Below are 144,179 nucleotides of genomic sequence, written 5' to 3' on the forward strand. Positions count from 1 at the left end.
AGGACAGGGTCCAAAAGGTCCCAATTGGGACTGGCTGGCACTCGGAACCGGGGTTATGGGTCTGCTTCCAAGGGAGTCGGGCAAGTCCTGATCTTTTGGAAGCAGAGATCATGACACCCTGACACTTTGGTTAAAGAATATAATCAAGTTATGTCCACCTCCCTAGACCTTATCGCTCCACTTAAACTGAGACAAAGTAAACCTAAGGTCCACCTTAATTCCTGGTACCCGCCATACCTGAAAACTCTGCGACTAAAAAAAAGACAATGCGAGTCAACCTGGAGAACCCTACCTTCTCAGGAAAACAAAACTAACCTTAGTGTTATATCGGCTCTCTATAAAAGTAAAAATACTCGCAGCAAAGTGTGATACCTACAACTCCAGAATAGCACAGGCCAAATCCAGCACAAAGGAACTTTTTGTTATCCTGAAAGATTTAGAAAACCCTATCCCAGTACCTGACAACTGTATAAAAGATAAACCTTGGTGTGCTAATATGCAACAAGCACTAGCCAATAAAATTACAACCCTACAAACCAACATTTCTAAGAAAAAAGCTTCCCTATCCAACACCAAACCTACTCCCTCTGTCATTCCACGCAATTACCTCAATGACCCCCCTTGCTTCAAGTTCACAATAATAGAAACTGAAATAATCATCTTATCACTCAAACCATCTAACTGCCAGGGCGATCAATGCCCTGCTCAATTGATAAAGGATGCTGCTAGAGACCTGGCCTCCTTCATCACGAAACTCATCAACGCCTCCTTTTCATCAGGGAATATCCCATCTAACCTCAAGGAATCATGGGTGCTTCCTCTATTAAAAAAGCAGACCTTAGACCTTCTGATACCCACTAACTACCGACCTATCACTACAGTGCTATTTCTACTGAAAATCACAGATAAAATGGCCTACTTACAAATCCAAAAATACCTGGAATCAAACCACCTACTGGGATCACGCCAATCTGGTTTCCGGGCCCCAGCACAGGACCGAAACAGCTTTAATAGACCTGAAGGCCCAGATCGATGAACTTAGAGACAAAGGAAATTCAGCCCTCCTTCTTCTCCTGGACCTATCCGCTACTTTCGATCTGGTGGATCACGCGGTCCTATGTAGCCATCTGAACTCCACGGCCCACTTTTCAACGGAAGCCATAACCTGGATACAATCCTTTCTGAGTAACTGAACTATGAGAGTCTTCTCTCCCACTGCAGCTGCAGACCCTATCACTATCACCCTATCACCCTATCACTTGTGGAGTACCTCAGGGATCCTGTGTCTCACCTACCCTATATAATATCTTCACTAAGCCCCTTTTTGATGATCTGGATCATCTTGATATCATCTACACCAACTATGCAGATGATACTCAGATCCTCCTACCACTTACTGGTGATTATGACAAGGATTTGGCCTTGATGAATAGGGTCTATCTCATCATCCAGGCATGGATGGCCACCCACAGACTATGCCTGAATGATGATAAGACTGAGATGATTGAGATCATCGTCCTGGGCACTACCTCAACCCTCGACAAACTGGGTTCCAAATATTCCTCCTTTAACATTGACAACAATATCATCACTGTTGCCAGGGAGGTGAAGAATTTGGGGTTCTACTTGGACTCTACCTTATCTTTCAATAGGCATGTCAATGCCATGGCCTCGTCCACTGCATACAGATGCAAATTGATCAGAGCATGTAGACCTATCCTGTCGAACTACAGTTGCACCACCTTGGCCCTTGGCGCTTATTTTGTCCAAGCTGGACTATTGTAATGTGCTCTACATAGGTGCGAACAAACAAATCATCATGAAAATCCAAATCCTGCAAAATAATGCCCTGAGAGCCACCTTAGGAATCGCTAGGAGAGAACATATATCCGATATTAGAAGACTTAACAACTGGCTTTCAACACCAGACAAACTCAAACTAAAAGTCACCTCACTTACCTACAAATGTTTGAATAATGTGGCACCTTGCTATCTGACAGAAAGAATCACTAAGAAATCTTCAATAAGGACTACCAGACTATCCAACAGCAACTATCTGGCCGTCCCCAGATTTAAGCTCTCCAGAATCGGGGGCTGTAATTACCCAGTCAAAGGCAGCCCAACTGTGGAACTCCCTACCTGCCACACTCAGAGCTGACCAACCCTATCAAAACGTCTGCCAGAATACTATAAAATGGCTCAAAGAATCTGACATTTAGATATGTACCTGTTACCAGATCGAACCTACGCCGCTTCCATGTAAATACTCTAGCTACTAGAATTACTTTTGCCCACACTGTAGTTGATCTGTGCTTATTGACTTCAACCTATGTAAATACATTAGATATTAGAGTTACTTTTGACTGTGCTGTATTTCCTGCATCCTGCCTTTGCCCACATGGCCCCTGTCTGCTATACTGCGTGCCTTAGATGTACTGTTTAATTTTGGTGTCTAACTAAGCTGTGAATTATCTTATGATATGCGCCCTGATGCCTACGGGTCCGGTGCGCAATACAAATAAATAAACAAACAAACAAACAAACTTGTCACATGCTGGCCGTTGACTTATCTATTGTTATCATCTTTTCCCATGTACTGCACTGTCCCTGCCCCCTTCCCACGCACTTGCATGATCTGAATGACACCTGGCCTAGTAGGATCATTGTCCTGCCCTCCCTTTTGTTCCCCTCCCTTGCCTCAGTGCACCTTGAAATGCCATATCACATCATATCATATCATATCATACTTTCCAAATTGGACTATTGGAATACCCTATATCTGGGCACAAGCAAACAAAACCTGCACAAACTCCAAGTAATGCAAAACAACGCCCTCCGTGCAGCACTAAATATACCACAGGCAGACCACATCTCCCAAGCCAGATGCAGCGTCAATTGGCTTCCCATTCAAGATAGAATTACCTTCAGAACACTTACGATCACCCACAAATGCCTCTCCAACACGGCCGCCAAATACTTAGCTGATAAATTCTGCAGAAAAACCTCCACTAGACCAATCAGATCCCACTATACCCACTGCCTCAGTATTCCCAAGTTCAAGTTGCAAAATTCAGGTGGCTCCAGCTTCCCTGTTCTTGCAACCAAAACCTGGAATGCACTGCCCCCAACTCTGAGGGATGAACCCTCTTTATCAGCCTTCCGATTCAAAGTCAAATCCTGGCTCCTCTCACTACTCCCCCCATAACATCGCGCCCCACATGAGCCATTGTGTACATACCTGCATGCTACTGTCCAAAAAGTCTAACTGCTAACCTAATAGCTGCACCCTATTTATATTGTGTGATATATACTTCCACTTATGTATATTTTGTATATGTGCTAGAACACTGTGTGCTCTGGTAACCGTTTGTTTCTACTGTACTTTTCCTACATCTAATGTCATGTATGTAATCTCGCTCCACCAAGTTAAGTCCATAGCTACTTACAGGTTCAGCGCACTATATAAGCAAATAAACTAAACTGAACTAAATGAATGAATGGAGGTCAGTAAGATCCTGAGAGTAAGTGGCTTGGTAATGGTTGTGAGTGCTTCTGTTGCCAGAGCTGAGCACTGTGTTAATGCAGGTCAGAATGCAGCTCTTCTGAATGTTTTTGGACATGGTGAGCTCAGTGGCAGGCTGGATGGAATGAGCTCCTGAATGCGTGGGTCTTGTGAGCGCCGTAGCAGGGGCATTAGAGTGGGCCAGGAGGCGGTTATTCCGAATGTTTTTGGACATGGTGAGCTCAATTGCAGGCTGGATGGTGCGAGCTGCTGGATGCATGAGTCTCGTGAGCATCATAGCAGGGGCATTGGAGCAGGCCAGGAGGCGGCTATTCAGAATTTCTTTTGACATGGTGAGCTCAGTGGAAGGCAGGATGGTGCAATCTCCTGGATGCGTGAGTCTCATGAGTGCCACAGCAGGGTCATTAGAGCGCGCCAGGAGGCGGCTATTCGGAATGTTTTGGGACATGGTGAGCTCACTTGCAGGCTGGATAGTACAAGCTCCTGGATGCGTAAGTCTTGTGAGCACTGTAGCAGGGGCATTAGAGCAGGCCACGAGGCGGCTCTTCTGAATTTTTTTGGACATGGTGAGTTTAGGGGCAGGCTGGATGTTGTGAGATCCTGGATGCATGAGTCTCGTGAGTGCCGTAGAAGGGTAATTAGAGCGGACCAAGAGGCGGCTATTCCGAATGTTTTTGGACATGGTGAGCTCAGTGACAGGCTGGATGGTGCGCATGACTGTAGGTACTAGAAATACTAATAGTAATGAAAGTGAAAGCACAAATGTAACAGAAATTAGACGTAACCTCGTGACTAGGAATAAAAGCACTATGCAGAAAGAAGGAAATATGAATGCCAATATGAAAGATGAGCATCATTCAGAAGGGAACAATGTGTGGTATAGTGCCATGAAAACAATTGACAGAGCTCAGTACAATGATCCATGTTTCATGTGCGTGCTTATCCGCATGCGTTTGCTATCCCCAGACTGTTCACAACCCAAGAAATACCCAAGTTAGAAGCACAGTGATTGGCACATTTAATACTCTGCAAGTTTCAAGGGCAGTTTTAGGGACACCCATAGTTCAGACAAGGCTCGAACAAACGAATAGAAGCAAGTGTGAAGGGAATGAAGGACCAGACTACAAAAAATGTGCACTAAAACCCCAGAAGTGCATTGAAGGGCCAACATATTGGAATAAACAATGGTTGAAGTGGTGAGCAACGTTCATAGCAGGGGGACTGGCAGTGTACTCAGGCAACGTCATCAAGAATATAGATGGAAAGTGTTGAGATGTCGTATGTCAATAAATTAACAAGATTGCAACAACATGAGCAACCAGTAAAATCACAGAAACTCACTTGATCTTCATTTTGTTTCAGAGGCAAAGGAACTTTGACCGTGGTTCTGATCAAGGTATGCAATAAAACCCTGACCATGACAGAACTCCCCTGACCCGCTCTGTGTTTAATTTTGTTTGTTTCTCCCCATTTCCCACTGTATCCTCGCTGCCCCCCCTTCTCTCTCCTCCCCTCTCATAGTGTCACTGTGTTAAAGTTGAACCCAGAAAGCGTGACTAATAGTGTCACTATGGTGCGGATAGAGACAACACTTGTTCACCATGTGGATGGAAAGGATGGGATAGATGGAAAGGATGGGATAGATGGAAAGGATGTAGTCGATGGAAAGGATGGAGTGGATGGAACGGATGAAACAGATGGAACAAATGGAACAAATGGAACAGATATATCTCTGTATATCTCTGTATCTCTTATATATGCTATGCATGTGCTATGTATCTGTATCCCCGTGTTATCTGTATCACTTGTTTACCCCTATCCATCCTCGCGCTCGATCTATATACGTATCCCGCTATGTACGCCCCCTGCCCTGCTCTCGTGCTTGGTCGCAGGCGTTTACTGATAACCACCATATCACACTAGTACGCTTACTCTCTCCTATACACCATCATTCAACTAGAACACAGCTATACTATGACACATTCGGCCTAGCTGCTCTCATACTAACATATCCCACAAATACCTCATCATCCTAATAAAACGCCGCTAGCTGAGCACATTCCGGCTAGCTTAGGCGTCTCGTCAGGCCTAACACAGCCAGAACTCACTCTGGGTGTCCATCCTCCAGAATGAACACATCCAACTGATTTCCTCAGCACCACACCTACCGCTAAGAAGCAGCTTTCATGCAACAACCACACCAGCTGCACACATATCCGGTGCGCCCATGCACCATACAACACTCCCTCTCTCTGCTGACTTGAACTGCAGTTCCCAAGGGTGCTCAACCTACCAGCGCTTTGAGATCATACCATTGATACATTAGGCGCTATATAAATGCGAAGTAACAAAACATAACAAGACACCACCACTTTTACGGACCTTTTATGGCAGTATGAAACCAATACCTACTTCCATATATCATCATCATGGAATGAGGTGTGCTCCCTTGTAAACTTGCATGCCCCAGTACTTTTGATACCTGAGGAACATTTATTGATTCCAAAGAATAAACCCCAGTCTCCTACTATGCCCCCAGCAGTGCAAAGTCAGAATGACTCACAGACATTGATATGCAGGAGGAGATCTAATTACTTTTAAAAAGAAGCAGACAAAGCCCTAGAAGAAGTTCCGACCTAGCATTGTTTGTTTTCAAAGAAAGAGGGCCTCATTACGAGTTTGGAGGCAGCCATGCCCTCCAAACTCGGGTCCGGGTTCCCTGAATGGGGAAATACCGGGCCATTCCGACCTTGGAGGACCTGATATTTCCCCATTCAGGGAACCTGGACCATCCCCAGTCCCATTTGGGCCCCCATAGGGCTCAATGGGAATGGGGAGCATGCTTACAACGGGCCTCTTAATGACGGGCCCATTGTTAGCATGCTGGGCAGCTCGCGGGACCCACTAAGGACGTCTGGTAAAACCAGGCATCTCGTGCGGGTCCCGTGAGCGGACCTCGTAAAGGGGCGGTAAGGGGTTAACGGCTCCAGCACCTTTAACTCCTTACCTCACACCTCGTAATGAGGCCCAGAGACTTTTTGTTTCACATCTTTTCTAGCCCATGGAATACAAGTAGCCATGAATGCCACTTGGCTGTAAATCATACTTTGGAACCTGGTCCAGCTTGCAAATGCAAGTGAGCATGGACTGAACACTATACATGCAGAGATGTGGGTGCTCTGCATCATCACTTTGCAAAATCCTATGGTCCTCGATCTCCTCACAATCATGGAAGGTGGTTCTGCTGGAATATTGGAAGTTCATGCTGTACCTACGCACCCCCAAATGGCCAGGACAATGGAACCCTCTCTGTTGCAATGAAAGCTCTCCATCACCTAAAAGTAGAAATGGAATATGAAGAAGGAATTAAAAAAGAAAGTGATTGTCTAACAGAAATCTTTTCCTGGTTGCCAAACTTGTTGACAAACACATGCAGAATCATTTTGATGATCCTGATCTTCCTAATTTGTCTTAGGAGCATTTATCAAGTTATAACAGCCTGTTGTGTGTCCCTTGGAGGTGGTATAACATTACTTGAAGTTAAGGTAGAAGAAGCCATTTATTCTTGGAGACATGAGAACACACAAACCAATGAGGTAGACGTAAAACCTGAACCCAAAATGGTACCCATAGATTATCCAATAGGCCTACCAGGATCTTTTGGACTCCACACCCAGACCCTGAAAACTACTTTGAATGCTCCCACTTGAAATGGAGAGTGCTGTTTTCTAGGATGAAGCCCCTAGAATTAGCAAAGGGGGGAGGAATTTTGAGAAACGTTAGCAAGTTATGGGCCCCAAAAGACAAATATGATCAGGCACACAAACAAGTACTAAGGGATGAAGAGTTAATGGGGGAATACATTGGGGAAGGAACAAAAGTGGGGAATGTTGGGATGAACGTCCAATGTCTCACCCATGAGAGAAAATATAAACTAAGAAACTGAATCAAACACAAGTTTGAACCTACACCAAGGCCAGAGTTCCAGACTGCAAACAGATCACATTGTCATTCCCACCAAAACCCTTCAGCGAGAGGTAAACAGAACAGAGCAACACACATATGTATACACTTTGAGTTTAGATATGGAGAACGTAGGCAGACACATATAGCAAATAAATGCGCCTTTAGAATCAATCTAGCACGAAGCCACTCACACATGTATGAAGAATAGACCCCAAGAGACAGGGAGCACATTAGGCAAGAAGGTGAGCATTACTTAGCAGAGTAAGCAGTAACAGATCCAGGCAACATGCACAATATACTAGCATTTCCGCTAGTTCCCTTTGACATGAGGAAGACAGTAGCTAGCAAGATTCACATGTGAGTATACACATTTATGGGTAGGCCTTAAGCTATGTAAGAGATGGCAGTGGCAAAATAACATATAGGCAGACATTAGCCTTGATCAGATATGCAAACACACACACACACATCAGCAAGATCAAAAGAAATGAGAAATTCTATGAGTTTCCAGTAGACACTCTAAGGGGTAGGAAATGTAACACACAATATATATATATATATATTCAAGGAAAAAAACCTTAGTTGAAGGGACGTTGAGGTGAGAAATATATTGTAAAGAAAACCTTGAAATTCAATGAAAAAGCTTCAGTTGCATGGACGTTAAGGTGAGAACTTAACACAACTAAATCCCTGAAATTCAGATAAAGCCACCTTAACTTTGTGCCCCCTGCATGCGCAGCCTATGACCACAATGATGATATCACAGATCACATCACTGATTACATCACTAATTACATCACAACAGTAACTGGCATTAAGGATGGCCTTCAGCCATGGTCAGTGAGCATGGCCAAATCTATTTTCACTCATTAATGGGTACTAATCATGGCCTTCAGTCACAGAGACTGGCCACAGTCTTCACCCATGTGAACTGTACATTTTAAAACACTAACAGGTCACCAACCATAGACTTTGGCCTTCACCAGTGGCTATAGCTTTCAATTTTGTCCACTGTATATTATATACCCTAGTCAGCCACTACCGATGGGCTTAACCACAGTACTGGTCAGTGGCCACAATCTTTGGCTATGCGCACTATATATTCTAATATATAAATGGGCCTCACTAGCCGTGGCCTTTGACCATGAGCAGTTTGTACTTCTTTTGTCCATGTCCACTGTATATTTTAAAATACTAACATGGTATAAGCGATGGACTTGGGACGTGCTCCTGTGTATTATACAGCACTAACCAGCCCCTATCTATGACCTTGGGCCATGCCCACTGAATATTTTATGCACTAACTATCCACTAGCCACGGTCTTCAACATAATACTAGCCAGTGGCTATGGCCTTTGGCCGTGCCGACTGTATATTCTAACATATTAATGGGCACTCGCTATGGACTTTAGCTATGGCCACTCACTACAGCTTTCAACATTGCACACTGTATATATTAAAACAGTTACGGGCCACTAGGCATGGCTTTTAACCATGCACATTAGTATTTTGCAACACTAACTGACCACTAGCTATAGTGCTTGGTCATGGCCTGTGACCACGGCCTTCATCATGGCCAAGTCCATGGCCTAGATTGTTAGTAAGAAAATCAAAGTTTTTATGAGCTAACATATTAATCATGGTATGTCTAATGCCATTATTGATTTAATCTGTTATATATAATGTAATTAGGGTTGTCGCTAGTGATGTCATCAGTGATGCAATGTGTGATGTTATCAGTGTTCTCCTACAACATTTAATTAGTGAGGTCCATGCAACAAAAGGTTTTTCCTTGAACTTTAAGTGTTTTTTACAATGTATTGCTCACCTTAATGTCCCTCCAATTTCAAGGGTTTTGTTATTCCATACATAATTGACATTAATAATAGAGACGATTGGGCTAATGAAAATTATGTATCATGTGTAGAAAGTAAAATAAAAAGACATTGTGCAACCACATTCCCCCCAAATAAACCTGTTCTTAAAAAAACTTTGTTTGCATATTGACTTAACATTTTAAAGTGTTTACATTTATATGTACTGTCGATGAACAGAAAGTTATTAAAGTGTTTCACTAACTGTGTACAAAGACTACACTCAATGTATCCTAACATAAATCTTTACAAGACTACTTCCCACGTATATATGTACATATGTTTTTTTTTTATAAACAGTTTTATAGCTGCGTCAACCAAGAATGTGGCAACAACTCGGGGTGTTTTACCTCCAGTTTCCACAGGGGATAAAGGAGCTTATAATGAAATTCATAAGGATATGTAGTTTCTTTTAACACGCACTGTATTGAAAGGATCAATTAAAGGTCTTTGATCAATATATACAGTATGTCTCTTTATTGTCTGTTTTTATAACTAAAAGTTGGCCCTGAAAATGACCATTTTGGTGGATAAGGATAAAAGAGGAAAGAACTGGGAAGGGAAACACACTAGGATTCATACATATACAAACAGTATTTATATTTAGTACATTTGTTTGTGATTTTTCTTCTAAAGAATGGGGTAAAAAATGGAGACTTAAAAATATAACTAGCATTGGCAATTGCCCATATGTTATGAAAGAGCCTTGCCCAAAGCGTTTAGGGTTCCACCTCCCACCTCGATCAAGCTGTGACAGGTTTTGCATGTAACAATAAAGTTAGAAAGATCAGGTGCATACTGGATGGGTGTTAGTTGGTGGAAAATAGCTAGTAATCATGTTGGAAGTCTGTGGCCCTCATTACAACCCAGGCGTTAAGGGGTTAACAGCGCCGTAAAGGTGGCGGCGCCGTTAAACCCTTAACGCCTGATTACCAGGTCCCATTGCGGGTGGCACTTTAACGCTAGCTTTTAGCAGGCGTTAAAAAACCAACCCGCAAAGGGACCTAGGAGCTAATTACGGCACCGTAATTTACAGTGCCGTAATTAGCGCCTTCCCCAGTCCCATTGAGCCCTAAGGGGGAAAAATGGGAATGGGGAAGGGCCATGGCGGCATGGGGAATTACCGCCCCACCAACCTCGGAATGGGGCGGTAATTCCCTATTCCGCCATGGCGGAGTCGGTAAGTTACCGGCATGGACCATGGTGCTATTAGCACCATGGTCCAATGCCTGGGTCGTAATGAGGGCCTGTGTCACAAATGATAAATATTGCTGTACTGATCTTGCTCCATGTGCTTTGGCCTTATGTTTCATATGAACCTTCCTATGTCAATCATTCCCTTCATACCAACGAACGCTGACAAGATGTTGAATTAACGTGGATGTTTACCAACTTTGTGATGGATTGTGTGAATGTCCACTCCTTAAAACCTTACCAATCTCCTTCTTGCTGTGTTGGTCCTGCATGTGGAAATATTGCCAACTGTCAGAAATGTTTTTGTGCACATTGCATCTTCCGTAGTGGTAGAGCTGAAGCCACCCACACCACCTCATCAGCACAGCTGATCGTAGTCCTTTTGAAATGCACGATCGTGGAGGACAAATAAATACTTTTAAAATACACAAAACAAAAAAGGACTCTGCCACTTAATATAAAAAAAAACTTTTAAAAATTAAAAATAACAAGATAAAATAACAAATAATGACAAACTACAAAGCACAAGACAAAGGACAAAGGTATAGGAAGAAGAGAGGTAAAAAAGGAATGGATAAAATCAAGGTACTGCTTTCTAAAGTTCTTGAAGGCTTACAAAGAAGTTCACCCACTAAGAGACAAAAAGCAATGACAGAAAAAAAGGAAAGAGGTGTTTGGGAGAGGGCTATAACTGCAGTTACGTGATATAGTGAACTAGAAAGTATTTTCTGTATGCGTACCCCCAAGCGCAATGACGTGTTTGTGCCAAAATGATTGACCAATCACATAAATCAACGAGAAGACATGCCTGCACGTGGCTGTAGTCGCATCAAGGAAAGGTCCAGTCACTTTGAAAGCTGCGTTGAAATGGCTACATGGCTTTGCGCTTGTTTTAAACACGTAATCGGATAATATAATATTTTTGATTTTCTACTAGATCTTGAATGTGTTCATTTTTCTAATGTTATCCAAGTAGACAGTTTAAAGTACAATTAGTACCCGGCAAGGGATAATCAGATTATTACAAACAATCTGATTGGCCCTTACTGGGTCCTTATCAGCCTGAAAAGGCAACGGTCACCACAATGTCCCTTGTTGTTTTTTTTGCAAGTGGCTGCGATGGAAAGAGAGAAGGGACTACATGTACTTCCTTCTCCCTTTCCACGGCGGCTATTTTCTTTGGTTTTTTCTTCTATCTTTTAAAGGCAGCCATGGGAGAAGATAATTTATGTAGTCCCTTCTCCCATTATATGGTGGCCATCTTTTTAAAAACTTGTTTTGTTACTGTTTTAAATGGGACTTCATATCCCATTCCATTGCAAACATCTTTTTTTTTTCTTTTTTCAGTTGCAAAATGCTGGAGTGTTTTGCAACGAATAAAGACAATATTAGTACCCTGGGAAGAATTGGATGTAGACTTCTGGCAGATGCATTGGATCAGACACTCTTCTCTGAACCTCTCTAGCATTTCTGATGACTCTTCGAATATAGTGCTCCACTGCTGCAGGTGTTTAAAGACTCTAGGCCTCATTACGAGGTTGCCGGTAAAACCCACAGGTAGGTGGCGGGTTACCGGCAACCCTGTAACACTGTTTCCACCGCCTGACTTCCCAGTGCCACCGGTATATTATGGCAGGTGGCGAAAATGGTAAATCCCCATTCCCGTGGTGTCCCATAAGACTCCACGGGAATGGGGTCACTGAAGCACCGGCACTATCGCAAATGTTGCCGGTGCTTCACTGAAAACACTTCAGGTAGGAGCCTGCACACCCGGCAGCTCTCTTAGTTTGGCCGTTCAGAAAGGGTTCTGGTATGTTGCTACCGGATCCCTTATTTCCAGACAGCCAAACTCATAATGAAGCCCTCTGGCTGTTGGCTGTTGCTGGCGGCACCTTTAAGGGGTGGAGGTTGATTCTGCACAGACACGACTCACAGCTGCAGTGAAGAGGTAAGACATGTAAGCCAAAAAAGGCTGCAGCCCACTATGGGGCAGACCATTCAGCAAGGGTTAGGTGCTACTTTGAGACATAGTTCACAGCATCTGTCCCTCATGTAGAATTCATTAAAGTTCTTCCAAGGCATGGAAAAGATCAAAAGTACAGGTGAGCCTGGAACAGAAAAAGGGGGAAGAAAGAAAGCCCAGAGGGCACATGATGGCCACATACCTCCTGGCACACTGAAGAAGGAGCAAGGTGGCAAGAGAAATGCACTGAGGTCAAGGTTGAAAGAAAGCAGATGGCAGAAAATATCCTCACCCAGCTTGGTCGAGGAAAACAACCGCTGGCAGGAGCTGCCCAGTGAAGAGACAGACAGTCTCATTCATGCTTGGTCATCAGAATGGGAGCCACCAATGAAAATAACAGCATACCTAATGAGGAGGTTCAGAACACCACTTGCCAAAAAAGCCAGAAACAAACTACGGACTGAGTGTCCCAGACCACATCTGCCAGAAGGAATTGCTGAAACACCTTAAATAGACAAAATAATACTCACCTGCATGGGTAAGTATACTAAACACATCAAGAAACTGCATGATTTCCAAGATGGATCAAGCAAAGATAAATAACTGGATGTGTTGGGACCAATTACAAAGATACTCCACCTGGCTGATAAAGTGAAAGAGAAAAGGGGGGGGGGCGTATAGAGCCTATGGTTCTGATGAGATTGGCACTGGAAGCCATATGGCTACTGCATAATTCCAACAGCACAATCAGAATGGAAAGGGAAAGCTCCATCATAGCATAAATTGATCCTAAACTGAGCGAGCTAGTAACATCAAAGGCAGCAGCAGCAGCCAAGGGCAAATTATTTGGAAAATCATTCATCAGGGAAAATCCTTGAAAATAGTTTGTCCATCCACTATTTAAGAAACACCAGTTTGTTGAAAGATAAACATTTGTTACTTGTTCTGTTTAGTTTTATTTTTATATAAATCACTAGCTTAAAAATCTTCGACTACATATCCTGCTGACATATTTTAACATATGAATAAAACAAACACCAAGGATTTGTCTAAGTTGCATTGGACATTGTCACTTTTTTGGGAATTTTGTGAATCACTTGCTCAAACCTCACAATAAACCTGTTCAGCACAGAAAAGAAAAAAGCAATGAAAGAAAGTTAAGAAGGTGTAAGCTAAATATTCGCCTTAACTCCATGGAAGAACCAGTGTGTTCATAAAACTGTCATTGACAGCTGTCAGTATTTCTCTATCAAGTAGTAATAGAGTAAGAAGATCATTAAAGACGTTCAGTGTGTTTCCTATTGTAAACTATTGCAGATGGAAGCTTCCAAAAAACCATCCCAAACCCATGCACCCTCTAATTTGATTAAGTACCTCGTCCGATTTCATTACAAAACTGTGGAGGAAACCTATAGGAAGTGTGAGAAACCTGATAGTGTTCTCCCACCAACTCCATCGAGATTTGGCTAGAAAATCCCATCCGTTATGCCAGTCAGAAGCTATTCCCTCGAGAGAAAAACTATTCAGTGATATAATTTGAAGCCATAGTCATAAAGTGAGCCATTTTAGATACTAACTAGGCAGAGGTTTGGACTAATCACTGATCACTCCCCCTTCATCTGGATCAATCTAACTCAAGAGTTATGCTGTGGTTCCTGGATTTACACCCCTATTGCTTCTCAGTGGAACACTGATAAGGGAGTTAGCAAGGAAATGTCAACTGCCTTCCGAGGATCCCCTGTCAAGCAATACAGTCCAAACTGCACAGGGGAAGGGTCTGTGAGAAACCTGACAGTGCTCTCCCACATACTCCCCCGAGATCCACTAGTCAGGTGGCCAGGGAAAGGGCATCGCTTTTGGATCCTGATCCTGGGGGTGGACAAGTGAGGGAGGATCACCTGCCTGGAAGGTTATGGGGGATTGGGAGGAGAACATCCGAGGGCGAGACATGGTATTCCCCCTTTTTCCATTCCAACTCAATACCTCATCCCGCAGCTTTCATGGATTGATTTGATTCCAATTCTATCATGCCATCCAGTCAGATAATGACCAACATTGAGTGGACCCTGGATTCAAAAGCTCACGCAGTGCCGGTGTGCTCCACCATTTCTCCACAGGAAAGAAAACACGCCGAGTAGTGCCTTGGAGAAAAAATGAACGATTGGTAGCTGGGTTGAGAGGGTTCCTTGGCATATGCTGTGACGTCCTGACAATACCATGAAGTGTGCTTTCTTCCCATAAACAACCCTCTACTTAGGATTCCTGAAGCCTATATTATTCACAGTCTTGGATGCTGTAGTTTTCAAAGGAACTGCCAATTTACAAAATACAAGTAGAAAGTACGAATTTAAAAGCAGAGATCGAATTCCATCCAGTCCTACATGTGTAGCATGGACACTCCAGACATGTTCGTCACACTTAATTAAAAAAAATACTTTGCATCAAACAACATTTTAAGCTTCATTTTCCTTTCAATATTTGAAAATCATATTTTTCTTTGAAAAACGTTCTGTACGTAGGCAGACTTTTACTGTCACTTCAGTTTACTGCCTTTAGCAGCCTGTGTGGACGTGTTTTGGTTCCCATACTTTTTTTCACTCGAGTATGTCAATAATGTGAAATAACAAAAACACATTAGTTGGCAGCTGTTGAAAATCCGTCAAACCGAAGGTCGCGCTTGATTCCACTGGTCATTCTTCAAGACAAAAATCTTGAGCAAATCCAGACAATGCTGACGATTTTAAAGAGGAAATGACATCATAGTGCTGACAGGCGCGATAGCCAAGGAAGGAAGTATCACGGCCAAGTAAACCCTATATTTGACTGCAGACCTGGTTATCTGAGGGCTTCTAGACTTCTGAGCACATGAGAGACAAGGCCAGACTCCTCATGGCGGGACGCTGTAGCACCCTACCCTATGCGTCATAAGTGTAGGCCCTGCCCGCAGATCATTCATGTTGCAGGGAAATGACACAATAAATACACATAATGAACAGGCAATGTGGTTCGACTTATCCCCATGTGTGTTCGTATATTTAATTGATCAGAGGAGGCACAACTTGAACATTTCACATCCATTGTTTTGTACAATTGTATTTATTTAGGTGTTTTGTACAGTGTCGTAAGTCGTCTGGTGGGTACTTCAAAGTGCTTGTTTTCCTTATGGACGTCGTCATGGTGGACGTCTGACCGCTTGTTGATTGGTCCAGTGATTGCCAATCAGATGATGGGTTATTTCCTCTTTAGTTTGAAAGTGAGCGATAGCGCTAAGGGTAGGATGGTTTCAGCCGGGTGCCTTATGGAGGGAATCTGCTACACACATGAGGGTTGCCTGTTAAACTGGGGTGAACTAGGAACCAAAAGAGGCCCTGGAAGTAATTTTTAAAGTGGCCCCATATTACATATTTTAAGCAAGTCCAACCCTTTTCCTATGGGAAAATCTAGAAATACCACACAAAAGAGACCCAGGGTGCAGAGGCCTACCAGGGAATCTCCACAGTTCTCAATAGGCCAGTCCAGCCCTGCTGTTAAAGAAGAAGAGGCAATGCTGGACACCTCTCCAAACTATGCATTGCCACTGACCTCATTCCTTCTCAGCAAAGAGGAAAAGGAGCAGTACTGGGCTGTGACAATACCCAGGAATTTATAAAATACGTATCCTTCTAGTCACTCAATCAGTCACGATTGGCCATGAATAGCCAGCTACCCTAGGCATAAATGGCAGTTAGCACGACCGGGACTTTCTAATGTAGGCCGGCTTTAGTCTGTTGCTGTTCTTGCAGGCACTGCCCTGGACTGGGCTGTCTTGAAGATCTTGAGCACTGTTAGGAACTTAATGGGGATGGCGATGGCGGTGTGCGTGGGTACATCTCCCTCTGGATGAGATCTTCCCAGAGCTCCCTTCAAAATCTAGCCCTCGTCATCATTATCTACCTGGGCTGCAGTTTCCTCCTCCTGCTAAACGGGGGCAGCAGGGTGCTCTTGGGTGCCTCGTGGGTGTAAGGTCAGCTTAGTAGAGGTGACAGGATTTTAGAAAGGCCAGAGGTGTTATGTGAGTACTAGACATAGATAGATTTCCCTGAGGTTTTGTCCTACAAAAAAATCTGACTTAAGTGCAAGAGGTTTTGCTATATCAAAACACAAATAACATCATACACACAATTTAGCAGTTTAAATGAATACATGATTTCTATACAACACATGTACTTAGGCAGATATGGCTGCATGTTGTTGAGTGGTGGAGTTTCAGTCAGCACCGTACATGTATACGAATTGGCATTGGGAATATCTTGGTTTCTGGGGAATTTACCTTAGCCCATGAGTTTAGCAATTTCATCACTTTTCCATAAGGAGAGACGCCCACTGAGAGTAATGGCTGGGGGAATGTCTGCGGATATGACAGGACCTTTAGCAATGCCCACGGTTCTGTACACACCTCCTTGGCTGCATTACACGGACTGTATTGCTGCATTATCTGAGGCTTTGCCTTGGCTTTGCATGCAATTTTTATGGTCTTTTGGAATTCAGCAAAGTGGATCGCTTTCATTTGCTTTGGGGCATCCCCCATTCAAATGGCAGAATTTTTGTTTCCTTGGAGCACTTCACATTATGAAAAGGGCACAGGGGCCAGAACTTCTGCCCGAAGGAGAGCCATGCGAGCTGCCATGGCATTTCTGTAGGTGGCATTGATCTTTCAACGCTCTTACAAAGTACTGCAGTCACCAACTAGATGTTGTCCCCTGGCCCCTGCTGAAGGCACGTGTGGTGTCACCCGGACCTCATTGAGGCAGCGCAGCCGCTCTATCTGGATCTGCAGCAGGAACCCCATGCACATGGTCGCTGCTGGGATACCTTGGGACTTCTGCAAAGGAGATCGAGAAGGGCAAGAAAAGCCGAAACACGTGTAATTTTAAGGGCCATTCCGTGAATAGGAGTTGCATTATGATTTGACTACATTAAAAAGTTTCTTTTTTCACCCTAATTCATCTGTAGCGCGTTTTTTTGGTGAGAACCTAATGAAAATATATGGTTAAGAGGTAGGGTTCGTATGACCTCCTTGATTCTCACATATGCGACACCACTCAACCAGAACACAAAAAAGGAAAAAGGTCATTGGGCTTAAATAGGTTGAAACCCGCACACAACCGTTTCAATTTACTACGTTATCGAGAAGGGCCCTCAGCATACATACAGACACCACCATTGTCTGATGGTGTGCTAGCTGCCCCCGGCCCACAGCACGCACTCACATATGTGGGGAAAAGGAGGCGGGCCTGAGAGACTTTGGGCTATGGCAAGAGCAGCATGTTATTGAGTGCAATTCTAGCATGCGCTGAGAACGGTGGCCTACTTGTCATCCAGAAACAAGCAAGCCAAATTACATGAAAACAAATTGCAATGAATCGTGGTTATTTACAGCCCATGGTAATTCCTGGAGAAAGTGTGCTGATGAGAATGGTTTGAAATGTACAGATCGCAGCTGCATAGTCAACAACAGGGAGTGAATAAGACTTCCCACAGATTGTTAAAGCCGGATTAGAGGTGCATTGAAAAGTGTCTTGAGATGTACACAACACAATCATCTGTATATAAAATAAATAAATAAGTAAGGCAAAGAATACACCTCAAGAACCTATTTGGTTCCTGTAATAATTTAAATCGTGGCAAAATCTGCACTGGCTCGTATTGCAGATGACATCACACACGCAATGTGTCATCCCCGTGTTGACGCCATACGTGCATCAATGTCCCATACGTTGATGAAATCTAAAAATAACATTGTGGATTTGACACCCAGTTTCGCACCGGGGTGGTCAAGAGACAGAAAAGGTCGGTATGTTGAGATGTACAGGCCAAGCGGTTCAAGAGGCCATGGAAGAGTAAGAGAGGACCAAATATGTTTGAGCACTGCTGTCAAAATCCAAACTCTGGTGGATCCAATTCCAAGCTATATTGATTTTTAAATGTTTTTTTTAACAAAGCTTAACAATACATGAATAGCCAACAATCAACAACGCACAGTAAACAAGCAAGACAAAGATGCAGTTTTGCTCCTGTAAAATGGGCAGAATGATGGTGATGTTTGTCATTTCTTCAGTGACATTTAGGGACGTGTTAACCATAGGCATGTTGTGAGTTTGTTCTACTGTGAATCACCAGCCTGTCTCCAGTCATATAGGTAAAAGCTTTATTCCAACGTACAGGGACGCTCGTCAGTAAAGTCCTTACGTAGCTCCCTACAGGCATTCAACCACTGGACATCCAACACCCCAGCCAGCCAACTTCCAGCTGGCATTCCTCAGAACACTCAGCCAGGGCTTCCTAAACATTCCACGCTACCATTCCATCCATGCATTCCACTCATGCACCCCAAACATTTTGACAAGCAGAATACAACAAAATGTTCCTAATACCCGCTGTATCTTGGTTAGTATTGTGGGGATTAACTACATTGCATGCTCTCTAAACAAGGTCAGTCTAGATAAAATCAGCATCTTCATTGAGTCAGTTCAGTCAATAACTAGTTATTCACTCTGTTTAGGTCATTATTACCCTTCACTACTAACTGATCTACATTTGAGAGCTTCAGATCCCCAACATCTTTGGCTATTTCTATTGCCAGATATCTAATCTTACTGGTGTCTATCCTTGGTGCAATCCTTATACCACTTGGCATCAGTTCTGTTTCATCCACATTATGCTACAGTCCAAATGTGAATAGAAATTGGGAGTACTTAGGTCATTGACTGCAGTGAAATGTACAATCAAGCTGTCTCTTTATAGTTTCACTTTTTACTGAGTTTCTCATGTGAAACACGTGTGTACAGGCGCGTTATAAATGCCATATCATATGTTTGAATTGTTGAATTTGCTGCTGTTCAATTATTGCAAACAGCAGCAGGAACAGAGGGTATCACTGTTGTGTCCCCCTTTCAATAGTAAAAAGTGCAACTTGAGATCCTTTGATACACTGCTATGTATGGCTTTGGTAGTTTGTTTTAATTCATTTATAATCTCAGATACCCTTGGCTAGATCATGGACTGGGTGACCAGCAAACAAGCCAAAAGATGAGCAATACAAACCAGGGAAGGTATTTCTGGATGTATGTATTTGCAATATGTAGAGCCGCCCGTATATGATCATGGAAGAATATTTACAACATTCACACTTTCTTTTGAAGTCTTGCAAGCCCTTGCAAGATTCACTTTGTACCAAACAAGCAATCCAAATGCCAAATGTAGCGCTGGTCCTAAGTCCCCTCATATCATGCAAGAGTCCAAAAAATGAACCATTTTGAACAGCCCAAACGTTTTTAAATTGACCCAGTTTGTTATTGCAATAATAGCAAGGAACACTTTCATCCCAATAACAAACTGTTCAATAACCTATGCATGGATATGGAAAATCAGGGATAGTGCTAGGTTCCAAGTATGTTCATGCAGCTACAAACCTGCCACAGGTCCAATGTTTGAGGCGTCAATGTCACTTCCCCCAAGGCTTTGCATAGAGGCAAAGACCAGCCAAAAACACTGCTTTGTGGATAGCAATTATTTAATCACTAACAATGTTGGTCTCATTGTTTGACAACTTGACTCCATCACTATGACAAATGTGTTCTCACCTGATCAAACCATGGGAATTATACCCCAGGTGTCCCCCTCAATAACAGTTTAGTCATGCCCATGCTCACCTTTCTTGGGGTTGAGTTAAGTGCACACGACTGCACCCCTGGCTCCCCGATTCTTTCTTGGGATGACAAGGGACCAAACCACAGTCAGAGATAGATAGATTCTCTGGGCCAGCCAATTTCAGCTACCTCGCTCAGCAGTCGTCTCCAGGTCATTTCCCATAACATGCAACGTGGTCAACTGTGGTGAATGTAGCTTGACATGCTTCAAAGCAGAGAGGACTGATGAACGGGCGATTGACGCGGTGTCCACTGACACCAATTAAATACATTAGAGGCAGTAGATCACCTGTCCCTTGCATATTGAGAAGCCCTGCCAATTAAGAAGATTGACAGCCAAAAACTCGCAAGTACCTGACTGGGAAACAGTGCAATTGTTTTGTGAAAATGATAAAAGCACAATGCTACATACAAATCTGCGACAAACAGATTGTGACTTGAACAATTTGATCACCACAACTTATGGTGTACATATCATGAAATACCAATCTAATTACTAGTGCCCTATCTTGTGCAGGCTAAAAGGATCATTCAGCAACCCCAGTAATGGGAGCCCTCAGACCACACGCATGTGCAGTAAAGCTCTGCAGATCAATCCCAGCTTTCCTCAATGCCTTTTTGGAACCCGGTAGAAATGAAATTGTGAGAAACGTTGTGCAGCAAGATGGTTGCAGTGTGTGCTCTGCCCAAAGCTAGGACACCACCTTAAAATTGAAACCCTACTGCTCTAGTGCTGCCTGTAATTAACCCACCACACATTGTCACACAAGTTGTGTTTTGGCTCTTGGCAACTTAATGACCCACCCAAGTCCTGCAATGAGCACTAGCCGGTTCATTCCTGCTGAGTTCTTGAAAGTAGAAATCAAATAACGTAATCTATGATCTGTCTGGATCAAGCTGATCAAGCTGATATCTTCAACCTCCATTGTAGAAATGAGCTGAATTTCTTTATATAGTCACGAGATACCGAACATGGGCATAGGCTTGCCATGAGCAATCTCGACCATGAAGCAAAAGCCCAACAAGAGAAAGTCATCAGGTTGGACGGCAAGTAGATTAAAAGCTAATACAATATCTGCTCAGTGCGTAGCACATCTGGGCCCATTGTTCCCATTGTTCTCAAAATAGTTACCTTGTAGTCTAAAAAGGCATATTGAATAGAGCAATATTGGTTCTAAAAGTTAACATTGACTGCAATATCTTAAGACTGGTCCCTTCTTTGGAACCCAAAACCACATCTATCAATGGATGAGACAGAAAAGGAATTCTCTCCCACCAGTCCCTAAGACAAATCTATATGAATCGTAGTGCAGCCAGTGGCTTGGCCAACTAAATACTTCTGTTGGGATACTGAAACCATCCCTAAAACCAAAATACACACATGTATTTTTGATTGATATGTGCTTCCCTTACTGGGTAACTAGAAAGCAAGGCTATCGACAAAGTAAACTCAACTAGAGAGGACACTTTTATCAGATAGAGACTGAAAAGCTTGCAATGTGATGTCATTCTTATCAATGCTATTCTTGGGCCTTATTCCGAGCTGGGCGGTAAGGGGTTAACAGCGCCGGTAATGGTGCCGGCGCCGTTAACCCCTTACCACCCTATTACGAGTCTGATCGCGGGACCCGCAAAGGGCGCCTGGTAAAACCCGTTGTTAGCTCCCTCCCCATTCCCATTGAGCACTATGGGGGCTCGAATGGGAATGGGGATAGGTTCCCTAAATGGGGAAATACTGGGTCCTCCAAGGTTGGAATGGCCCGGTATTTCCCCATTCAGGGAACCCGGACCTGGTATACTGTATGGGGGTAGCCACCTGCTTAAAGCCAATAGCCTTCCAGCCATGCAACCCATCCAGATGTTTACTTTGTGGACGATTATTTTCAATGTATTGTTTAAGTCAAGGATATGCAACACAGTGCACCTGCACATCCCTCATTCACTTCTTTGCATGATTCCCAAAGAACATGTTTGAAGATGCACAAGGAAATAGTGCAACACAGGGCAAAGGATATTTAAAAAGGGTAGCAAGCATATACAAAATAGAACGATCAGGTAAGCGAGTGGACAGTGGCTATGGACAATGTGTATAACATGCATGAAGCACCTTAAAAAAGTGAACCTTGGATTTTCTAAAAGAAATACCTATCCGCAATTGATCCAATCCTGAAGTAAGTGGGACAGAAAAATGAACAAGTTGTTTGTCATCTGTTGCTCTAATCAGGACAATACGTGCTGCATGAAAGTCCCAGCACAATCCTGCAAGTATTCAAATCAAAATTAAATTCAAATCCCTCTGCATCATCCGCAAGCCTGTCTGGACCCGGGGAACACACTACTTTTAACTTTATATTACTAAATACTCTCCCTCTAGACCACTACGCTCCTCTGGCTCCAACTCTCTGTGTGTAAAGCGTTTTGCTAAACAGAGGGCAGATGGTTGTTCGCTTTCCCCAGCTGGCTCCCTCCTATGGAACAGCCTCCCTTTCCCTCTGCGCCTTGAGCAGGACTCTCTTGAATTACGGAAGCTCCTTAAGACTTTTCTCCTTACCTCCTCCTTCCCTTCTTCTCTCCTCTGCTAATCACAGTTGCTGTGATTGGTGTCCTGTGCCCTTATGCATCTTCGAGGCCTCTGACCTCCCACACCCAATCAATCAGCCCAGCTCCTGTCGTCCTCAGCACTTACACTGTCACACCCTCGCCCTGGAGGTTCGCACTTACATCTATCACGGCATCTGGCCATGTAGCACTTACCAATCCTAGAACTTGATCTGTGGCTCATCCATGAGCTTGGACTCCCCAGCACTTACCTCTCTGCTCACTTCCTTGCTGCACTTACACGTTCTGATAACTCACGATGCATAGCAGGTTCCTCCTTTTTTCTTTGTTTCCCCCCACTGTGTTTTGTAATGTATTTCACACCCTTGTTCCCTCCCTTCGACCTGTGGGTGCTTTGAAACAGTATTTTACTTTCTGTATAAGCACCTAACAAGCAAACAATAAACAAACAAATAAACCAACAAAATGCAAAATCACTAGGCATTATGCAGCTCCATCGGCTCGTGAGGAGGAGGGAAAACGATTATACAGAAGCAGAGTGTCATTCCTTGATTTGGGAGATGATGGTTAATTTTTGAAGTACCACTTTCCTATTCAGGTACCACAGGACATGCTGACACAGTGTGGGCTGGGTCGGGTACCAGGCTTACTGTACATACCATGCAAGCACATGTTATGACAAGTTAAGCCCATAGCTGATGTAATTTGTTTTTACCCTGGCTCATGTCAGGGTACCAGTGGCTTTCCAGTGATGATGTTGCAGCCCTCATAATCACATGCACTACATGAAGTTCACAATGTGATCCTGACATCATCCAGAAAATATGTTCATGTCCCAAAATGGGATCTGCATGGAACTCCAAAATAACTCGACCATATTTAGACCAAGTTTAGGCTAGAAAAGCCCTTTCTCACTTGTGGCCTTTTATGATTTCCATTTCCATTGTTCCACTTTTTCACTTTTTTGGATACATTCTCTATAGTTATTTATTTGTGACTGGACATCAAGGTTCTCTTGTGTCCTTTTGCTTTAACTTTTGTGTTGCTCCTGTGGGGTAACAGCTATAATTTTTTTTTGTAATTAATTGTGTTTTGCACTACTTTCAAACACGTGCCATGTTATGTGCTAGCTTCACTGGAGCCACTAGACCAGTGTCACACTGTTGAGGTGAGTGGTTGGGCATAGGTCATGTGGGCTATTTGGCAGTAGTAGTGTTGTGTGTTGGTCTTTTTTTCTATAGGTCATAAAGGTCAACATTTTCCATTTGTGTTTACTTAAATTACATTTCACTTTCAACACAATTTTACTGAATACATCAGATTAAGTACTTACCTTGAGAACATGCAGCGTGCATTCAAAAATATATCTATAGTGATAACAGTGAAAATGTGTGAGTTTGTGGCAAAGTGCTGTTCCTTATACAATTCCACACTGTTTCACCAATCTGCACCACATTTTGCATAGTTACCTGTTAGGACCATCCGGATAATATTGGGCCTCATTACACGGTAGGCGGTAAGGGATTACCGGCACCGGTAAGGGCACCGGTGCCGGTAATCCCTTACCTCCCTACTACGAGGTCCCTTAGCGGGTCCCTCCCCTAACGCCTGGTTTTACCAGGCGTTAGGGAAGGGACCCGCTAAGGGACTTCAGAGCTAATAACCGCAAATTGGGGAATGGTTCCCGGAATGGGGACTTACCGGGTCCTCCAGGGTCGGAATGACCTGGTAAGTCCCTACTTTGGGAACACGGAGCAAGAATGCAGTAAGGGGATAGCCATGGCGCCAGTAGCGCCATGGCTACAGCCTACCATGTAATGAGGCCCATTGTCTGCATTACATTTGGACACACCACCCCTTTCACTGGATTTCAGCACAAGTCAAAATTTGTTTGTGGGTTTGTGGCTTGGTGAAGCATTGTTCCTTATACAATTCCCGACCGTTTTACCAATCTACACTAAATTTTGCATTGTTCCCTGTCGGGACCCGCTGGACATTACTGCCTACATGACATGTGTATACCCCACCCTTTTCCTCTGATTTCAACCAACACAAGTGAACATTTATTTGTAGGTTTGAGACTTGGCGAAGCGTTGTTCCTTATACAATCCCACAACATTCCACCAATCTGCAACATATTTTGCATAGGTAGCCATTAGGACCCTATGAACATTACTGGCTACATGACATTTGTACACCCCACCTCTTTCCTCAGATTTCAGCAGCTTCACGCATGAGACAGTTGACTGAAATCAGCCAAACATCAATGTGGACGTAGAAGGTTTGAGACACGAGGAACAAACTACTTTTTAAGGCCCTAGGATGCATGGTTTCTGAGATATTTTCACCACAATGCACAGCAATGAACTGCACCACCCCAGGGTGAGGCGACCGGTGGGGAGAGAGCACAGCAGCACACAAACTCTTACCTCCCACCAATGTCTGCTCTGGGGTATTTCAGCCAGCCATACTTACCCATTCTCAGTGCAATTTACTTTAGGGTGCAAAGCACATCAAGCAATAAGCAAATCAGAACATTAATGATTAGGATAATTAATTTTCAGCACTTGATGAGAGTCTTATCTGTCTACAGAATCTGTTAGGATTATATGATTAAATATAGTAGAATAATTTGCATGTAGAACACAGCTGTTCAAAGTACATTACATGATTCCTGGAAATTTCCTATTGAACAAAGACATATGCTCAACCTCGAGAAGTTGGTCTTCTTTTGGTTTTGAGTTGTGTAATGTGTCAAGTTAGGGTAAATGCCTGTGTTCCTGTGCATAAATAACACATTTTGTTAAAATCAAATGATCAATACATAGCTATAATTTTTGGGGAAAAGAATACTTCACAAATCTGGATTGAATCAATATAGATATAAAACAAATGTTGTGGCAGATCCAAACAACACTATTGAATGATGGTGCCATCCGTTGCATTCTTGTAATATGAGCCAGCACTAGGAGGATGAACTCGTTCAAAGTTTCTCAGATGTGCTTGCTCCAAATCCCCATACCCTGCAACAGTATGTCAGGGTAATTCATGGAAATTCGCACAAAAGTGTCGCACGCGGCTGGCGCACAGCGTGCCCGTGCGAATGTCTGTGCCAGCCGCTTGCAATAAAATCAATTTCCGCGCACAGCGTATTCATGGATTCTCGCCTCCAAAAGCAGACGTGGCGCAGAGTGGCGCAGCGACCCTGCAGCAGCGCCAGTTACGCCCCCAAGAACGCCCTCGCGCAAGGAAAAGCCATCAAGATCGCAAAACCATCGCAAAGGGCTGCGCCAACCCTGTACCAGTTTACCGGACTGGCAAACAGCAAACGCAAAGCGGGGAACGTGTATTACGGGTTTCGGGAACACACGTGCGCGAGAAGTTTTACACGCGAATGGCCTGGGTGCGTGTATTTCAGGGGTGCGCGAGAAGTTCCACACGCGATTGGCCTGGGCACGTGTATTTCAGGTGTGCGCGAGAAGTTCTACAAGCCATCGTGCTGGGCACGTGTATTTCGGGGGTGCGCGTGAAGTTCCACACGCGATCTGGCATGGGGGAGCGTGTGCGTGTATTTCAGGGGTGCGCGAGAAGTCTCACACGCGATCGTGCCTGGGGGAGCGTGTGCGTGTATTTCAGGGGGGCGTGAGAAGTTTTACACGTGAATGGCCTGGGTGCGTGTATTTCAGGGGTGCGCGAGAAGTTCCACACGCGATTGGGCTGGGTGCGGGTATTTCAGGGGTGCGTGGGAAGTTTCACACGCGAATGGGCTGCGTGCGGGTATTTCAGGGGTGCGCGAGAAGTTTCACATGCGATTGGGCTGGGTATGTGTATTTCGGGGTGCGCGGGCAGTTTCACACGCGATATCAGCAGGGTACATGTATTCCAGGGGTGCGCTGGAAGTTCCACATGCGAATGTCCTGGCTACGTGTATCTTGGGGTGCGCGGGAAGGTTCACATGCGACATCAGCAGGGTACGTGTATTTCAGGGGTTCCGTGGAGTACTACACGTGAATTGGCCGTGTGGGTCCTCCCAGGTGTTCGCTCCACAACCTCCACGGCCCCTGCAGGCAGCCCACACCACGGGGGACTAGCCTGCACCCCCACTCGTCCCCCTGCACCCCCACCCCCTAGCACTGTGGGGCACCCTCCACCAGGCCCCAACTCATGTTCCCCTGCACCCCCACCCCCCAGCACTGTGGGGCCCCCTCCACCAGGCCCCAACTCATGTTCTGCTGCACCCCCACCCCCCAGCACTGTGGGGCACCCTCCACCAGGCCCCAACTCATGTTCCCCTGCACCCCCACCCCCCAGCACTGTGGGGCACCCTCCACCAGGCCCCAACTCATGTTCCCCTGCACCCCCACCCCCCAGCACTGTGGGGCACCCTCCACCAGGCACCCAACTCATGTTCCCCTGCACCCCACCCCCCAGCACTGTGGGGCACCTGCCAGCAGGCCCCAACTCATGTTCCCCAGCCAACATGTCATCACAATCTAGATCCCTGGTCCCTATGGTCAGCCTCCAAATGCAAAACACCCACCTGAGTATTGCATCCACCCACTTAGAAATGGCAATAACATGATAGAACACCAATTGCAAGTTTGGAAACAAACACATGTCCCTCACATACACCCAATGGGTGTCAGTGAATCTCAAAACCCATATCATGATATGCATGAAACCAATGAGATGATACTACACATTGAAGTTTGATCAAGAAATATGTATTAAAGGAAACATAAATTGAATCAAAAATAAACAAACAGAAATGGGAATGTAAAAAAATAAAAAGAAGCATGTCCGTGAAAAAATGCAAAACCAAAAATCATAATCCAAAGGAATGGTGTCCAGAGTTACAGTCCACAAAAGAAAATCCAATGGAAAATAATAATCGAAAGCCATTGCTCCATGGGTAAATTGTAAAATAAAAAGAAAATCCAACAGTGAACTATGTACAGATGAACAAGCCAGGGTCCATGATACCAACAAAAGAAATGAAACCTATCTAACAACACTACCTAATAAAAAAAAACTATATACAAAAATGTGGACCATTGTCCAAAAGGTCCAAAATAAATAAAAAAGCAAAGGAAACCTAACACTAACTACATAACTATTTACAAGGGCAGCGGGCTAGTCCGACGGCTCACTGGTTGTTGTCATGGGCCAGGGCATCATCGAACTCCTGTTCAATGGCTTGGAGGCAGGCATGTTCCCTGGCCCCGAGGTCCCGCAGGGATAATGCAGTGTCCAGCTCCAACTCCCTGCGAAGACCCTCGAGGCACTAAGCCCGCCTCAGCGCCCTCCGCATGGAGTTCTCCGCCCTGACCATTGTGAGCCGTTCCTCCTCTGCCCGCTGCCGCTCCGCACCTATCTGCTGGCCCAACCGCTCAAACACGGAAGCCACTCCCATTCCAGGGTTCTCCTGCCCTCCGGCCAATGCCTGCACCCCTGATGTTGATGGCCCCGAGCCATGATGCCTCCCACTTCGAGCCTGCCGCTGCCTCCGACGCAACTGCCTGTGCCAGCACGACGGCATCCAGGCTGATGGAATCCACCGACGCCGTTGTGCCTGTGCCCGGCCCGATGATGCCGTCACATCCTCCATCTGCTGGGGCCCAGTTGCTGGTGTGTCCACCCCTGCTGGACCTCCGACTCCTGACTGTGGCAGGGATGGGATCCCCACCGAGGTGGCTGCATTGGTCGGGGCAGGTCCACAGGGGGCCCTGGTGGCATCTGGGCCGGAAGATGGCATGGAGTACAACTGGAGCATAGCCTCCACAGAGTAGGAGAGGGTCGCCAGAGTGCCCGACACATGTACGAGACCCCCGACCATGACCGCTCCCAACTGGGCCACGTTGCCACGGTGCTCTTCGTGATGACGTGCGTGCTCCCCCCGGGAAGCAACGCGACACCAATCAGGACCTTCTCCATACGGCCAGGGGTCCCCTCGTCCGCAGGTGGAGGGGAGTCAGATGACATGGACATCCCCCTTACCTGCGGACGGCCTGGGATGGGGCATCCCTGCTGGTGCATGGTGGTGCAGTCACAGTGTCAGGGACAGTGACATGCACAGGCACCTCCACGGCGACCTGTGCTGCCTCCTGCCCCTGCCCCTGGACTGCACCACTTGCACCAGCAGGGATGCCCCCACCAGGCCCCATGTGCGGCTCAGTAGCGGCCTCCTCCTCCTCTGTGGAAACCACCAACCTGGATGGCTCCACACCGTCTTCCGCTGTTGCAAGCCCCTGTGGGGGCTCACCCACCCCTTCCGCTGCAGCGGTGGGGGCATCCCCGCTGCTTAGCTCCACAGCGCTGTCTCCGCCCTCTTCTTCACTTTGCGCTGTGTAGAGGGAGACATAGAACACAAGCATCAGGGTACTGTACAATGGTCCCCTAGACAGGAAGCAATAACATATGAGTGGCACTGTCAAAGATCACTTCCATCATGTCCCTCCACAACACATGGGTCAGTGCAGGCAAAACACATGCAGTAACAGGCATGGCGCATGCTATGGGCATAAGCAAACATGTCCAAGGGACTCTTGAAGCATACAATGTTGTTTTTGGACTCACATGCATCATGGGTCATGCCTATCACATGCACACACTTCAACGTACTTTCATCCATCTGGACTCGTACACCCCAGACACAGTGGATGCAAGGATAACTAGGCTGCATCAGTGATTCTGAACATTGTCACAGACATGTGTCATGCATCCATGGCATTCACAAGTCACAGACACGCAGGTCAGAAACACAGACATGGACACCATACATGTACATGGCATCAGCACCCATCCCTCACCCCCACTCATGTCCAGGAACAGAGACTGGCATGCTCTCATGTGTCCATTCCGCATAGGGCTCCCCATGTTGCATTTAAACACATACACCAACCGTGTGCTTCACACATTACTGGTCTCACATGCATGACCATGATGTCCCTGCACACATACACGTGTACATGGCCTATGTCACACATACAGGCAAGTATCAGACAACCAGCACACTGCAACATGCCCTGTCTCACACAGCAATGCTTGGCCACTTACCGCTCGACTCCAGACGGGTCTGCCTCTCAAGGATCCTGGCATGGAGCGCTGGGCGTACGCGTTCCAGGACCCTCAGCTGGATGGTACTCATGCTGCCCCAGCCCCCCTCCACGAGGCGCCGGGCCTTTATGAGGGTCCTGGACCTGAAGTCCTCCCAGCGCTTCTTGACTTGCTTGATGGTGCGGGTTGCCACCCCCTCCGCGTTGATGGCAACCACAAAGTCGTCCCAGATCCTGTCCCGTCCTTCCTTGTCGGCGCGTGGTGATCCGAAGAGGGCATCATAATGCCCCAGGACAAGCTCCACCAGGACACCAACTTCCTTCTGACTGAAGCTGGTGGCCCTCTGCCCCTCTGGCTGGGGGTTGCCAGTGGTCTCGGATGGTGTTTGCCCCGACATGGCGACCCCCGAGGCAGGCGTGGGTGGGCAACTGGGCAACTGGGTCCTGGGGCTGGGCTGTGGAGTGATGGTATCCCAGTCGGGAGTGTTCTGTTCCAGCAGGGGTGGACACAGCAACTGGACCCCTGCAGATGGCTGATGTGCAGGCACCAAATGGCAGGGCACGGTGGCAGCAGGCAGGCAGGCAGCAGCAGATGGTTCGTGGGAGGCTGCTCGGGGCTCTGGGGGGCAGTAATTCGGCCTTTTGGGCAGGAGCGTGGTCTTCCGTGTGCTTACGTGTGGCCAGCTTGATACGGAGTGATTTGGCACGTGAAAATTCCGCACGTCAGCGTGTAAATCGAGGAAAGGTCCTTAGCGCGTAAGCGCGTCAGCACGCATACGTGATTCCATTGGACCAAAGGCCCTTAGCGCGTATGCACGTCTGTGACGTATCGCGCATGGGCGTTGCTTTTCGTGGGGTGCGGTGTGTGTGTTTTGCAGGCGTTGGGGTTCACACGCTATTACTTCACAGCGGGTGGGTGTTGGCTACGCGTTCTTCTACACGCAAGGCAGACGGTGAGTGGTACCCTGCTCCCCAGGCCCGATTGCGTGTAAAACCACCCGCGAGCCCCTGAAATACACGTACCCCGCTCCCCCAGGCCCGATCGCGTGTAAAAACACCCGCGAGCCCCTGAAATACACGTACCCCGCTCCCCCAGGCCCGATCGCGTGTAAAAACACCTGCGCACCCCTGAAATACACGCGCCCAGGCCAATCGCGTGTGGAACTTCTCGCGCACCTCTGAAATACACGCGCCCAGGCCAATCGCGTGTGGAACTTCTTGTGCACCTCTGAAATACACGCGCCCAGGCCAATCGCGTGTGGAACTTCTCGCGCACCCCTGAAATACACGCACCCAGGACAATCGCGTGTGGAACTTCTCGCGCACCTCTGAAATACACGTGCCCAGGCCAATCGCGTGTGGAACTTCTCGCACACCTCTGAAATACACGCGCCCAGGCCAATCGCGTGTGAACTTCTCGCGCACCCCTGAAATACACGCGCCCAGGCCAATCGCGTGTGGAACTTCTCGCGCACCTCTGAAATACACGCACACGGTCCCCCAGGCCCGATCGCGTGTGGAACTTCTCGCGCACCTCTGAAATACACGCACACGCTCCCCCAGGCCTGATCGCGTGTGGAACTTCTCGCGCACCTCTGAAATACACGCACACGTTCCCCCAGGCCCGATCGCGTGTGGAACTTCTCGCGCACCCCTGAAATACACGCGCCCAGGCCAATCGCGTGTGGAACTTCTCGCGCACCCTTGAAATAAATGTGCACGGGCCAATCGCATGTGAAACTTCTCGCGCACCTCTGAAATACACGCGCCCAAGCCAATCGCGTGTGGAACTTCTCGCGCACCCCTGAAATACACGCGCCCAGGCCAATCGCGTGTGGAACTTCTCGCGCACCTCTGAAATACATGCACACGCTCCCCCAGGCCCGATCGCGTGTGTAACTTCTCGCGCACCCCTGAAATACATGTGCCCAGGACAATCGCGTGTGTGCAGGCACCAAATGGCAGGGCACGGTGGCAGCAGGCAGGCAGGCAGCAGCAGATGGTTCGTGGGAGGCTGCTCGGGGCTCTGGGGGGCAGTAATTCGGCCTTTTGGGCAGGAGCGTGGTCTTCCGTGTGCTTACGTGTGGCCAGCTTGATACGGAGTGATTTGGCACGTGAAAATTCCGCACGTCAGCGTGTAAATCGAGGAAAGGTCCTTAGCGCGTAAGCGCGTCAGCACGCATACGTGATTCCATTGGACCAAAGGCCCTTAGCGCGTATGCACGTCTGTGACGTATCGCGCATGGGCGTTGCTTTTCGTGGGGTGCGGTGTGTGTGTTTTGCAGGCGTTGGGGTTCACACGCTATTACTTCACAGCGGGTGGGTGTTGGCTACGCGTTCTTCTACACGCAAGGCAGACGGTGAGTGGTACCCTGCTCCCCAGGCCCGATTGCGTGTAAAACCACCCACGAGCCCCTGAAATACACGTACCCCGCTCCCCCAGGCCCGATCGCGTGTAAAAACACCCGCGAGCCCCTGAAATACACGTACCCCGCTCCCCCAGGCCCGATCGCGTGTAAAAACACCTGCGCACCCCTGAAATACACGCGCCCAGGCCAATCGCGTGTGGAACTTCTCGCGCACCTCTGAAATACACGCGCCCAGGCCAATCGCGTGTGGAACTTCTTGTGCACCTCTGAAATACACGCGCCCAGGCCAATCGCGTGTGGAACTTCTCGCGCACCCCTGAAATACACGCACCCAGGACAATCGCGTGTGGAACTTCTCGCGCACCTCTGAAATACACGTGCCCAGGCCAATCGCGTGTGGAACTTCTCGCACACCTCTGAAATACACGCGCCCAGGCCAATCGCGTGTGAACTTCTCGCGCACCCCTGAAATACACGCGCCCAGGCCAATCGCGTGTGGAACTTCTCGCGCACCTCTGAAATACACGCACACGCTCCCCCAGGCCCGATCGCGTGTGGAACTTCTCGCGCACCTCTGAAATACACGCACACGTTCCCCCAGGCCCGATCGCGTGTGGAACTTCTCGCGCACCCCTGAAATACACGCGCCCAGGCCAATCGCGTGTGGAACTTCTCGCGCACCCTTGAAATAAATGTGCACGGGCCAATCGCATGTGAAACTTCTCGCGCACCTCTGAAATACACGCGCCCAAGCCAATCGCGTGTGGAACTTCTCGCGCACCCCTGAAATACACGCGCCCAGGCCAATCGCGTGTGGAACTTCTCGCGCACCTCTGAAATACATGCACACGCTCCCCCAGGCCCGATCGCGTGTGTAACTTCTCGCGCACCCCTGAAATACATGTGCCCAGGACAATCGCGTGTGGAACTTCTCGCGCACCCCTGAAATACACGCGCACAGGCCAATCGCGTGTGAAACTTCTCGCGCACCTCTGAAATACACGCGCCCAAGCCAATCGCGTGTGGAACTTCTCGCGCACCCCTGAAATACACGCGCCCAGGCCAATCGCGTGTGGAACTTCTCGCGCACCTCTGAAATACACGCACCCGCTCCCCCAGGCCAGATCGCGTGTGTAACTTCTCGCGCACCCCTGAAATACATGTGCCCAGGCCAATCGCGTGTGGAACTTCTCGCGCACCCCTGAAATACACGCGCACAGGCCAATCGCGTGTGAAACTTCTCGCGCACCTCTGAAATACACGCGCCCAAGCCAATCGCGTGTGGAACTTCTCGCGCACCCCTGAAATACACGCACACGCTCCCCCAGGCCCGATCGCGTGTGAAACTTCTCGCGCACCTCTGAAATACACGCGCCCAGGCCAATCGCGTGTGAAACTTCTTACGCACCTCTGAAATACACGCACACGCTCCCCCAGGCCGATCGCGTGTGGAACTTCTCGCGCACCCCTGAAAAACACGCACACGCTCCCCCAGGCCCGATCAGGTGTGGAACTTCTTGCGAGTGTAGAACTTTGGCGCACTTTTTTTGCCTGCGAAGGGACGCTAACGCCTGCTTTCGTGTGGCGGACATGTATGGGCCTGTGCGCGTCTTTGGCCGTGCACTGTTTTTCCCTATTCCATTCCATGAATACGCGTTGTAGGTGAGCGTGTGGGAGTTCCGCGCACTTGCCTCCTGTACTTCCCCCGTGACGCCCACATTTTCACGAGTTGTTCCCCATTCTGCGTGTAACGCCCCGTGTTACGCCTACTTTTGTTATGTGCGCCGCGCTATGTGCGAATTCGCTGTGGCCTTATCGCACGGCGTTCGATGACCTGTGCGCCAGCGTGCGCCAGCGTGCGCTGCACACTTTTTCAGCGATTGCACTGCGATTTTCGCTCTTTCACTGCGAATTGCACGTTTTCGCACGCTTGCGCCGAAATTTTCAGCGCACATTAATTCCATGAATTGGCCTGTGTATATGTTGTAGGAAGTGAAAATGTAGCATCAGCAGGATTAAGAGCCTGCATAGTGTTGGCCACTACACCACATCACCATACTAATTAATCAAAGGCTTGTCTTCTATGAAGACCGGATCATTATCTGTGAGCTACTGATTCAACATTTCCCATACTGCCCTTCTTGATATGCAAAATTGTTCCCTTGAGTGTGTTTTGAATCCCAATGTGGCTATGCCTTCGCAAATAGGGTTATTTGGTTTTTAATGGACTTGGAAAACCCCTTTACAAGAAGACAACATGTGCTGAAGTGTTCAATTGCAACAGATCGTGGAGACAATAGCGAGGCTAAGGATTTTCACTTTTCTGGAAGTGTGGTGGCCTGATTGAGATGGTGGTAATGCAATTGGAATGGTACTGTATGGTTAGGAAGGAAGAGATCATTTCTCTAGTCCCTATCCTGGGATATTACAAGTGACGCCTCTCTCTCTAATCTGCCAAGATGCTGCCCAGGATCCATTTCTTGTTCTTTGCTATATCATCCTCCAAAGAAAAACACAGATCAGAGATGTTTAGCATTGGTTTAAAATTGAAGCACAAATGAACTCCTCTATACCAACTATGTCACTGATTATTATCATGTTATTTTCTTGTAAGCATGGTTGAGTACTGTTGGAAATATCCAGAGATTCAAAATCCTCTTCTTCTCTAATTTCCTGCCGCATGACCCTGATCTGGTCTTTGAGCTCATCAACTAGAGGGTTCACAATACTGATGGTAGTGTTATAATTGCTGACAGCATGTGTAGCATAGAATTTCGATGAGCCCTTTCCTGTTGTCTAGGAGCCAAAACTATGGATGATCCTGCTTCACCTTTGTGTTATGTCAAATACTCATTAGTAGATTTACCCTGTCCAAATAGGCATTGAATCATAAATAGCTCTGAATTCCATTGGTTGGAAACCTCCTGTAGGAGGCTGTACTGGAAGACCATATACCGTTTACAATCTTCTCAGCTTCTTCCGGGTTTATAGCTGAAATAGCCACAAATTCTGCAAGATATGGCCATTACTTTGGGAACCTCTGTGTCAGGTACTACAAGGTTCAAGCAGTTAATAAAACAGGGCACATGATACATTCGCTATTGCAGAAATGATGTTGCTACTTGTGTTGCTGACAACAAAACCAACAGTCAATTCTTTTGGCTTAAATCACATCAATACTGCCAGTATGGGTACTGATCTGTGTGCCTTAGGCATGGCATGCATTGAAATTGTTACCTGCTGTTGACGTTTTTGTTGTGTGGCAACTGAAGGATAGGTGTAGGGCAGCTTGTGATCAATTCCTTAAATAAATCCCAATATCCTGTGATGCACATATGGACTGATGCATTGTCCACTAGTTCACATACTTGTTGTCACATGAATGGAGTGCATGCTAACTCCATCAATGCTTATCCGAATGCTGCTCAAAATTTCTCTGAAAACTGAAATTGTGGAAAAATATGTGCACTCGGTTAAATGATATTTTGGAAAAACAGCTTTGACAAATTCCCACAATCCTTCTATGTACACCAAAAACAAGCCAGCAGTTGAATTTATTGCATTTTGTCCAGCTTTCGATTCTGATTTGCTTAAGGGTAGTTTGTTTGTTTATTTATTTGTATGGCGCACCTGACCCAAGGGTATCTGGGCTCCTTTGCAGACTAAGTTACAGGGATACTTTCAACTTAATTACAACAGTTGAGAGAAATAATCGTAATATAACCATAGATACAATCTAGAACATGCAAGCAAACAGCATACATGCAGGAGTGCATACATTCGGTGACGGCAGGATGCTTCAATGGCTATCTAAGGATATAAGTTAGAATTGTGTCTGACGGGTAGGATAGTCTAGGTACTGATATAAGCATTATTAAGGCAGGCCAAGGGTGTTGTTCGTGATTAGCCAGTTTATAAGTTTGTGCCTGAACAGATAGAAGGGTTGGTCTGTTCTCAGTAATGGGGGATATCATTGTGCTAACTAGCTAACACAAATGGCATGGGGCTGTATGCCCTGATCAGATCTTCAGCAGGTGTTCTAACAGGTCCCTCACCATCATCACATTTCTCCTTGACCAAAAGCACTGTCCCTTCATAAGAAGTTCCAGCAGCCAATTTACATGTGCTCTTTTCCCAATATTTACCAAGAGAATAGCTTGATGGCACATTATTGCTTGTCTTTGAAGCAACTCTAAGCCGCACAGGTTCTATACCCAGTCCCCGCTTAGAGGCTATATTCCAGCATGAAGCATGATTTTAAAGCCACATTTACATTTTAATGTACGCAGTTACCGAATTTAGAAAAGTCGGCAGAGGGGATGAAAACCCACTATGACTTAAAGACCACCAAGAAAGAGTACAAAGTAGGAGATAGAGTATACCTGTACAATTTTCAAAGGAACCAGACCAAAGAGCGGAAGTTCCTCCCCTTCTGGCATGGTGCTTTTGAAATTGTCGATAAAATCGCACCTGTCACCTATGAGATCTGCATCCCTAAAGGAGAACAGACGGGGAACAAGTGGGTCTATATCAATCAGTTGAGAAGCTGTCATCCCAGACAGAACGTGTGACTGATTGAAGAACCCAGTGAGGGGAGAGCCCAGGAACCATCTGAAGAATAAAGGTAAAGAATGGCAACCCAGAGGGAGAATATAACAGATTTACAGGGAGTAGAACCACTTAAACTTATTAGGAAGTTACCCAGTGTAAGGATTTAAAATTGTCCGAGACTGTGATGCAATGCAATGTTAATGTAAAACTTTTTTTTGTTGTCAATTCACACATCAATCATACCAGGGAAATTAGTACTGTATGAAATACTTAATCTCTCTTTTATTCTCCGCAGATTAAATAACTCCTTGCCTCTACAGGCTGGAGGTGAAGCTGCCGGAAAGGGAGGGACGCAGGACCAAAACCCAAAAAGAGTGGAGTGAAGACTAGAGTGCCACTCCCTCATAACAAGGAAAAGAGCAGATGTACTCACAAGGAAATCCCTGGAACAAACCCAGGCCACAAGGATATAGACACCTCACTCTCGCCTTGCTCGTCTCTCTGTCTCAAGGGAATCAAAGAGCTAAGAGGGAGGAATCTGTGGGGTGAAATCTAGGCCCTGGAGGCCAGAAATAAAGAGGCCACAGTTATTTGTGAATGCTCACCAAAATATAAGGCCAGCACTGAAATGATGTCGGACATAAGGCCTATAGAAACTAAATCTACTGGAAAGAAAGTAAGCATAAAATTAAAGTGCGAAGCAATGCGCAATTCCTGTCAGGAAGGAAAAGAAAGACATGTGGCTGACACGTCCATAAAGAGCTGCACTCAAACATATAAAGAAACTGCAGTGCACAGTATCTTCAATAGGATACTAGATTGTGCTCCAAGCAGCTAGAGTGAAACAGAGTATTGTATGTAAAATGAATAAAATAATGCCATTTTCGTTTTTCCCTCATCCAAGTTGAAAATCTTCTAAGTGAAATGTGCACTAGACTTTCAAAATGTGAACATGGTTTCTGCATATAACCACCTTATATATATATATATTTATATATAGACAATTAAGAAGTGTCACTCATGTATGTTGAAACTGTGAAAGCCTTATAAGATGTCATTTAAAATATGCAATTGTGTGCAAGTTTAAAGGCTATGTGCTGCTGGGTGCACAAGCTGGTTATTTCTCCCAACATGATACTAAGCTTCAGGACCTCCCCTCTACTGTCCTGAAGACAGGCCTGGGTGTCATCATCAATCGGAACCAGTTCTTAAAAATACAAGAAAGAATTACATGGCTAGATCGAATATAGCAGTGAAGACCAGATAAGCCCATCTTTCTTCTTGCAGAAGGATTGGGTTTGAGGTCACAAAGCCCATGAAGTATCCATTAGGAGCTTTAAGGGCATCACATGCCTTGAAGGGGTACGCTAACATAAACAGACCAGGCTCTGCTAGTCACATGTCTAAAAAGAGAAATTAAACTTAGAAAAAGGTGGTGGAAAGACTGGAAGAGAGTTGTGAAACTGCAGTGATTAAAGTGGGAGAAATACTTTGGGATACCTGTGGGAACGCGAGAAGGTAGGCCATGTGTTGTTGGCGGAGTGTTTCGGGGAGTGGCCAGAGCGAAATGTCTGAGAATTCTCTTCATTGCCAGCCAATTTCAGAGACATTTCCCTGTGTCCACTCACCAAAACACGTCGCCAACAACAGATATCATACCTTCTCGCATTCCAACAGGTGTCCAGACGAAAAAGGTACCTCACATGTGTGGGTGCACCTACCGGGGGCGCAAAAGGAAAAGGGTAACCCGCTGGTAACCCCAAGCCTTTCGCCACAGTACAATTTGTTAATGTGGGCAACCTACAGATTTGGGCCTAGGGTGTCGAAGCCAGCAAGGAAAACAGGGAACCCCGGCATTTCCCAAAAGAGGACACCCGTGGGAATGCGCAGAGGTCTGACTTGCGCGAAGGGGGCCAGAATTTATTACCCAGAACCCCAGACAAAAGTGAACATTGTGTTTTTCCCCCACCAAATATCACACTTGGTCGGGGATTGTGGCTAATAAAAACTGGGGCAATTTGCGCAAGGCAGACCTCTGTGGATTCCCACGGTTGTCCTCTTTTGGAAAAATGCATGGGGTTCCCTGTTTTCCTTGCTGGCTTCGACACCCTAGGCCCAAATCTGTAGGTTGCCCACATGAACAAAATGGGCAGTGGCGAAAGGCTTGGGGTAACCAGTGCGTTACCCTTTTTCTTATGCACCCCCGGTAGGTGCACCCACACATGTGAGGTACCGTTTTCATTGGGACACGTGTGGGGATGTGGGAAGGTAGGCCACGTGTTGTTGGCGGTGTGTTTCGGTGGGTGGCCAGAGCGAAATGTCTGAGAATTGTCTGTATTTCCATCCAATTTCAGAGACAGTTCCCTGTGTCCACTCACCGAAACACGTCGTCAACAACAGATATCATACCTTCTCGGGTTCCCAGAGGTGTCCAGATGAAAAAGGAACCTCACATGTGTGGGTGCACCTACCAGGGACGCAAAAGAAAAAGGGTAACCCGTTGGTAACCCCAAGCCTTTCGCCACAGCACAATTTGTCCATGTGGGCAACCTACAGATTTGGGCCTAAGGTGTCAAAGCCAACAAGGAAAACAGGGAACCCCATGCATTTCCCAAAAGAGGACACCCGTGGAAATGCGCAGAGGTCTGACTTGCACGAAGCGGCCCAGAATTTATTACCCAGAACCCCAGACAAAGTGAACACTGGGTTTTTTCCCCACCAAATATCACACTTTGTCGGGGATTGTGGTTAATAAAAACTGAGGCAATTTGCGCAAGGCAGACCTCTGTGGATTCCAACGCATGTCCTCTTTTGGAAAATGCATATGGTTCCCTATTTTCCTTTCTGGCTTCGACACCCTAGGCCCAAATCTGTAGGTTGCCCACATGAATAAAATGGGCAGTGGCGAAAGGCTTGGGGTTACCAGTGGGTTACCCTTTTCCTTTTGCGCCCCCGGTAGGTGCACCCACACATGTGAGGTACCGTTTTCATCAGGACACGTGTTGGGACGCGGGAATGTAGGCCACGTGTTGTTGACGGTTTGTTTTGGTGGGTGGCCAGAGCAAAATGTCTGAGAATTGTCTGCATTTCCAGCCAATTTCAGAGACATTTCCCTGTGTCCACTCACCGAAACACGTCGCCAAAAACAGATATCATGCCTTCTCGCGTTCCGACAGGTGTCCCGACGAAAAAAGGTACCTCACATGTGTGGGTGCACCTACCGGGGCGCAAAAGGAAAAGGGTAACCCGCTGGTAACTCCAAGCCTTTCGCCACAGCACAATTTGTTCATGTGGGCAACCTACAGATTTGGGCCTAGGGTGTCGAAGCCAGCAAGGAAAACAGGGAACCCCATGCATTTCCCAAAAGAGGACACATGTGGGAATGCGCAGAGGTCTGACTTGTGCGAAGCGCCCCAGAATTTATTTCCCAGAACCCCAGACAAAGTGAACATTGTGTTTTTTCCCCACCAAATATCACACTTTGTCGGGGATTGTGGCTAATAAAAACTGGGGCAATTTGCGCAAGGCAGACCTGTGTGGATTCCCACGGGTGTCCTCTTTTGGAAAATGCATGGGGATCCCTGTTTTCCTTGCTGGCTTCGACACCCTAGGCACAAATCTGTAGATTGCCCATATGAACAAAATGGGCAGTGGCGAAAGGCTTGGGGTTACCAGTGGGTTACCCTTTTGCGCCCCCGGTAGGTGCACCCACACATGTGAGGTACCGTTTTTATCGGGACATGTGTGGGGACGTGGGAAGGTAGGCCACGTGTTGTTGGCGGTGTGTTTCGGTGGGTGGCCAGAGCGAAATGTCTGAGAATTGTCTACATTTCCAGCCAATTTCAGAGACATTTCCCTGTGTCCACTCACCGAAACACGTTGCCAACAACAGATATCATACCTTCTCTCGTTCCCACAGGTGTCCCGACGAAAAAGGTACCTCACATTTGTGGGTGCACCTACCGGGGGCACAAAAGGAAAAGGGTAACACGCTGGTAACCCCAAGCCTTTCGCCACAGCACAATTTGTTCATGTGGGCAACCTACAGATTTGGGCCTAGGGTGTCGAAGCCAGCATGGAAAACAGGGAACCCCATGCATTTCCCAAAAGAGGACCCCGGTGGGAATGCGCAGAGGTCTGATTATCGCGAAGTGGGCCAGAATTTATTACCCAGAACCCCAGACAAAGTGAACATTGTGTTTTTTCCCCACCAAATATCACAATTTGTCGGGGATTGTGGCTAATAAAAACTGGGGCAATTTGCGCAAGGCAGACCTCTGTGGATTCCCACGGGTGTCCTCTTTTGGAAAATGCATGGGGTTCCCTGTTTTCCTTGCCTGGCTTCGACACCCTAGGCCCCAATCTGTAGGTTGCCCACATGAACAAAATGGGCAGTGGCGAAAGGCTTGGGGTTACCAGTGGATTACCCTTTTCCTTTTGCGCCCCTGGCCTAAATCTGTAGGTTGGCTCACCAAACCCTTTGGGGGGATAGCAGTGGTTTGTCCTTATTCCTTCGTGCCCAGGTAGGTGCACCCACACATGTGAGGTACCGTTTTCATAGGGACACCTGTGGGAACGCGGGACGGTAGGCCATGTGTTGTTGGGCGTGTTTCAATGGGTGAGCCGAGCAAAATGTGTGGAAAATGCATTTATTTTCCCACATTTCGGACTTTGCGGGGGTGTCTGGGTAATAAATTCTGGGGCGATTTGGGCATATCATACCTCTGCGGATTCCCACGGGTGTCCTCTTTTCGGAAATACATGGGGTTCCCTGTTTTCCCCAGTGGCTTGGACACCCGAGGCCCATATCTGTATGATGTGCCGGTCGGCAGAGCATCTCAAATTCCGGTCTGAGAACAGACTTGGGGTTGCTTGTGTTTTAGGCTTTCCCCTTGGCGGCCAGGTAGGTGCACCCACACATGTGAGGTACCGTTTTCATCGGGACACCTGTGGGAACGTGGGACGGTAGGCCATGTGTTGTTGGGGGCGTGTTTCGATAGGTGAGCCGAGCGAAATGTGCGAAAAATTCATTTTTTTTCCTCACATTTCGGACTTTGCGGGGGTGTCTGGGTAATACATTCTCGGGCGATTTGGGCATATCATACCTCTGCAGATTCCCACGGGTGACCTCTTTTCGGAAATGCATGGGATTCCCTGTTTTCCCCGGTGGCTTGCACACTAGAGGCCCATATCTGTATGTTGTGCCGGTCGGCAGAGCATCTCAAATTCCGGTCTGAAAACAGACTTGGGGTTACTTGTGTTTTGGGCTTTCCCCTTGGCGGCCAGGTAGGTGCACCCACACATGTGAGGTACCGTTTTCATTGGGACACCTGTGGGAATGCGGGACAGTAGGCCATGTGTTGTCGGGGGCGTGTTTCGATGGGTGAGCCGAGCGAAATGTGCGGAAAATGCGTTTTTCTTTTTCCCACATTTCAGACTTTGCAGGGGTGTCTGGGTAATAAATTCTGGGGCGATTTGGGCATATCATACCTCTGTGGATTGCCACGGGTGTCCTCTTTTCAGAAATGCATGTGGTTCCCTGTTTTCCCTGGTGGCTTGGACACCCGAGGCCCATATCTGTATGTTGTGCCGGTTGGCAGAGCATCTCAAATTCCGGTCTGAAAAAAGACTTGGGGTTACTTGTGTTTTATGCTTTCCCCTTGGCGGCCAGGTATGTGCACCCACACATGTGAGGTACTGTTTTCATCGGGACACCTGTGGGAACGCGGGACGGTAAGCCATGTGTTTTTGGGGGCGTGTTTCAATGGGTGAGCCGAGCGAAATGTGCGGAAAATGTGTTTTTTTTCCCAAATTTCGGACTTTGCGGGGGTGTCTGGGTAATAAATTCTGGGGCGATTTGGGCATATCATACCTCTGCAGATTTCCACGGGTGTCCTCTTTTCGGAAATGCATGGGGTTCCCTGTTTTCCCCAGTGGCTTGGACACCCAAGGCCCATATCTGTATGTTGTGCCGGTCGGCAGAGCGTCTCAAATTCCGGTCTGAAAACAGACTTGGGGTTACTTGTGTTTTGGACTTTCGTCTATGCGGCCAGGTAGGTGCACCCACACATGTGAGGTACCATTTTCATCGGGACACCTGTGGGAATGCGGGACGGTAGGCCATGTGTTGTTGGGGGAGTGTTTCGATGGAAGAGCCGAGTGAAATATGCGGAAAATGCGTTTTTTCCCCACATTTCAGATTTTGCGGGGGTGTCTGGGTAATAAATTCTGGGGCATTTTGGGCATATCATACCTCTGCGGATTCCCACGGGTGTCCTCTTTTCGGAAATGAATGGGGTTCCCTGTTTTCCCCAGTGGCTTGGACACCCGAGGCCCATATCTGTATGTTGTGCGGTCGGCAGAGCGTATCAAATTCAGCTCTAAAAACAGACTTGGGGTTACTTGTGTTTTAGGCTTTCCCCTTGGCGGCCAGGTAGGTGCACCCACACATGTGAGGTACCGTTTTCATTGGGACACCTGTGGGAGCACGGGACGGTAGGCCATGTGTTGTGTTTCTGTGGTTTTCATAACGTTTTGACCCATTTGCTGGTGGCCTTTGTCACACAACCCTTTCATTTCCCAAATGTGACCTACATTTAGTCGCTGCTTTAGGCACCATACACTTTTGTAACCTGCACAAGTCACCTACCCGTGAAAAGGTCTGCCTGTGCTCTTTCAAGAAATGTATGCTTGCTGTTCCTCACCACATTGGTTTTCCCGATTTACACATGCTAAGTGCATCTGTTCAGGCCATGAGCGTAAAACTACTGCATACCATGGCTCAGTTTTTGGCTTGTGGTATTGCTTGATTTGTAAAACACTACAAAAAATGTGTGCTCTCCTAACTGCATGAGTCGGGGGAATGTAGCAGAGCATTGTTTTTCTCAAAATTCATAGAAGCCATTGCCGTACCAAGCCAACCATGTCCAACACATACCTTTTTTTTTCAGTCATTTTCCCGTTTTTCCCCCAATCTATGGCAGTTTCCCCTACCTAGTTGATGCCTGACCTGCGCAAATCACCCCTTCCAAAACTTGGAATTTTGTCTACTTTTCAGAAATACTTGCCTTTCTGTCCTCCAATTCTGCTTTCCTACACTTTTCTTCCATTCCGTCCATGCATGACCAATTGGCAAAAATGGCCAAAATTGCCTACCTCTCACAAAACGGTTGATAACCACATCAAAATATTTTTTTTTCGTTTCCACTCAACCTGTTCTTGAAAGCCAGGAAATTGGGGAATTCAGCACAGCAAACCATTCGTTGCTAGCTCTTACAAGGAAAAAACCACAGGCTTCTTTGTACATCATTTTATTGGCATTTTTTGAAAAAACCCAACATTTTTGCCCTTTCTGCTTATTTTCTCTCACCCCCTACAGCAACCTAGGATTCCTGGGTGGCGTTACGACCGCCTACATGTGGGGAAATAAGGAGCCAAATTTGGCCAGATACCTCATGTAACAAAAAAGTTACAAGCCATTGAATGGCCACTTACCGAAATCACCAAAAAACGCCCTGGCACTGGGGAGAAATACCCATGGCACTTAAGGGGTTAAGGAAAATGTGATTTGGGACCTTCCTTTGTTTCCGAGAGAGAGGGGCTGTTCTTCATTTATTTAAAAGGAATGGTTATCACAGTGCGGTGACCTATAAAGTCCATTCTCAGGTGTACGATGAAGAGGCTAGATTGCATAAAGCTAAACTCTGAAATCAAATTCGGAATTTGTCGACAATGCATCTCCCTGAAAAAAGCAGAGAAATCTCCAAGCTGAAGAACAGCTAAAAAAAATTGGCTCAAGCAACATAAAGTGGAAATTATACTAAGAGATGCACGGATTATGTTGCATTCTATAGCATCTAAAAGGTTGGCCTTGGTGTGGGGTCTGATAAAGACAATATATACTGACAAGCAATCTGTGATACAAATAAATGCAATATCAGAGTAAGTATGGACACAATACTACGCTTCATTGTATGCCAATGTCCATTGGGACAATTATTCAGCCCCTCCTATTGCTAACATGGTCCCTCAACTAGAGATCAAGGAAGATGACTTATTGTATAACATCAAAAAACTTAGAACTTCTAGGGCGCCTGGCCCTGAAGGCCTTTCTAATGCCATGCTGAAAAACCACCCAGAAGCATGGGTATCTATATTGCGAGTCATATTTAAACAAATTGTAGTTACTTTAAAAATCCCTCACTCTTGGCAGAAATAGATTATTGTCCCCATTTACAACAAAGGAGACAGAGCTGACCTATGCAACTACAGACCAATCGTGTTGTTCCACGTGCCTGGGAAAACCATCTGCACGTTTAATCTTGACTGATTTCAATAAGTGGACCAGGGCGTCTCGCACAAATGATCTGTTCCAGTCGGGTTTTGTACCCGGATTGGGTACATCAGTTAATTTGCAGGTACTTCATGCCATCAAAAAACACGAGCTCCAAATGAAGCAACCGCTCTTCATGGCATTCATTGATTTTGAGACTGCTTTTGATTCTGTATCAAGACAGCTATTATTCAACAAGTTAGCTAGGAGCTCTTGCCCTGCTTACTTACAACACTGGATACGAGAATTTCATAGTAACACCTCAAAGCTGGTCAAATTATCTATGGATGGTAGACTCTTGCACCCCATTAACACCTACAAAGGACTTAATCGGGGATGCCTGTTGGCTTTCACCCTGTTCAATTATTTCATAGCTGACGTAGCGTCTGAATTCACTGAGGTAATATCTGATTCCCCTCAACTAGGCTCTAGTGTGGATCCCTGGCTGTTTTACGCTGATGACCTTGTGCTGTTGGCGAAACCACCCAGGGGCCAACAATTGTTGTTGGATCAAATGGGAAAATATGTCAATGCGAATGAACTTATTGTTAATCTGACAAAATCAAAAATTATGAAGGCGGTGCCAATCCAAAGGACCAAGACATCTCATCAAGTTTGGTCTCTATTGTGACAGCCTCTCGAAAATGTGTTGGAATATAAATATTTGGGCCTTAATGTTAACACTCTGGAATCAGACGCACCGTATAATAATGAGCTTAGAGCCAAAATGACAACTGCTACTGCACTGGCCTCCATTTTAAATCACAAGTTTGGAACCTTTTCACTTAAACCGTTATCGACCTATTACTGCCAAAAAAGCTGTTCTCACAGTAATATATGGTGCTGAGACTAGAACTTGGAGGAATGAGTTGTTTTGGTCGACTTTGGAAGGCGCCTTCTGGAAAACCTTGATACGATTACCCAAGGCGGTATCCATCTGTTTGATACATTATGAACTTGGGCTGTCCTCTTTGTATGTAATGTACATGTGGAAATTATGTGGCCTATATCGAAAGTGCATCATGAGTTGTCATGAGAATACCATTCTACATGTATTGTCTATGTACATGAAGATGACAACTCACTGTTCAATGGTAATTTGGCAAGAGAATGATGTTAAAGTACTTTTGCAGGCGGACGATGTTTCAGAAGAATTATTAATAACAAACCGGAGAAAGCCAAATATAAAATCATGGTATGGGATTGGATCAATACGTGTGCTCAGTGTCAAGATACTCAGCACTCTAAAATACATTCTGCTGTTTTCAAAAAATTGCGGACACCAGAAACATATGTATTAAAATTCCCTGGCACCAAATATAGAGATCTCTTTTTGAGATTTAGGCTTAATGTATGGCACATGAAAGATGTGCTGGCCAAATGGAAGCTAATCCCCCCCGATAAAAACATCTATTGCTTTTGCAAAGATGCTATGACACCTGAGACTTTGCCACATTTAATTGTATCTTGTTTGAAGCTTTCTGAAAAGAGGAGTTTTTTATTTTAAATCTCACTTTGAAGCATATCGACTTCTCACGATTGAAGTTTTGTGGTATTGCATTTATAATGCTGAACTGAACAAAATGAGAATTGCTATTGTTAACTACTTACTATCACTAAAGTTGCAAGATGAAACGTTGTAAATGATCAGTGACATTAACATGCAATTATGACAAGGACAAGCTCTATGTAGCAGAACTTCAATTACTCTGAGTTATTTCACTTTTCTCTTTTGATGGTGTTTTTCTCCTATTAATATATTTGTGTTTTTATGTTTATAGTACATTTGGAGATGTATTTTGGGTCAAAGTAGGTGTAATGAGAAGATTGCAGTGATTTTAATTTAATTTTTATTAATGTTTGTATAAATATGAATGTATTGAAAATTTGATTAATCAACTGTATCAATAAAAAAAATAAGTTGGTGTGCGCATGCAGGTCATAATTAACATGAAGATTGTAAAGTGGCATATTTTTCACTGATATGGCTTCTGAGTAAATGCAGAAAAACTATCTCTGCATAGGAGGTCCATGCAGATTTCAGACTAGTCTTATTTGATTCACCTTAACATATAGTTCTCAAAAATATATGCATACGTGTAAAGATTGGAACATTTAGGGTACTTGCCATGTTGAGAGGTTTCTGCGTCAAAATATGACCAAGCCCATCTGTCAAAGTGGGATGATTAAGCTTTCTCCTCCCACAGCTATCCCAAATCACTATCCACCCCCTTGTCCTATCAGCACACAGGGGGGAGGTGGGTAGTAAAAAAAACAGCCAATCCCTTTCGCAGGAATCATGACAAGATAGTGATGTAATTTGCCTTATAAATAAACCAGTTTAGATGAGAGCTGGACTTCTTCCAAAAATTCCGGGAGGTGACCTGTGGCTAAAATCTGGCGAACAACATCCCAGCAGAGAGGCCTAAAGCTTGCATTGGAGACAGGAACCAGGAGGCATAGAAGCTGATTGGGACCCCTTGTAGGACTCAGAGGAGATCCTTGACTGACTCCTTACTGTCCCAGTGGTGCCCTGATGTTCCCTGATTCCTAGTTCCAGACCTCTCCTGTAAGTAAAACCACCCCAAAGCCATAGATCATGTAGGCCCTATATTTTTACAGCATCGTTTTAGTTATTACCCCATAGAAACATATCCTGTTTGTGTAGATTCCTAGCATATTTAATCAAAGTTAATCAATTAATCTCCCTATAGAAATCACAGGTGGCATTCAAAACTAATAATCTCTTCCAAGTGTATTGTGAGCTGCTACATACATAACGATTTGACCAAATAATGAATTCCAAAGCTCTGATTCCACATGTGTGTGTGGGGTGTGAAAACAAATTTCCATTTTGAGCCCCTTCATTTTAAATCAGAAGTGGGAAGCCTGCCAGTGCCCCTACATATGCAAGGTGGAAAACGAAATTGCCCCTTTGTATCTATGGTGCTCTGACAAGAACCACAAAGTTCTACCTGTTCTGGATAGGTGTAGCAGAACAAACTTCTCCTTGCTTTCATTCTTTCACATTGCAGCTGTGTTTATATCCCAAAACCGGTTTTCCCATTGTGCTCTGACCAAAACCACAAATCCCTGCCTGTGCTTTTTAGGTATAGCAAAACAAATTTCCCATTGCTTTTCTTTCTCCCATATTGTTTCTGTGATCAATATTACAAAACTGATTTTCCCATTATGTCCCCACTCTCTGCCCCTGCCTTCCATTCAGAGGAGTCAAGTCTAATTGATGTTGGGTGGTTGAGGGTTGCTGGGAGAAAGCATAACAAAATCTGCAATCACTGTGTGTGTGAATTGTTCTTTTGCTGTCTTGGTGAGTGATTTAATATGAAATAATTGTAATTGCATATCCTAGTATTATCCTAGTATTATCTCTGTGTTGGTGCCTTTATGGACGTTATTTGGCTGATGTCAATCTATTTGTGATATGTGGTTGAAGTAAATTAAAGGGATAGTGCGCTCAAAAATGTTATTGTCCCGATCGTTCAGGCATGTGTTTTTCAGCATATAGTGATCGATCATAAAAAACTTTCCTAAGCATTTTACCTGAGTTTTCCTCACTTTTACACATGCGAAAACAAGGAGTCTGGCGCGGCCATCTTGTGGTAATCTTATTTGTTGCTGCATCACCCTAAGGTCGTGTGCCGCTGCGGCACTAAATCATAACCCCCACCCCTGAAGCTGACTTCACTTGATGCTTACGCCCCTTTTCCACAAAGGCAATGCACACCTCGTGTCAAGGTTCTCTGTGTGCAAGCTATTAATGTGCCTCCATGGAAATGGCTGGACGGTTCTTTCCTCAATAAGTATAAACAGACCACTTCTCATCAGACATCAGAGTTACTTTTTCAATCATTTCACTGTCTTTTTTTTTGATTGCCTGTGACTCGTTTCTGCTCTGATCAGCTACTTTCTTAGCACAAAGCCCATATGAACAGATACTTGCACTAGCATTACTATTGATTTCAATAGTTATTTGCATTTTATTTAAAAATGTGTCATATAATAGCAGCAATACAGCCCTACCAGTAAGAGCCTGAGTATTCCGGCGAGGAAGTAAATGAAAGAGAAAGGTGTGGAAACAATGGGGAATCAAACGTTAGTTGGGAAAATGAATCACCAGAGCATGAACCTGGGCCCAGTCTCATTGAAGACGTTTACACCTGGTGTACCTGCAATTGCTGCGCGGTCATACCAACCGAGGTGGAGAACTGCTGCTGCAAAGAAAACTCTGGATGCTTGGCCTACATATCAGAAGAACACACACCTCTGCTATGCATTACCGAGCTGCATGACTTCAAGGCAGCCTGCCTCACAAGGTCCGTGTCGAGGATTATGATGGTACGTATGCACGAAGTTCGCGTGACAGTTCGCCCTCGCAATCCAAGTAACGAGTAAGTGTACTCTAGGTATGATGTCATTTTGACCACTGAGACAAATAATATTTCATGTTTGTCTCCTACATTGTTGTCACTTTGATCGATCACTGACCATCTTCAAATTGGATATATTTCTCTCGCTTTTTTCAAAGCGGAGTGTTCATCACTTTAAAGTAAGAAACATTACTTTTCTGTGGTCCAAACCGTTATGGATTGAATGGATGTTGATTCTCGTAATGTGTCTAGACTCCAAGACCCAAGTTCATTTATCAATAAAGTGACATTTGTAAGGGCAACTATGTCATAGAATTCAGGATGAATTTCCAAGTAAGGTTGGAACACTTATTTGGTTAATTCAATTACAGTATGTATGTTTCTCTTCCACAGGTGGTATAGGATGGTGGCCTACCGTTCATTTACATGGTGGCTTTTTGGGAGGCTTGGATTCAGTTTGACGAGTAATAGCTGCCTCTGTCATTGGAGCTATTTGTGCAAAATTCTGCAGTGTCAGCGGACAGTACAGGGGATTTTCACACACTGTGCTGAAACCTCAAGTATACAATGTGTACTTTCTTTATGCAATCAACATCACCAAACTAAATAAAATGCAAATGAGCATATACAAATAGTTGTTTCAATTTTCCAGTGAATCAAGAACACGCTCACCCATTTATGAGGGACATGAATTTATTGTTGGTGCCCTTTTGCGCTCACATAGGTCGCAGCAAGCCATCCCGCCTCCATTATACCCCACTCCAGTACGGGGTGGATGGGAACGGTCAAAGTGCCCAACACCATGTATACTTCAAAAGGGATCTTCTACACAGTGACCATTGTTCGCATGGCCTCCCCAGAGCCAGTGTCTCCAGACTCCCCTCAGCAAGATCCAGCCCTTGCAATCCACATAAGTGTGTCTCCATTCAGCAGTGTTCCGGGCCTTTTGCGCTTGCCTCATGCCCATCCATTCCCCCTCCAGTATAAATTATTATTATTATTATTAATGTACCAGCATCACTGATGACATCATGAATAGGGTGCACATTCTAGCATTGCATCGGTGAGGGGCCTACAGAAAAGTTGATACTATATGGGAAACAAGCTGATAATTTGCTGCAGTCTCTCTGTTGCTCTTGGCACATGTGGGTCTGCTGGGATCATCTCCGCAGTGTGAAGGTCAGGGCAAGGGAGCACACATCTTTTTAACTAAAGTAAAGAACAGGATCTGATAATGCAGAAATAATGGCACACATAAAATCTAGCATGAATAAGGCTATTCAGGTCGCATGAGCTAATATATTGTCATTCTAACTTTTACCCTTTTGGATTCTCTTTATACCGCAAATTCTTCAACTAGGTGCCGACCACAATGGTTAGATCTGCCATCAGGCACGCTTCAGTCCTCATAACATTGTTAGACGTTTGTTGTTCTTTGGGAAAATATATTGAAACATATGATTAGGGCTGTGTTGGTGGTCCGTGAGTGATTGGGGCGCTGGAGGGTAGGATGGGTATCACCAAGAAAGGAACTGGGGGGTCAGATATGGGGGGTCTGGCATGTCAGGGTGGTGGTTGAGAGGGAACGGGGTAGTTTAGTGGAGATGAATGGGCACTTGGCTTATGACTTCTCACTGTCTCATGCTCTTCGCACAGCACATTCTTTCGGAAATCATACCACAGGATTGTAACAAGACATGGCTAGCTTGCGTGAGAACAGGACTCATGCATAGCTGGCAAGGGGAAGGCGATGCAGTGAGCTGGCTGTGTTTGTAGAGTTGGGGATGATAGAGAGCTGAATTTCTATATAGAGATTGATTTTCAGGCCTGGTAAAAAAGATGGCATTGGGACTAGTTCAAAATGGTTTCCTATAGCTGAGCTGGGGCTATAAAGTATGGGTTATTTTCTATGGGCTGTGGTACAACAGAAGCCCGTGGGGGTGGCTACGCGTACCCCCTTGGTTATTACATTTGGTATGTTTCTAGAGCGATACAAGGGTGTGGGGCAAAGATCTTCTCCTTACCAACAACGGTGACCATTGTTCTCATGGCCTCCCCAGACCCAGTGTCTCCAAGGTCTCCTTTTCAAGATCACGCCCCGGCAATCCACATAAGTGTGTCTCCCTTCTGCAGTGTTCTGGGCCATTTGCGCTCGTCCCATGCCCATCCATACCCCATTCAATATCAATGGCAGTTCACACCTGTGGCCATGTGCTTGCAAGGGGGCTGGGTGGGTGGGAACGGCCCAACTGCCAAACACCATATACATTTCTCAAGGGATCTTCTGCACAGTGACCATTGTTCCCATGGCCTCCGAAGACCCAGTGTCTCCATACTCCCCTCCGCAAGAGCCTGCAACAAACACGTCATACATTCTAATACACACCCACTTTTCTAATCCCTTAAAAAACACCTTGACATTTAACAGGAGAACATCTCTGTGCTCAGTAAGGTATCTGCTCATCATGCAACTTGTTCCCCAGATAGGTGTTCCCCTGATTGCTGAATCAGCTTGTTTGTTCATCCTGGTGAGGGAGGTTGGTCACCAAATGTCCTTCTCTATATTCATCGACTGCTGATCTCAAATTGTTTTACTACTTCCACCAATTGTACTGACCATTGTAATGTTCAATTAGCCCAATGACTTCACCATTGTCTAATGTTTCAAGTATTTTCATCTCGAAAAATCCCACATTGCATCTTTGTCCATTGTAATAGAATCGAATATTTCATGGGACATGTTTTTAAGCATGTTCCCTTTTGATGCATGATAGTACATGCAACAGACGAGTAACACGTTATGAACATGGGTATACCAATCATATCTGTAAGACAGTTACCGCTGTACTCATTCGACAAGGATAAACAGTTTTCCATCTTTGACCAAAACAAATATTGCATAGAGAGCTGTAATACAATTACATCAATCACATGCATACAGTCATTTTTTTTACATTATTCAAATATGTTTATAGAGGTCTAAAAGACAATTGAAGAATGTCAACCTGTATGGTACTCAGTTGCCCTTCTAAGAGCCATTCAAAAAGTCTGGGTATGGTCCTGCATACATTCCCAAGTGATATTGATTTAATAAGAGAAAGGGTTAAATACTGTGGTTTTCTGGTGGACGAGATTGAAAGTAAAGCCCAGGCTGTCTTGACGGATGTGAGGGCCAATCGATTCCGCATCTGCAGCCAGTGATTTACCGACGGTATGTGCGAATGATCCGAGTACACTGAAAAGCGTTGACTGCAAATTCTTTGTAAATTGCTTCAACATGCAATCCAACCGAATTTATGCACACGCTGTCTCCGGTGAGTCCTGCTTGATGAATTAGCTGTGTTTGTTGTTATGATCGGCAATAGGCTGCATAGATAAGTACTATCTATGATCTCTCTAAATCTGGTAGGGTACTGACATGGTAACTTCATGAACGGATTGGAGCTTTCAGTGTATATTTACTTCAAAAGCATCTTACTGAGATTTCCATTGCTACAAGATTGTATTGAATTTTTACTATACTAGATTTCACTACACTACATTGGTCCCCACTTTCTTGAGCCACTTATAAATCTAACATGTATGACCATTAAAAAACAATGCCATTGTGCCCTTTAAATATCACATTGTGTTTTTCTAATCGGTTGCTTTATAATTCCCTTTTTTGACGTAGTGCACAGTGATGGATGCACAGACCTTCACAAGCGAAGAAACCACCGACACGTCCAGTGTCCCAATGGTGAGTACTACCGGCATGCAAAAAGCAATATTCTCAAGTGTTGGATCCGTGCACATATCTAACACAACTTTGTTTTCCCCTTGCCCACTTTATAACAATGCTCGGAAAATGAAGGAACAAGATTCTGCCTCGATTAAATTTCCAGAGTCAACATCAAGTTTGCTTGCCTATCAAGTAATTTTATTGTACTTGTCCTTTACGAATATGTGTTATGCTTGCAATTTAAAATGAAATGAAAATGATTATGTGTGCTTTCGGTTAGTAGCACTTAGTGCCATGTATGGGTGTCCCTCCATATGTACAATTATGTGAATCTCATTGTCACAATTCCATTTAGCTGTTTTCACCCATACTAAAACAAGTACCGTGTTACAGGTGGATGCTGGAACTTCGGCCACAATCACTTCATCCTTTGCAACTGGTCCAAAGTATGAGGTATGCATATTTCCTCCGTAATGCATAATACATTACAAAACGTTTGAGGGCAACATAACAAGCAGTATGTTTTTCTCTATGATCTCTAATGAAGCACATCTTTCATCTCTTAACCTTATCAGGTGCAATGTGAAGTGAAAGCTATATTATGAAGGCCATATTATGACTGTTTACAAGGGTATGTTCATACAAATGCTCTTTTAGTGTTGCTAGAACAAACCTTTTAGTATACGGTTCTTAATAATTTAATTCTACTTTGTGTGTAGGTGCACAGTGCTATGAAAGATTTTAATGTCTAGTATGCTTCACTTTTCTTTTTTTTAATGAATATTCGGTTCCAGGAATGTACACAAAGTGTGGAAATAGAAGAGGAGGCACATGGACCAGAGGTGAACATAACCTAATACTGAATACTATTGGACATCACATTGAATTTGGAATACATTTTAATGTTGTAAAATGTTCTATTCAATCAAGTTGGTTCTGTATCTAGATATGCACATATGTTGGTTTTTGAAATTAAATGTGCTGGATGTACACCATATAATAAGGCTATTTCTTTCAGCTTGCTGGTGCGTTAGGAAAAGAGATGGCCGCGGTTTCCAAGAAAACAAAGAAAACAAGGGTAACAAACAAACAAGTTTGCTTTGTAGAATTTTTTAAGCTGGTAATTTATTCATGCCATTTTTTTGTTTAGAACGTGGTATCTGCTGTATGTGTGCTATATATTGAGTGTGTTTCTCAACATAAACTAATAATTGTGTGGGTTCGATCAAACCACAGTGCGCTAGTGACCACTTATATTTATCGAGCACACAAAAGAGCAATAATGGGTGGCAGCAAGCTCACTGTTCCCACAAACCACCCACAGGGTTTACAAATTAGGAATCAATGTATAGAGGGTTTTGGAAAGGATATTCGCGCACAACCCGCAGATGAAATGATGAACGCAGAGCTAAAATTACAATAATAGTACTGTTGTTGAAACAAGCATTGTGTAACAAAGATTTTTAATTGGTGATGAAGGACAGCCGACACGTGCTTCGACCACCTGGTCGTTGTCAAGGCAAAGAGATCAAACAGCATATATTCTGCTCTGTTGCCAAAATGGTAACGAGCATATCAAAAAGAATTCAAGTGGTCCAAAGAGATTTGAGCTAAACGTGGTGCTAGCCATAAAGACCTGAAACAATTCAGGCTAAACGGGGTAGTAGCCACAAGAAACAAATCTGTCACATCTGAATAGCATATTTCATCACAATATGTTAGCCATAGTGCAGATAGAGGGGATGGATCCCTGAAAAATCACATGGCTGTTGCCCCAAAGAATGCGCTTCTCAACATATCTCTTAGAGGCCAAGAAGGAAGCAAAGTATAAAGACAAAGACAACACATGAAATAAAAGATGTTGCTTGCCAAACAGATTTCACAATGGAGCAACTAGTATTTACTATTTGTGGCGCAGCATGATCCACTCAATAAGCAGCCTTGTGATGCTTATGTCCAATGGCCGGAAACCAAATGTAATGTGACGTGCGATCTGCACAAAGAGTCTATGGACCCTTGCTACCATGTGACAACTCTACAAGATAAGACTGAATACAATGAAGATGCATTGCAATTCCTCACAGACCCCTTGACACAACAACAAAGAAACATTCAATTATATTTGTTTCTCCAATTCACATGCAAATATCACAACCTGACATAACAGAGACTGAAACTTTAACGCAACTAACTGAGGAACTTGCCAAAGATCTCGACTTCAGTTTGCCTAGTTTTGTCCATTTGTCCACCACAGCCGAATCACAAACCACATTCATACCGGATGATTGGCTGTTAAAGGTGAAAAAATACATTGTATTTGACAACTGCCTGCTAGAGATTGTACAGATGCTGAAATGTGTCCATACATTAAGGGATAACATATGTGGAGAGCCAGTGGTGAATGTATCTCGTGTATTACAAGCCACTAACCTGAAAATACAAGCCATCTGTGATGACCTCCATACTAAATTTTCATGGTCCACTCAACTAATGCTGGGCAAAGTGCCAGCTGGAAATCTACTATGTTCAGCAGATTTACTTTTCAGTGGGTCTACTTTCAGTAAGATTTCCAGCTTCTGTACATTTGTGGGAGTTGAGTTCCTTGCAAAAACCCAGTACTTCAAATATCAAAGGCAATTATTATTCCCTGCTATTAGTGAAGCCTGGAAAGTTGAACAAATGTCAATCGAAAACACATTCTCTTGCAAATGTTTTTGGCTAGCTGGCGATGAACAGTGTGACAGTCCAGGATTTTCAGCAAAGTACTACACATGCCACTTTCAAGATATGGAAAGTAAAAAAAAAATGGTGAGTTCAGAGATAGCGCAGGTGTCCAAATGTACATCTTCTGTGGCAATAGAGAAACGTGGTTTCATCAAATCTGTCAACTTTCTTCAATCAAGGGGGATGCAAATAGAGCTGATAGCCACTGACAGGCATGTTTCAATAGCAAAGGCCATGCAAGAGCAGTTTCCACACATTTGTCATCAATTCGCATATAGCAGGTTGCCAAATTAGTTAATACAAAAATGAATGCTGCTGGTAGAAAAAAGGGTTCTGAAGAAATCTTAAAGTGGTGTCAGTCTATTAGCAACCATCTTTGGTGGAGCTCCAAAACTTGTGATGGGTCTGTAGAAATTCTACTTGAGAAATGGCATTCATTAATGCACCATTGTTCCAATGTACACTCATGGATAGAAAACCAAAATTTTCACGAATGTGCATATGGACCTTTATCTGAGGAGCAGAAATGAAAAAAAGAAGTGGCTGGTAGCATGTTCACCTCCACACAAAGCTCTTGAGAAGATTGTGTACGTTAAATTGCTTTCAAGAGACATGAAAGGAACTCACAGAATTCTGTCATACTGAAGTTTTGGAGGTGTTCCACAATATGTGCCTAAAGTACAGGCCCAAAAGTTTGCATTTCGGCATAGATGATATGGAGGCCAGAACAAGACTAGCTGTACTTGTGCACAACAAGAACGTTGGGAGGGAACATGCGAAAACTGCAGGAAATTACAAGACCTTTACAAAACGAGGCAAACAATGGGTGGTTAAGCCAATATACCAGGATATGGAACTCGAATTTGTGAAAGATTTGATATTGAATGTATTGGCCATGCATACTCATGGAATTGATCCAGATTTTGTTCCTAGGACACTTACAGTGCCACAAAACATTGCAAACGAGTACTGTCCACCTAAAGAGGTACTTGTAGAACAGTTGACTTCTCGATATAAATAATTAGTAGCTGTCTTCACAATCTGCTTAAAATAACATTTTCGATATGTTCCCCAATGTTTGTATATTGTACATCAACAATTGAATGCTATTACACTCTATTTCAATGCTACAAAAAGTATTACAAAATATTTAATTATGGAGATTAAATTAGGTGTGTGATTCATTAATGTATTTCTTTCACCTTCCCTTCATTGATATTTATGTTCCTCGAATGATAAGACACATGCCTGTGATTGCTATTCACGATATATTTGAAAATGGAATTGACCTAGTGTCAAGTTTCCCGGCCTTGCGCGGAGGTAGCACGTACACCTGCCTCCCCGTTGGGTCTTGGTGCCTGGACAATTACCACCACAGGCATCCGTAACCCACCAGTGAAAGAGGGTTAGGGTCTGCTGGATTGGATAGGCAGGGGAGTTAGGGTAACCGGGTTGAGGGTTAGGGAGTGGTATTGGATGGGTAGGGGTTTTATGGAAAGGTGTGTGTTCTTGCCCCCTTCTGGGTGCCTGTAGTCATCCTTCCCCGCCCACACACTCTTGCATACACACTTGTCTGCATGGGGGTTGCAGGCTTATTACCTGATACCAAACAATTGGTAACGTGGATTCTCTAATTGGTTCATTAGCATAGCATTAGCACATTCCCTTTAACACATCCCTATTGCGTTGACTGCTTAGAGTTTAGAAACACTCAAACATATGCTTTAAAACAGAACTTAGACATTGGTTTACAGTCGCTGTTAAAGAGTCACAACCACACATGCAATGCAAACAATATTAGGAAACGTAGCTTCGTATTGTGCTGCAGTAGTGGTAGATCAGCTACAGGCTGTAGTCCACTGCTCGTATTGAAACAACGGATGCCGCAACAAGAAAGTAAAAGTACGTGTGAGTCTGTATTGCCATACAACGTATCAGTTACAAATACTGAGCCTACTGCATACGGATGTAGGCTAATGACGGTGCCGATGCCCAAACCCACACACACTCCATGCGTTGCAGATGGGGGCTTCTATGCTCCCAAGATTCCTCAGACATATCACACAATAATGAGCGTCTCAGCGCTCCATGCACGCTATGTTGTACTCTCCTTAGATTCCTGCCTGAACGCCATGCGTTAGTTTCATTATTAGTCAGCCGAACCCAATCTCCCTTCTAGTGTTGACCGCATCCTAAACTGCGGCTAGAATGTTTAAGAATAGACTTGTCTGTTGTCTTGTGCGGAGCCTGCAGGATCAGCAGGTGGGGGAATGGCCCCGCGGATTACAGCCTGCAGGAGCCCTCAGGATACACGTCTTGTCTCTCTGGAGTCCATGAGCACAAGCAAGGGACTTTATGTGTGTTTGCGTGCATGCGCGGATGGCTGGGCATCGTCACGGGTGTTGCGCGCATGCACAGATGCCTGGGTGTTGTCCTAGAGAATCCCAGTCGCTCGTGGACACACAAGCTTCCTGGGAAATGTAGTTCCTTGGTCTCTTTCTCGCCCCAGAGGGCTTTTTGTCCATGTTTAGCCTTTCCTCGGCACATAACACAAAGCAAGGTTTTGTAATAAAGATTTCTTCTTCTTTTTCTACACCCGTGCACATGTAATGCACTGTTCTTAACCACATGATATTTCACACTTGTGCCAATCACCTGTGAGCCCCTGACACCTAGAACATTGGTGCTGCAGTTCCCATTTAGGTTGCTGAAATAATGATGGGCAAATTGAATACTAATGTGGATCAATTAAAAAAAAAGCAATATTTGAATAGAATTGACTCAAATCAAACTGTGATACGATGATAGGGAAGATTAGAGTTTCAGATCCCCCAACTAGGTTCTAATTGTATTGATACCAAATTGAATACTAGCCATCAGTCAATGGGACACTGAGACTTGGAGTCTGTCAAACCATTAATTCTTGACACAAACCACATACACATATGCAGTGCTTAGCACTGGCACTGAACGTCTATGGTGGGTAAGATTTTAATAGCAATGATCAATCGACTAACCTTTGTGGACCCCCTAACTTCCAGAACATTCTGCCCTAGCAGTTTAAAAAAAATGTTTAAACAACTTGATGAGTCGGCTCGTTTTTACTCTCTCTGAGACTATTTCTGTATTTTGATGTGTGTGTGTTTTGGGTTTCTCCATAGTTTTACATAGCACACCATTGCGTCCAATATGTCATTTTCCAATGTATCGTCTTTGTCTACATCTTGGCAATTAGTTCCTGCTGTTGCTCTGTTTCCATACACGGTGACTCTGTGTTTTGCTTTGCATGCACCTTGTGTCTTTCATAGCCCCCTCCAACACCAATCCTCTTCTTCCCTCTGCCTACCAGCTCCCTTGTGCTCTCTGTCTCTCCTATCTTTTGTAACTGTTTCTCTATCGACTATCCTGCTCTCCTCACTAAATCTGGTAGGAAGAAGTTTACAAAGGATTTCTTGGTCTCCAACCCAGGCCTCCCTATCTCTGATACCTATACCTGTGCTACCTCCAGGCAAACCCTCATTGACATCCTCTTTGCCGTTCCCTCACCACACCAATGGACTCTGCATGTGTTCTCTGTCAACTCTCCTTTCTCTTCTTCTCACATTAATGGTGGCACCCAGCGGGAAGCCCTGTTGGCCTCCTTCCACTCTGTGCAAAGTCATCATTAATGTTTACTTAATGCCTCTTAATTAAGAAGTCTCCTTGTTAAAGTCTCCTTCTTGTAGGATTTAACATCCAACTGGATGCATTGTGAACTTTGTCAGGACTCATAGAAAACTGTTCTCCTGAACATCCCTGAGGACACGCTTTTCAACCTTGATTCCTTCACCCCCTGTGTCCTCATCTTACTGGATAGCTACTCTGCCTTCGACATGGTGAACCCTACCATCCTTTTCAACCGTCTCAGTGATAACAGGAGTTATCACCGATCATGCCCTGGCTTGGCGGACTTCTTTCCTATCCAACCAACCCTCCATGTTCCAACTTGGGTCTTTCCTCTAGTCTCTGTCTATCTGTTTTTTTTCCTCCTATCCCCTGATGATCTGCTGACCGAAACTGAAACTTTGCTGGTTGCCAGGATACCGTCTGACCTGGCTACCATTTGATTTTGGGGCCAGGTCCCCACCCGCCAGTTGACTACATGCACTGCCCCTCTGGCGGCACTTGCACTCAGGGGCTGTTTCTGTATCCCCACAGCACCCAAACAGCAATTGAGACCTGTTGTCTGCACTTACCCTTGCACTTTCCACCTGGTGACTGCGCTTTCTATTTAATATCTTCCTTTATTTATTTGAACTGTTTATCCTATGCACTCCACTGGCCCCTCTACCTTTCCCACAGCACTTTTACCCTTCCTTTTACACTTTTGCAGTATCAATGCCACCTGTACTAGTAAGATCTCTGTCTCTGTCTTCCCTCCGCCTCCCCTCCCTTGCCTTGTGTGCCTTGAAGCACTTGTGGATATGTGCATTATAAATGCCATATCATATCATAATATGATATTGTGGTCTGTTCTGTACAGACACAAAAGGAATCATGGGTTACACAAGGCTTTCAGTGCCTTGTACTATCGGTTTTACTTACCTTCAGTGTAACTGTGGTCAAAAACTATTTTGAAGTCATGGCTTCCCCTGCTCGGTGGAACGAAAATCAACTGTCATTGAATATTACACCCCAAGGTCCAACTCTCCTCGAATGACAGTTATACAGAATACAATTCTGTGTTTTATACTGTGCCTATTATAGACTATGTGATTTCTTGATGAGATTCACGGTACAAAGGATAGAGTCTAGCAAAGGAATTCTATGTTGACTGAATTGACCTGCACTCACCAGCCGTTTTCAGATTTCGGAAACTGATGTGCCACGACGGGCACACCCTACTGCAATAGTGGGAACCAATTCTTCATCACCTCAGGCCCCTTTCTCCCTTGCTATGACCTTCCCAAGAAGATATGCTTTTCACTTTACGGTTGCGATTGAGCACAAGGCTAGAGACTTCTCAGGTCCGCGTTTAAAAATCAGATGAAAGAATCCTAAAAATTGGCTAATGCTCAACCGCGCTAACCCTATACACAGGCACGGCCGATTGAGACAAGGCATAGTTGGATCATGAATACAACTAACCGGGTATGAGCAAGCAATGTGGCCTGTCTCGCTTGAACATAGACAGGGCTGCCTCAGGTGAGATAGATAGTCTGAATGGCTGTCCCATTTTACGCTGAGAACCTAATGAATGAAAACCTCTCATGAAAGAAGCAAAGAGATAAGTTGCCAGGTTTAAAAATGTTAACTTTATTCCGAAATTAAAAATTAATCAACAAAGGTAGATGCTGTTTGTGAACGTTGAGACTCCAGATCTAATGCTTTTGCCTATGGAAAGGCCACAGCATCGTGAATCACATATCGGTTCATAACACGCACTAGTGATGGGTGACACAGCATTCAAGATCGCGCAGCTTTGGTGAATGCCAGCCAACAATTTTTTTATTTTTATAGTGTTTTTTTAATGTCATGTGCACCTGCTGTGCTCATTGCTCCATGGAGTGAAGGTCAATTCATGGGATGATGCTTGTCGGGAAAGAAGAAATTAATCAGTTCACACACCGGTATCTTCTCCGATATGCTTGAATATTGTGGCATTCATTCACAAAAATTAAACCTACCAAACAGAATCTGGAAAAAAGCTTCAATTGTTATGTGACCTTTAACCGAAGGGAGCCATCGCCAGGCTCGAAGGAGAGAAGCTGTGGAATACCCGCAAAAATAATAATATTTGCTGTTATGAAAGTGGACATTGGAACATTTAGTTTCAATTCATGCAAACCGTTGTTCAGAGTGGACACTGCGTGTTACACCAAGAGAATGGAACTACCAAACATAATGTAAGTTGAACTGTACATAATATTTTCGCGATGAAAAAAGGGGCAATTGTTCTGTTAGCATATTGGAGAATTCAGCAGCGTGCAAAAATGCCATTTGAGGTAAATTGTGGACACAATACATTGTTCTGTATACCGTGCCATATTTAAAATACTGAGTGCGTAACTCGTGGTTTATTTATAAGTCTACTAATAATTGTTATTGGTGTTTAATTTAAGTCAGAATGAGTAAAGGTTGGGATTTTTGGCCTGTATTGATTATTGACATTGTTATGGGTTGTTTGTTGGAGTATATTGTGACGATTACTCATAGATGAGACAAAAACACAACCTGTGTGCAGGCTAGTGATATTTAAACCACTTTGTCACATGAAATATCCAGGTGTGCAATCAAGGTTGTATTATTGAAAAGGCTGGGGGCCAAACATTTTCCAAGGGTAATTGGTTTGCTTTTCTATAGATAATATTCCCTATTCCATTACAATGCCACCTGTCTGTTGTCCTATTTCAGAGTCACTTTGTCCATAACTTTTGGAGCTATATCGACTTCTCAGCGCTAATCTTTCATGAACATCGTAGTATAAAATAGTGCCCCACTTGTCTGTGTGTGTCCATTGTGTGTGGTGTACGTTATTCGGTTTCATCAGATGCAGAATTACAGGATAAATTAGAATAAAGAATAGAGACTAAGATATATTTTTATTCTTTAAACTACACAGATACATTGTACCATTCTGTGAATACCATAGTTTTCATCTGCCGTGGGATGGCTTTTTTAACCAACAATAGCAGATACACCGAACGGCATCATTCAGCGTCATCCTCATATGGGAAGATCTCCTGGGACCGATATGCCGTTTGGTGGTACCAGCGATAAGCAGCAACTTGTGATTGTTTACGGTGTAGCAAGAATATGATGCATCAAATCCACTTCTTCTCCCGAAAGGAACACCATGTGCGTCACTTTAAACTTTTGCCACTCGAGCCTAAGGACACACAACTATTTGTCCTTCATCGCAATCAGTGGATCCCGATAATGTGGTTTTTGGAGCGTTCTTTGATAAATAAAAGCACTTGCTTAATTGCAGATTAATGAAGTGTCCTGTAAAATTATTGGTAGCAAATCTGATTTGGGACGTGCTGTGACAGGATGTGTGTATGACTCTTCCATGTTCTGCGTTAACTGATGTTATTAAGTGGGTGATTACTGGGCGCATTTGGCTACGCTGCCCACTGACGGCATGAAAAAAGGTGGAGCATATTGTTTGGAATAGTGATGGCAGCTTCAGGGCCGGGGGATATGATTTAGTGCCGCAGCGGCACTTGAATTTAGGGCGATGCAGCAATAGATAAGATTAGCATAAGATGGCCGTGCCCGACTCCTTTCGCATGTGTAAAAGTGAGGAAAACTAAGGTAAGATGCATAGGAAAGTCTTTTACGATTGATCACTGCATGCTGAAAAATACATACCTGAACGATCAGGACATTTTTGAGCGCACTATCCCTTAAATAAACATATCTAATTTGAATACACACCGGCCTGGTTCCGAATCCATTGTGGGACCTGGTACTTGTTGGGGTTGGGTGCTAGACGGGTTGGAGGTCTTTCCACAGTGAACCAAAGAAAAACCGAAAGTGCTTTATTGTGTGCCACATTCATTGTGGGGAAAGGAACTCCATGAATTTGGTGTGACTGCGTAATATACTGTTTGCACCGATATGGCATCCTGTGAGATTATACCCATATATTAGATGGGACTAGCTATCAGAAGAAAACGACAGGATGACCTTGTAACTCACATGCGCATTGGAACCGCTCCACAGACCATGCCGATACTGCTGTAAGTTTTGATTTGCTGGGCATCTGCATATGTCCAGCACACTGAATCAAATGCGTAGGGCATTTCACAAGTTGTTTCTTACAGATATGCACCAACGCATTTTACCACTATCACACTTATCAGCATAACTTTCCCATGTATGTCACTCAACGAAGACGTGGCTGGCAAAACACGCTAGTAGAGTTGTGTTTGTTTACGTTATACGTGCCAGCCTTTCTATGCCTCAGTACTCATATACCATACGCTGCGTTTTATTTTAAGATTTCATTGCCTGATATTCTTTTACTACAAATGGAGTGACTCCATTTTGGGTGCCTACTGTATAACACCAGCTTATAAATGTCAGGTGAAATGATAGCAATTCCTTTCAGAAATCACAATAAAATAATACACAGTTGTATTGAGAAAATGAATTGCACACACTGAGGCTCTCTCTCCACAACTCTCAACGCAAGCCTCCTGATGATGTGTATGTGTGTAGTAGAAAACCCCCCAGATCAAAATGTTGCATATTCCGAGTGGGAATATACAGCAATCAAGAAAAAGCATGTGTTCGTGGTTGATCTCCTCAACATTGTAATCTTTTCCAATGGTTTCGAATCAGGGAGCTTCAAACTTCAAACATGATTTCATGAATAACCAGAGGAAAGTGAACAATTGCAAGAACATCAGCGCCTGTTACACGCAGCTCTGTTTATGTATATATAAACATTCTGTCTAGATTTAAAGAAAAGTATGCAGGGGTGGACTGGCCTATAGGGAACTCTGGAGATTCACTGGTGGGCCTCTGGACCCTGGGACTCTTTTGTGCGTTAACCATTTCCACATTTTCTCATAGGGAATGGGTTGGGCTTGGTGAAAATGTGTAATATGGAGCCACTTTGAACATAATTTCCAGGGCCTCTTTAGGTTCCCAGTCCACCCTGAAAGTATGCAGGTTCTGGCTGCATTTTATATTTTAAGATCGTTTTCTCGCTGGAGCCTAGCACAAGGCTTAACACAAGGGACAAGCCCTTACCCCTGTGCCCAGCCTTTCATTTGCTAGTTGAATTTCTATAGAAATTAATTATACTCATCAGCAGAACAATTTGAATATATTGACGTATTTGTTTCTGAATAATAAACATTGAGTTATAAAAAATATGACAACCTTTGTGCAACAATTCAAATTGTCTTGCAAATAATAGCAACTGCACGTATACCTTTCACAGAGTGCATGAACTTCTCTTGCAAGAAATAGTAGCTGACATATGGACCAGTTTTCATGCTGGGCCGGTTTCTCAAGGCCATCGGTGTTTAAGGCTGTTGCCTTTTTGATATCAAACATTTCTCTATTTTCTCTATTGGTGACACTAATAAGTTGGATCTTTATTTTTGAAAAAAAGGAATGATTTGTTTGACAATTTGACAGTGGTTTCCAAAAAGAGTAGTTGCTGGGATCCGTAGAAATGATTGAATTTAAAATAACTAATCGTGAAATTACTAATATTTTTTACCGATTTATTTCTAAATTTGGTGACATTTTACTAAAATATAGGCGTGGGGTGGGCTAAGAGTAATAGTTAAGGTCAGGGAGCGAGATGGGCGCCAGGGGGACCTCCCCACATTAATAAAAAACAAAAAAATGCGGCCATTTCTCCATTCAATCATTTTATGCTAATCTGCAGTTGCCAAGTAGGAGTCTCTCAAACCTTTATAGAAGAGAAATTCTTTCCTTAGTGAGCCCTCTATCATAGCCGTAGTGACAAAGGTTCATCTCCTGGTATAATCACAGAACATTGGTCCATGCCATAAATATGCAAACATATTCAAATGGGAAAAGTCAACTAGCCAATGGAAGGCTGGTTGCAGAGGGATCAGCATTATTTCATCAATGTTTGCAATACCTGAAACTTCTACAGAAGAATGCGAAACGAATGGAGTGTAACGTCATGATGTCATCATCCAGTAGGAGTGTCGAAGTGTGTGGGCGATAGTGGACCAATGATTTGGGTTTAAAAGGGTGGTGGACGCCCCAACAATCTCTGAAGATTTCTGGGTTAATTTGATTGGGCATACATTTGTGGGTATGTGGATTATTATCAGGACACATTTTGTCAAATAACAATCTTTATGGGATATTTCCTTATCTATTGAAGACTATACATCTCTCTGAGCCTCCAGGCCTGATGGTCTCCCTGCTGCTGCCAGAGAGGCCTCTGCTAATGCCCCTAATGGGTGTCTTTTCATTTTCTTTTACCAAACCTTTGTGAATGTTTGTAAAATGTGCAAACTTCTAGAAAATTGACTTGCTTATATTGTAATCCCTGTTCCTAAAAAGCATGTGTTTTCTAAACCAGTGCTCTATTGTCTAGGCAACTTGGAAAGGACAACTCAGTTCGCTTTGAATCACAATGTGGGACTCTTCACAAGCATATGAAGCCTGCAATGGCAATAGCTAGGTTAGCTTGTTTTGTGTGTATGATATTACTTCCAAAATGCACTCAACCACTTATGATTAGGGTGGATTTGGGCCTACATTTAAATAGGTCCTGCTTGAAATAAGCTGTTTTACATTTGCTTTCCATTTATCTCTCTACTGCCCTAACACAATACTCTATCTCTAGAAAAGGGTTCGGAAGAGAAAATCGAAGTTGGTGGATGCTTACTTTTGGGGAATTTGTGATAATACCCATACATTTGTGTCTCCAATCCTCTAGTATATAGGGGCCTTCCCGAGAACTGAGGATATCTAACTATACTAAAAAAGAATGAAGGGGGATTTGAGTCCAGACACAGGTGTGTGTGTGTGTGTGTGTGTGTGTGTGTCTGTGTGTGTGTGTGTGTGTGTGTTATGGCTTTTTCTACCCCAGATGACCTGGGCTCCACTGTCTGGATGGTTTCCTACCGTGGTAGATCAGGGATGCCATGACAAGTAAGTCTCACAGGGGTAATGCCCTCGGGAATATTGTCCACTCTGATCTATATGGGGGAGGCAAAACAATCTTAGAACCACTTAAATATGTCACAATGCAGAGAATATCTGGGGACTGTTTTGCATGACTCCACTTAAAAGAGTTATGCCCATGCTATACATGCCTTTATTTAAAGTTCCAGTCCATCGGATTAGCTGTAGAGGCACTTTTCTAACCTCTGAATTGTCTCGACCAACCTGGTATGTTGTAATCTGTTTGACTATAGCACCTCAAAAGGGCAATAACTACCTTTCCAGCGTGGTAGGGATTGGTAACGGATGTTTTTAGAAGATGTTTTTAAAGTAACTCTTTACGTTTTTCATGTTATGTACGTATGGAATTTATAAAGTGATAACATAGCTTGGAAGCATTGGGGCACTGGTTACAAGAAGGTAGTGGTAGCAGAGGAGATGGGATGGGCAGGGGGGCATGGGAGGTGGTGATCCCCAGAGGGGAAAAAATGAGGGTTGATTTGAGTGATCAGTGATTGACAAGATGTTCCTTGAAGCGTAGGGTGATCATCTCCTTCCTGAAGTGAACAGTGGCAAGGGCCAGTCTTACCTACATTGGTAACTTGTTCCAGAGACAGGCTGCCTGGTTTTCAAGCATTGTTCAATGACGCTTTTGTAAATCAGGCCCACGGTGTGTAGAATGCAAAGGTCTGTTTCCTGCTTTTTCTTTCCTTCTGCAGTTCCTTGTTTCCAGTCTGGCAATGTTGTGGCTTCTTGTGGTATGTTGGCCTCCATAGCCAGGCAGAATGGTGTTTGGTTGTGACTGATTTGTAAGTGATGCCAGCTGTCTTAAACTTGAAGGGGCACTTAGTGCAGCTTCTTGAGAATAGCACAATGTGTCGACTGTTATTGTGAGCATTTTAACCTTGTTATTAATGCTTCTTTGAAGCACATTAATTGTTTTGGCAAATCTCTGGACTCATAGCTTAATTGTTCTTACACTTTCCAAAATCCTATTCAATCTGGATACAAGCCACACAAATAATGCATATCTAATATCCCAGAACAATTTAGAGCAAAAAGCATGTCCAGGTACGCAGTAGTCATAATTACTCGACTTTCCAATTTGTCCAACACTGATGCTCTGCTGATTACCTTCCTTGTAAGGCAGATTGTGGTCCTCCTGAAATATATTAGCATTGCACATTTTGTGGCATATTAAAATGTGCCATATTGTCCTTACTCTATTGGTGCAGCAGGCTGCTATTCAATCTGTGGATCTGTAGATAGTGTTATGAATACAGTGTGTTGATGGTTTAATTCATTAAAATTACTGACATATGCATAATGACAATAGAACTCCCATTCAGTTCGAAAAATCTAACTGTCCTTTCCTTGCTGGATGCTTATCTCTGTAATGTGATTTTTCTCCCTGCCATGTTAAAGTCGGATAATCCATTTGAGCCAAGCCACACGTGCCACAGCTCCACCTAGTAGCCATTACTGGAAGCACACCTCCAGTTCAGAGGCACATCAGCAAAAAGGTTTGCAATGCTCCCTAAGTTTGTTTGAAATGTTAGTACCGTCCCTCTTTGGAATACATAGTGGCTGAATTTGCTCCATGATCATCTATTGTGAAGGATTGAATGATTGTAACTATGGCAAACCTACATTGCTGTAAGACATTACTTTAGACAATCATATACATTGTTTTGTTGTCAGTGTCCTGACCTCATGGTCACTTTGTGGAGTTGGGATTGCCGTAATTGCCTAGCTTCATGAGTGAGAAATACATACAGAAACTGTTTTGAAGTGTTGAGGTTTATAGTTCCATAGGATAAGAAACTGCTGCACCCGACTAAATGTATGTCGCCATTTTTGCCTAGTGACATTGCTTTCTAATTTCGGCACTCTCATTCCTGGATGAAATATTTCACAGGAATGTGTAAGACGTATAATAGCTTGCTCCTGTGAAATCACCTAATGCAAATACATGTCTGATTGATGATCTCCTTCTGCAAATACTCCCCAGTCTGTAAATATTCAAAAAGAAGTCCTTCTGGATAATCTTAACTCGTGAATCTTTCCTGTATCTGTTTGAACAACATTTGTCCTCGTATCTACATGTTGAATAGGCCATTGTCTTGACGCATCTTTCAATAAATTGTCAATGTCTGGTAGGGAATGATTCTTTGTTTGACTACATACAGGATTGAAATACATTTTTGATGTCTTTCCAACCTGAGATGAATATTTGTAGAGTGTCACTTTCTCCTTAATGCTTAAAACGCACTTGTTTAAGTTAAAATCTCTGGTTGTATTTGGACTACTATCTCAGTAGTTTTTGGTGGTTTGTTTTTTATTATATTTTCTAATTAGATTGCCTATTACTATCCAATAATACACTTGCAAATTTGGTAAGGACCATCCTCATCAGTCAACTAAAGGTCACATGACTCTTATGTATCTACTTTGTATAGCCTCTTATGATGCTTGTGAGAAGAGATTCGAGCTGCTAATAATGTTTGCCAATACATTCATAAGAATACATATACAAATTATGGTAATGTGAGAATTGTAATTATATTGTATCTTGATATACTGGATATTGGTAAATTGATCACCCGTCTTCATCGATAAAACTGCACATTAGATGTGAATGTCTGCTTCATTTGATTTGTTAAAACACCCCAAAGAGACCATCCATATGTCAGTTTTGACTGGCAGAATTCTGCATCATTGTTATGTGTCTATGATTGATCATGTTTTGTTTCTATGATGTTTGACACCAGAGTTTACCAGAATGTTTGCTGTAGCCTTTTTGAGTCACTGGTAAATACTTCTATGACATCTGCATAGAACAAATTCTGATGACCTATATGTTTTTGTGAGAATTGGTGGTTTTAGTTGACAGGCTCAGATCCTCATCCCCAGAGACTCCATATATCAACAGTGATAGCAGGCAGCCGTATCTAATATCTTTCAAATTATTGAATGATTTTGATTGTTTTTTATTCATGCATGTTTCGCTCTGCCTCTGGGCTCCACAGCACTTAATGGTCTGTATCTGCAACCCTAAAGTCCCTTCTCTCTGCACATATGAGCCACTTGCTGGATGCATTTGTGAGTTAACTGCTCTTCCCCTTACCCCTGCCCACTGGCACTTCTCCCCTTCCCTCTTCACCCACACTTGCACGATCTGAATGACACAAGGCCTAGTAAGATTGTTATTTTGTCTTCCCTTTGTTTCCCCCTCCTTGTTTTGTCACGCCTAGAAACACACTAAAGGAATTACAAAGAATCTATTTCAATAGACTTCCTGGCCTCTAAAATCATTACTGTAAATTCACTCTTTTGAACTACTGAATCAGCACATTTATAGTATTATGAATGTGTAGCGCAACCAAGTATAAATCTACGTTGCTAAGTGAATATAACACAAGTGATAATGTGGGACAGTCTACTAGATAGCATTTCTGTGCAAAGTGTTCTGTCTGATTTAAAAGGGATATCAGTCTTTATGAAGTCTTAGGTGTCCTTTAGGTGTCCTTGGTTTATCTTTCTTGCAGAAGCACAGTTATAGTCATGTATTCTCCTGTTGACTAATAGTCCCTGCTGTCTGAATTTCTCTTGTACATCGTAGTAAAAATGTTATTATTTGGGGGAAATATGTTATACAATGTTGAAGATATCATATCATGTCTAAGTTAATTATTGGAGAATTGTCATATCACCTTTCATATTTTTTCCAAAATCTTCTCCTCAAGATTTCCTTCCATTTCTTTCATCATATGTTTGTTGACTGAATCATCTATATAGTTCAATTCAGTTCTTCTGTGCTGTGCCTCACATCCCTGTTCACCCAGCTGAAATAGTCCTTCAAAATGAAAAGTATACTTGCGCGTTGTTCCTTTCACACGTCACAAATGTTTTCTCTTGTGTTTTAACATGTTTATTTTACTATTTAGTGCCAATACTTTTCTCATCTAATCTCCAAATTCATGCAGTTGTGCCAACTAAGCATTAGGTTCTATGTGACAACCCAAATCCTGGTGGTTTTTTATTTTATCATTAAAATGTACATATTTCAACAGGGCTAGATATCATATTCTGCCCTGTCATTACATTCAAGCACCTCAGATGAAACATTTCCCATGAACTCAAATTTCTTTGGGGGCATTTTGAAATCAATTACTAATTACATTCTTGAAACCAGGAAGATTTTGCTCCTTTTCATGGTGTTTTTTCTCAGAGTGATTACAGTGGTCAGACTATAGATTGAATGTGTTGCACATGTCTTTCATATTTCTATTTCACTTTTTCACTATTGCCATTGCCCATTCCTTTTTCTAAAAAACAAATCATGCTTAAAATTTGTTAGAATTAGCTGTTTCTCTTCTCTTTTGCCACAGTGTCACTGTTTACTTCACGCTTAACAATGGATCTCATGGCTAATGTTTTGATTTCTTTAATCCACTTTTTGTTCTGTCTACGAATAGCTGGACAGCTCCACAAAATATTCACATATAATCTATATATTGATCACAGAACGCCATGGGATGGATTTTAAAACATGTTTTCTTTGTTAGCATTCTCAGTGTTAACGTTAATGAAAATTGTCTGAGCTGTTGGAAAAAAAGTGCATTCAAGCTGATTTTTGCATTCTCCTTTCTCAGACAGTCAGATGTGGGTGTGTTGGCTGAATTGACTTTCATGCTTTTGTCATTCATATTGTTGTCTTGTCTGATGTGCCATCTAATGCAGGATAAAATATCAAAGGGACATCACTGACTGTTTTTTATCAATCAAATAGTTCAAGAAGTAGATCTGACCACATTTATATTTTGATCGCATGTGTGCCAGTGACTGAAGCTGCCATCATATTTATTTTTTTATATTATGATGGTGCCAATGACTCATCAGCCATGCATGCCTGTTATGTTCTTTATAAATGTCATGGATGGATTGGAAAACAAAATGACTGTCCCTGAAGTACAGCATGGCTTGTGAATTTATTGCAAATAATGTGTTTATAGCATATTAAGCAAGTTCCTGTCTTTGTTCACTGAGGGCCTAACTTTCAAAACTTTTTTCCATTGGGATTGCGCCACTGTAAAACGTTTTTGTAAATCAGGCCTTGAGTCTGTTGAAGACAGAGTATGTCTGTCTTAGCAATTGAATTCCTAAGCAAATATATTACATTACATTTTATGTGTAAGCCTTGCACACTCCTGTACAAAATGTTGTATTTATATGCCATTAGTACTCATTACAAGTGACCCGGTCTGGAATTAATGTGCCAGTAAGTTAATCGGCCCTTTTCTGGACTGGGTCACTCTGGGTCTGCCGGTAGGGCTGTGAACTACCGGTAGGCCTAACCAGCCAGTAGTACAGGCCCCTACCAGCAGATACATCACTGAAACACCGACACCGTTAACAACAGTGCTGGTGCTTCAGTGTTCGCATTCCGCTGGACTCCATGGGAATGGGAACTTACCATTCCACCACCGCCCGCAATATCCTGATAACGATAAGCCGAGGTTGCCAGTAGCCACCAGTACTACCGACGTCCTACCAGCAACCTCATAATGACGCCCAGTATTTATTTATTTTTATTTTTGTTTTTCATGTTGTTCATCCCTTTTTTTATTTAATTGCTTTGGCTTTTCATTCCCAAACATTCTTGCCTCTCTTCCCTTGCTCTGGTTCACATGCTCTTCCCTTCCTTTCACCACACTCTTCCTTTTGCCACATCCCCTTTTTTGCTGTTCTCACATTGCCAAGATATGATCATTTTCCTGCCTAATTCGCTCACTACTTTGAGGCTCACCCTTATCTTAGCAACATTCTTTTTTGTTCCCTCTTCTAATTTTAGACACGTTTTCTATATTTCGCTAAATGCAATTGCATATTCCATTTCTAAAAACAAATTATGCTTACAAACTTCTTTTAATTTGCTATGTGTCTTTTTAATTTGGCTGCAATGCCACAGGTGAGAAGCAGCAATTAAGTTGGTTGTGTGCACTACATAAATGGTCAATATTAATATGGTAACTCATGCTCATCCTTTCAACACACTAGAGAAAAAAAGGTTAAATTCGTCAGGTAATGAAGAGTAACAGACAAGACAAAAACAAATGAACTAGCATCACTCAAAGTCAAAACTACTCTGTGAGTTAAGTGTTTGATGCAGAAATCTGTGTGCAACCCGCATGTTACAGGTTTCAATCCCAACATACTGACACCACCTTTCTTACTTCTGAGGTCAATTAAAAAATGCTACCTGGTTTTTATAATGGTACCAAACTGTGGTATTAACAAACACAATATAAAAACGGATTATCATGAATACTCTTTTGTCGGTCCAGAAGATTTTTATCTGGTGGGGCATACAATAGCTCATTGCCTGTGAAGCTTTGCATGGCCCCTGATCCCAGCTAACAATCTCTGAGGCATCTATATGTCAATAAAAATGAATTAAAAAAACTCATATTATGTTTCATTTTCAAACACACTTGGTCTTCTCTTAGTCAAAAGTAGCATCTTTCACTGAAGTGAGAGTACTCAGAACTTGTGAGGAATTGCCATCTGGTAACGGTGTAGAAGTACTGGCTTTTAAAAAAATGTTTATTAGTTAATAAAATGATACAAGTAATTCTGTCAATGAAAGGGTAATCTGCCAATTAGATCCACCTTTCATAAGCTCCATACCAAAAGAATAGTGTACTGTTGCGCCCTGCTGCATCAATAGCCTGATCTGTAGCATCGACTCTCCAGTGGCACAAAGCAGGTTTTGAGGTCACAAACGCCCATTTAAGAGCTGCAGTAACAGCCAAGTCTTTGCAGTGAAGCGGCTGCATTTAAGATATGCACCCTGTGGCAAAACTCCATAATTATAAGAATTCACTTCTGGTGGCAAAATAATCTTTAAATATAAGTCATACCTGAGTAAGAGTATGGTGGATAGTATTTCTCACAATCATTACAGCCGCATCAATTTGGTATGTATCACCGGTGGCAGCCCTGTGAGCCCAGTTCAGCTGTGGAAGGGATATGTGTATTTAGCCCCAGACAAGCTGTCATGCTGTATCCTTGAGGACTGGCTCTCTTTGCTCCATTGTGAGGTTAAGGTAACATCCTACCAGAAAGATAGTCACTCCATAGGAAATGTCCTGGGAACACGAATCTAAGGGCAAATCCATTCGCACCAGGGTGCTGCATATTAAAAGGCCTTTGATCCAATTGAGAAGGGTAGTGGGTGAGGTTTGGAGGACAGAAGGAGCTATTTACAGCTGGTTGTAAGTTCCACCATTACGTTTCTCTCTGCCCCTATCTTTCCTTCCATGCCCTGTAGCATAAAGCTCTTTGGGTGTGAATTCAGAAGGCAAGGTCTACTGATTCCCCAAACAGGGATTGGACCCGTAAAACAGGCTATCTTTAGTCCAATAATCTGTGGTCTTTTGCCTTGAAAAACAGGTTTCTCATTTCTTCTTTGATTCACCTTTTGGACAAATACTTAAGGATGAATTAATTGCATCTTTTTTTTAGTAGAGTTGATCTTTTCAAGGTCCTCTGCCAGTGAGGTGAAGACTGCGTGTCCAAGGCTGAGGCATCCTCTGTCCCCTAACCATTCCCAGGGATCATTGGGCATGAACTGCTGTTGGGACAGGACCTGCGTCTCTGCAAGCCACAATGGTAGGCAGGACCTTACCATGTTGAGGGTTACCTGTAGTTGTGGGCCAGCTTCCCCTCTCAGTGGGAGCATGGGAACAAGGACTGAAACCTCACCTTGAGCCTTTGGCTTTGGACTCAGAACAACCAGAGGATCTAGACATCCAGAAAGTCTGTGTTTCACCACTCAAACTTCTTCAAACCATAATTCGAGACGTTCATCACCTTCAAACATACAGGACCCTCAAATTCTGATTTTGACATTCCACCACCTCGAACCGCTGTACTGCGTGTTTGAACTTGTTCATCGCCAGACCTTGATAGCCAAACATGTCACTGCCTCGGTTCTACAAGCTCTTTATTGTATCTGCTGCCTTCAAAATGCCACTCGCCCCACAAGCATCTTTGATGCTGAGCTTCATTGCCAGTCGAACCGAACCTGATGGACCATCAAGCCTGACCATTGAATGCGAAATTGAACTGCTCAAACTGAACTGCACATCCAGCCTCCAGTCTTATCACAGTCTCATCACTGTTGAACTGATTGTGCAACTGACCACAGGTCTTCAAACGCTTGATCAATCCAATCTAGCAGAACATCACCGTTAATTACCAGCATGCTTGCCGTCAAACTGATTGCCAAACCGACTGTTGTGGCCTGTACGATTTGCCCTTCTCAAAAATCCTCGCTGAATATACCATCTCTGAAATACCTTCAGCTGTTCTTCTGTAAATACCTTCCCTCCCAAGCTCTTTGCTCCTCCACCTCTACCTCCCTCAGGGTCAGTCGTTTTTCCTAAACAAATGAGCTGGCGGTAGATCTCTGTCTTCGGCAAGGGCCTCCCTCAGGAACAGCCTCCCTGCTACTCTGAAACTTGGGGAGAACCATCCCCGGTTCCGGAAGCACCTCAAGACCTTCCTCTTTGCTCCTGCCTTCGCTCCTTCTCTCCCCTGCTGATCGGTTCTGTCTCGGCATCGTGCACCTCGTTACCCTCTGAATTTTGGACCCAGGTACTGTGCTCACCCTGCCACCAACCTGCACTGCCTCCCGGCAATCCCATGCACTGAGGTCTGCATATCTGTAACCCTACAGTACCCTCCCCCTTTTTGTCTGTACTTAGCACACCCTGTCTGTTGCCTTAAATCTAGCACTTGCGACTTGCTGGCTGCACTACCAGTTTGTTGCTTTTTATTATTTAGTTATTTATTATTTGTTTTTATTCCTTTGCTTAGCACTTTCCACTTCTCCTCTCCCAATCACTTTTCCCTCTCCCTCTCCCATGCACTTGCACATTCTAAATGTCACTGGACCTAGTAAGACCGTTGTTTTGTTCTCTCTTGTTCCCCTCCCTTGCCTCATCGCGCTCTGAAACACTTGTGTACGAGCGCGATAGAAATAAAATACCAATATCAATATCAATATCAATGAACTTCAGGGAGCTCCTGTTTCAACACTGCTCCCCATCTAGAACAAGACAACGGCTGGACTGGAAATGCAGAACTGTCAGTTCAAACCCATTTGCCATTGCACTGTGCCCGCTGAGTGCACCGTTGCCCCAGTTTGAACCTGAAATTCATTGTTGCAACCGCCACCTTTGATCCGCCTATTCGAACTGTCAGCATCAGCATTGCCAATCTTCATCGACAGATGACCAGACGCTGGGGGATCCTTTGAACCACTATCTTCAAACACAAACCTGAGCCTTCCAACTCAAACTGTGCATCCAGTCACCATCCTTTTCATTTTTGGACCAATCATTGAACTGACTGTGGTGTCCTTCATGATCTGCATTTCTTCGAACTGCAATGAACTTCAGCTCGACCCCGGCTTGATGCCTGCTCCTTGTCTCGAACAACGCAACTGACATAGTTGAGTCTGATTCAAACTGCCATACAGCACCAAGAAGTCTGGTTTGACACTGTCAAACTGCCAATAACTGCAAGAAGGTATTACTGATGTACAACTCCCCCCTTGGTACTGTTATCAGTCCTAGAGACTGGCTAGGTCATTAATTCCCTTTTTGCAGCCAATAACATATCCTTTAAAAAAGAATTGTGGTGATTACTTGACTTACACCGTTAATCTATTTCTCAAAATGCTGCTTCCTTCTATCTGTGAATAGTCTCTGTTCTTTTCACAGGGGTGGGTTCTGTGTAATGCTTTTTTCTATTTAGTTATTTTTTCAGATGATGAGTTTAATTAAAATATATCTATTTTCATAGATCCTTCATTGGACATTCCCTTAATTTTGCTTTGCTGTTTGGGTCTTCAGTGAATCACATTCACACCCCTCTTCAGGGTAGTGCCTTCCCTCGGCCGACATTACCACGAAAGGCGAAAAAAAGGTGTATATCTGTTGACTCTGCCTGTTTCATCTTTTTGATTGGGAATCACTGTTGGTTTGTAAAAGTGTGAGGGCTGGGTAGGTGGTTAGCTCACTGCTCACCCCTATACTCCTACAGAGCATAAGTCATTTTGCAACAACTATTTTTTAGAGGATGCTTGTAATGGGAGAATTCCAAGATGTCACTGAATATCTGATTAACATTTCTTTTTAAAAATCCCGCAGTGGTGAAGGGCCAGCATTCAGTGACAGCGTTTCAAGTCCTAAAGTTCATTTTGTTGCTACTAGTGTTTTCCTATTGACTGATAACCCTCTCTCTTTCAGAAAGGTGGATGTTTTACTCCAGCCTTCTGTTGACATCTTAAACCTGAGCCTGGTATTCCATCGGTGTGCTTTCTGATCTTCCTCCATTTTTTCCCTCACTAAGATAACTGCAAAACAAATGCTGCAGTTAGTTGAACCAGCAAATTCTCACAGCAGCCTCCACCATGTCAACCCACTTATTTTACTAAGTCACCAAAACAATTGCATTGTTGAGTTTTCCAAGCATTCAGGTGGGATTGATGTCTGCATCGCTTTCTTCTATGGTTTTGTCGATTCTGTCTGTACTTCCCTTATTATGCTCTGGATCACATTCCATCATGGAAGAATAACCATCTCCTGAAAGTGGAGGTCACTGGCTGCCAGTGTCAAATTCTCAGCGCGTGGAAGAAGATCTCATTAATGTAAGAGTGTTGTTGTGCAATGGATGGTATTTCACCATCACTGGAAAAGTGTGAACAGGATCACCCCAAATTAGTTCTGGCGCATACATGTCATACTCTTCTGCTGTTATAATGATGTCAATGTGCAATCCCGACCAACCTGTGCCAATTACATATGAGGTGAGGCGCATTGGAAATTCAGAGACCACCTCATGCTTTTATCTACTGTGAATATAGGCAACATCCCACCATCAAGAACTTGCATTGATGTGGAGCAATTGTAAAACTGATTACAAATTTAAAAGGAGGATTACATTGTTTTATTTGGCATTTCAAGTATCAGACATTATAACAACCAAGATGAAGATTGGCCTTCAATCTTGTGTTTTGGTGTTTCTCATAATGTGTGGGATTATTTAGCAGTGACCCTGTTGGGGTACAAATCCTGCAGAACTTTGCTCTGACTCTGAGCAAAGTGGTAGACTACAACTCTCATCTGGAATCCTTTTTATGGTGGTTCCTGATCTGAGAGGCTATTCATCTGAGACCAGCTTAATCAGAACAGCTCTCCACAGCAGTGCAATCTTCATGCTGTGAAAAAGTCTGAAAATCTTCTAGCAGGAGGTCCATGATTTTAAAATCTCTGATCATAGGATCTGTCTCTTACTAATCTAACCACTTCTGATGTTGAGACCCACCAAGTCTGAGTGCTCTGGATACTTCTAGAGCAGGGACCTGCAAGTGCTGGCTCTGCAAATGGTTTGGTCTACGGCACTCATGATCCCTCACCATGGACTATGTTGGCTAATGCTGATTGAAGTTGTAGTCCAAAACCTCTGGAGAGCCAAAGGTTGCAGACCCCTGTCCTAGAATCAGTGGCTCTATTGTTATACTTGAGACATTCCTTTTCTAAGGGCATGTGAAGCACACTCTCAAATACTATGCCAGATCCTTCTTGCAAGCATTATCTTGTTTTTATGTGGGAAGTGATGTGCGTGGATGCCTATGGTGACATATGATTGGGAACTATAAGTAAGCAGACAGAAAAGGGATAGGCAGGAGAGAAAAAAGTGGAACTAGGCAAGACACACTCAATCAGCACTGTTAAATTAACAGTTTGTATCTATTCAAAAGACTGCATTTGTGCCTTTCATTACAATACAACAGTAATAAGAAATATATTTTCCATATGTTTGCCGAACGTCTATGCTTGTAATGATTAGCAGTTTTGTGTGTATTTTCTGTAACTGTGGGCAGTGCTCGGAAGGTCTGTGGTGGAGTATGTTCGGTGGCAGTAGCCTTGTGGCTATAATTTTAGAAAGGGAATGACCTGTGAGAGTTGCATGTGATCTTTTGTCTCCTGGCTCCACTGATATGAATATGCATGAGGATGCATGTACAGTGACGCATGCCTCTGAGAGTTGTGATGTTTTGCTTTGACATTCTGGCACACAGTCAGATGTGCGGCACGTACAAAAGAGTGGGCTACACTGTTTTCTCTTGCATTCCTACTGTGGCTGTATAACATCATACCAGTGCTCTATTCTGCTGTCTATAATGCTAACTGGTGGTATTCATTTAGGCCCCAAAGTGGAAATCCAATGGGTTGCACCCTGTAATGTACGGTCCACCCCAAACAATTCCCCCAAAGGACTTGGGCTTATTAGGTGCCTAACCTTGTATGGAGTCATGTCTCTGGGTCGTCCTCAGCCTGGGCCGCCCCTGTTTTTCCTTTAGCAGTGAGAAGGAAATGGCAAGTGGCTGCTCAGTGGACTATTCCCATATTCTCCCCTACATCCCCCCTGTATTCTCTCATTGCAGGTCATGCCCGCTCCTGATTAAGCCAAAACGGTTCCAAACGGACTTACTTTATTCTGCCACTCAGGTTGAGTTATTTCACTCAGTGTTGGCACGTAAATGCATCACCCACATTCTTGATTACATAAACACCCCATATAGATATCTTAGCAAAAGTTAGATCAGTCTTAGTAGGTGCAACGGGTAAAGTTTTAGCATGTTTAGATAGTCTTGACATGAGTTATTTAGCGGTGCAAGGACATAAGCGTACAGTACGTAACGTCTTTTCCTCTTTTTCTTGTTATTTCAGGTTACCGAATTGGAGTGGCCATGGAGAGACTGGATACAGCTAATGAGCAGATACAACTACTGTGAGGCAGGAGCGAATGCCAAGCACTTTCTCCTCTGGGTGTGGCCTTTTATAGGCTAATCCTCCAGATGGCTTTTGGAATCTTGAAAGTGCATTAGGACTAACAAATCTCAGAAAACGTCTGTGAACTACTCCCAGTGAATATGCAAACTGGGATCTCTAGTTTTTGCTTCTTCTATTTCCATCCATTAACTGTGGTCGCCTAAGGCACATTGGCGAGAGAGACAGAGAGTTTGTATCCCCATTTTTATGCGATGGCTGACACAATGGCGATGTGTGTGCTGTCCCCCCATCTTTATTGAACTCTAGTCCTCCCCATTACTTCTTTCCTGTGGGGGTGGTGTGTTATTGTACTAGGGAATTGTGTTGTTGCTTGCACCTCGCTTTGCTAGTATGGACAGTACACCCCCCAAAGATCCTCCTCCCAGGTTTTTTTCAGTTACTGATGATGTAATTGTTTCATCATTCTGGGGTGTGGAGGTGTGCTACTGGTCCCTATGATTGTTCGTCTTGCTCATACCCCATCCAGTCCACTAGAGAGTACAATCGCCCTCTACTGATATTAGAATGAAGGACTTTACAATCTTCGTATTACATTTGATCTTCTATATTGGTTTGGCTAGGTGCAAATGTTGCTGAATGAAGGCCAGAATGTGTTGGTAATTCCAAGCAGAGTGGCTTGGACTGTGTAAGCATCAATATGTTTAGGAAACAACTTGCAATCCTCTTTTAAGCATAAGTTCTTGGTGGCCAGCCCGGCCTTCTCTCCTACTTGATAACCCAAGCTTCATGACTGGCTTTGTCAGCATAATGTTGATATTTGAATTTGGCTCATGCTAGGTTAGCCTTGAAAGTTAGTAGATTCTCCAGTAGATGGGCATGATGGTCCTAAGTGGAGATTCCCATTGACGTATGTGGTTTATTATTGTATCCAAACTCTGCTACCCATAAAATATTATGCCTGTCTCCTCCTTACGAGGCGATCAAGAAACATAGGTACTGTTGAAGGACTTGATTGATACACTTGATTTGCCTATCTGTTTGCAGGTGATGGCTGGTGAAAGAATGAAGGTCTCCTTTCTGTGGAAAAAGGTAAGGGCAAAACAGCTGGGACTTTGAGGGCAGAATAAACCCATTGACTATATTTTGGTTGAGATACTTCCTGAGATACTTATGCTCTCCTTCCCCAAGTGAACAGATCTGTCTGAACAGGAAAGGTTCATCCTGGGTTAACATGATTTGGCAATCATTCAATTGGGGTGGTGGTAATGCACTGGCCTTCTCCAACAGTTTTAATCATAGTAGCATTATATGAAGCCCAGGCTACATTGCCTGAGGTTTGGCACTGTACTTTAGACTTGACAAAAAATGACAAGACCGTCCTAAACCAATCTATTCTGGGGTTGTGTTTAACTTGCATCTCTGATATTACCCGAAACTGTGGGGCATCAATCAAATTGACCATAATTTCCTCTTTATATTCCCTGGAGCTAGCATGATAGGTGGGTGAATTTGTCAGATATCTGGCCCTGCATTGAGATCCGAACCATCTACGGCTCGCTTTTAGTTCTATCTTTACCGGACTCGGGATCAGGAGCCTTTTTCTTCCCTGTTGTCTTGGCTTTGGAGGGGCGGTGATGCAAGTAAGGACACCCCTCCCCCAAAGCCAGAGCTTCCTGGTGGTAACAGGCCGACCGGGATCCAGAGAGAGATGTCCCAGGGAAAAACCTGAATGGGTGAAAAAACCTTGGACGGTCGTCCTCGACAGCAGCCTCCGGTGAATCCAATTAGTTTGGGTTCCAGACTCGATGTGGGCTGGAGATTCAGGACGCTGAAGGATATCAATTGGAGTGGAAAGGCAGGGCGAACTGGAGAGATAGCAGAGAGGGAAGACAGGGCAACAGAAGGGCAAGGAAGGAACAAGGAAGGCTAGGAAGTACACAATTGGCCATGGAGACGGACTGGAGCATTAAAGCAACAAAGTTGCAATGCCACACAATGAAAGTATTTACGGCCTTTGACGTGTATCTGGAGAGGACACACTTCTTGAGCGTGACGAGGTTGGAGTAGCGTAGTCCGGCATTGGCTGTGGTGTGGCTATGTGGTTGGCAATATCTGGAGGCTGCCATAAGGGGAATGGCAGTTGGTTGGAAGCCACGAATCAGCGACATATTGTGATTGATGCAAATGCTGTTCACTTCCTGCCAGTGAAACGCCAGGTTCTCTAGAAGAACCAAGTATGTTTATGAGTCCTAACATCATGCCCCCTAGCAAGCCGGGCCATATCTGCCATGCCTTCCATGTCAGCCTCTGCCCCCTTACCTTCCCTGCTTGGGCATTGGTGCTCGCACAGGCTGCGGATCCCTTCTGTCTGGTCTTCGGTGGCGCGTCGCCCCTTGTGGCGTCCTTGGCGCCTGTGTCCCCGCCTGTCCTGGGGTTTGCCTTGGCGCTTGCGAGCATGCAGGGGTGCCCTCTGATGACACGGGCAGCCCAGGAATCCAGCGCTCCGCGGCAGGTGGTCAAGTGAACCGACCAGCTGTCACGTGACCCAGAAGCTATGAAAAAATCAGTCACGTGACTAGGTGGGCAGTCACGTGACCCAGAAAAGATGCTTGAAAAAGAGTGCCGGTCCGTTTCCTCACTGCCTCTCAGCTGTTTACACTGGCTAGTCGCTATCTGGACCTCTCTTGTTGGAATCACAGATTTTTTGCCTTGTTTTGCTTACCTGGATTGCTTTTGGTTTTGCCCACTGAACCTTGTATCTTGGAACTGTGCTGACCACTGGACTGCCTTACTGGACTGCTGCCTGGATTTTCCTTTGGATTTGTTTACCCTGGATATTTAGTTGTGGGTTTCCCACAACTCTTTGGATGTTTCTGGTGCTCCTGTTTCCCTAGATTCTACTCCTGAATCACTTCTGGTACTACTGCTTCCCCAGATTCAAGTATTCCGCCCAGTCTCAACAACCTTGACTGCCAGCATGCTTAGGTCCCAGGCTAGCACCTGTTATCCTTGGGGTAGGTGTTTACTATTCTCCCATTCACCAGTATTCATTGTGGTAACAATATACTTGCATTCTAACCTTGCTTTTCTTTTCAGCCACCTCGGGACCCAATGCTTCCTGTTCCTGCCTATCTCCTGCGGCCCCAGTAACTGGTCAGCAAGTATTCTACTCTTCTCTGACTGGTGCTTGGGGACGGAGGCATTATAAACCATGTGGACCTCAAGTCATAACAGACTGAGTAGCCCCTTCCCACGGAATTGTGGATGCCTCCGTCGGGGACTCGGTGGCTGCCCTTGTCCAAGCAATCACTGTCCTAAGAGCTGGTTTGATGGCAGCTACTGCAGCCATCCATCAGCGTTTAGACACAATACAAAGTGAGAGACATGCCATACCTCCTGATGAGGAATTCGGGGGCGCCCCGTCCCAGCCAGAACCCCCGTAGCACCAACCGCTCCAGCCCCGCTCTATGTACCTACACCCTTCCCATTAGCTGCTCCTGAGAAATTCCATGGGGACCCTCGGAAGTTTAGTACCTTCCTAAATCAATGCAAATTACACTTTTTGTGCCACCTCCAAGCCTTCCCTGATTCCACCACCAAAGCTGCTTTTACTTTGTCTCACCTTACGGGCATCACTGCCACCTGGGCCAACCCGTTGCTGGAAAACGATAGTCCTGTATTGTACGACTTTGACAGGCTAGTAGAAGAAAGGACTAGGGTGTTTGACACACGTCACAAGGCATGGACACGAGACCTGGAACTCCTTGATTTAAGGCAAGGAAAAACCACCCTAATCGAATATATAACACGGTTTAATCAATTATCAGTTGAGACAGCCTGGCCAGAAGAAAAGAAAGCAGTTGTTTTCTTTAAAGGAAAAAGTGATCACATGAAAGATGCCCTTGCTGTAGTTCCATCACTTCCTACACAACACCCTGAATTAGTGGATTTAGCATTACAAGTAGATGCCAGATACTCTGAAAGGAAGACGGAATCCAAAAGACCCAGTCCTTCATTTTCTTTGCATGCTACCATGTCCGAACCACCCAGCAAACCCATGCCAATCGGGGTGTCCGCAGTCCCATATCCCCTACTGAGAGAGAAAGGCACAGACAAGTCAACGCCTGCTTCTACTGTGGCTGAATGGCCATTTTGTTAAAGAATGTCCCAGACGGCCCAAACAACGTTTTCTGAAGGCTCGTCCCTAGAGCAGGGGGCATGGACGAGCCCGCCAATACAGCATTCTATGCCCCCTCCCTTGTCGCAAGTCACGCAACCTTTGTCTCTCTCGGCTGTTCTGATTTCAGCTGATAACATAAAACATCAGGTGCAACTGGTCATAGATTCCGGGGCCACGGGTAACTATGTTGGCATTTCACTAGCAGCATCACTTAACCTGCCCTTACAGAACAAACTAAAACCTGAACCAGTACAGGCCGTGGATGGGTGTACTTTACTTTCTGGTCCTACCAGAAAACAAACCGCGCCCATGACCCTTCTCATGCAGGACACACAGCAATAAGTCCTTACTTTGGACCTGATTACCACCCCGCAATACGGTTTGATCCTTGGCATCCCATGGCTGCGCACACACAACCCCGTCATCAATTGGTCCCAAGGTGTAGTGTTTTTCGAGTCAATATACTGCCAAGAGCATTGTCTTACCCCTCCGGATCCAGTGATGTCCATACATGAACCACAACCCATGGAGCTGGACAGCTCGGCACATGTCGTCGGTCTCGTTACCACCAACATGCCTCCCGAATACCATGAGTACTTAGAGATCTTTGACAAAAAAGCCTCGGAACATCTGCCACCTCACCGGTTTTAAGATTGCCCCATAGATTTGGTTCCTGGGGCTGCTGTAGCTTGCGTCCTGATATACTCCCTCTCCCCACGAGAGGATGCCATTCTAAGGGAGTAAATACTAATTCTAATCTCTTTAAGTAGGGCATATTCGGCCATCTCAGTGCCACGCTACAAGCCCAATATTCTTCAGACCCTAAAAAAGAAGGCGACCTCCGCCCATGTATTGATTATCATCGCCTTTACCATGTCACTGTCAAAGATCGCTATCCTATCCCCCTCATCACTCCTTTACTGGACCGCCTAGCAAACGCCACAGTCTTTACCAAACTCGATTTACGTGGAGCCTATAACCTTATACCCATCCGTAAGGGTGATGAATGGAAAACACCTTTTTGCACCAAGTACAGTCTTTTCGAATACACTGTTATGCCCTTCGGGCTCTGCAATGCACCCACAACCTTTCAAACATTCATGAATGCCATCTTTCACGACATCATTGACACCTTCATGGTTGTTTACCTGGATGATATTTTGATATTCTCACAGACACAACAAGAACACATTCTACATGTCCGGGAAGTCTTAAACTGACTCTGTACTCACCATCTTATGCCAAATCAGAGAAATGTCAGTTCCATGTCCATGAAGTAGACTTTTTGGGATTCCACATCGCATCCAGGGGTCTAGCCATGAACACCACCAAGGTTCAAGCAGTGGTGGACTGGCCCGTGCCAAAAACTGTGAAAGAACTACAGTCATTTCTTGGTTTCGCCAACTTCTACAGACACAGGTTTCTCTTCTATTGTTGCACCATTACCTCATCTTAAAAGTCCGAACACCCCGTTTATACGGACCTCCTTGTATCAGAACGCATTCACAAACCTCAAGATGGCCTTCACTACTGCCCTTGTTCTACAACACCCTAACCCAAAACTACTATGTCCTAGAAGCCGACGCCTCCTCTTATGCCATGGGTGGAGTCTTGTCCAAAATGTGCCCTGCCACTGGTCTATTACATCCTGTCACCTTCCATTCGCATAAATTTACTCCAAACGAAAGCCACTACACGATCACAGAAAAAGAACTCTTATCAGTTAAGGATGCTTTTCAGGTGTGGCAACACCATTTATTGGGGGCTAAACATCAGGTCACGGTTTATACTGATCATTGTAACTTCCAAGGCTTGGCAACGTTTAAATGCACCAACAGTCGACAAGTCCGTTGGCATCTGTTTTTTTCTGCCTATGATTTCGTCAAAAACAGCATACAAACAATGGAATCACTGAAGAAGGAGAAGTGCATGCAGATGACTGGCTGGCTCCCAAGTTCTCTCAGAAGGAAGGTAGCCTTTCCAGTGGATTAAGTACTGGAGTCCACCTCAAAAGAAATGTGAGTCACAGATCCTCTCCACTTTATATTCTAGCTGTTTATCCCATATAACTGGAGGTGGTGGTTGTATGTCATGATAAGAAGATGGATCTGGATCAAAAGACTTGAGTAAGAAAGTGTGGAAGACTGGATGGTTGTGATGCCAAGTGGTGGTAACTGGAGTTTGTATGCCACAGGATTCATTTGGATTGTTATAGTATCAGCGTGTGCATTTTCCTTTACAAAGGTGAGTTGGTAGGTCTTTGCTGGACAACCAGACGGATTGTCCAATTTGTAGAAAGGATCTGCATTTCTACAGGCATCTGCATATCTTTTGGCATGTTGACGAACATTGATCAAGTGGTTTAATGCTTCTCTTTGTATCTTTTGCAAGGATTCTAGTGCTTCTTCTAAGGCTGGTATGGAGGTACTGTGTCTCGGTAAGGAGGGTATCCAAGTGGGACGATAGGAAAAATTAGAGAAAACTGGTGTTATCCCTGTAGCTGAGTGGAGTGATTTGTTGTAAGAGAACTCTGCAATATGTAATATATCTGTCCGGTCTTCTTGGTGTGACGAGATAAAACAACATAGATATTGTTCTAATGTTTGATTTGTACGTTTGGTCAGGCCATTTGATTGCACATGATAACCAGGTGATAAGGAGTTTTTTATTCCCAGATTCTTGCACAAGGATTCCCAAAAGGCAGACATGTTCTTTGAGCCACGATCAGAGATAATGGCCTCAGGGAGACTGTATATTCTGAAGATCTCCTTATTGCTCATTTGTATAGCACAAAAAAGGTAGCAGGCGACCCTCTCTAAAAAGAACATGCCATGATAACTTGTTCTGTGTTTTTATCCCACTTTGAGAGTCCGCAGCCATTGCTTTTAGCTCACTGTACCTTTCACAAAGGAGGAATATCCATTTGCATATCAGTCTTTGTCCCGCCCACAAGGGCAGTCCAGCACCGAAATGCCAGGCAAACCTCCTTTGAACAAAAGTACCAACAGCAACCCCAAACACGTGTTTCAGCCTTGTTGGGCCTCATCAGTGAGGTGGAGCTGTGCCTCTCTGAGCACAGTGAGCAAGGGGTCCATGTCTGGGTTCAACCCAGGTAACTTAGGGTGACCAACCCCAAAACCCTTACAAAAACACCAAAAAGGCAGCAGGCGCCCCTTTCTAGAAATAACATGGCATGATAACATCTTCCGTGGTTTATTCCCACTTTGTGGGTCCGCAGCAATCGCTTTTCGCTCACTGTACTTTTCACAAAGGAAGAACAACCATTTGCATATCATTCTTTGTCCCACAGAACCGGGCAGTCCAGCACCAAAATGCCAGGCAAAACTCATTTAAACAAGAGTACCAACAGCAGCCCCATACACATGTTTCAGCCTTGTTGGGTCTCATCAGTGAGGTGGAGCTGTGCCTCTCTGAGCACAGTGAGCAAGGGGTCCATGTCTGGGTTCCCCCAGGTGACTTAGGGTGACCAACCCCAAGTCCCTTACAAAAATACCAAAAAGGTAGCTGGCGCCCCTTTCTAGAAAGAACATGGCATGATAACCCTCAAAGTGCTCACTGTACTTTTTACAAAGGAGGAATATCTATTTGCATATCAGTCTTTGTCCCGCCCACAATGGCAGTCCAGCACCGAAATGCCAGGCAAACCTCCTTTGAACAAAAGTACCAACAGCGTCGTGTTGGGCCTCATCAGTGAGGTGGAGCTGTGCCTCTCTGAGCACAGTGAGCAAGGGGTCCATGTCTGTGTTCCCGCAGGTACTTAGGATGACCAGCCCCAAGTCCCTTACAAAAATACAATAAAGGTAGCAGCAGCCCCTCTCTGAAAAGAACATACCATGATAACACGTTCTGTGGTTTTTTTCCCACTTTGAGAGTCTGCAGCCATGGCAAATAGCTCACTGTCCTTTTCACAAAGGAGGATTAGTCTTTGTCCCGCTCACAAGGGCAGTCCAGCACCGAAATGCCAGGCAAACCTCCTTTGAACAAGAGTACCAAAAGCAACCCCATACACGTGTTTCAGCCTTGTAGCTGTGCCTCTCTGAGCACAGTGAGCAAGGGGTCCACGTCTGGGTTCCTCAGGTAACTTAGGGTGAGCAACCCCAAGTTCCTTACAAAAATAAAAAAAAGGTAGGAGGCACCCTTCTCTAGAAGGAACATGGCATGATAACTTGTTCTATGGTTTTTACCAACTGTGAGAGTACACAGCCATCACTTTTAGCTCACTTTAATTTTCACAAAGGAGGAATTCCCATTTGCATAATAGTCTTTGTCCCTCCTTTGTGAAAAGAACAGTGAGTTAAAGTGATGGCTGCGGACTCTCACAGTGGGTAAAAATCAAAGAACAGGTTATCATACCATGTCTTTCGAGAGAGGGGCGCCTGCTACCTTTTTATGCGTGTTTGGGCATAGTGTTTTCATTTTTCAGGGCTTGTACCTCTAAGGAGAGCTTTTGCACAGCAGTGTCTAGTTGTTGGATCTGCTCCATGCTTGTAGTATGTGGGTGTTGCAGGCTTTTAGTTCTATCTTTTCTGGACTCAGGACCAGGAGCCTTTTTCTTCTGTGCTGTCTTGGCATTGGAGAGGCAGTGATGCAAGTAAGGACACTCCATCCCAAAGCCAGGCCTGCCTTGTGATCTGATCTTCTGATCACCTTTATCTTTTATCTTCTTTTAATCGCCAATGTTATGTTTTTTAAAATCTTTTTTATAAAACATTAAACATTATTCATTTCAAATCAAACCTAAGTCCATACAACAGTGCCAGTGCCCTCAGTCTAATACAAAAATCAATATGTAAAAAATAATAAAATCAAAAATAATGTTTAACAGTGAAGTCTTTCTTCAAATTGTTCAGGAAACTGTTCTTGGTGAAGTGAACTTCCATCCTCTGTAGGTGGTACTTCTTTTTGGGTTTTCATCCTCACCCCCTTTTTCGATCCAGGTTTTTTTTCCAAGGGGCTCCATTCAGTGGCATCCTCCAGGGATCCAGCACACTCTAATTCCTAGAGTGCTAACAAGGAAAACAATTATTTTTCTAGAGTAAAAAGAAATAGACAACTTAAAAATCAAGTACATCAATCCATTTAATTTTCCCTTTTCATTTGGATATCTGAAATTAAATTTTATTATGCACACAAATGCAGATTATACACCAAATACTATGTAATGCAGAAAGGACATCTCTTTAGGACCATTTGAGAATGACATAAATTAAACACACTAATTCAGCAGAGCACATTTTCAGGCAACTGTTTCAAAGACAACCAATCTTAACACAACAGCTAATCAAATAATGCAATTTAACTAAGTATTTACCTGTTTACAACACCCTTTTCTCTTAGTTACCTATTTATATTTTCTTCACTAATTTGACGTATCTTTCCCCTTTTATCCCTTCAACCCCTATTTTGATATCTTCAAATTGTTTACACCTATTCACCTGCTATGGTAATTCTATTTAATAGGTAAGCTCTTTAATTTCATAGCATGACATTTTTCACTCCCTGCTAGTCTCAATTTGCTCTAGCCATTTCACCTCATGTTTCCGGTGGAAGGGCTTAATCTGAATAACATGGACAAACTGTTCCATTTTTAATTCTCCCTCCTTCTTAGCAATTATGTAGACCACAGGTGAAATCTTATCTAAAATTCTATATGGCCTTTGCCCTGCAGCAAGACATTTAGAGTTTTTATGCTTACCTTTCCCAAATTTGAATTTACATACCTGGTCTCCTATCTCATATTCTCTCACAGATGTCTTCCTATTGTAAAATAACTTTGCAAACCTGCCTTTTTCAAATGTTTCTGCGCAAATGCAAACACATATTGCAAGTGCTTTCTCATTTCTTCCATACATTCATGGATTGTGGATGCATTTGCAAAAATCTGTTTGTTTGTTCTGTAGAGCAAATGTTGCGGCAAAACCATTTTTCTACCTGTCAAAATTTTGTAGGGTCTGATATTTGTTGATTTAGAGGGCTTTGACCTGAGGGCCATTAGTACCAATGTAAGCCGCAAATCCCAGATAGACCCCACTTCAGCTACAAACTTTTTCAACATGTCAACTATCGATCTTTTACACTGTTCTACTCCCCCTGAAGAGGAGGGCTGGATAAGAAATGTGTATCTTGCTCTTCACACCCAAGATTTGACACATTCTTATCATTAATACATAAGTGAAATGACTTCCACAGTCTCATTCTATTCTCTGAGGTAAACCAAATCTTGAAAAAATATGATTCACAAGTAAAGTGGCCGCTGTTTGAGCACTGCAGTCTTGAGCTGGAATACACTGCATACATTTAGACATTAAACAAACGACCATTGTCATGTACCTGTTTCCCCTTGCTGATCTCACCGGCCCTACATAATCTACATGCAAATAGACCATGGGAGTGTCAAACCACTTTTCATTAATGGTGCTCTATGAGCTTGTGATGCAGGCTGAAACTGTTCACACACTAAACACCCTCTGGTGTAGAGCTCAACATCTTGAGACATGTGTCACCAATAGGCATAATATTTTAAAATGTCCAAAGTCTTCTGTGAAACTCTGTGGCCTACAGTTATGGCATTGTGGGCATGATGTAATATCGATTCCTGAAATGACAAAGGCCCTACCCATTGGATTTGGCCTGTCGCAGATTCTCTAATCATCAATCTATCTTGTAACCCAATTCACTTTTTGTTTTTTAATAACACCCTCAATTCCTCTTCCCTTTGCAGTCCTCTTAAGTCAGTGGATTTTGTTCTGCATCTAGCAAATGTTTGTAAAATGGGCTAGAAAAAGATCTTCCTTTTGTGCCTTAATCAAGTCTTGATCTGGAGTATCAAAGCTTCATTGTGCCACAGGCTGTTCAACTGTTTTCAGAGTTTTGGAGTGTGTTTTCACGTCCACCTGTAGTTCACCACGCAGGTGTTCAATAGAAAATAAATCCCCCATTACAGCACCAATTTTGGCTGATTGATCTGCCTTATCATCTCCTCCTTATCCTCACCTGGTGTTTTCAAATGATGGCATATTTTCCTCCAATGGATTATTCAATAATTTTCTGACACAAGTTTGTCCATAGCTTGAATCATCTTGCCATGTTTAAGTGGCTTCTTCTTATATATGAGCATGCCTTTCACCTTTCAGCCAGGAAAAATCCTCCACAAATCTATTTCATGCATAATCAGAATCAGTGACTAAAACTATTTATTTGAATCTATTTTCTACTCCTGTAGATAGTGCTTTATAAATGTGGGCCAATTCTGCCACTTGACTGCTCTTGGGTCCTATCCTCATGCTCACTCTTGGAATGCTGTCGCATTTAAGTCACACATGTCCTATTCCTGCCACAAGTTCTTTTTCAGTATCATTTTGTACATGGTATGCACATCCATCTACATATACGGTTGGTAAATCCTTAAAGGTTTTTTTGTTGAAAGCCTTGCTCAAAATCATTTAAACTTGTCTCTAGTTCTGTGTCATCAGGCGCACAGAGAACTGCACAAACATGCAACTCTGCTAGCATTTGAGCAACTGGGCTCTTTTTTATTTTGTCCCTATCTCACTTCGACTGGAAATCCCTGAAGTGGTAATGTCCATGAAGTGATTCTTGACTGCCAAATTCCCTGATCTGATCCTCTTACTTTTCAAACATTTCAGAGACTGGTGTGAAATATCTCAGGGTATCTCACATAGTGAACCACTAGAAACCCTCATTCAGGGCCAACAAAGGGCTGGTCAGCTCAGACTCCAACTCTAGGGGTGAGAGAGCAAGAAAGGCTCACCAAGATGGGGAAGACTGGGGCTGTATTCAAGAAAATAGTCCCAGTGAAATGAAGTATTATGCCAAGGTAGAGGAAGAGGCAGACAATATCCATGAAGCTTTTATAGGCTATAATACATCTGTCTTGCTTCCTTCAATTAACTCTCTGCTAACCAGATCCCACAACCCCTCTGTATAGAACCAACCCTCTAAAATCTCAAACCCCGTTGCAACCAAAGATTATCTATCCCAGAATCAATATCTTTCTGCTTCCCACCCAAACTTTCCCGGCCATTCTTCTTCCCGTCCCTCTGATTATTATTTTCTGCACTCCCAACCTGCTCAGATAAATTACTACAGTTCCCACATTCCCATATGCTCTGTTCTCCATCCCGGTCATTCCCATCCAGTTCACAAACCTTCCCTATCCCGTCCTGTAGAATACTCGAACACTCCAACCCCTCCCATTCCAATAAAAAGATTATAATTTCCAATACCCACACTCTTCTCCTTTCCGACATGAATACTGGTTTACAACAGGCTTGTAATGACATGTTTACCTGACATATCCGATACAAGGGTCAGGCAAGGTCAGGCAATTCACTTAAGTTACACACACCTGACATCCCTTACTTTTCCCCATGGGGATAAATGTTGGAGCAAGAAAGCACAGGGCGAGCAACGCAGACAGCACAACAGCACAGCCAAACAGGCATAGCAGTTCAAGAGAAGGAGAAAGGCATCAGGAATCGAGATGGTGGAGAGGAGAGAAGCGACCTTGCCCTTTTCATCCCAAGCCTGCAGAACCTTCGGGGAAGAGAACCTAAGACTGTGAACAATAGAACAAGTGTCTTGTAGCAGATGTCAACGGTACACGGGGCAAGCGTACACCAATATGCAGGAGAGATGGAATCTCCCGGAACCATGGTACCAGCCTTGACTCCAGTTATGGAGAAAGCCAAGCGGTTAATCACAGCTGGTGAGTTGAGGGGAGAACTGATAAGAACCGGGCTGTGTTCAATAAAAATCGCAAAATGGCAACTTTGAAACAAGTTCATTGAATGGTGAAAAATGTTAAGGGGAGACCAGCTGCAGGGGGAAATTGGCACCACATGGGTTCTAACTAGAAAGTACCTGGTCGATCCCCGTGTGTATGAAACTACAGAGACCAGAAGGCCGTTTTGAGCCGCCAAGTCAGGTCAAAGTGGTCATACAGAGGTCAAGCAAAAACCCCATAAAGTCGAAAGTCTTCGATCTAAGAACTTGAGAAAGTAAGGGAAGTGAAACCCGCAAATGACTATGAATGTGAAGTTGGCAAGTGTGAGCCCGACCGAGAGATGCTGACTTGAAGGGGGCAAATCTAAAGTCCTAGGAAACAGTGTGTTGACAAACGTGAGCCTGGCCGATTAGGAAGACAAGGAGAAGTGCACTGTAATGCTTGTCATTAATGGTCCAAGCCTGACCGAGGGAGAAAGCAGGAAACAGTATAGGACAAAGAGAAGTACTATTCCGCTTGTCATTTTGGAGGTCCGAGCCCGGCCGAGTGAGACCCAAGGGTGGAAAGTGAACACCCATACTCCATGGAGAAAAGAACTGGTATACATTTTTTGGAATACAATTTGTGAAAGGGTCAGTGGCCAGAAGAGGTGGACTCAAGGGATGAATCTATCACCCGAGAAATACGCAGAACAGAAGTTGGTGTTTGTATGTTGTTTTTCTTGAGACTCCTATAAGGCCCACGAGATCAGGAAATCACAACCCCAAAGGCCTTGATATCGATAAGAACAGTTATATGATTTAAAACCGGGAGAGTGAGATCCAAGGGGTGAAAAACGATCACCCAAGACACCAAGGAACAAGAGTCAGCCCCAGAAGAGGGGTTCACAGGAGTGTAGAATCCTCACCCAAAGCAAAAGCAGAAAACGAACTTTCATTTTATTGAAGGAACTTTTGTTTTGTTATTTGAACATCTCAGGCCCTCAAAGGCAAGACACCTTCAAGGAAACAAGATTTGGCCATTGATGCTCCTCATAGCTTCAAGTGGAACTGCCAACTCGTGCTGTGAAAGCTCAAGAGTGTGCTGTGCTCCAAGAAACCATCTTACCCTGTGCTCAAAACGTGGGGAAGGGAGATCCATGCTACCACATCCTGAGATATATTTAAGAACACTTCTTTCTTTCCTTGAAAATCATTGTGCACCCTTTTTGTATTAGTTGTAAGGTTTGGCAATACGTTTCTTAGTATAGGCCCTTTTTATTTTGACACAAGGCCACTAGGATTAGATTTAGGTTTAGATTAGGCATTTTTCCCACCTGCATACAGTTTAATCATCACCCTTGAACTGTGATCTCTTGTGTCTGTCTTAACTGCTGTCACTATGAGTTCCTCACACTGGCGATTTGTTTCAACAATCACCCGCTCCCCTTGAATTATGTGACGGAAATGTTGTAATGCCCAGATAGTGGTCAGAAGCGTTTTTCACATTCAGTAAATTTGGTCTCTACCTGTGACAATGATGTTGCTATTTTCATCATGTTTTTGATATAATGCTGCTGACATACATTGATCTGTGAATTTTATTTCTACAAAGAAATCCTGGTTTTTCATTGGATATGTCAAACATGATGCTTTCATTAGACACCCTTTTAGCATGGCCACTGACTCATTTTGTTCCCTTTCCCATTTCCATGGTACACCCTGCTTCAGTAATCTTGTCAAATGTTTTGTATTCTCTGCATAATTTTCAATAAACTTTCTGTTGTAACTTGTCAATCCTAACAAACTCTTGCAGCTTTTCAAGCTAGTGGGAACTTTTAATTTCTGAATTGCTTCCACTTTTGTTTTTGTGGGTTTAATGCATGCTCTGTCACTTCATGGCCTTGGAGGTTTATGCCTTTTCAGCACCACTGTGCTTTCTGTAAAGATACATTTGCCCCAGCCTTCTGAAGCTGGCTGAGTACATGTCTAACTCATTAAAATGGCTTTTCAATCTTAATTTTTGATTAGCACATCATCCACATAAACTATTGTTCATCTTTCAGCTGCAAATCCCAAACTCGCTCTCACAATTGACATACCGAAAAGGGGTCTGGGACCATGAAGATTGTGATTTGTAAAATGAAATTGGAAATACATTTTGAATGTCTTCAGCTAGTGGCATACACCAGTATCCATCTGTAAGGTTTAAGGTGGTGAAAACCTTTGCCTGGGTACCTTTTTGTTTAATTTTTGTAAATATGCACACAAGCGCCATTGGCCATTGGGTTTTAGCACCACTAATATAGGAGTATTTTATGTACTATAAATAGACCTAATGATTCCTCTAGATTCTGAACTTTTGATTATTTCAGCTAGTGACTCCAGGCCACTATATCTGGTAGTTTAGCAACATGCAAATCGGTCATGCCCCAGTCATAGGCATCTTTGGCAAAAACCTGTTTGAACTCCATAAATATTTTCCTCAATTGGTCTTTCTCTTCTTCAGTTGTGCAAGCATCTGCAGCTTGAATCTGTTCCTCTGCCGTTTTTGAACACTCGGGGAAAATCCTCCAAAGGAGGACCCTCTGTACTTTCCTCTTACCGTGTGGCAGTGTCTCTTTAGAGAGTTGCTACCCTCAAATGTTTTGGAATATTGACCTCCACTTCAATATGCTGCTTCTCGCTCTTAAATTCGCCGAATTCGAATAGGATACAATCAATGACAGCATACCATTTCACTTGTCTCTTAAGTGTACACAGAATGATCTTTAAAGATTCCCTTTGGCTTACACTCCAATGATTCTGGTAATTCACCTGGTGCAGTCACATAGCTTTCAGGGATGTTCCTGATCACTGGGTTCCTGAAATCAGCAATGTAGTAAGATTTCTGTACTGCCATTCCTAATGCTGAATTCTCTTCCAAATGAATGTCTTGACAACCTTTATTGTCCACAAGGATTTGAATGGGTCCATCTCCAATCTCTATCAGTAGTGTATATTTGCATTCTAAACCTTGTTGCTTAATGGTTTCATTTAGGCATTTAAGTGCATCAAAATCTATTATCAGTTATCCCTTCATGTATTTCAATGCTACTGTATATTGTCTGGTAAAAGCGGGAATGGCAAAGTCCTTTTTCACTTGAAGCTCAATTTGTATATGGCGTCATTAGGGCATAATGATAAGCTTGTCTTTTGTCTTCAAATTCAGGTGCGGCTCGACCCAATCTGGACCAGACCTTTCCATTTAGAAAGTCTAATACCATACACATTCTGTGCATGATATCGTTTCCCAAATAGAATTTGTTTGTGTTCCTCTCACGATCCACACATTGTGATTAATGATTTGAGAGCCAATTGTAATCTTTAGCATGCTTCTTCCTACAATTCTTTTTCCCAACTCAGGTTTATCTAGGCCAGAGATATGTTTTTTTTTTTATTTTAAACTTTGGATCTCCTCTCTGTCAAGTATTTGCTGGAATACCTTTTCACTACTGAAATTCCTTTCATGCTCAAACGCCAAAGTGGCTTCAAACATTTCAGAATGCCCATTCACATGGATGGGGATCCATGGCTGCCCTTCTCCCATGTATATTTCTGCAATTGTTGAAATGCGTTTTTCCTGATTTAACTCTGGAGTAATATTTGGTTTGCATTTTTCTTAATTTAGATAAAAACACAACATGTTTTTATATATTTCTGTTTGCCAGTTTTCTTAGGGTCCAAATAAATCTCCGAAGACTGCTTCTTTTCTTCTCCTCGCATTTCATCCTGGCACATGAGAATGACAGTGACACTAGGCACACAACCATTGTGAAGATATACTTCCACTGCACTTTCTGATTTAGCAATAGTGTGGCATTATTTGACACCATTGCTTTGGGTCATTATTTTCTTAGGTTTCAATGGATTTTTAGCTAAGGACCACAATAGCCCATTTACCCCATCAATGAGGGGGTGATAATCTGCTTAATCAATTTGTCCCTTTGAGAAAGGTATTTCATTAATGGGTGTGACCCACACTTCCTGTCTCAACCAATGCTTCCCATTCTGTAAAGGCAACCTCATTGACACCTCCGATAGGTATTTCTTTCCCATTGAAATTGTGCATGTAGCCTTCACTTTGCCTAACCTTCAGATGATTTTGTGGGGACCTCCATTCATTGATACCTCCCACCAGGTCTTTTGACATTACTGTTGCTTGGGCACCTGTGTCAATCATTGCAAATGCATGGCATTTTTCTTCAATAGTGATGGGAGAATAGTACCTATCCTCAACCACTTTGAGTATGCATAAAAAATGTGAATTTCTACTAATTTTAGGAATTACTTTTCTTAGCTCATTTTTACTTTTTGCTAGGGAAATGGGCATATGAAATGACATTTTACCCTCCTTTTTGCCCAATTCATTTCGAATTTCTTTATCTATTCTTTTGGGCTCAGAATCCATTTGGAGTGTAGCCACTGACTGCTCCTCTGACTTGGGACCACTAGTGCTCATACCCCAATTTCCCATTGTGCCTTTCCCATTGTCTGGGTCCTCTTTACTTACTTACACATTGCAACCTATTGGCTGAGTATTTTCACAAGTGTCACATGACAGCATGTCAGTTTTTGGTGTGCGACACTTATCTGCATTTTGTACAGAGCCTGTCATTTCTGTCCCTTGTAACATATGTGGCTCAAACTACTCCTTAGGTGACTGACCTGCATCCGCCTTTTGGGTAATTGTTTCCTTTGACGTATATAAACAGTAGTTTGATTATCAAGTAAAGATGACCTATCTGTTGATTCTAATTCTAAATTTTGTGTTTCATTTTCACATTGGATATTCTTTTTAAATCTGCTTCTCTGTTCTTTGGATTTTTCTTATTCATGTTCCCTTTTTTGCTCTTTATCATCACACACCTGAATGGTCTGGTTCAACTCCAAATTGAGCCACACTCCTTTTTTGTGTGTGTTATAATTCCCTATCTCACTTTCTTTAGTTTTTTTCTTGTTTTTAAATGGATAAACAATTCTGTATTTTTATTCAAAGGCGATTCATGGGCATCACCAGGGCAGATGTGATTATCTAGGCACTTGTTGTCGCTATTTAGAAGATCACTCCTATGACCTTCTGCACCTTCACTTGGCTGTTGCTTTTGAACGGCACATCAATTTTCTACCTGTTCAGACAGCATTTTGACTTGGGTCTCTAAGCATTGAAACCTGTCCATGTCTCTAAATTCCTCTCTTTGTGGTCTGGGTCGGTAATGATTACATTTGGCCTGATAAGGCCTGTTCTGATATCTTTCAGTAGATTGATTTCTATTTGCGTTACCTCTGAATTCACGTGACCCAGGAGGTGGAGAAAGTGAAGTGACCATCCTTTGACCATAGTCAACCTGAGGTGGGGACTGATTATATTGGCGAGGTACATAGGGCCTCATTACGACCCGGGCGGTAAGGGATTACCGGTACCGGTAAGGGCACCGGTACCGGTAATCCCTTACCACCCTATTACGAGTTCCGGGTCCTCCCTTAACGCTTGGTTTTACCAGGCGTTCAGGACGGGACCCGCAAAGGTACTTTGGTGCTAATAACGGTACCGCAATTTGCGGTAACGTTACTAGCGCCTTCCCCATTTCGATTGAGCCCTATGGGGGATCAAATGGGAATGGGGAAGGGCCCTGGTGAATGGGGAATTACCGCCCCCGCCAACCTTGGAATGGGGTGGTAATAGCTTCATTCACCAGTGCGGAGTCGGTAAGGATTTGGAGGCAGCCATGGCGCTAATAGCACCATGGTCACCACCAAACTCCTAATGAGGCCCATAATTCATATTTTGTCTTTCATTTAGAAGGAACTGAAGCCTATGTTGATTTCCATTTTCAATGAATCTGTCCACATATGGTGGTATTTCTTGGTGGCCATGTACCATTGTATTAGGGTCAAATCTACCATGGGCCCCTAGTGTCAGGTATGGGCCATTGTACTTTTGATTTTGATTGTTATTTAGGCCTGGCGTAGCATGGCAAAATCCCACTCTGGGAGTACTACCAAGGTATATAGGACTAATGTAAGAACTTGTGTCGCTGAGATCAATGGATTGGAACATTGGAGTTTGGGGTGTGTGGTGTCCTTACGTGGACCTCCTCACGCTCTGCGGTGGCCCTCGTCCCCAAAGAACTGAGGCGGACACAGGAGCTGGGGTGCAACACGTCTAACACTTTATTTCTTCCAACATGAAACTGCCGCTCTGCGCGGTAACCCCTCCCTTTCCCCTTGCGTGGGGCACAGCCCACTCGCACGACCAAACAACAAAGAGAGAGGACTGTTCCTCTCTTCAGCTCTATGGTGACGACACCACACCCTCCCATCACTAAACAGTTAGTTGCGTTCTCAGCCCATTTCTTCAATGAGACGAGTGGGCTTTTTCTTGATTCTCGATGGACGTCGATCCATGCTTGTAGCGGGTGCCCTCCACTCTTCGGGTGTCACGTCATCTCCAGAATCTTCTCTGTCTCCTTCGTAGGGAGCGTCCCAGTGGGAGAACGAGTCATGTGCACTTGGTTCATTTTCATGTTGAGGACCCGGCATCCTTCTGAAGTGTGAAGAGTTTCGCGTTATGGACCGGTGATCCCCTTCGGCCGTAATGAGCGATCCTCTTTTCCTAGTGATGATGAGTGGCTCCTCATTGAACGGAGTCATATTCTTGCGCTGCTGTTGCTGTCGCACTACGACCATGTCCCCCGGCACCAGGTCGCTCTCTTTGGCTCCACGCTTGCGGTCGGCCGCTTCCTTCATGTGTTCCTTCCTGATGGAGTCTCTTGTTCTCATCTCTGCATCCTCTTCATATTGTCTGTTGTGATCAGGTGCCTGCGGTAGCCGCGTTCTGATCATGCGCCCGAACATTACCTCTGATGGTGACTTCCCCGTGGTGCTATGTGGGGTGTTCCTATAGTCACGCATTAGTCGATACAGCATTTTCTCCACAGGCTCGCCTGTAAGGCGTGCGATCTGGGTGGTGCGCTTGATGTTGCTCATGAACCTTTCCACAGTGCCATTCGCTTGAGGCCATAGTGGTGTAATCTTGCGATGACGGAAACCCATGTACTCTGCGAATCTTTGAAAATCTTGTCCTGTGAAGGGTGGTCCGTTGTCGGATTTTACGATCTTGGGTATGCCATATGTTGTGAACATTCGATCCAGAGCCGGTATGGTGTGATGCGCAGCGGTGGATGGGATGATCTGTAGGTCGGGATATCGGGAGTATTCGTCTATGGCTACCAGGATGTATTCACCCCCTTCCATAGGCCCAAAATGGTCGATGGCGATCTCTTCCCAAGTTCCTTCTGGTAATGTGGTCATTCTTAATGGTTCCGGGGCCGTATGTGGCTTTGCGATGACGCAGGTTGGACAGTTGCTTAGTAATTCCTCTACCAAGGTATCTAGCTGGGGAAACCATAACTTTTGCCTCAGCATCCTTTTTGTGGACACAATTCCCCGGTGTCCTTCGTGCGCTAGCTCGAGCACTTTCTGGCGTAAGCTTCGTGGTATTACCAGCTTCGTCCCTTTTAGTAATAGTCCTTCCTCTGATTTTGCGAGTTCTTCCTTTACGGCCAGGAAGCACGTGATGTCTTGCTTGATTTCCTCGCTCATGGTTTCTCGGATCTGTTTTGCATGCTTCCACCTTCCTGTTTCAAGGCACCTCAAGATGGTTTGTATACCCTGGTCTGCGTTAGATTCTCTCGTTATTTGTTCTGTGTCGAGTCCTTGCGGGGTGCTGCTGTGGACGACATATTTGATGTATTGGTCCGCTATGGATTGTTCGGGTTCGCTTTCTATTTTAGGGTGTCGGGAGAGAAAGTCTGCGGGATTTTGTTCTTTCCCTGGTCAGTGTATTATGGTGAATCGATAATCCTGCAGCCGGAGTGCCCATCGTGCTATCCTTGGCGGCATTTTGGCTTGTGGGTTGCCATAGATGAATGTAAGTGCCTGGTGGTCTGTCACTACTGTGAAAGGTTTCCCATATAGGAACAGGTGGAAATGCTCGCAGGCCCATACAACCGCCAGTCCTTCCTTTTCTGCCTGAGAATAGGCTTGTTCAGTTTTTGATAGGCTTCGACTGGCGTATGATACTATGTGTTTCCCTCCTCCGTCTTTTCCATCCAACTGCGTGAGAATAGCACCCAGTCCAACGGGACTGGCGTCTACAACCAGTTCTGTTGTCTTCTTGGGGTCAAAGTACGCCAAGTATCGGGCATCTGAGATGCGGTCCTTGATGATCTGGAATGCTTCTTGGCATTTGGTTGACCACACAAACTCAGTGTTCAGTTTGGTTAGAGCTCTTAGGGGTTCGCTGATGGAAGCAAAATCACATATGTATCTTGTACAGTAGCTTGCGAGCCCCAGGAATGATCTGAGGTCCGATGTTGTTGTCGGCGGTTCAGCCTCACGAAGCGCACTCACTTTCTCGGGATCTGGTGTCATGCCCTTTTCCGAAAATATGTGTCCGAAGAATCTGAGTGTCTTCTTGCGAAACTCACACTTTTCCTTATTGAGCGTTAGTTGGGCTTCCTCTAGGGCCATGCAGACTCTCATCAATGTGTCGTCATGTTGTTCTTGGGTCTGGCCGAAGACCAGAATGTCATCGCTGTAGTTTAAGCAGTTGGGCACATGCTTGATGACATTGTGGATCTCCTCCTGGAAAATTTCGGCGGCTGAGGATACTCCGAAACTGAGTCGCTTATAGCGGAATAGACCTAGATGAGTGGCGAAAGTCGTTATGTATCGTGAGGTTTTGCTGAGCTCTAGCTGGTGGTATCCTTTGTTTAGGTCTAATTTCGAGAATGTTGTCGCCCCATTCAAGAGATGTACCATGTCCGTTATCCGGGGGGCTTGGTGTCGTTCTCTTAGGATGGCTTCATTCGGTCTCCTCATGTCTACGCATATCCTTATGTCTGAAGAGTCTCGCTTGGGTACTGGTACTATGGGAGAGACCCACGGGGTGGGGCCTTCCGCGAGCTCAATGATGTCGGCTTCTAATAGCTTAGTTAGTTCGTTTTCAACTTGCTGTTGGATGTTGATGGGGATGCCCCTGTAATGCTGGGCTACTGGAGTGACGTGGGGGTCGATGTGAAGTTCAATTTGCTTTCCTTTTAATTTTCCTAGACCTTTGAATAGCGCCGGGAATATTTGATCGATGCTTGCTGTGGGGTCTAGATACTTGTGCACCATGAGGCGGTATAGTATGTGAATGAGCCCCATCTCTATGGCTGACCGATAACTCAAGATGCAGCCACTCTCGGTGGCAGCTTCTAGCACGTGCATGGGGATGCTTTTCTTATGCTCTTTGTACTGGCAGGATGCCATGAAGAACCCTTTGCACGCTAGGGGTGTCTTTGAGCCGTAGGGATAGATGAGGGCTCTTGCGGGCTGTAGGCGAGGGGCGTTCGGTATGTTTTGGTATACCTCTTCGCTTATCACATTCACGGTTGCTCCCGTGTCTATGAGGAATTCCGCCGTGGTTTGGTTTACTCTTATTCTTAGCATCGGGCTGTGTTCTTTTGCCTTGTCATTTCCAAGGGCATATAGATACCCCTTCTTCCGCGGTGCTTCTTGTTGCATTTCCGGCCTGCGGGATCTCTCTTCTGAAGATGCGCTTGATATACTCTCTGACTGTGATTGTTCTATGAGGCACCTCACGTATCTTCTGGGTCGTCTTCTTGTCTTTGGCTGAATGGCTTTGCTCTCCCTCCAATCTCTTCTCTCCTGTCTTCTTTCCGGTTGGTCGTCGTGAGAGCGACGTCGCCCTTGTTCCTGGAAGTGGTGCGTTGACCTGCTGTAGCGGGAGCTTTGGTGTTGTTCTGGTTCCGTCACGGTCTTTCCGTTTCTGTTGGCTCCTCTCACTCTGCTGCGAAAAATCAGGCATACCGACTTGTAGTGATCATCGCCACCACATGCGGAGCACGTCTGTCCCATGGCCGGGCAGGTCCCTTCGTGTGGGTATTCGTGGCCACATCTGTAGCAGAAAGGGTCTTGGTTTGTTCTTGTCATGGCCTCCAGCTTGTGGATGCTTTCTTGTTTGCCGTGCGTGATCATTATGTCGTCTAGGCCTTCTACTTGCGCTGCAAGGGCAGCGTCCGATCTCGCTAGACGCAGGATCTCTTCTAGACTTCTCGGTTGTTGTAGTAGTCTCTTCCGGAATTCTGCACTTTCGCATCCTACTATGATCTGCGACCTGAGGGCCTCCTCATTCGAGTAGTTGTTGAAGTCACAATGCTTCATTTTTGTCCTCAGTCTCATGACGAATGCGTCTATGGACTCTCCTTTATTTTGCTTGGTAGTGTGGAATACGTGCCGTTCGTAATCTACGTTCGTGTGGGGTGTGAAGTATTCCGTGAGTGACGTCTTTAGTTTGGCGTATGAATCTATGGTGTCTTCCGGCATTTCTTCAAGGATATCTCGCACATTGGAACCAACCGCATGATTTAGAAGGTTTAGTTTTTGTTCATCTTCTAATGAACCAGCTGCCTTCAGGCATACTTCAAAGTCTCTTAGCCATCTTCTCCATCTAGACCCCAAGGTGCTTGTCTCTGTGAGATCAAAGTTTGCTGGCAGTTGGGCCAGAAGGCTGTCTGTCATTTTCCTGTGCGGGGATGTTGGGGCGGAGGATTCCTCCTCTTGTGCTGGTGTTACTGGGACTGTGAGTGATGCCCTGCGGGCTGGGGTCACTGTGGTGGTGGGTGATTCCTCTCCGGAGCCACTCATGGGCTTGACTTGGTATGTCTGGTGTCTGCCAGTGCGGTGGCGTCAGCCTGCCACTATAAGGCGCTGTGTTCGGGGGAATTTACTCTCCTCACGTTGGCTGGGATATGGTGGGGCCTATGAGGCCTTGCCGATGGGCTCACTACCAGCACTGGGGTTATTGCTTACCCTTATCGCAGTGCATGGTGGGCCCAATGTGTCCGGAGGTCCGCTGCCGTTGGCGGGAGGTCGGAGCTCCTCAACCGCCCGGATGCGCAGTGCAGGGAGCCGCCGCTCCACCCGCGGCGCTGGAAGTATGTCTGCCTGTGTTGGCGCCGTTGGCGGGAGGAACTTCTGCTTTCCTCGCCCGGGATGCAGGCACACGGGGAGCTACGATCTCTGCTCCACCCGTGGGATGCGCGCCTGGGGCAGCGCTGGCGTTGGTGTCGTTGGCGGGAGAAGAGGTTTCTCTTTCCTCGGCCCAGAAGATCGACACACGGGGAGCCGCAGTTTTCGCTCCACCCGTGGGATGCGCACTTGTGGCCTCTTTCGACGGCTGGAAAAGTCCCCACTCTGACCCCTGATCTCCGGCAGCCGGGGGGGGGGACCGCAGGCGCCGTTCGTTGGCCTGAGGTGACGGGCACGGCGGGGTGCGTGTCTGCCTCGTCGCCAGATGTGGTGTCCTTACGTGGACCTCCTCACGCTCTGCGGTGGCCCTCGTCCCCAAAGAACTGAGGCGGACACAGGAGCTGGGGTGCAACACGTCTAACACTTTATTTCTTCCAACATGAAACTGCCGCTCTGCGCGGTAACCCCTCCCTTTCCCCTTGCGTGGGGCACAGCCCACTCGCACGACCAAACAACAAAGAGAGAGGACTGTTCCTCTCTTCAGCTCTATGGTGACGACACCACAGGGTGATGTCCTCTGTGGAGGCAGGCCCCTCTGATTAGGTCTCATGTCATTCTTTGCCGGAATTTGGGCTGATTATACCGGCATCGTTACATACTTTACCTCTGTGGGATATATTGACCCACTCAACGGCATTGCACCACATCACCAAGCTGCATTTGCGCAAGAAACAGCAACCCGGCGGCGCTGACTCATGTGAGCACCAGGACCTCATAACTGCATTTTGGCACCAACAAAAGATGGCTGCACCATCCTTTCTAGCACACTTCAGGCAACAGGGAACAAGGGGTCACACTGAATAAGTATGCCAGTGCGTTCTGAAACATATATGGAATTAAATGAACAGGCAGCACTGCATTGCTGCTGAAGCCAAAAATTCCCCTTCAAAATGAAACCTTTTTCACCTTTTCAAAATGCTGTGTTACACTTTTTCCATCTGTGCATTCTGAAACCACTGTGATGGAAACGGCCCTGCCAGGCCCAGGATAATTAATTGTGCCTCAGAAAAACCAGGCATAATTCCTGAATGACAGGTCCTGTCAAAGTAGATTTGAAAGAAATCAACCAGCAACTTTCTTTTCACTCGCACTGGAACATGTGTTTATTTCTTGCCAAAATGTATCCAGGCGCAGCAGTTCAAAGAGACTTTTAACTCTTTGAGCCAGGTCAAGTGCAAATATATCTATACTTTAGATAAGACTCCTGCATTCAAGGAAATGACTACAGCTGCAAAGATAGTGGCAATCTGAGGAGCTGCAAACTGAATTAAAGAAAGAAATGCTAGCAGTTTTTTAACACATGTGGAAAAATGGGCTGTGCAGACTGAAGAGAAACAAAAATGGCCTGTTTAAAACTCAATTGTTAATGAAAGCCTGTTTACTTAGCAATATAAAGGGATCATGTTAGTGGTGATAATACACACATAGGTTATCTGCTTTCACAGGTTTGTAAGTCAAGACCCAAAGTAAGAAATTAAACAGTTAAAAATACATGGGATGGATTTGCAAACTTCCACAAAAACCAATCATTCCAGTCGCCAGCCATGAAACTTCCCAAAGGAAGGGAGATACACCATAAATCCAGGACACATAGGTGCGAAGTGCCAGGTTGAAAAACTTTGTATGTGACAGGACAATGAAAGTTCACATGCTCGTCAGACATTCGTCTGTGCTCCAGGCTGGGACAATAGCAGTCCTGGGACACTCATCTGTCAAGTGTCAAGGGGCAATAAAACTTTCAATTAAGACTGGAAACCCCCTTGCCTGGAAGGAAATGACAGCTGCTTGCAGTTGGAGGAAGGAAAAAAAAACAGGATCTAGTAACGAAGGGACTGCTTTGTGGTTACAAAGACTATGTTATAAAGACACTTTAAATACTTTTATTTCTTTAGCAAGAATTAGCAAAAATTTAAAAAAATAGCTGTTTTAAATCTAATTTTGTGGGCTATCTTTTAAAACTTGGTAGAACTTATTGCCGCATGGGGAACAAAAGTTACGAAATATGACAGATTTCAAGGAAAGTATTAATGTGGCAAACATAACATTTTGTACATACATCCCTGGGGACAATTCGCATTTGTGTATAAAATTGTGGAATTTTAGGCCAAATCGTTAATGTGTAAAACTACCAAAATTTATCAGAAAGGTGAAACAAGGTCGCACAGACCTGAGGATTGGACTGATCTGGGCTGTACATAATATGTAACCTGTGTGTATTATTTGCCAAGAGATTGCAAGTGCAGAAATGTATGCTTTTGGCAAAATCGGATTTTAAGTAAGGGAAATGTGGGAGTGTTTGGACATTGTAAACCTCACCTCATAAATCGAACATCATTCCGTTAGAAATCCAACCAACTGAGAGCGAGGCGGAGACTTGCTCCCCTGCCCAATCCAAGTAGTTTAGGGGAAGGCGTAGTTAACCCTGCCCAGCCTCTACCTTGATGATGTCATTTTGTATTATAAATAAGGGTCCCTGACAAGACCCTGGAGAGACACTCTTCCTGATTTCCTGCGCTGCGCTCCTGTCCCTGTTTCATCTTTCAGACTCCAGACTTCAACTAAAAGGCCAAGCATTGCTGATCCTATTCCAGGGCCCATTGCAAAACCCAAGCATTGCTAATCCTGCTCCAGCAAAGCCTACCCAACAATATTAAAACCCACTAATCTCCCAGTAACTAGGAGAAACAGTGGTACGTTTGGCATCCGAATCCAGCTTGGCTTGCCGCCACTCACTGCATGGTGCTGCTATCCTGCTACCCTGATGACCTATAGTATCCAATACCCAGAATTGCCAGTACAGAAGAACTATCCTTTGGTATACAGTCCCTGTCCAGCTGATCCTGTCCCGCTGATTTTGTCCGGCCGTCCTTTGTCAGACCAGATCTGTGTGGTGACCAGAACCGCTCACTGTCCAAAATCCAAAAACCTAACTAAAGTGGGCTGTGAGTATCAATAGGAACCATAGAAACCATAGTATACCTTGCCTTGCCTTGTCCTTAGTTCCACTCTCTAAGTCATTCTATCCTTATTCTGATAACTTGTAATTTTGTCAAAAATCATTCTTGAAACCCTGCCTTTGATTTCTCATGCTAGCGGCAATTTCTTTAATAATTTTGTCGTATGAAATCCTAAGCCCATAGTCCTCTTTTGAGTGATCGTACTGGTTCCGCCAGGGTGGGCGCAGAGGTGCTAGGGTTGAATTTGCAACCCTGGAGCTTACTGTGCCTCAATCTGGTAGCCTAGCCTGAATACTCTAGTGTAGATTCAAACTGTTCTTATCAAAACTAATTTATTTTCTTTTTTCACACCTTCATTTTCTCAAAACGCACCTCACTAGATCTTGCATAACTCACTCATCGTGATTTACAATATTTCACCCGTTTTTATTAAAAACCTTTTTGGTAAATTCAGGCAGGAATTGTAAAAGTTTGCTAAATTTCCAACGTGTCATTTGAATTACAAACTGTTTTAAATCTTCCATTCAATTTCAAAGTGTATGCTTTTGCTCAATACATTGCTTGTGATTGCTAGTATCTTTCCAGTGTTGCTCCAGTAAAGAATTGTCTTTGTTTCAAGAGTTTTATACATATTCATAGTTTTTTTCATCCATTTCCGGGTGTCATTTTTAGCATTGCCAGGGTTTAAAATCCGTTTTTCTCTCTCATTTGGGCAGGGATGGTCAGATTCCAATTCTCTGTTCCATTTGTCATTCATGATTACCTGCTGCTTCTGTTTATCCACTTAGAATTGATTATTTGTGGGTTGAGGGAACATTGCAGGGGGAAATTCTAACTCAATGCTGTTTTACCTAAAACAAAAAAGTGCTCCTATTGCCTGATGTTTTGTAGTTGTGTCACTAGAAGGTTAAACTAAGTGCATTGCTTACATTCCTATTGTTCTTATTTCCCCATTGGTGATTTCTGCCACATATTAAAAATGGTATGATTTCTTTTGAATTTTAAAATATGTAAATATTACATTTTATCAACCAGTCTGGTTCATGGTCCATTGTGACCTGGGGTATTTGAAAAGGGGGTGTGATATGAGTGGTGTACCATCTCAATATTGAATCTAACATTAACACATAAGCATTTCAATTGTGCGCTGCATACTGGGCCGAGACTAAGGTGTGTGTCGCCTGATTGAAATCCTTAACAAATTTGGGGGCTCGAGTCCGGGGATTGATTTGGTTACCACATGTGACAGTCTAACACAGCAGACTAACCTACAAGGTAATAATACTTTGTCTGGTGGGAATACTGGGTTACACTGTACAAGCGCCTCCCAAAACAAATACTCTAAGCACCAGGCCTGTCTATAAAAGTAAAATTAAATCAACCCCAAAAATAAAGAAGGAACATTCCCAAAATGGCTGTTCCAGTAGAGATCAATATGGCTAGGGAGCACCTCCTGCACAAGCTATTTGTCAGAGGTGAGTGGTCAGAACAGGATGAGAAAGTCTGGCTACAAGACATAACCCAACAGGTCACTGCCATGGACCTGGATACATGGCAGGACGGTGGCCTATTACACCAAGCTCTAAGTGAGCTATATATGACCCCAAAAATCAAAGAGGAGCAAAACAAAATTGCCAGAATCACGGCCTACCTGTATCTCCACACAGGAGTGATGCGGGAAAGGCAGGAGGAAAATCTTATTTGACAGCAGAATCAATCTGAACTGTTAAATAAAATCCAGATGGATTTAGGTTTGGTGGAACAAAAATTGCAAAAGAGCCAAGAGTTAGAGGTAGAATCTGCAAAATACATCATAAAATTGAAAGAGGAGTTGGCTTGCCAAAAGCAAAATAATGCAGACCAAAAGGCCCAACTAGAAGCAGCAAAAATAGAGCATCAGGAGAAGGTTGCTCTCTAGAAGAGAGTCAACAGAAGCTGACTCAACAATTAACATATAACAGGGCCTGCTCATGACAAATAACCATGTTGAAAAATCAGATAGATGAATTGAAAGAGGAAAATCATAAGTTAATCTTGAGAGACCTCCACTCTCAAACAGAATTTGATGAAGAGCGCCAGAAATCCAATGCCATCAAAAAACAAAGGGATGACCTGGCTGAACAGAGAGGGGCCCTAAGTGAAGAGAAAGACACCATAGGCCAGGAAATAAGCAAGTTAAAAACCGTGTTAGAGGGAAGAGAGTTAGCCCTCCAGGAGCTCAATGAACTAAAACAGAGTATGGGAAGCTACTGGGGCACGCTAGATGGGTAGATGGTACTCTGGAAGAGAACACACAGACCAAAGATGCTAAAACTCAGGAGGTGAGTCTCCCGCAGCAGAAATTGTCCCAGTATTCCCACACCACACAGGAAGTGCAGAGAGACAATGAGGCTCTCTGTGTAAAGAATGATGGGCTCCACCAACAAGTGGCAGCGCAAATGCGGATCATTGAGACCAGTAGGGCCTTGATAGATGAACAAAAGGCTCAGATCTTGGCCTATTACCAAGAAGTAGTGGCTGAAAAAGAAAAGCTAGCAAGGTTGGAGAAAGAGGGTGCTAGACTAAATCCTAACTGGGGGGACCCTGAACAGGTAGAGAGGGACAGAGCAACCCCTGATCATAGCATAAGGACCTCTGTAATCAGGGACTCAAACCCATTCAATACCATGAACACTGCCAACTTCATGTCTACTGACTCACATGAGCCGGGAGCCATAGGGCTGGCAGAATTCAATAGGTTGGTAAAATGGGACTGACAGATAAGCGCCCCCCAGAAATTGATGGATAGGCGTCCATGTACAGATACCCAAATGTTAGGGCTGATATCTCTGACAAGGAAGACTCCTATGAGGGGAGGGTCAGGGAATCAGATCCACTGAAATACCGCCTTCCAAGGGACCAGTTGGTTAAATCTGAGGGGGAACTAAAGGAAATAAGTCCCAAAAAGAGCATCCTGAAGACCTCTACCCAGTTTGGGCAGTGGGAGGGATACTCCACCAACCCTGGGAGCAGGGAAGAGTCAGAAGACTCTTCCGAGCACCACAGAAGTAGGGAAACTAGGCCCCAACATTCTGCGAGCCCTTATCAAACTCGCATTATCAGGGAGTGCCTAGAGGATCAAGAGGGGACCTCAAGTAGCAGCGCATCTGAGTCTGAGGGCAAAGAAGGCAAACAAACTTAAGAGAGCTATGAACAAATATCCCATTAGGCAGATTAAGGCCATTAGGAGTTTCATAACTCCATATCATAAAAAATGCGAAGTATTCTGTTTGGGAACACTTAGAACTATATGAGCAAATGATGGATACTTTTCATATGAAGGACAGCCAGAATTGCATAGAGTATGTAAAATGGACCTTCTCCCCTGAATACTCCAGTTTCTTTGAGGGACTGGAGGACCAGAACCACTCCAGATGGTCCACCTACAGGGCAGCCATCTTGAAACAATTTTCTGGTCACAGAAACCCCCAGGAGGCCTACAATCTGCAGTTTGGGGAAGATCAGGCCCCCATGAATTTGGGCAGGAGCTCAAACGCGCCTTTGCACATACCACCAGGAGGGTGCGTACATATAGTCGGGAGTTCATCACCACCTTTTTTTCATGCACTCCCAAAATATATAATGACCCAGCTGGTGAGGGACTTTCATGAGAAAAGATCACTGGACTGGGCCATAGAGCAGGCGACCTGCATTTATGAGGTCCGAAAAAACCTGCAGATAACAAAAATCCAAACAAAAACTCCAATCCAGCCAACACCCCTGCTGCTTCTAAGGTGGAGGAGGTGAAGGTTGCCCCCATTTTAGATCTGGAGATGGGGGGGCTTAAAAATATACCTGTACCAAATAAACCCAATGAAAGACCTAGAAGACCCTCGAGCCAATCCCAGACAGGGGGTAGTCATGAAGGTAACCCCACAAATGGGACCCCTAAGTCCCCTGATAACATCAGCCCCTGATACAAGGGTAACAGACCAATCCTGGGGTATTTGTGGACTCCAACCAGGTAGGTACTGCCCCAGGAAACTTCCCTTATAACTTTCCCCAGGAGGGCAGTAATCCCCCAAATGCTAGGTTGAGTTTCTTTCCCCGGAACCCACAGAACCCCAAGCTGCAGGACAACGCTCCTTTCTTTCCCCGCTTACAGGAGCCCAGACAGCCAATCCGGGAGAGGGGAGGCCAAGGGTGGAGGGTTACCAAAATTCTCCATACCCAGGGTACTTTGGGAGAAGGGATAGTTCCCCTTCCCGTGACTCACCTAGGGTTGACCACAGACCCCGTACCTGCCAGAATGCGTGTCATAACTGGAGCGCCAGGTCCAGAACCTATCCCAGGATCTGGGTTGCATGTTGAGGGCTCAACAGAACCCTCAGATGAACATGGCATCTCAAAACCCCACCAAACAAGCGTCTGGTACTCCAGAACAATGACGGGGAGAGCACCCCAACAACTCACCGGTTCCAGAGGAGGAGGCACAGGGTGAAGGGAGGTGTAAAGCCCTAGAGGAAGTGTCCTTCCTCACCCTTGAAAAGCCACTGGACACCCAGGAACCGGAACAAAAATCTCCTTCCCCCGAAAGTCTGCAACACAGGGAACAGAGGGTAGGAGAAATAAAGAATCCAAAAAGGCCCATTTTGTGAGGAAGTCAGTGTCCTCCATTTTGAAGGGGAAGAATCCTTAGGGGATTCTGGGAAAAAGATCTTCTTCTTTAAGGACAGGGGAATTCCTCCCAAAGAAAAATGGGTCCCAAGAGATTTAAATGAAGACTGGGTGGGAATGGGGAACTGATTCTGAATCGCCAATCCCAGAACCCCAGAATGAGTATCCAGAAGACATCATCTTAAAAGGGGGTTCCCAAACTCCCCAAAGCAATTCTGGTGACTGCCTCCAAAAAGTGGGGGGGCTGCCCAGAATCAGAAATGGAGGATTCCAAGACTCCTCGAATCCCCGAGTGCAAATGTTTTGTTTCAGATTCCCAAACTCTCCAACACAATTCTGGGGACTGCCTCCTAGGAACCAGCACAAGAGGAACCCCAAACCTCACCAACACATTCTGTTGACTGCCTCCAAAAAGGGCAGGCAGCCCAGAATCAGAAAAAGGGGAGCCTGAAACTCCCCAAATAGCAGAGTGTAAAAATGTTCTCTCAGATCCCCAGACTCCAACACAGAATTCTTCCCAAACTATCTCTGTGTCGGAGTCCAAAATAAGGAAATGAACCACCCAGCTTGCCCAGAATGTCCATTACCTTTGCCCATTGGAGGAAAAAGAAGGTAGATTCTACGCCTCTGTCCAAGTGCAAGGGCAAAGTGCAATTCCAGCACTGGTGGACACTGGATCCCAAGCCACTCTTCTGTCAAAAAGGGCCTTTGAGCAGCTAAATTCAGGAAGGGGGGAGAGATACCAGATTCTTCTCATCCCTCTTCCTGGATAAATTCAGAACTTCGACGGAAATGAAATTCCTGAGGAGGGGACTGCAGAGCTGGAAATCAAAATAGGGCGACACAAGAGAAAGCACCCGGTCATAGTCGTGGCTCCAGAGGAACCCCCTGTCTATTAGGGAATGACATCCTCCGTAGGTTGTCTCCCCTAATAGTCTGCGTGAAAAAGGTACTCTGGACCCAGACTCACAGGCCAATAAAATTAAAACAGAGTGTCAACCATGTTAGTGTAAATGGCACATGGTTGAACAAAAACCTGATCATTTTGAGTTTAATTTCCAGAATAACCAAATACCTGACGTGACAGTAATTGCTGTAGGACAACACACTGGTGATGGGAACTCCTCTCCATTCCTGAAAATAAACCTTCCTGCTAGTGTCAAGTGTCATTCCACACTGGAAGGAAATACTTAGAAATTGTATACCCATTCACAATCTGAAAATCCCAATTCCATAGTAAAGAGTGATGAGAAACCAGCTCAAAGTTTAGCTGACATTCAGAAAATTAGAGGACAGCTATTCAGTTAAATGAGGGGAAGGAATCTGTTCTCGTCTGAGTGTGCGTGAACAACGGTAAGAGCTTCATCAGCGAAGCCATGTTCTGACAGCTTCCAAAAGATCCAGCCATTCCCACATTTAAATTGATCAATAAGGGGGAAATGGGCCTAGAAACTTCCAATTCCAAACATCTCCTGCCTAGCAGGTGTATGCTCAAAATCTCTATCATAAACAAAAGCATAGTGCATAAATAATTGTTGGGTCGTGCGAGATGTCTCTGCAGCATTCTATTTAAGCAGTGACATTCTCAATCGGTTTGCCATTAATTTGGATCTGATCAATTACAAAGCTTGGTCCTGACTAGGGGGCAATCCCATGGACTTTGATGATTCAGAGAAAGCATTTCGGTCAGCCCAATTGCTGCCGTATGCAGTTGAAGTTCAAATTGGAGAGGAGGTCACCATCCCAGGACAGACATGACTATTCCCACTTGAATTAAAAATTAAAAGAGGACAAAAACTGCAAAATCCTGACACCTATGTTCACCTCAATGCCCATCTTCAACAGCAGGGTTGGGGCTAAACCCAACACCATTAGTCAATGTAGAACACAACACCATTCCAAAATTGATGGGTAACAGCGACCTTAGGAGTATCATTCTGGGCGCAGGCACCATATTGGAATGGCGGTTGATGACCAACATTTTTCCATGGATCTAGGTAATGAACTGATAATACCAATCCCCAATGACGGTTTTGACAGCAATAGTGACAATGACTTACCAACAGACAGGATCTTCACCTGGCAAGGGGTGAATTTACTGGTGTACTCTTCTTGCCCTTATGGGGAGGGAGAGGTGACTTGTGTCATCAGGCAGGATGAGGTGATCTTCCAGGTCCCCAATGACAGCCTCGCCTACCTGAAACCCTGTGTCCAGGTCAATACTCTCACAAAGGACCTCTTCACCCAGCTGGAGGAGGCCGTGGAGATAGCAAAACTGGAAGTCTTTCTAGGCTTCAGGCAAATGTTTGCAGAGCGAGTCAACCTAGCTGATGGCTGTGAGACTCCGGAGCAAAAGCAAAAGTTGAAACAAGTTTTCTTAGATTTTGAAGATCTCTTTGTGGTGGACTCGTATGACTGTGGTCACACTGAAATCCATACAACAATGATTCCCACAGACCCTGGAATGACTCCAGTGTTTCTGAAGCAATACCACTTGCCTCTTGCATCCACTGATTCCCTCACAGAAATAATCAAAAACCTTGAGTCCCGTGGGATAATTCGTCCAGTCCACAGCACCTTTAATAATCCGGTGCTGGGAATTTTAACACCGAACGGCCAGTGGCGACTCTGTGCTGACCTAAGGGAGTAGAATAAAAGGGGTCCACATGTCCCGATGGCCCCTTCCCTACACTGACATGGGGTTGGCCCAGATACAGTGGTCAAAGGTATACACTGCCATTGACCTGACCAATGGGTACTGGACTGTGCCGGTCAGTAGGGAGGACCAATACAAGCTGGCATGTACCTTCGGGGGCAGCAATACACTTGGACCCAGACTCCCTTCGGATACATCAACTCCGTCAACGAATTCAACATCTTCCTAAATAAGGCCATGCCTGACCTGGGTGAAAGGGGTAACCTGGCCTATGTGGATGATGTCTTGATAAAAAGTTCAACTGTGGAGGAACACATAGCGGAAATCCGTTATGTTCTGAACCAGTTGAGGGTTGCCGGAGCAAAACTCTCCTTTCAAAAGGCACAGTGGTGCAGGACCCGTGTCAACTTCTTGGGGCATGAGATAATACCTGTGGGTCTCTATCCCCAAGAAAAGAAAGTGGAAGAACTTCTGAAACTTAAAGACCCCATAACTCAGCATGAGCTAAGAAGCCTCCTTGGACTGACTAATTACAGTAGGAAGTTCAGTGAGGACTATACAGATATCACAAGACCCCTGATCCATCTTTTGAAGTGGGGTGCAAGCGGGAGTGGGGTCCTGAACAAGCCGAGTCAGTAAAACAACTCAAAAAAAGCCTCTCACAAGCGCCTTCTCTAGCTTACCCTGTCAAAAACAAGGAGTTCTTCTTGGAGACAGGGTTCTCGAATACATGCTTGACAGCAGTATTATATCAAAAGCATTTATTTATTTTTACATTTGTATAGTGCACAAAACAGCCGATGGGCATTGCGGCGCTGTTACTTGCAGGGAGCTTAGTTACAGGGAGGTACAATATACATATTTTACATTTTACATAATTTACATTGGTAACACATTAATGCAGACAGCTAGTTGCAGGTATATTTGCACATTTAATGGGAGAGGTGGAGCGAGGTCCTATAGGGAATGTGGTGTAGATCAGGTGAACAGAGTGGTTTTCATGGGTTTGCGGAAGGCAAGGAGTGAGGCTTCAGCACGAAGTCACATAGGAAGGGTGTTCCAGTGTAGGGAGGCAAGGTAGGGTAAGCTAGCACCAAGCTTGACAAGGTCAAGCATGAAATGGTCAATAAAGTAATCTCCTATGCAAGCAAGACTTTTTCCTCTGTGCCCGTTCATCCAGGGGGAACACATCATAGTGGATACTCTCCACCAGCCTTTGCAATATCTCCAAAGTGACAGAATCTGGTCTGGAAATCTGGATTCTGTCAATGCAAGGCTTTCCTGTGGAGGTCAGATATGGCCAAACTAAGAAGAGTCCGCTTGCGTAAGGTCTGGCTGACTTGCATGATTGTGGCAGAGAAAACTGTCTCGAGGACGAAAGTCTCAAAACCCAGGACCTGAATTCCCTGCACAAACTCTATGAAGAAGACAGTGCAAGGGAATGCCCACAGTCTCTGTGGACGGGTGCTCTACCATGTTGACAACAACGGGGAAAAGGAACTGGTGGCCAGCGTTGGGAATGCTAGGGTGAATGATGCCCGCTACCCTCAACTGGGTACAAAATCAGTCCCAGTAGTAGTCAGGTGGCAGAGTTGATGGCAGTTCATCAAGCCATCCTCACTGCTGTCCAACACCAACTCCACAAACTGGTCATAATCACTGATTCAGATTATGTCCGGAACGCGTTCGTGGAGCACCTGGTTATTTGGAAAACCAGAGACATGCTATGTGCTAATAATAAAAGGCTCAAACATGGCAAGCTCATCCAAAATATTGATGATCTGGTCACCTCTAGTGGGATGACCATCTATTGGAAGAAGGTCATGGGTCAATCCAGAATAGAATGGCCAGACAAAACTGGAAATGCCCTAGCTGATCAGCTGGCCAAAATCAGAGCCATCCAGGGGAGCGCCTCAAAATCCAGGTCACTTCTATCACTAGGTCCCAGACAAAGGCTCACAATGAACTCTCAACTGCCCAGTGGAGTAAGAAGACCCCAGATGCTGATTTAATCACGGCAAAAAAAGGGGATCCAATAATTGTTAAATGTTATCAACACATTGAGGACCCTGAGAACTTTCCCCTGATGGATACCGATTACATTGGGAAAGAGGACCTCAAGGTGTTGATGAAATATTCAAAAATGTTCCGAATCCAAGATGATTTGTTGGTAAAGAGATCCATATCTCGCTGTGACCAGTGGGTGGTCCCTACCTCATTCCGAAGCCTGATGCTGTCACGCTCCACCATTCCTGGCGGTTGTGGGACAGATGGCCCTCTAGGCGCCATTAACTGACCATCACGTTCTTCCGTGAACGTAGTTGGCGGTCTAGTTGTTTCTCAATTGGCCGCCGCCGGGGAAGTACTTTACTCAGTGCTTTCGGTCGGCCGGTGCGTGTCAACCCGCTTATTCTGCTTTCTTTTTCAGTCCAACACTCCCAGGTTTTCTCTTGGCTCAGGTGAGCCCTCCTTTACTATCCTTCCATTCCTTTTCCGCTTGTTCGCCCTGCTTAGCCCCGCCCTGCCCTTTCTTTGAGCTTTCGCTCTGATTTGGCGTCTGCCTTTTTCTGCACTTTCGCTGATGCTGTATTTTCTTACCTTATTCCGGACATTCTGTCCACTCTTTGATCCTCTCGTGTCGCTGCTCCTTTGCTCTGTGGTTTGCTTTCTTGTCCTCCCTTTCTACTTTTTCTTGGCTGGCATCTGCTTGTTTTCTTACAGCTGACGCTTTCTTCTTTTACTCCTCACTTACCTTGTTATCTGAATTTTCTGCCATTTGTCATATCCTGATCCTCCGCTCCTTTCTCCACAGCATTCTCCTCCTTACATTTTTGCTACTCTGTGACCATTCTTGTCCCGGTCCTCCCTCTGTGTTGGAGTTGTTGGTGGCCGACTCACAACTGCTTACCACTTTGTTTCTATGCCTGGAACAACAGCACTTCAGTCTTATCCACACTACTGGATCGTCATATACTGTTGTGTCATCAGGAGTCCGAATTCAAGAAGGATTCTGCAAACCAGTGGACAGTTACTCTCTGCTGTCAGGGTTTTTTATGCTGATTAGGCTTTTTCCCCTTTCAGGCTATCACAGGAGCTCTGTCAGTGGACAACTTGTCCCATAAGTACTCACAGTGGCGGCTTCTCGTGGTAGACTTTACCTTCATCAAAAGGACTACAGAAGGAAAATAAATCCTGCCATCAGTCCCGCCGATACAGTTGAGGAGTCGGGAGATGTATTGTCGGATGGTGAAGTTGACAGATGCTAAGTCAAGCCCATGATGCAGCCACAGCCAGTCATCGGGGGTTTCACACCACTTTAGAAATCTTGCGAGAGGTTGCATAATGGCCACTCCAGAAGAACCATCCTTTGGTATTCAGTCCCTGCCCAGCTGATCCTATCCTGCTGATTTTGTCCGGCTGTCCTTTGTTAGACCAGATCCGTGTGGTGACCAGAAACACTGACTGTCCAAAATCGAAAATCCTAACTAAAGTGGACTGTGAATATCAATAGGAAGCATAGAAACCATAGTATACCTTGCCCTGCCTTGCACTTAATTCCACTCTGTAAGTCATCCTATCCTTATCCTGATAACTTGTAATATTGTCAAACATCATTCTTGAAACCCTGCCTTTGATTTCTTGTGCTAGCGCCAACTTCTTTAATAATTTTTTCTTGTGAAATCCTAAGCCTTTATTACTCTTTCCAGTGATCGGACTGGTTCCGCCAGGGTGGGCGCAGAGGTGCTAGGGTTGAATTTGCAACTCTGGAGCTTACTGTGTCTCAATCTGGTAGCCTAGCCTGAATAATCTAGTGTAGAGTAAAACTGTTCTTGTCAAAACTGATTTCTTTTCCTTTTTCGCGCCTTCATTTTCTCAAAACGCACCTCACTAGATCTTGCATAACTCACTCATCGTGATTTACAATGTTTCTCTCTGTTTTTTATTAAAAACCGTTTTGGTAAATTCAGGCGGGAATTGCAAAAGTTTGCTAAATTTCCAATGTGTCATTTTGATTATATACTGTTTTAAATCTTCGATTCATTTTCGAAGTGTATGCTTTTGCTCAATCCATTGCTTGTGATTGCTAGTATCTTTCCAGTGTTGCTCCAGTAAAGAATTGATTTTGTTTCAAGAGTTTTATACACATTCATTGTTTTTTTTCATCAATTTATGAGTATCATTTTTAGCATTGCCAGGGTTTAAAATCCATTTTTCTCTCTTGTTTGGGGAGGGAAGGTCGCATTTCAATTCTGTGTTCCACTTGGCATTCCTGATTACCTGCTGCTTCTGTTTATTCACTTAGAATTGATTATTTGTGGGTTGAGGGAACATTGCAGGGGGAAATTCTAACTCAAGTGCTATTTTACATAAAACCAAAAAGTGCTCCAATTCCCTTGTGTTTTTTTGTAGTTGTGTCAATAGACGGGTAAACTAAGTGCATTGCTTACATTCCTAATTGTTCTTATCACCCCATTAGTGATTGCTGCCCATTATTAAAAATGGTATGATTTCTTTTGAATTTTTAAATAAATAAATAAATATTACATTTTATTAACCAGTCTGGTTCATGGTCCATTGTGAGCCTCGATATTTGAAAAGGGGGTGTGATATGAGTGGTGTACCATCTCAATAGTGAATCTAACATTAACACATAAGCATTTCAATCGCGCGCTGCATACTGGGCCGAGACTAAGGTGTGCGTCGCCTGATTGAAAAACTTAACACCTCGAAAATCGCTGGTGTGGATTCCTTAGACTTTGGTTTTGCCTCTTTATTCCTAAACCCCACCTCTTTCTGGCCAAATATCACTTCCTACAGTTTGGCCCCCTGTCCTATCATCCATTCTAGTGGTTTTCCTCTGTTAAATTCACAAATTAATTGGGAGACAGTTTCTTTTGGAGCACATAAAAGTAAGCCGTTTAAATTCTTCAGAGTTAGGGTTGAAGGTCACATCATAATGTGAAAGAACTTTCGAGGAGACTCATTTTTCTGTGCCGTCATATTGGCTTTCTTGGCTTGCTGTATAGACTGATAAGGTGAGAATTGGTGTCTAATCGCCTTCTCAAAGTCTGCCCAGGACAAATTTTCCTGTTCATTGAGACCAATAATTATACTAGCAGATACTGCATCTAGAGTGAGGTGAAAGTAACTTCTATATTGTTCCATAGGAATATGAAGGGCCTTGAATATATCATGAACTGCCTTCAAATGTTCTTCCATACAACAATCCCCTGCCTTTTTGAATGGTTTAATCAAAGTCTTGATAGATTTCATAATTTATAAAGGACTTCATGGTGCATTCTGGTATGTGCCATTTTGTCGCTCATTACTGTTCTTTTGTGGGCAAGAATGTGTCTGAGTATTTGCATGTGATTCAGACCCTAACATTGGGTTATAAACAGGTCTGACCATGTGTACAGCTGCGGTGCACTTCTGTGGATAGCGCAGTGATTGAGTTTAGCTCTAGTGAATGTAGTACACTGTTGCTTTTCCTGAGACTTCAGATTAAATATGGGTTGTTCCAGGTACTTGCACTGTGCATGAAGCTGTTCTGCTTCATGACAGAGAGTGGAATTCTCATCCCTGACCTCATTGATTATTGCTTGCAATTCAGTGATCTGTGCTTGACAATGGTCAAGTGCTTTCGCCTTTCTTGCTTTTTTTCCAGTAATTTAAATATCTCCTGTTCCATAGCATGGAATTCCTTATCTCCCTCCCTGGCTTCTTGTTGTAGACCTTACCTTCATCAAAAGAAGGACTACAGAAGGAAAAGAGATCCTGCCATCAGTCCCGCCGATACAGGTGAGAAGTCGGGGGATGTATTGTCGGATGGTGAAGTTGACAGATGCTAAGTCAAGCCCATGATGCGGCCACAGCCGGTCATCGGGGGTTTCACACCACTTTAGAAATCTTGCGAGAGGTTGCATAATGACCACACATGGGGCAGGACCTTGACCAATATTTGAAGGGGTGTCTTGTGTGTGCACAATTTAAGCCAACTTCACTCACACACTGAGTTCCCCTCCAGAAGAGGGGGATGACACTGCCTTGGTCAGATTTACAAGTAGATTTCATCGGACCTGTGATTCGCTCCTCTAGGGGGAACAAGTACATATTAACTGTAACATGCTTGTTTACCAAATGGGTGTAATGTCTTCCAGCTCCGAATTGCAAGGCAGAAACAGCAGCTGCCCTGATGATCAATCACATCTTCTCGCATTTTGGCCTACCCCAAAGGATTGAGTCAGACCGTGGTAGTCACTTCACCAGCGAAGTGATGACAAAGATGTGGGAGATACTTTGGGTAAAAAGGAAACTCACATTGGATACCGCAGTCCTCTAGCGGTTGAGTTGGGAGGTACAATAAAACCATTTTGAGCATTTAAAAAAAGTTTGTGGCAGATTCTGGGCCAAGTTGGGATATCTGATTACCACTTGTCCTGATGGCCATCAGATCTATACCTTCTTCTGCAACTAAGATGTCCCCCTTTGAGCTGATGACTGGATGAAGGATGGTGCTACCTCTGGATCTGCTCTGTAGAACATAGGAGCAAACACTGATTAATGCCTCCACAACTCATGAGTATGTTGAGAACCTAAGAAAACACCTTCAGCATGCTTTTGCATATGATCAGCAGAATATAGAAAGATCTGCAGAGGGGATGAAGACTCGGTATGATCTAAAGACCACCAAAAATGAATACCATGTAGGAGACAGGTTTTACTTGTAAAATTTCCAAAGGAACTAGACCAAAGAGCGCACATTTTTGCCTAACTGGCAAGGACCTTTTGAAATTGTAGACAAAATCTCACCTGCCGCCTACACAATCGGCATCCCCAAAGGTGAATTGACAGAAGAGAAATGGGTCCATATTAATCAGCTAAAGAGTTGTCACCCTATGCACACTTTGAACCAAATTGAGGAGCCCAGAGAGAATCAAACAGAGGAGACATCGGAAACATGAGAATGAGGAAAAGAAGAACCAGAAGGGAGCCAATAGGATTTATAGATATGATTATGTAACAAGGAGTATGTTCTTCATTATCAATTGTTATTAGTAAATGCATGTGTATCCCACTGCTGTCAAACCAATTGGTGCACAGTTCGTGGGAAATTGTCGTAACCGGTTTGTGTTCTCTGTCGTAGATTTGTAAGGGTTGCGACTACCTAACAACCAAGGAGGACCACCCTGGCACACTGGAAGGGAGAAACCGAAGGAGATCCGGGAGTGTCTCTCCTGACCATGAAAGGTAGTGCAGGGAAAATAGGGAGTGTCGTTCCACGTTCCCACCAGAGACAACAAGAGGAGCAGGATGCACCACTTTATGATGGAAGAGGGATTCGTATCAACCGAATCCTGCTGTGGCCCATGCAGAAATCCCACTTGCCCGACTCCCCCTCGACCTGGAATCCCAGGAGAAGTCAGGGGTGGGGGTGTGTGGGATATATTTACCCACTCAATGGCATTGCAGCATATCACCAAGCTGCAGTTGCGCAGGAAACAGCAACCTAGCGCTGCTGGCTCCTAAGGGCACTTAATTAAGACATTCTGACATCATGTAATTTGAAGATATAGAAGGATTAACTAATAAATGTGCAGAAACCTTAGGTTTCACTACGGAAGAGGCCACAGCCATTTTGGGATTGATTAGCGAGAAGAGCAATTAACAAATCCACCAGCCAGCCAACTGATCCGGCAAGGAAAATTAAACAATTAGAATACTTGATAAGGAAGGAAATTAACCATAAACTGCATGCAATAACACTTGGTAGATACTTTAAGAACCAAAGAATTCCTAGAGGTCTCAGGATCCAGTTGCGACCAGCTCTGTGTAAGGAAAGTAAAGAATTTGTAAGGAAGTGGGAGGCGATTCTTAACAAATGTTCATTGGATTTAATTCTCCTTACCATCCAAGAATTATCCAAGGATCTAACTACATTGGACACTGAAATCACAGAGATAGCGAAGGAGTTAGTGGGGAGTTTGGGTAAAGAAGATTTTGATCTAATATTGACTGAAATTAACAATAAACTTGAAGATTATAAAAGAGAACTTGAACAGAAGAAGATTCGCAAGTTCAAGAGAGATACATATGATTATTTGAATGACAAGGTGTATTCATGGATGGAGAAGTACGGACTTAGACCGATACAGAGACCTAGAACAAATCCTAATAACCAATCAGATAACACTTTGAGTTCAGGTACATATATACTCGTGCAGGGATTTTTTTAGGCGCACGCCGAAAAGATTGAGAAGGGGCAAAAGAAAATCAAAGGGAAGGTCCACAATCCGGATTACAGAAGAAAACTTAGTGGTCAATATATCTAGTCGCCCATTGACACCATCAGAAACCAGAACTTTACAGAAAGGTCTGAGTTTTGTCCCCACTTATGGAACATCTTTATTTAATAGCAAGATAGAGCTATTCAGATTTGTAAGGAAACTTAAACTCAAAGTGTTTTTTGATGAACTAGAGATGAGTGATCAAGCCACATCGGTAGATGATGAATGTGAGTACCAAGAATTTAGAGCTAAAAGTACTTTTATACGACCGATCACGATTCCATCAGTAGAGATCTTCCAAAGAAAAGTAACTAAGGAATTTGAAAAAATGAGCTTTAAAAGTCCGGCGCATAAAAACCTGGAGCCACATGAACTCAAACTGATCAGGAACTTATATGGTACAGAATCAATAACAATACATCCAGCAGATAAGGGCGGAGCTTTGGTTGTAATGGACACAACATATTATGAAAATGAATGCTGGAGACAACTAAGAGACACTAATGTATATGTCACATTAGACCTTGACCCCACAGTGGACATCCAAACTAATTTAGAGGAACTCCTACAAAAGGCCCTAGAATTGGGATGGATTAACTCCAAGACTTATGATTTTCTGTTGTGTAAACATCCTCGTATCCCAAATTTTTACACTCTTCCTAAAATTCACAAGAATCTCCCACACAACCGCCAGGAAGACCCATTGTGGCGGGAATTGGTAGCATTTTACAACCTTTAGGGAAATATATAGATTTTTTCCTACAACCAATCATACAGCAAACTCAAACTTATCTAAGGGACTCTACCCACTTCCTTAACAAACTAATGGAAAGCACATTTAGACCAGATGGTATTCTGTTTACAATCGATGTCGCCAGTTTATATACTTCAATTCCCCACGACCTGGGACAGGAAGCAATTGAATGGATACTACTAACATCTCCAGAGATTAAAGCACAGAAAGAGTTTATTCTCTTGTTACTTCAGTTCATAGCTGAGAATTCGTACTTCCAATTTAAAGACCAGTTCTTCCTTCAAGTCTCAGGAACGGCGATGGGAGCCACGATGGCTCCCACATACGCAAACTGTTTTATGTTCAAATTTGAAACAGATCACATACTCAAGCATCCTAGATGGGAGCAACAAATACATCTATGGACCAGATTCATAGATGACATTTTCGGAATTTGGTTGGGAACAGAAGACGAACTTATACAATTTTTTGAATACCTGAATTATATAGATCAACGGCTTCAATTCACCTATGAATACTCTAGTACACAGATCCATTTTCTTGATGTACTTGTCAGTAAAATGGACACTGGATTCAAAACATCTTTATACCGCAAAGAGACAGATAGGAATAATCTCCTTCATCGGTTAAGCTTCCATCAGCCTAGTTTACTTCAGAACTTACCTTATAGCCAGATGTTACGCATTAAGAGAATAATCAGTGATCCATCCAAATATGAACAGGAACAAGTGGACATGTGTAACAAATTTCTAGCACGTGGATATACAGAAGCAGACATCACTCGAGCTACTGAGAGAGCAGAAACCATGAACAGAAACTGTTTATTAGAAACTCGAGATAAGACCAGAGATTCACCTAATTTGGTATATGTATCAAAGTTCTCAGTTCGAAGCAAAAAGATTAAGAACATAATCAAGAAGAACTGGCCGATACTCACTTGTGACAACAGGGTGCAACATCTGTTTAAAGAATTTCCTACGTTTGCTTACCAAAGAATTAGGAATTTAAGAGATTAACTTATATCCACTAGACCACCCACAAGGAAAACCAGCAGTGACAGAAAGGGAACGTTTCCATGTTTACATTGTACTAATTGCAACTTCGTTACCAAAGGGGACACAGTCAGTCATTCACGTACAGGCCAGAAAATCAAACTCAAAGACTACGCCACATGTGATAGTACTAACATCATTTACCTGATTAAATGTCCATGTGGCTTACACTATGTGGGTAAAACTAAAAGAATGGCCAAAGTACGTTGGAACGAGCACCGGTCGTGCATAAGAAATGCCAACATGGGTTCAACAGTAGCGAGACATTGGATAGAAAATAAACATCATGTATCTCAGATAAGATTTCAGATTCTGGAAGTAGTGAGGTCAAGGAATCCACATGATAATATGAACATCAAATTGGATCAAAGAGAGACTTTTTGGATTGATAAATTGGGCTGTCTGAGTCCAGCAGGAATGAACGATGAGATTAACTACCATTGTTATCTGTAACTGCATAGGCCACTTGTGTACTACTGTTATTTTTAAATGCACATCTAAATTACCTCACATTGATGTTCTAGAAGTGTATCCTGTCCCATTAAGCGACTTGTTATTATATGGCTTATATTTTGTTATTTTGTTCTTTTGATTTGCCTTACTCATCATTGTATGAGAATTGTCTATTTGTAAAGCCTCTATAATCAGCTGTACACAAATTGTCCTTCTAGCCATCACGAATTTTCGATTTTTAAACTAGGTGTATTATTTACCATATGTCGAGGTATGGAATAACTTTTGCTCATTATTAGAAATCTGATCACTTTTGGCTTATTTCACTGAAACGTGTGGTCGCATCTAATATGGTGGCAGCACGTCCCGGCCGCTGTTCTTCGAGCGCGGCTGGGGCGCGAGACGTCTGAGTCGCGACACACCCTCGGGTGGGTCGCACTCAGACGTCAGCCGCTAGCTACCATGACAACTAATATACACAAGTACAGCGAGGAACGGATAAGGGAAATGAAAGGTAAGCAGAAAGGCTGCTCCTTTTTGAACGTTATGTTTAAAAGGGTTGAAACGTTGCGGATAGTGTCAAAAACGTGTGATCACAGCTAATATGGTGGCAACGCATCCCGGCGCTGTTCTCTGAGCACAGCTGTTCTCTGAGCACAGCTGGGGTCCGAGGCGTCTGAGCTGTGACACACCTACAGGTGTGTCACACTCGGACGTCGGCCACTTGTTACCATAACTACCAATATATACAAGTGCTGCGTGGACGCGTGCGCGTTCCTCGCTGCACGGACAAGGGAGAATTAAGGTAAGCAGAGAGGCTGCTCCATGCGTAACGTTGTGTTTCTGGGTAGAAACGTTACGGGTAATGTCAGGACCTGGATATTATCACAGGCATTTACAAGGTTGATCTTTTCTGTGTTTAAGTATTGGATTATCTCAACGCGGGTGGGTTAACCCCGGTTGGCTATGAGTACTTAGGAGTACAGCAGGCACGCGTACGCGTTCCTCATTACACGGCCAAAGGTATAAGAAATAGAAGTGGTGATACTTGACCTTGTAGAGCGTTATGCTTTTTGTGGAGAAGTTAAGAATAGTTTCAGGATCTGGATATTACTATGGGTACTTACAAGGTTAACTCTCACTTTGTTTAAAGGAGTGAGTTTACTCTACGTGAGCTACATGCAGACAAGGAACAACGTGTAAGTAAGCGGTGTGCATTCACCTTTTTTTATATGAGTGATTCACAGTAATGATCGGGATGATTAGGTGTTTCTGACACGATATATGTTTAATTTTAGGGAAATTCTGTTTTCTGAACCGCATTGGGTTCAGTGATCTCGAGAAGAAAAGAAATTAAAGAGGTATTGACTTGAATTAAGAGTTGAAAAAGAGAGGAGAAATGTATTATATAATAAGGCCTTGTAATTGATGTACACTTGGTTTTGTTGTTTTATCTCAATTCTTGGATTTGAAAACTCCCTGAATTCGGCTATTGGTATCTAATTTTCTATTTACACATCCATATATGTAATAATCTCTGTTTTGTTTGGTTTTGCAAAATGTCAATATTACGATTGATGCTTAGGGGGCATGGCCCTGACGAAGGAGATAAATATTCTCTGAAATGCATTGGCAACATTAAAATGATCCCCTCTGTTTTATATGAGCCCTATGTGGTAGTTTTCTTCCATAATGATCTAATGGAATACACATGCTTACACTCTAAGTAAAGTATGAGAGCACCCAAGTGTGAAGAAACATACATCACTTTTGGACGCATGACTTTTTGACAATGACATATATTTTTCTAACTTAATACGGTAACCTCAATCAGAGGTACGAAAGAGAGAGCAACCGTCTAGTGGGGTGTGTAACACTCCACTTTTTTTTTTTTCTTGGATCCTATGGGCACCAGAACATCAGAACTGCATTTTTACAGCAAGAAAAGATGGCTGCACCATCCTGCCCAGCACAGTTCAGGCAAAATGGAACAAGGGGACACACTGAAAAAGTATGCCAGTGTGTTCTGAAACATACATGGAATTAAGTAAACAGGCAGCACTGCATTGCTGCCAAAGACAAAAATTCCCCTTCAAAATGAAACCTTTTTCACCTTGTCAAAATGCTGTGTTATGCAATTTACATTTGTGCATTCTGAAACAACTGTGATGGAAACGGCCATGCTAGTCCCAGGATAATGCATTGTGCCCCAGAAAAAACGAGCATAATTCCTGAATGCCAGGTCCTGTCAAAGTGGATTTGAAAGAAATCAACAAGCAACTTTCCTTTCACTCGCACGGGAACGCACATTTATTTCTTGCCAAAATGTATCCAGGCACAGCAGTTCAAAGAGACTTTTGACTCTTTGAGCCTGGTCAAGTGCAAATGTATCTATACTTTAGATAAGACTCCTGCATTCAAGGAAATGACTACAGCTGCAAAGACAGTGGCAATCAGAGGAGCTGCAAACCAAATTAAAGAAAGAAATGCTAGCAGTTTTTAACACATGTATAAAAATGGGCTATGCTGTCTGAAGAGAAAATAAAATTGCTTGTTTAAAACTCAATTGATATTGAAAGCCTGTTTATTTAGCAATATAAAGGGATCATGCTAGCGGTGATAATACACACTTAGGCTATCTGCTTTCACAGGTTTGTTTAAGTCAAGACCCAACATAAAAAATTAAACAGTTTCAAACACATGGGATGGATTTGCAAACTCACAGAAAAAACAGTAATTTCAGTTTCCAGCCATGAAACTTCTCAAAGGAAGGGAGATACACCATAAATCCAGGACACGAAGGTGCGAAGTGCCAGCTTGAAAAACTTTGTATGGGACAGGACATTGAAAGTTCACATGTTTGTCAGACATTCGTCTATGCTCCAGGCTGGGACAATAGCACTCCTGGGACACTCGCCTGTCAAGTGTGATGGGGCAATAAAACCTTCAATTAAGACTGGAAACCCCCTTGCCTGGAAGGAAATGACAGCTGCTTGCAGTTGGAGGAAGAAAATAAAACAGGATCAAGTAACAAAGGGACTGCCTTGTGGTTAGAAAGACTATGTTATAAAGAAACTTTAAAGATTTTTATTTATGTAGCAAGAATTAGCAAACCTTTAATAAGTTTGCAGTTTTAAATCTAATTTTGAGGGCTATCTTTTAAAACTTGGTAGAACTCATTGCCGCATGGGGAACAGAAGTTATGTAATATGACAGATTCCAAGGAAAGTATTAATGTGGCAAACATAACATTTTTTACGTACATCCCTGGGGACAATTCGCATTTGTGTATAAAATTGTGGAATTTTAGGCAAATCTTCAATGTGTAAAACTACCAAAATGTATCAGAAAGGCGAAACAAGGTCACACAGACCTGAGGATTGGACTGATCTGGGCTGTACATAATATATAACCTGTGTGTATGATTTGCCAAGAGATTGCAAGGGAAGAAATGTATGTTTTTGGCAAAATCGGATTTAAGTAAAGTAAATGTGGCAGTGTTTGGACACTGTAAACCTCACCTCATACCTCTGACATCATTCCTGAAGAAATCCAACCAACTGAGAGCGAGGCAGAGACTAGTTCCCCTGTCCAATCCAAGTAGTTTAGGGACGGGCGTAGTTAACCCTGCCCAGCCTCTACCTTGATGATGTCATTTATCATTATAAATAATGATCCCTGACAAGACCCTGAAGAAACACTCTTCCTGATTTCCTGCACTGCATTCCTGTCCCTGTTTCATCTTTCAGACTCCAGACTCCAACTACAAGGCCAAGCATTGCTGATCATATTCCAGGGCCCATTGCAAAACCCAAGCATTGCTGATCCTGCTCCAGCAAGGCCTACCCTGCAATATTAAAACTGACTAATCTCCCAGTAACAAGGAGAAACTGTGGTACTTTTGGCATCCTAATCCAGCTTGACTTGCCGCCACTCGCTGCATGCTGCTGCTATTATGCTACCCTGATGACCTATAGTATCCAGTAACAAGAATTACCTGTCCAGAAGAACTATTCTTTGGTATCGAGTCCCTGCCCAGCTGATCCTGTCTTGCTGATTTTGTCCGGCTGTCCTTTGTTAGACCAGATCCGTGTGGTGACCAGAACCATTGACTGTCCAAAATCCAAAATCCTAACTAAAGTGGACTGTGAGTATCAATAGAAACCATAGAAACCACAGTATACCTTTCCTTGCCTTGCCCTTAGTTCCACTCTCTAAGTCATCCTATCCTAATCCTGATAACTTGTAATATTGTCAAACATCATTCTTGAAACCCTGCCTTTGATATCTTGTGCTAGCGCCAACTTCTTTAACAATTTTGTCTTGTGAAATCCTAAGCCTTTAGTCCTCTTTTGAGTGATCAGACTGGTTCCGCCAGAGTGGGTGCAGAGGTGCTACGGTTGAATTTGCAACTCTGGAGCTTACTGTGTCTCAATCTGGTAGCCTAGCCTGAATGCTCTAGTGTAAAGTAAAACTGTTCTTTTCAACACTGATTTATTTTCCTTTTTCGCGCCTTCATTTTCTCAAAACGCACCTCACTAGATCTTGCATAACTCACTCATCGCAATTTACAATATTTCACCCATTTTTATTAAAAAACGTTTTGGTAAATTGAGGTGGGAATTGCAAAAGTTTGCTAAATTTCCAATGTGTCATTTTGATTATAAACTGTTTTAAATCTTCGATTCAATTTCGAAGTGTATCCTTTTGCTCAATCCATTGCTTGTGATTGCTAGCATTTTTCCAGTGTTGCTCCAGTAAAGAATTGTTTTTGTTTCATGAGTTTTATACACATTCATTGTTTTTTTTCATCAATTTACGAGTATCATTTTTAGCATTGCCATGGTTTAAAATCCGTTTTTCTCTCTTGTTTGGGGAGGGAAGGTCGGATTTCAATTCTGTTTTCCATTTAGCATTCCTGTTTACCTGCTGCTTCTGTTTATTCTCTCTTAGAATTGATTATTTGTGGGTTGAGGGAACATTGCAGGGGGAAATTCTAACTCAAGTGCTATTTTACATAAAACCAAAAAGTGCTCATATTCCCTGGTGTTTTGTAGTTGTGTCAATAGACGGTTAAACTAAGTGCATTGCTTATAGTCCTAATTGTTGTCACAATCACACTTGAATGGAAAGGAAGAGAGATTGACACTCTCCCCCGAACCACTGAAGCCGAATGAACTCGACCCTCCCAAAGTGGTTGGCACAGACGCCTGATATATAAAACAGGTCACCACGTGGCAGCCAATGGGGGGAAGAGGGGTTAGGGAGAGGCTGTGGATAGGATGGGGAATTTAGGAACACCAGAAAGAGGGTAAGGAACTACTACTTTGGATAGGACAGGGGAAGCACCAGGAAATAACCCTACTCTGTCCAACATGTAACACTTTCCAACATGTAACAAAATGAAATACCACCTACTCACTTCCTAACTAGCACACCATGATACATGCACTAACCCCTGCTGGTTCACAAGAAAACACATAAGCAAGCAACATGATGAAAACAAACATCAGGAAAACTTCCCATAATGATCAGACAAGACACATGGCCCTTTGGGCAGCAAAGCAACATATAACATAAATGATTTCCCCCTCCACTAGTTTACTACACTCGTGAAGATTGGTGAACTTGGTTAACTTAATTCCCATGTATCACATAGAGTCTTTTGTCTGTGACTATTTCATTGCACATAGATGCCCATTACAGATGCAGATTAACTATTACTTGATACACACTGGGTTTCCCCAGCACAGCATTAAATGAGCGCACACACTGTGTTTTCCCAGAACAACATTCAAAGAGCGTTCGCCGCTACTTGTCTTAAGTCTGGGAGCCCCTCGGGACTTCCCAGACAATGACCGTAGAGACGGGATCGTTATCTGCTCTCTCCTGCTCCTTCCGAAATGTGGCCGTATGCAGTTCATGAAGTCCTGATTTACATCGCTCCTCTCCGCACGCGGCCTGCCTGCCTCCACTGCTGAATCACAATAAGCCACACCTGCACGCTGCCGTTGCCAGTTAATATGCTGTCCTTAATCCCATACAGCTGGCCAAGCACGCGCGAGTCGAACTACACGCAGACCCAGAGGATGCTGGGAATTGTAGTTTCCAGTCCTCCCCAGCTTAAGAGGCATATTTAAACACTCCCAGTCTTTGCCAGCCCTGAGTCCTGACAATTGTTCTTATCACCCCATTGGTGATTGCTGCCCATTATTAAAACTGGTATGATTTCTTTTGAATTTTAAAATAAATAAATAAATATTACATTTTATCAACCAGTCTGGTTCATGGTCCATTGTGAGCCTCGACATTTGAAAAGTTGGTGTGATATGAGTAGTGTACTATCTCAATATTGAATCTAACATTAACACATAAGCATTTCAATCGTGCGCTGCATACTGGGCCGAGACTAAGGTGTGCATCGCCTGATTGAAATCCTTAACACCTCCAAAATCGCTGGTGTGGATTCCTAAGACTTTGGTTTTGCCTCTTTATTCCTAAGCCCCACCTCTTTCTGACCAAATATCACTTCCTACAGTTTGGCCCCCTGTCCTATCATCCATTCTAGTGGTTTTTCTCTGTCAAATTCACAAATTAATTGGGAGACAGTTTCTTTTTGGAGCACATAAAAGTAATACGTTTTAAATTCTTCAGAGTTAGGGTTGAAGGTCACATCATAATGTGAAAGAACTGTCGAGGAGACTCATTTTTCTGTGCCATCATAGTGGCTTTCTTGGCTTGCTGTATAGACTGATAAGGTGAGAATTGGTTTCTAATCTCCTTCTCATAGTCTGCCCAGAACAAATTTTCCTGTTCATTGAGACCACTAATTATACTAGCAGACACTGCATCTAGAGTCAGGTGAAAGTAACGTCTATATTGTTCCATAGGAATCTGAAGGGCCTTGAATATATCATGAACTTCCTTCAAATGTTCTTCCATACAACAATCCCCTGCCTTTTTGAATGGTTTAATCAAAGTCTTGATAGAATTCATAATTTTTAAAGGACTATATGGTGCATTCTGGTATGTGTCATTTTGTCGCTCATTCCTGTTCTTTTGTGGGCAAGAATGTGTGTGAGCATTTGCATGTGTTTCAGACCCTAACATTGGGTTATAACCAGGAATGACCATGTGTACAGCTGCAGTGCACTTCTTTGGATAGGGCAGTGATTGAGTTCAGCTCTATTGAATGTAGTACACTGTTGCTTTTCCTGAGACTTCCGATTAAATATGTGTTGTTCCAGGTTCTTGCACTGTGCATGAAGCTGTTCTGCTTCATGAAAGAGAGTGGAATTCTCATCCCTGACCTTATTGATTATTGCTTGCAATTCAGTGATCTGTGTCTGACAATGGTCAAGTGCTTTCGCTTTTCTTTCTTTTTTCCAGTAATTTAAATATCTCCTGTTCCATAGCATGGAGTTCCTTATCTTTCTCCCTGTTAACTTCTCTAAGGGTTTGAATTTCGGAAATTGCAACATCATTATCTTGCCTTATATCATCCAATATTGTTTTTAAATGGGTTAGTTCTCACTCATTCTCAGTAAGTTGTTTCGTGCTCTGAGCCAATTGCGTAGCAAGGTTGCTACATTTCGCGTGCAGCTCTATGTCTAGCTCTCTCTGCTTTAATTCTGCTTATAATTGCTGAACCTGATCACATTCACTTTCCACACGGCACTTTCATCTTTATGGATCTGAGTAGCAGAAACCAAAGTTTTGGACACAATCTGATGATGAAATTGTTCTGCTCTGTGAGTTCTGTTGCTCGGAACAGTCTACGGAGACACACCTGCACAATACTTCCTTCATCAGAAATACCTTTGAAAACCTCTTGTTCCAGGTCTGTGCTAATCCTACTTTTCCATGTTGTCAAATGTTCAGATGAACAGTTTGCATGAGCATAATGCTTTTCATTCAGGTAATCTGATAATTCAGAAATGTCAGCCTAAGTCTGGAACATGGCAGTACTATTGCCAATAACACTATATCAGGAGTCAAGATATCGCACAGTACTGCACAACCTCACAGCTCTAATTCTGACAATGGCTGTACAATAAGGTTATGCTTTATGATGCAAGGTCAATTATTGTACCATTTCCCGGGAAAAGCACAAAGATATCAGAGATTTATTTTTTGTTTGTTATATTTTTGTTATCTCGTGGTATTTTTGTGGTATAGTGGTATTTTTGTATTTTGTTAGCTCGTGGTATTATATTGTGTCAAGCTTATTGGGGTATCTTTTTTAATGGTGAGGCTAATTTCAGAACACTGCCGTATCATTATTTTACCAGAGTCAGTAACGGTAAGCAAGTACTCGACCTAGTACACTTTTATCTGCTCTTGGTATCTTATGTACAATACCACCTTATGCCCTTTTGGCTGTGTTTCAAAATACATTTATTATTTCACATCACAAAATAGTTGTAAACAGACACACATAGCACTATTGAAAAACTCAACTCACAATACTTAATTTACCTTATATTTTACCACCTGTGGTAATGTGAATTACTGCCTGTTGTAAAATGAGTTAACCACCTCTTGTACCTCAGTCTATGTGCTAACAGAATAATTTAGACACATAATGAGAACACTGAATCTAACTTGTTTTTTTCCTTTTGTGGCTTTATGAAAGGTTAAAATTCAGAAAATGAACAAACAGGTACATTATGCTGTGCTATTTTTGTACAATAATGTATACTTGAACATGGATAAAATGCATTTAATTAGAGAGATCACACACATTAAGTAGATTTTCTAGTTATAAGCTTCAACTACACATCTGTTACCTTAAATGTTTCTCTCACAATTCTTGGCAGCTATGAGCCTCATGCCTTCACAAAAGCTTGCTTCATAAATGGAAATCCACATAAAATATAGATAGTGAATTCGTTTAAGAAAACAAACATATTTCTATCTCACAACAGCCTGTTAAATATTTCTCTCATACATTACACTCTCCTCAATTTACTGCACAATTACCCTACACTGCTTCAGCTAGCGATAGTCCTCCTTTTTCATCTACTGGACAGGACAGGAGATTTCTTATCACGTACACTCCCGATTTGCCTGGAAAGAATGAGCCAGCCTTTTTGCTCCTGAAGTCAACCAGAGGAAAAGAGCAGCTGAAGCCAGCTTTCTACCAGTCCTTCTGCTTCCTTTGCCAGTGAGTGAGTGAATGACCCAGCCCTCTCTGCTGCAAGTCTTGTTCTAGAAACTAATGTGTCATTCAAAGAAACCTCCCTATGACAAACCATTCCATTAAATAACATCTGAATTCCTTTGTGCATTTGATCGATATTCAAAATGCAGCACTGAAGGAAAATGTTACATTCATCTGGCGCTATTACATTCTTCCCTAAAAATTAACAATGGAGCCAGTTTAAATAAATCACACCTAACCCTGTCATGTATTCACTGAAAAACAAACCGAATTCCACATTCCTTACACTTCCAGCATTCATTGCACTCGTAAGAAATGGACTAAATTGCATTGAATATAAGGGAATATGTTATTGGGTCTGGGAATGTTAGTAGGATTAATATGTTAATTTTTCATTATTATTATTATTTCTTTAATGTGATATAGTTTAGTACCGAAGTACAAACTTTACACATAATAATCATACAAAAGGGAGGAGAAATAGATATACAAGGAAGAAGAGAAATCATCTTAAAATCCACTAAACATATCATGTTCTATATGCAAATCTAAAATAAGTAAATAGATAAAATGACATAGGATAAAATAAATGAATAAATTGAAACCACACAGCCCCCTATGCATAATTGACGTCTTGTTCAAACAACAACTCTTATCGTAACTGTAACCATTAGCCTAGACAGCACAAGCACAAACACAGTCTCTACTACATTAATCCAAAGGACCCTCTGGGACTACGTTTTATACAGACCTTAACATCCCGCCAGACCTGAAATAGTGCCATGTGTAATTTAGGGTTGCGGGTGTTGACACACTGTGTCCAGAATTCTGTTTGTTCAATGTATTCTTTATTATGAACAAATCCGCCCAGGTGTCTAGTGCGGCTGACTCTCGTCCCAGTGCACAATGTGAAAACATGTCGTGCAGTTTCAGGATCCTCAGGGAGATCACATGCTCTACAGAACCTATCTGTTTTAACTAGACCCTTCCCCTGACCCCTGGCAGCCAATAATGGTAGATGATTAATGCGAAGGAGTAGGAGAAAACGCCTCAGTTCATCCGACGGGCATAGATTTAAATATGGCTGTGGCTTCATAAAGGTGTAGAGAACATATGTGATAAAGTTATAGGTTTTCAGGCCTTCAAGATGGACATAGTTGCATTGCCAGTCCCATAGCCTGAGTCGATGCCCAAACTTATTGAACAGACATTCATTCTCACAACCCCACTCCGGTTGCCATCCCACTTCCTCACATAATTTAGTCAGCTGGAGTTCATAGCTTTCCAACTTGCCTATTTCCATATCCTTACTAATGCACCTCAGAAGGTCATTTGTCGGTACATTCTTAAGGCGAATATAGAATTCCATCCGCTTTTTTAGCACTATGGCACTGAGAGAGCTAATTCCCAGTTCAAGTCTGATCACGGCCATGGGTATGCATTGGGGGAGACCCAAAATTTTCTTCCAAAAGATACCCTCTACAAGCTGTAACCATCCCAGATTCATATTGTAGAGAGGATCTAAACCATAGGTAACCATCGGGGCCAAACATTGGATATATAATTGGCGAGCCGCCCATATCGAGAACCCACTACGTTCTCGCGGAAATTTATTAATAAGTGCTGTCAATTGTGCCGCTTTGGTTTTCCGCAATTGAATACAGGTGGAGTAATTGCCCTTATAATCAAACTCTACACCTAAATATTTATAGCTAAGGGTGTAGTCAATTTCGGTCACCCCAATCGTCATGCGAGGTCTAGCGACTCTCCCTGCCGAGAACAAAATCAGATTTGTTTTATTGATGTTAATCACAAGTTCATTAGTTTCGGCGTAAGTCCATAATTGCTTTGCAGATCTTACGAGTCCACTAAAGGTGTGGTCTAAAATCACCAGATCATCAGCATAAGCAAGCATGGGGCAATGGCTAGAGCCGATTTTGGGGGGACAGTTGTTGACTCCCTGTAGGCAATCTGGTGCATCAGACACAAATAAGTTATACAAAGTGGGGGCTGTGACACACCCCTGCTTCACCCCTCTGGTCTGGGCTATGGGATTGGTCATTGTCCCGCAGTTATCCAAACGCACCTGCACCTTGTTATCCGTATGAAGAAGTTCTAGGTAATATAATAGAGTTTCAGGGCAGCCAAATCTCCTGAGCTTCTCCCACAAGAGAGATCGGTTCACTGAGTCAAAAGCAGCCCTGAAATCTATAAAAAGTGCATATATTGGCGGATTATAGTGTCTCAAGGCTTTAGTTCTAAGTGCGTTCATTATGAACAAATTGTGGGTGGTAGAGTAGCCTGCTCTAAAGCCACTTTGGAACTTGTCCAGAATGCCAACACTTGCCACCCATTTTACGAGTTCACTGAGTATGAAGGCAGCAAACATCTTTCCAGTGCAGTCCAGCATGGATAATAGCCGGTAATTTTCCGGTTCCGTTTTATTACCTTTTTTGAACACCGGTATAAGGATTGCTGCCTACCAAGATGTTGGTATTTGACCCTCCTGGATAATTTTCCTAAACAGTATATTAAGCAGGCATGCCCAGAAGGGGGGATTTTCCTTCAGCACCACATTCGAGAGACCGTTCGGACCCGGCACACGGGAGGGATTAAGTTCTTCAATTCTGCTTTGGATTTCTTTAGTGGAGGTCACAAAAGGGGGGGCCCTAGGTTTCCTCCTCATGGTGTTACTAGTGTTATTATCAGCCTCACCATTGCGTTTTTCCAGGAAAGAAATCCAATCATTATGGGCTATGGGATTAACCATATTTGATGATTTCGGCCCCTTGGCCTCCCCCAAAAGTGACCAGATGTTCCGGGTATTTCTGCTACATAATGTGCTAACCGTGTGATGCCAATTAGCCAACTTTCTCGCTCTATTATGTATTTTCAGCCACCACCAATATTCCTTTTTCAGCTTCCTTGTCATTATGGCAGCGGCCATTCTAGATAGCGGGCCGTCTCTGGTCCAACGTATATCTCTTCTCAATTTTCGCTTTCTATCTCTAATGGCCCTGTCATAATTAACCTCTTTCGGGGTCTTCCCCACCACCGTGCGCGCCTTACGGGCGCCATGCTCACCCGCAAAATCACCAATCCATTTTTCAATTTGCATTAGTGACATACAATTGAGTTGGTCAATCATTTATGGGCCCCATTTTGCAGTAGCCCTAGAGGCATTTGCTATGTTCTTATCCGACCAGGAGATGCGGTTTAAGGAGTGATTACAAGACAGTTGTCCCAGGTTTACCTCCGCCCCCCTGGGGACAGACACTCCCATAGTCAGGATCAGAGGGTCGTGGTCACTCCATTCACTTTCTTTTACCAGCATATCGTGCACAATTGAGGCAACCTCCCCACTAGTGAAGATATAATCCAGAGTACTCCCCGATCTTCCGTTACTCCAAGTATTCTTGCCAGGCCTATCACTCTGGGACCGACCATTAATTATCTCCAGGTCCCAGCAGCCAAAGAATCCCAACCAGCCCTCCCCCTCCTTGTCAGTAAACGGGAGGTCCCAGAGACTATTCCTGGACAAATAGGGATTATTGGCGGTAACTCCACCGCAACTTATATGGCAATTTAGGTCCCCGGCAATAATGACAAGAAACTTTTCATTGGTCGTTCTCCATTCAGTAAGGAGATCATGGAGAGTATCTTGAATAAGTTCTCTTGACCTTGCTCCTGGTGGGTTGTAAATGTTAACAAATAGCATTTTTTCGCTTGGGGAACTTATATTAAGCGTCACTTCCGCAGCACAAATATAGTCACAGTTAAAAACTGGAATCTGTCTGCTCAAAATCTTGTTCCTCACTGCAATGGATAGGCCCCCAAACGGACGCCCCCTTTCTCCCTTCTTCGCCAAAGTGTGATATGTCCTGTATCTATCCATATCTATGACAGATGTCAGCCAAGTTTCTTGCAGTAGAATGATTGGGTGTTCATTTATAAGAGCCAGCGAGCCCATGTCAGAAAGGAGGTGTTGGTGGCCATGAGTATTCCAGCTCAGCATAGAGTAATCTCATGGCTGCTGCAACACCATGGGCAATGAGTCCGCTAGCCATTTCAGAGTCTTCTGGATATCAGCTAATTGGACCTTCTCGGTGGGTGTTTGAGGGGGTATAACAGCCTTGTTATTAGGTATAACATAGTCCTTGCTGGGGAGGGATGGATCTTCCTTCTCTTTGTTCGCGTCAACCTCCACGCCAATCTGTTTTAGGGATTTCTTATGCGTCCGAATCAGCTGCGCCGAGGCTAAAACACAGCAATGGAGGGCTGAGACATTAGGGTTACGCACCTCCAATGGTTCGACAAAGAGGAAATTTTTCATTGCATTTAGTCCATAACTGCAGTGTGGTGCGAATCATTAACACCTGTTGGGCAGGGTCAAATTCAAATGAGCTGCATGTGCTTTATGCATTATAATACTCACATCTACTTTACACCCTTGGCCCTAGTTAAAATTCAACCGTTGCTAAAATGTGGATGATGAAATGTGGAGCATCCCTTGTTGCAATTCAGAATATTTACATTTCCCTACAATGGACTGGAGCGTTACGGCAATAAAGTTGCAATGCAATGCAATGAAAGACTTTACGGCCTTTGAAGTGTATCTGGAGAGGACACACCTCTTGAGCGTGCCGAGGTCGGAGTAGCAGTCGGGGATTGGCCGTGGTGCGGCTATGCGGTTGGCAAGATCTGGTGGCTGCCATAAGGGGAGTAGAAGGTGGATGGAAGGCATGGATCGGCGACAAATTGTGATTGGTGCAAATGCTGTTCGATTCCTGCCAGTGACATGCCAGGTTCTGTAGAAGGACCAAGGACGTTTACGAGTCCTAACACTGTTCGTCATTTGACTCCACTGTTGCGGTGATCTGCGGATGTGGCGCTTAAGCAAGATCAAGGTAATTTCCCATGGCCCCGCAGTCAATGTAAGCTGAAGTAGTGAGTTTTTGGCCTTCATCTATACACAAGGTGACGGTCACGGTGAGGTGAGAACAGGCCTTCCCATTTTGTTAACTAAGGCCTGAAAATGCATTTGTTCAACAGTGTGGCCTCATTTTGTGTTGAGGATTATTGTTTTTTACCAGAGAGGATGCCCCACTGTCTTTGCTTTCCATTGCCTCTAAGACCTTTCTTTGAGTCTTAGATTGGAGGGGCATTCTCATATATCTGCCTGCGTCGTCACCTCTCAAGCTCTGTTTTTACTAATGGGTACCCTTATTCCCAAAATCGGCTTGGTTTCCAAGGCTTCTAAGGATCTTGCAGAATAAGTGGCATCAGTTTTGTGTCAGACATGTAGTGGCATACAAATACAGAATCTATCTTTCTTCTTTCTTTCTTTCTTTCTTTCTTTCTTTCTTTCTTTCTTTCTTTCTTTCTTTCTTTCTTTCTTTCTTTCTTTCTTTCTTTCTTTCTTTCTTTCTTTCTCTCTTTCTCTCTTTCTCTCTTTCTCTCTTTCTTTCTTTCTTTCTTTCTCTGCACAAGCTTCTTAGGGGTTTACTGCTTGAGCCAAAACATCTTCCAACTCCCCTCTGAGCATCCAGTAAAATACCAAGGTTAATTAACCTTATGACCAATTTGTTTCAATTACAAGAGGTTTAAAGGTAGTGATCCAGGAAATTAAAACTTAAGTGCCCTGCCTAAGAGGTAACACTTCATAATCTAGGGCTTGTGCGTGGACCTTACGGGGACACAGTTTGTCTAACTTTCCTTCAAAACATAGATAATTCTGTAATATAGGGTCCTTTTTCTTGACTAATGGGATCGAACAATTGGCAGCATTGTCTACAACATACAACACAAATGCCACTTTAGAAGTGCCATTAGGGAAGGCATGTGGTTGACAACAGAAGTGAAGTTGGCACTGGTTAATGAATACAGAAAAAGTAATGGGATCCACCGAAAAGGAAAAGTTGGGGGTGTCCCCAGGAGATGCAGTGCCCTCTGCTGCTGTCTCTTAAGATAGGTCCCTAAGTGGAATTGCACTGGTTTATTGCCCGTGATGTACGGCACACACCAAAACACCCCTAACATTTCCCAAAACAAATGTGGCTTGTTATGTGCCTAACTCCATATGGAGCCATGTCTCTGGGTCATCCTCAGCATGGTCATTACCTGCTTTTCCTGTAGGGGTGAGAAATAAACAGTAAATGCCTTCCAACTGGACGATACCCACAATCTCCTGTGTACGCCCATAATCTCTTGTTACCTATCATGCCCACTCCTGATTAGCCAAATGGGTTCCGAGCAGAGTTATTTCATCTTGCAACTTTGGTTGACTTATGTCACTCAGTGTTGGCACATAAGTGGACCAGCCATGTCTTGATTATTTTAACAAAAGTAGATATCTTATCAATAGTTAGATATGTCTCTTAGTAGATGCAATAGGTAAAGTTCTAGCAGGTTTAGATAGTCTTCAGGTAAACTTGTGCATACATGCACATAACAAGGGCCTGTCTGGATACAGTAAGTAGGATGGCCGGGAATGCAGCATGCAAATTCCATAGTGGTACAAGGACATAAGTGTACAGTGCCCAACTTATTTTCTATTTATCTTGTTCCTTTAGGCAACCAAACCAGAGTGTCCATAGGATAGACCTGGGTCCAGCTGGTGAGCAGTTAAGACATTACTTTAAAGCGGGAGCGAATGCCAATTGACTACTCCACTGGATGTGACCATTTGTAGGCTAGACCTCAAGATTGCTTCTGGGATCCTCATATTGTGGTAGAACCTCCAAATATTTTGAGACTTCCTTCAAACTACTCTCAGTCTCCACTGAGAGTACTCAGATGTGCTGTCGTGGTCTAAGACAAATGGGTGAGCTTGACTGCTTGGGACCCCTTTGTTTTAGGCCTAGGGTAACACAATGGCTGTGTGTGCACTATGATCCTCATATTTAGTATGCTTGAGTATTCTCTGTAACCTCTTTCCTGTGGGGGTTTGTGTTGGGTCATGACCCATAGGGGAATTGTATTAATGTTTCCACGCCTGTTTGCCCAATCCTGACATGCAAATACAGACTGTGTAAATGTTTTCATATTACCCCATCTCCTGGATGTCTTTTGACATGCTGCTTGTCCTGTTGTTTCACATTAGGTACTGTGGCATTTCTTGTGAGTGATCTCCCTTGTGCTGCCTTATTTTGAAGTGTGCTCCTCTCAACACAGCCTCGGGATCGATTTTATTTGTGAGGCCTTTTTGACTATATTCAGTTGTTTTAATGTCTCTGCTCTTTTTTCACTCAGTGTCACATGTCCTCCTCCACCAGTTCCTCAACTCAGGATGATAATTTACTGGTAGTGCCTGGAGACTTTGCTCTCGCTCCTGGTTCACATTCTGTACCAATTCCATTGAACTGTGAATTACCTTTGCCTGGCAACCTGGTGGCTATGTTGTTGAACTGGATGCAGGACTTTGTGACCATAGGACAGGTCGACAACAAAATAAAGAGGGGTTTGTCTGCTCATGCACATTTTTCACCATGAGGTAACAGGATTTTAGTTGAGGGCTTCACCCATAAAATAACTTTGATTATGAATGACACATGCATCTTCCACCAAACAAATAAAAAGATGGAAATTTGGAGAGTTTCGTCAAATGTTTTATGGGTGAGGTAAAGTGTTGTGACTTCCATCTATACTCTAGTAATGAAGTTCTTAATTCACAGGTTACTGCAGGCTGCTAATCAACGGTTTCCAGGCAGAACGTGCGCTAAAAGTCCTGCTCACAGAATAAGATTCTGGTCATATCTCAAGCTTTATTGATGGCTGTAATGCAGGTTGATGTCATGTATTGTTCACAATGAGTGTAGCTCAAAGATATATGCAAACTGAGATGACTGCCAAATCAGACTCCTGTAAGTCAATCATTCTACAACTGTGGAATTTAGGCTGGATATCCATTGTTCAGCCATTCATGCAGGGTTTGTGTGAAGGTTTTCAAACTGTATGTCGTGTGGCCCGACCAGAACAATATGCCAAGAAGAGTAAAAGTGACTTTGTAAGACATGAACACTGTTGTCCATCAATGGGTAATATCTCTCTACATTGTAGGGAATGTAGTGTCCTGCTTTGATGAACCATTGATCTGTTGTGCTGAAGGTGGTTTCTAAGGAGACACACCCTTAAACTTATTTCCAGATTCCATCTAAGGGGTTTTGGGTATTGAACATCAAATGCATTTGCAGTTTAAATGTGAATAGTATTCAATGACTATCTACACTATATGTTTTAGTACTAAATAATTTAAGGCACCACTGTATTTAATTTCAGTGACTAAATGTGGATATGTTTCATTTACCCCAAATAATGTGAGAGGTGGAGTCATGTAGGAATTAACTCTGAAAGTCCTATTGTATTCTATCATGCTTTTCATTCATTTTGAAGCACACTGTATTTAAAATGTATTGCCATATGCCAATTAAGGGTTTTTGGGCTTTGAGCTTCATGGAAACTAACAACATCCATCACATTTTAGGCCTCGCAAAACCCATTTAGCTCAGGACAAATGAGAGGTTGTTGATTTCCATGCAAGAACAAAAGAATCCTTGCATTGGCATATATAATCTGTCCTAGATGGAATCATACAACAGATGTGTCAACAGTGCCATGTTTGGGGCTGAATCCAACGTTTCTTCACTTCCAACATTGAATAGAAAGCTAATGGATGGCAAAACCAAAATATGCAATCATTAAAATAATTGCTGCGTTGTGATGCAAGGTCATGTTGGCACAATGCAAAGTGTGTTTTATAGCTCGAAGTGATAGTAGTATCTACCAAAATATGAAAGATTATATATATCATTCCAAGTTAAGATTAGTGGAGAAATGTCAAAAACCTGTAACTTCTCCAAATTCGATCACAGTGTGATCATTCAAGTGTCTAATTGTGCACACAGATTTACAGAATCTGATAATGTTCGTTTTATTAATCTCACAAACAATTAGATTGCCTTTTTAGCCTTAGGAGTGGATTCCCCCAACCTTTTCTGATCTGGAAACCCCACTTCTGTAAAGGTTGGGAGGAGTTAAAACAATATACTTTTGCTTGTTGATAGAGAGAAGATTATTATGGAACAGGGCAAAATGAACATTGAGGATTTTTGGGACCTCTGAAGATGGAAGAGCAAAGCTAATACTATGTAAAGGACCTACCCCCATGTATATTGGAGACCAGTATATTGGAAGAAGGGAGACTTGTGTATGTCTGGAAATTGCTTTGCATGTTACCAGCTGAAAAGAATACTTGCTTATGGAATGATCCCAAGCTCACTGAGTACCCAGCTCATTCTCCAACATAGGAATCTGCATTTCAAAAAGTAAATTAAACCCCAATAAACCCCCATCTGTCCAAGTAGATCGACAAGGGTAAATCTGGAGTGATAAAGAGCAGGGAATTCCATGGATGCAATTTGAGAACAGGAACAAATGTACTGGTATTTAAATTCCTGTGTTCTCCCATGTACATGAAACACAAAGTGAGAGATTATTTCTTTAACGCTCAATGTACTTTGTATTTAGAAATTACATTACAACTTAATTCATTTTGGTGATTCTTTAATAGAGAATTGCCTTTGTAAACTGAAGTATCATTTAAAATATAAATAATGGCTTAAGCAGATGTAGAATCCTTTGAACCATAGTGCAATCGTGACAAACTATCATCTTAGAGATATAATGCATTATGGCAGCCTGGTGAGGTCTAGTTACAGATTCGTTGTTTGCACAACAAAAATGAGCATAGGGAATTAATTCTATTCAAAATGAACTGTGCAAAAGTGTTAAACCTCTGCAGTTCCTTATCTTTGAAAGCACAAACAGATTCATGTGTAATGTTAAAGGGATTTTTTTTACATTGTACACGTTACTGGGGAATAATATATCGCAACTCAAAAACACATGCAGGCTGAAAACTATACACAGGCCAATTAAAGGCTTTGCATGCATACATAGAGAGCTGCACCTGTAAATAGATCAAAAGCAGCACACACACACAAGAGTATTGATAGTTACATACATAACTGCAGTCAATGTAACACACCCATATAGATGGAAAGTATCACAATCATGTTTAGTGAAGCTGCACACACACATGTTCATAGAAGACATCACCCAAATATTCTAAGAACATAATACATATGTGGGTCCAGAACAGAGTAAACCCATTACTGAGAACATTTTCAAATTCAAAACCCAAATGAAGTTAACCATTGTCTACATTTAAATGACTTGTGCATATCCTGTACATTCACTACCTCACACCTGCACATGGGCAGGAATCAATTGTACAAATACTTTAAATGTTCATTGTTCAAATAATTTCTCTGATACCATACATGTCTTGATAGTGGAAATAAATGATGTTTTTAAATATATTTGCCTCATCTTGAAATGCTATCATTGAGTTAAAGTAAATATGAATATTATTAGAATGAATGCTTGTATGGACTAATAATAATGAGATTCATATATGTGTGTGAATTAGTTGTACTATTTGTTTAGTGGTATTTGTGCTATTGTAGCGATTTCTAAGCCAAAACTGGGACTGCTTTTGTTGAAATTAGTTTATTCTTTTAAATGCATTTTGAGTTTAGAAAATTACAGTCCGTTCATTGTTCAGAATTGTGGAATAGGACAGTACATAGAGTGGCATGAAAAAAAGGTGTCACACTAAAAGATATCAATACACACTAAAAATCAGTATGT

The sequence above is a fragment of the Ambystoma mexicanum genome, chromosome 5q (genome assembly GCF_040938575.1).
Source record: "Ambystoma mexicanum isolate Mex_15411 chromosome 5q, UKY_AmexF1_1, whole genome shotgun sequence".
NCBI classification, from domain to species: domain Eukaryota; kingdom Metazoa; phylum Chordata; class Amphibia; order Caudata; family Ambystomatidae; genus Ambystoma; species Ambystoma mexicanum.